The 144,179-nt window shown below is 42.6% G+C and overlaps 1 protein-coding gene across 1 annotated transcript; it reads right to left on the bottom strand.

Annotated features, from left to right (window-relative positions):
* Window positions 1-56,521: 56,521 nt before the first annotated feature.
* LOC126293347 (probable cytochrome P450 304a1) lies at window positions 56,522-98,073 on the bottom strand. Its single transcript, XM_049986541.1, has 9 exons — window positions 97,838-98,073; window positions 83,462-83,710; window positions 79,154-79,317; window positions 75,148-75,441; window positions 72,714-72,831; window positions 69,949-70,129; window positions 68,101-68,218; window positions 61,895-62,036; window positions 56,522-57,012 (listed from the first exon to the last, which is right to left on the bottom strand). The coding sequence occupies exons 1-9, from the start codon at window positions 97,935-97,937 to the stop codon at window positions 56,837-56,839; spliced, it is 1,542 nt and encodes a 513-aa protein (XP_049842498.1). The 5' UTR covers window positions 97,938-98,073; the 3' UTR covers window positions 56,522-56,836.
* Window positions 98,074-144,179: the final 46,106 nt, after the last annotated feature.

The following is a 144,179-nucleotide window of genomic DNA, read 5'->3' as shown; positions in this document are numbered from 1 at the left end:
CGTATAATATGTATTATTTGTGGAGTAAACTCATGGACGTCTTGTAGAAACCTCTTCAAAGAACTGGGTATACTAACTACTGCCTCTCAGTATATTTACTCCTTAATGAAATTTGTCCTAAATAATATATCTCTTTTTCCAACAAACAGCTCAGTTCATACATACAATACCAGGAACAAAAATGATCTGCACAAGGACTTGAAAGCACTTACTTTAGTTCAAAAAGGGGTCCACTACTCAGGAACACTCATGTTCAATAATTTGCCAGCACACATAAAAAATTTAGTTACAAATAGAGATCAGTTTAAAAGGAGCCTGAAAGACTTACTAGTGGCCAACTCCTTCCTCTCCATTGACGAATTTTTTAAAAGAAACAAATGATGTGTTGTATATATTTATACTATTAGTATTGTTATTTCAGCTTAAAAAAACATGTTCCACATCCACGAGGATCTCCTCAACACGGATCTATGGAACGAAAAGTAATCTAATCTAATCTAGAAAACTAGCTTCTAGTCAGCCAAACTATATTACGTTAGAACGAGAAGGGGTTTGAAACTATCCAAAAATTTTATGTTGCTACGTTGCACCTGTTTGTTAAGAATAAATCCATATTTTTGAGACGGATGCCTGAAAATCTCTAATTCCTCGAACAGGTCCAGTTTGTAACCCTTACTCACATCGTGTAGCAATTCTACGTCATCCAGTTTACGTGGCGTTAGTTGTAAGAGCAATAGATGTTCAGCAAACATGGAATTGTATACATTTTCACCTAGCATGTGTTCTTTATATCGTACTTTAATGGGCTAACTATCTGTCCAACGTAATATTTGGGGCAGTCGTTACAAGTAGTTTTGTAAACTCCGGATTTAATGCTAAGTTATTCCCGTGCCCCTATTGTATGGATCACTCTTTGTTTTAGGCTATTGTTTTCGGTATAGGCAACTCTGTGACCTTATTGTTTCTGTAGAAGTCTCCGTAGGATCCTACGCAGTGCCGTAGGGAACCGCACCGCCACTTCCCAGCAAATTAGGGACACTGTTGCTCCTGGGGTATCGGCGAGGACCATTTGCAACCGTCTCCATGAAGCTGGGCTACGGTCCCGCACACCGTTAGGCCGTCTTCCGCTCACGCCCCAACATCGTGCAGCCCGCCTCCAGTGGTGTCGCGACAGGCGTGAATGGAGGGACGAATGGAGACGTGTCTTCTTCAGCGATGAGAGTCGCTTCTGCCTTGATGCCAATGATGGTCGTATGCGTGTTTGGCGCCGTGCAGGTGAGCGCCACAATCAGGACTGCATACGACTGAGGCACACAGGGCCAACACCCGGCGTCATGGTGTAGGGAGCGATATCCTACGCTGGCCGTACACCTCTGGTGATCGTCGAGGGGACACTGAATAGTGCACGGTACATCCAAACCGTCATCGAACCCATCGTTCTACCATTCCTAGACCGGCAAGGGAACTTGCTGTTCCAACAGGACAATGCACGTCCGCATGTATCCCGTGCCACCCAACGTGCTCTAGAAGGTGTAAGTCAACTACCCTGGCCAGCAAGATCTCCGGATCTGTCCCCCATTGAGCATGTTTGGGACTAGACGAAGCGTCGTCTCACGCGGTCTGCACGTCCAGCACGAACGCTGGTCCAACTGAGGCGCCAGGTGGAAATGGCATGGCAAGCCGTTCCACAGGACTACATCCAGCATCTCTATGATCGTCTCCATGGGAGAATAGCAGCCTGCATTGCTGCGAAAGGTGGATATCCACTGTACTAGTGCCGACATTGTGCATGCTCTGTTGCCTGTGTCTATGTGCCTGTGGTTCTGTCAGTGTGATCATGTGATGTATCTGACCCCACGAATGTGTCAATAAAGTTTCCCCTTCCTGGGACAATGAATTCACGGTGTTCTTATTTCAATTTCCAGTAGTGTATGAGTATGTCGTCAACGTAACGAGAATAGAAAGAAATCGTATTAAGCATAAGCAATATCCATAATTTCCTTTGGCAATGTAGGGTTAGGATCATGTTCGATTTTGAAGATCTCATTTTCCTCGGTAAAAAACAAAGTTTTAGCAATATACTAGTTTTTTAGTACACTACTGGCCATTAAAATTGCTACACCAAGAAGAGATACATATGATAAACGGGTTTTCATTGGACAAATATATTATACTAGAACTGATACGTGATTGCATTTTCTCGCAATTTGGGTGCTTAGATCCTGAGAAATCAGTACTCAGAACAACCACCTCTGGACGTAATAACGGCCTTGATACGGTTGGGCATTGAGTCAAACAGCGCTTGGATGGCGTGTACAGGTGCAGCTGTCCATGTAGCTTCAACACGATACCACAGTTCATCAAGGGTAGTTACTGGCGTATTGTGACGAGCCAGTTGCTCGGCCACCATTGACCAGACATTTTGTGTTGGTGAGATATCTGGAGAATGTGCTGGCTAGGATGGTAGTCTATGTCCAGAAAGGCCTGTACAGGACTTGCAACATGCAGTCGTGCATTATCCTGCTGAAATGTAGGATTTCGCAGGGATCGAATGAAGGATAGAGCCACGGGTCGTAACACATCTGAAATGTAACGTCCACTGTTCAAAATGCCGTCAATGCGAACAAGAGGTGACCGAGACATGTAACCAAAGGCACCCCATACCATCAAGACGGGTGATACGCCAGTATGGCGATGACGAATACATGCTTCCAATGCGCGTTCACCGCTATGTCGCCAAACACGGATGCGACCACCATGAAACAGAACCTGGATTCATCCGAAAAAACAGAACCTGATTTCATCCGAAAAAATGACGTTTTGCCATTCGTGCACCCAGTTTCGTCGTTGAGTACACCATCGCAGGCGCTCCTGTCTGTGATGCAGCGTCAAAGGTCACCGCAGCCATGGTCTCCTAGATGATAGTCCGTGCTGCTGCAAACGCCGTCGAACTGTTCGTACAGATGGTTGTCGTCTTGCAAACGTCCCCATCTGTTGACTCAGGGATCGAGACGTGGCTGCACGATCCGTTACAGCCATGCGGATAAGATGCCTGTCATCTCCACTGCTAGTGATACGAGGACGTTGGGATCCAGCACGGCGTTCCGTATTACCGTCCTGAATCCGCCGATTCCATATTCTGCTAACAGTCATTGGATCTCGACCAACGCGAGCAGCAATGTCGCGATACGATAAATCGCAATCAGGATAGGCTACAATCCGACCTTTATCAAAGTCGTAAATGTGATGTTACGCATTTCTCCTCCTTACACGAGCATCACAACAACGTTTCACCAGGCATCGCCGGTCAACTGCTGTTTGCGTGTGAGAAATCGGTTGGAAAGTTTCCTCATGTCGGCACGTTATAGGTGTCGCCACCGGCGCCAACTTTGTGTGACTGCTCTGAAAAGATAATCATTTCTATATCACAACATCTTCTTCGTGTCGGTTAAATGTCGCGCCTGTAGCACATCATCTTCGTGGTGTAGAAATTTTAATGGCCAGTAGTGTTATTTTCATGGTACTTAAAGCTATAAGTGTTTGTATTTTCCTTTAGCTTAGTTACGTTGATAAGTTTTTTCTAATGAAGGTCTATTTTTGCTTCTGACGAAGGTATACTTAGATACACGGAAACCGTGGTCAAGGATTTATCCTGCAGCTGTTTGTCTGTTATCACTTACCGTGAAGATTTTCTACAGTTGCTGCTTCAGCCATGTTTAAAATTTTGAGACATCGTTTCTTGTCACCAGAACCGTTTCACGATAGGAACGGTCGGTGTTGCTCACTAGGCAATTGATGATGAGCCAGGCAGAGATGCACCCATGGCAAATCGCTGATTTTGTGGCTTTGGCTTAGAGCATGCGGTACCCATACACACGCTTTCTGAACCTTCCCCGTTGTATGCAAATAATCACGGTTCATCACATTTGCCAAATCTAGAGTAGGCCGGACTGGATTAATGCGTTTGAACGCTCTTCATCGCACTCAGAAGGTTTCCCTGAACGTGCAGGGTCACTAGTGTCAAAACGATCCTCCTTAAAACGAGAAAACCATTTTCTTGCCACGCTCTGTACAGGGTGATTCAAAAAGAATACCACAACTTTAAAAATGTGTATTAAATGAAAGAAACATAATATAACCTTCTGTTATACATCATTACAAAGAGTATTTAAAAAGGTTTTTTTCACTCAAAAACAAGTTCAGAGATGTTCAATGTGGCCCCCTCCAGACACTCGAGCAATATCAACCCGATACTCCAACTCGTTCCACACTCTCTGTAGCATATCAGCCGTAACAGTTTGGATAGCTGCTGTTATTTCTCGTTTCAAATCAACAATGGTGGCTGGGAGAGGTGGCCGAAACACCATATCCTTAACATACCCCCATAAGAAAAAATCAAAGGGGGTAAGATCAGGGCTTCTTGGAGGCCAGTGATGAAGTGCTCTGTCACGGGTTGCCTCGCGGCCGATCCATCGCCTCGGGTAGTTGACGACCAGGTAGTTACGGACAGATAAGAGCCAATGTGGTGGCGCTCCATCCTGCTGAAATATGAATTGTTGTGCTTCTTGTTCGAGCTGAGGGAACAGCCAATTCTCTAACATCTCCAGATACTGTAGTCCAGTTACAGTAGCACCTTCGAAGAAAAAGGGACCAAAAACTTGGCACAGAAAACGTTCACCTTAGGCGAGCCACGTTCATACTGAGTTGTTTCCCGCGGATTCTCAGTGCCCCATATACAGACATTGTGACGGTTGACTTTCCCGTTAGTGTGGAAAGCTGCTTCATCACTACGCACAATCTTTGAAACCCAAGATTCATCTGTTTCCATTTGAGCAAGGATAAAATCACAGAAATCGATTCTTTTAACCTTATCAGCTGCAGACAGTGCTTGAACCAGTTTCAGACGATAAGGTTTCATAACTAACCTTTTTCGTAGGACTCTCCATGCAGTTGATTGTGGAATTTGCAGCTCTCTGCTAGCTCTGCGAGTCGATTTTCCTGGGTTGCGAACAAATGCTTGCTGGATGCGTGCTGCATTTTCATCACTCGTTCTCGGCCGTCCAGAACTTTCCCCTTTGCACAAACACCCATTCTCTGTAAACTGTTCATACCAACGTTTAATACACCACCTATCATTAGGTTTAACACCATACTTCATTCGAAATGCACGCTGAACAACTGTCGTCGATTCACTTCTGCCGTACTCAATAGCACAAAAAGCTTTCTGTTGAGCGGTCGCCATCTTAGCATCAACTTACGCTGACGCCTAGTCAACAGCGCCTCAAGAGAACAAATGTACAACTAAATGAAACTTTATGGCTCCCTTAATTCGCCGACAGATAGTGCTTAGCTCTGCCTTTTGTCGTCGCAGAGATTTAAATTCCTAAACTTGTGGTATTCTTTTTGAATCACCCTGTACTATGGAATTACCCGCATTCGCGGCGGAAATGTTTCTGGGTGCCCTCCACTGTACTCACCCAGAAGAATACGTCGGAAATGTTCAGATTTCTGCACTCTTCTGGCCCAGCAGCGTCTTTTAAGCGACCATCCACTTGAGTATGCCAGAGGCTCCAAAAATATGTTGATTAAAATTATTACGTTTTACCCAGATGTTTTGCTGTACCGTCACCTTCAAGGCTGTGTCCTAGGGAGTAGAATATACCGATCACAACGATTGCGTCACTTTTGAAATGAATCCAGCAGGTCAGTCTTTGTTAGCACAGTTATTCCTTCTACGATATTACATAAGCCCTCTGTGCTGTATCAAATATGCATGTCTTCAGACTGATTTTCATCCTGCGGCAGAAAATGAATTAACACGCAGCTAAGTCTGACAAGTAACGCACGTGAGGAACAAATTAAACAGCGTATCCATTATTTCACAGTTATTAATAACCAGTAGAATAGTGAACAACTGCAAAACGGAAAGGCACCTCGGAGATCTTCGGATTGCTCCTAAATAGAGATGGGCAAACTCATTCATGCTTGGGAACTAGTTCACTGCTGACCGTTCTTTTATGGGAACCGTTCATTTTTACTCGTTCACCGTTCATTTGTGCTCGGTATATGGCTCCTATTAAAAAGTGAAAACTAGTTGTGTAGGTGACTGAAGGATGGAGGGCACCAAGAGGGGGCACTTGGCTCCCGCCTGGAGTATAGAGTTTTTATTCATTACAGAATTCTTACACAGTTTTAGAAGTAATTTCTGTGATTCTGCAGAACATCTCGTTTAGCCAACTGTAGCCTTGTGTGGCTGATCGCAGGGAAATAGTATAGGGTGGCGCACGGAAAACCGGCCCCGAGTACAGACTGCTCGCCTATTACGGACGATGTGTTGCCCGTTACGAGGAGATACAACAAACAGACAAACATGTAATAATTAGGCAGTAAAGAAATAACAAGCTAATGCAAGCAACAATGGCGAAACAATCGATGACGATGTGTAGAGAGCTGGAGAAGAGAACATGAAAATCTGACGCGACGCACATGCGCTATAGCTCATGTGGTCTTGTAAACCTGTGGTGGCTGTTTCCCAACTTAATAGGCAGCAAGTGCCTTGTATAAAAATCTTCGTTTCGACTTCCACTACATAGCTATGCTACGTTGTAAAGAATAATCGTTTACACCTTATATATACTTCACATTGTCTCTGAGTTCGTAAGCGAAGCAGAGACTTTATGGAAGCATAAAATAAAATGTGCTTTTCTCATACTTGCGCCACACGCTTAGTAAAATTAGGTTCCTATGTTGCATTATTAAAGTTAATGCAGAAATAATAATAATAATTAAGTTTTCAGTAATAAAGTTTTTGGTGTGAAACCTCCTCTTGAACAAATGTTTTTGAGATAATGAGTAAATACGATTTTATGGCAATGCATGTCTTTTGAAATGGAGAGGCACCACTTTTCCTACTGAGCCAAAATGACCCACAACCCACTTTTTTTATTTCAAAGAAACCAAACTAGCAGGTAATGCAAATTGGAAGCAACCAAACTTAAAAATAATTACTGCCTTCCTAAATGTAACGTTTTGTATATGAGAGATACATGAAAATCGTTTTATATGAATTTTCTTACTCTAAAAATTAAGCAAATTATTGAAAGTTAGCTGCTAAATCAAGTCGATGAAACCAAAAAATACATGAATAACAAACAAACTTGCCTTGTTATAAGTATCTCTTCTGCTGTTCATCGATATAATGAAATGAGCTGATATGCCCTTTTGTTGCCTGAAAAGACGTACCTATTACATAGAACGTAATTTTTATGTAATTTACGTAACTATAAAATACCGCTCGTGGACGCTGAATAGCCAGACCCAAGTGCAAGAACAGTTTGGAACACATGTAAAATAGACAATCGCTGTGAACGAAACGAACGACTGGATACTGAACTAACTAGCAGCAGTCGGCAGTGGAACTGAGACAGGTGGTCATGCGAAGAACGACGAGTGCGGCTGAGGGAGGCCGAGGCTGAGAAGAGCACGCGACCGAGGCTGGAGTGAGAACTGCCCAAGTGACCGCCGCGATCGAAGTGAACTAGTGAACTATGAGACGATCGTTCCTCGTTCCCGGAACTATAAGTAGACCACCATGACAGAAGTGAACTATGAACCGATCGTTCCTGGTTCCCGGGAACTATAAGTAGACTGCCATGAACGAAGTGAACTATGAGCCGATTGTTCATCGTTCTCACGAGCTATAAGTAGACAGCTGTGACTGAAGGCAACTATGAACCGATCGTTCCTCGTTCCCGAGAACTGTAAGTAGAGTGCCGTGACCGAAGTGAACTATGAACAGAACATTCCTCATTCCCGGGAACTATAAGTAGACCACCGTGACCGAAGTGAAGTATGAAGCAATCGCTCCTCATTCCCGGGAACTAAGTAGAACGCCGCAATCAAAGTGAACTATGAACTGATCATTCCTCATTCCCGGGAACTATAAGTAGACCACCGTGACCGAAATGAACTATGAAGCAATTGTTACTCGTTCCCGGGAACTGTAAGTAGACCACTGCAACCAAAGTGAACTATGAACCGATCGTTCCTCGTTTCCGGGAATTCTAAGTAGATCTCTGCGACCAAAGTGAACTATGAACCAATCGTTCCTCGTTCCAGGGAACTATAAGTAGACCACCACGACCAAAGTGAACTATGAACCGATCGTTCCTCGTTCCCAGGAACTGTAAGTGGACCGCTGCGACTGAAGTGAACTATGAACCGAACGTCCCTCATTCCCAGGAACTATAAGTAGACCGCTGTGACTGAAGTTAACTATGACCTGATCGTTCCTCGTTCCCAGGAACTATAAGTAGACCGCCGCGACCGAAGTGAACTATGAACCGATCGTTCCTTGGATTTCGTTCCTCAGTTCTTTCGTTCATCTTGGTGAACCATTCCCTTGCACCCGTTCGTTCGCGAACTACCCATCTCTACTCCTAAAGTGGAAGCCGGGCGAAGTGGTTTGGCTGCCAGATCTGAGCTCGTTCGGCAGTCTCGGAGGACGGGCATGTTGTCCGGCGCGATATCAGTTAAGACTTAGTTAGCAATGCCTAGTGTGTAAGATCAGAGCTGGTTCGGCAGCACCGGAAGACAGACATGTAGTTGAGAACAGTGTGATACTAATTACAGGAATATGCAGTTCATTAATTTATTGAAGAATAAAAATCATTTGTGACTCTAAAAAGGAACGTAATTTTGCAGTTTCTCTTGTTGTGCTGAAAACAGCGAATAGCATCCCATAGAAAGAACCCAATTGGAAATTTAATCATTTCTAAAACTAAAGTTCCTCACTGTGAGTTTCTTATAGCCCCACGATTACGGATTCACGACCTGCGTGCTGTTTTCTGCGCAGGGGACAACAGCTGTAGAAGACTGTAAGTTGGTGACCACTATTCAGAACTTAGGCATGCCACGCAGGGCGGTGGAAGCAAATAGGCACCTCGCTCGTACCGCAATCTAAGTACAAATGATAATAGCCAAACAATTGCAGGATAAAGATTTATTAAAACTCTTGACCACGATTTCGGTATATCTAAATACATGGTGTTACAAAAAGTTACGGCCAAACTTTCAGGAAACATTACTCGCACACAAATAAAGAAAAGATGTTCCGTGGACATGTGTCCGGAAACGCTTAATTTCCATGTTAGAGCTCATTTTAGTTTCGCCAGTATTTACTGTACTTCCTCGATTCACCGCCAGTTGGCCCAACTGAAGGAAGGTAATGTTGACTTCGGTGCTTGTGTTGGCATGCGACTCATTGCTCTACAGTACTAGCATCAAGCACATCAGTACGTAGCATCAACAGGTTAGTGTTCATCACGAATGTGGTTTTGCAGTCAGTGCAATGTTTACAAATGCGGAGTTGGCAGATGCCCATTTGATGTATGGGTTAGCACGGGGCAATAGCCGTTGCGCGGTACGTTTGTATCGAGAAAGATTTCCAGAACGAAGGTGTCCCGACAGGAAGACGTTCGAAGCAATTATCGGTGTCTTAGGGAGTACGGAACATTCCAGCCTATGACTCACGACTGGGGAAGACCTAGAACGACGAGGACACCTGCAACGGACGAGGCAATTCTTCGTGCAGTTGACGATAACCATAATGTCTTTTGGGCAGTCATTGTTGGTGATGTCTCGATTGGGCCCCACGTTCTTCCACCTATGATCAATGGAGCACGTTATCGTGATTTCATACGGGATACTCTACCTATGCTGCTAGAACATGTGCCTTTACAACATGTGGTTCATGCACGATGGGGCTCCTGCACATTTCAGTCGAAGTGTTCGTACGCTTCTCGACAACAGATTCGGTGACCGATGGATTGGTAGAGGTGGACCATTTCCATGGCCTTTCATTCATGGGGGCATTTGAAAGCTCTTGTCTACTCAACCCCGGTACCAAATGTAGAGACTCTTCGTGCTCGTATTGTGGACGGCTGTGATACAATACGCCATTCTCCAGGTCTGCATGAGCGCATCAGGGATTCCATGCGACGGAAGGTGGATGCATGTATCCTCGCTAACGGAGGACATATGGAACATTTCCTGTAAGAAAGTGTTTGCAGTCATACTGGTACGTTCTGTTGCTGTGTGTTTCCATTCCATGATTAATGTGATTTGAAGAGAAATAATAAAATGATCTCTGACATGGAAAGTAAGCGTTTCCGGATACATGTCCACATAACATATTTTCTTCCTTTGTGTGTGAGGAATGTTTCCTGAAAGTTCGGCCGTACCCTTTTGTAACACCCTGTATACCTTCATCAGAAGTAAAATACACCTGAACAGGAAGACACCTTCATTAACAAAAACTTAGCAACGGATCTGAGAAAGAAAAAACACTATAGCTTAAGTAACTGTAAAATTACCAGAGTATTACAAGTTCAAAAACTTTTAGCCACTTAATAAAATCACATCCTGCAGTGGAACCACATAAAACAATTGTGCCAAATGTGTCGTCAGTAATTACTTGTGGTTGTAATACTCTGGTAATTTTACAGTTACTTAAGCTGTTGTAGACTTGTATTATGGCGATGTTGCACACACCTGTCGTGCACTGTGTGTCAATGTGGGAAAGCTTACGTTGGCTGTTCTATTCACACAGTGCCTGACAGCTGTGTGCAACATCGCCGTCATACGAGGCTACAACAGCCGGAAAAATCGGCGGTACCAGAACACTGCCTAAATGAGGGACACAAAATGAAATTTGAGGAAACTGTTGTGGTTGCTGTTGTGTACACAGTTCCGCATAGTCAGCGCGTACACAACTTTCCCACTAGAGCGCACCCCGCTAAGCAGAACAGCGCAGGCGCAACGCTCGTCCGGCTCCACAGTATGAGATGGCGCTGTCTTAGAGATGGACCAAATTCTGCTTCCGCCGATCCGCGTATTAATATGTAATGGAGCCAATGAGATTGCTGCAAGCGTAGAACCTTTTCTCCTCGCGGATCACACTCTCACAGTGATACCTGAACGCGTGAGGTATTATAACGAGTGTACAGACCTCCAATTACACAGTCTGCATTAGTCTGTAGTCAAGTTTCAGTCTGTGCCTAAAAAGATTATCATATTCCTGTACATAGCCACGAAGATAAATGTATAGACACTTTGTCAAGTATCAGAGGTACGTGAGAATAAGATTAACTTAACAGGACCAAAGGAACTTCAGATTGTCAATTGTAAACAGCACCCAGAATCAAGTTACGTAATATCTATGATTTTTATTATTTCAATAAATGTGCTAACATTCACAAGGTAGGATGGAAAACCGTGCCGACTGTTACCTGCTTGGAGGCTGCTGTTACAACATCGCTACTGCAATGTAGCCGACCTTAACTTCAGATAGGTGAACTGTCAAGTGCAATATTTCGCGAGTGCAGGTACATTATCAGGGTGGAGACAGTTGAGTCAAGACACATGGCTGTGTGGGCGTGGCCTCCAGTACGAGGGGCGTGATTATCTTGGAGGGGCCACGTGGTGGGGGAGACAGGTGATGCACGGCAGAAACATCAGCTGACGTGTCCATGGGGGTAGACGGCAGTAACAATGTCACAGAGAAATTGATCCACAGTCCTGGTTCCTGCCGCTAGGCAGCGCTGCAGTCACGATGTTGCAGTCACTTTGTGTCGGAAATTCAAAATAAATTTAAAAATGAACGGAGTATGGTGGATAAAGAACTGTAGAAAATTAAAAAGCACGGAAATTTTGAAAACTGACGGGAAAATTACTCAGCCATACTCCGTTCATCATAAGAATAAAATTCATGTAAACAAATACAAATGCGATGATTCGTCAGATGCTTAGGATATGTACACTGTTTTTGTTGCGCTTTTGGAAGTAGATCCTACTGGTGTATAAGATATATAATTACTGTTATTGTTGTGGTCTTCTGTCCAGAGACTGGTTTCATGTTGCTTTCCATGCTACCTCCTATACAAGCTTCTTCATCTCCCAGTACCTACTGCATCCTACATCCTTCTGAATCTGCTTAGTGTATTCATCTCTTGGTCACGCTCTGCGATTTTTACCCACCACGCTGCCCTCCAGTACTAAATTGGTGATCCCTTGATGGCTCAAAACATGTCCCATCAACCAATCCCTTCTACTAGTGAAGTTGGTCCGCAATTTCTCTTATCCCCAATTCAATTCAATACCTCCTCATTAGTTATGTGATCTACCCATCTAATCTTCAGCAGATCTACCCATCTAATCTTTAGCATTCTTCTGTAGCACATTTCGAAAGCTTCTATTCTCTTCTTGTTCAAACTATTTATCGCCCACATTTCACTTCCATATATGGCTACACTTCATACAAACACTTTCAGAAACGACTTCATGATATTTAAATCTATACTCGATGTTAACAAATTTCTCTTCTTCAGAAAGGCTTTGCCAGTCTACATTTTATATCCTCTCTACTTCGACCATCATCAGTTATTTTGCTCCCCAAATAGCAAAACTCCTTTACTACTTTAAGTGTCTCATTTCCTAATCTAATTCCCTCAGCATCACCCTACTTAATTCTTCTACATTCTATTATTCTCGTTTTGCTTTTGTTGATGTTAGTCTTATATCCTCCTTTCAAGACACTGTCCATTCCATTCAACTGTTCTTCCAAGTTCTTTGCTGTCTCTGACAGAATTACAATGTCACCAGCAAACCTCAAAGTTTTTATTTCTTCTCCTACATTTTTCTTTTGTTTCCTTTATTGCTGCCTCAATATACAGATGGTATAACATCGGGTATAGGCTACAAAAGTAGTTCTCTTTTCTCCAAAAGTATCTATAATTTTCCTGTAGGTCGTATCTATCTTACCCCTAGTGATATATGCCTCTACATCCTTACACTTGTCCTTTAGCCATCCTTGTTTTGTCATTTTGCACTTCCTGCCGATCTCATTTTTGAGACGTATGTATTCCTTTTTGCCTGATTCATTTACTGCATTTTATGTTCTCATTTCGTCAGTTAAACTCAATGTATCTTCTTTTACCCAAGAATTTCCACTAGCCCTCATCTTTTTACCTGTTTGATGCTCTGCTGCCTTCACTGTTTCATCTCTCAACGCTACACGCTCTTCTTCTACTGTATTTCTTTCCCCCCTTCTTGTCAATCGTTCCCTAATGCTCTATCTGAAACTCTCTACAACCTCTGATTTTGTCAGTGTATCCAGGTCCCATCTCCTTAAATTCCCACGTTTTTGCAATTTCTTCAGCTTTAATCTACAGTTCATAAGCAATAGATTGTGGTCAGAGTCCACATCTGCCCCTGGAAATGCCTCACAATTTAAAAGCTGGTTTCTAAATCTCTGTGTTACCATTATATAATCTATCTGTAACCTTTGCAGTATCTCCAGGCCTCTTGCATGTATAGAATCTTCTTTCATGATTCTTGAACCAAGTGTTAGCTATGATTAAGTTATACTCTGTGCAAAATTCTACCAGCCGGCTTCCTCTTTCATTTCTTACTCCCATTCCATACTCACCTACTACATTTTTTTCTCTTTTCCTACTATCGAGTTCCAGTTACCCATGACATTAAAATTTCGTCTCCCTTCACTATCTGAATGGTTTCTTTTATCTCATCATACATTTCATCAATTTCTTCGTCATCTGCGGTGCTACTTGGCATATAAACTTGTTCTACTGTGGTAGGCGTGGGCTTCGTATCTATCTTGGCCACAATAATGCGTTCACTATGCTGTTTGTAGTAGCTTATCCGCATTCTGATTTTTTTAAAATTCTTTATTAAACCTACTCCTGCATTTCATTTTGTGTTTGTAACCCTGTAGTCACCTGCCCAGACGTCTTGTTCATCCTGCCACCAAACTTCACTAATTCTCACCATATCTAACTTTAACCTATCGATTTCCCTTTTTAAATTTTCTAACCTACCTGCCCGATTCAGGTATCTGACATTTCACGCTCCGATCCGTAGTACGCCAGTTTTCTTTCTCCTGATAACGGCGTCCTTATGATTACTAAGTTACGTTAATGAAACTTGAAGATATTCAAATGTATTAATAGCCATCAACGTTTTGATTAATCATGCTTTCGTTATGTAGTTTTTATTTCAAAAATCGTGCAGTCACAGACTGTCCACTGTTGTGCTCTGATTGTTGCGCTGTTAATACGCTGTGTGAAATGAGGATGCTTCCTATTCCGTAGTGAAACACGAGCATGGAACACGGTGAAAAAATGCCGAGGAATAGACTGTTCTTAATGTTTGTCATAAATTTACAGAGGTGATCGCCTTTGAAGTATTCCGAGGGACTGCATTAGATACAGTTGTAACCCAAGCGCACATACATGTATAGCGGAATTGTTAGTGTAGTAACGAGTCACTGGTTCAAGTTTCGACCAAGTCAAATTTTTTTCGTTCAGTTTGAATAACATACATATCGTTATTGTAATGTTCATCATTTTTATGTATAATGCACGTCTTCTTGTTTCTGATTATGCAATGCACGCAAAATTCCTATTTTCATTTCAGATATAAATTCTCAGTCTTCGATATTTTATGAAAGATTGTTGAAGAAGGTTGCTGAAATTAAGAAAACATAATTTAAGTTTTTAAGGCAGAAATGAAAAACTAAATGCTCCTTATCTGGGCCATATTCATTGTTTAAAACCACAGATGTAGATGTGTGTCGTAGAAAAATGAAAAACAATCACTTTTACAGTATCGAGCTGCATTTTAACATTTGCCACTGTGCCGTTACAATATGAACCTAACAGAACTGATCCGGGGCCAAGTTAAGGGATTTGCCCCGAGAAGTAACAACACTGTTAAGCTACCAGACGTACTGGAACTAAAGCATGCAGCTTTCTCACACGTCACTACTGCCGAACGTTGGTGGGATATAGAACGGCATGTCATAAAAGTAAAGGAGAAATGTGGCGCCGTGTGGCTTCGTTGATTTCTTTGTTGATCGACCCATTATCAACGTAGTAGATGAGAGATCCAGGATGATATGTTGTTTTGTTTTGGGAAGGAGACCAGACAGCGAGGTCATCGGTCTCATCAGATTAGGGAAGGACGGGGAAGGAAGTCGGCCGCGTCCTTTGAAAGGAACCATCCCGGCATTTGCCTGGAGCGATTTAGGGAAGTCACGGAAAACCTAAATCAGGATGGCCGGACGCGAGATTGAACGGTCGTCCTCCCGAAAAGGAGTCGAGTGTGTAACCACTGAGCAACCTCGCTCGGTCCAGTATATGTGTTTTTCGGATTCGGATAAGAAAGGAGCTAAGAGATTACCAGACGACTGAGTGTAATTAATACCTTCAGTGGTTTCAGTATTCAACAGTACGGTGAAGTTCCTGCAGTATGCTTTTGCATCACACGTAGCTCGCCCAGAAAGACTATCCTGTTTTTAAGTTTGGAATTTTCATCACTCTTGTTTGTAATTAGAGTACTATGTACGGGTGAGAACGAGAGCACTTTATGGTGTCCGTCTGGTCACCTAAGAAACGCGCAGTAGTGCCGGAATTTTGCCGAATATTATTTCATTCTCTTTGAAAACTGAATGACATTCGAAGCTACACTACTGGCGAGTTAGAGTCTCGGTCCGGCACACAGTTTTAATTTGCAAGGAAGTTTCATATCAGAGCACACTCCGCTGCAGAGTGAAAAACTCATTCTACGCTACTGGCCATTAAAATTGCTACACCACGAAGATGACGTGCTACAGATGCGAAATTTGACCGACAGGAAGAAGATCCTGTGATATGCAAGTCATTAGCTTTTTAGAGCATTCACACTAGGTTGGCGCCGGTGGCGACACCTACAACGTGCTGACATGAGGAACGCTTCCAACCGATTTCTCATACACAAACAGCAGTTGACCGGCGTTGCCTGGTGATACGTTGTTGTGATGCCTCGTGTAAGGAGGAGAAATGCGTACCATCACGTTTCCGACTTTGTTGAAGGTCGGATTGCAGCCGCGTTGGTCGAGATCCATTGACTGTTAGCAGAATATGGAATCGGTGGGTTCAGGAGGGTAATACGGAACGCCGTGCTGGATCCCAACGGCCTCGTATCACTAGCAGTCGAGATGACAGGCATCTTATCCGCACGGCTGTAACGGATCGTGCAGACACGTCTCGATCCCTGAGTCGACAGATGGGGACGTTTGCAAGACAACAACCATCTGCACGAACAGTTCGACGACGTTTGCAGCAGTATGGAATATCAGCTCGGAGGCCACGGCTGCGGTTACCCTTGATGCTGCTGCATCACACACAGAAACGTCAGCGATGGTGTACTCGACGACGAACCTGGGTGCACGAATGCAAAACGTCATTTTTTTTCGGATGAATCCAGGTTCTGTTTACAGCATAATGATGGTCGCATCCGTGTTTGGCGACATCGCGGTAAACGCACATTGGAAGCGCGTATTCGTCATCGCCATACTGTCGTATCACCCGGCGTGATGGTATTGGGTGCCATTGGTTACACGTCTCGGTCACCTCGTGTTCGCATTGACGGCACTTTGAGCAGTGGACGTTACATTTCAGATGTTTTACGAGCCGTGGCTCTACCCTTCATTCGATCCCTGCGAAACGCTACATTTCATCTGATACACAAACAGCAGTTGACCGGCGTTGCCTGGTGAACGCCTCGTGTAAGGAGGAGAAATGTGTACCATTACGTTTCCGACTTTGATAAAGGTCGGATTGTAGCCTAGCGCGATTGTGGTTCATCGTATCACGACATTGCTGCTCGCGTTGGTCGAGATCCAATGACTGTTTGCAGAATATGGAATCGGTGGGTTCAGGAGGGTAATACGGAACGCCGTGCTGGATCGCAACGGCCTCGTATCACTAGCAGTCGAGATGACAGGCATCTTATCCGTATAGCTGTAACGGACCGTGCAGCCACGTCTCGATCCCTGAGTCAACAGATGGGGACGTTTGCAAGACAACAACCATCTGCACGAACAGTTCGACGATGTTTGCAGCAGCATGGACTATCAGCTCGGAGACCGTGGCTGCTGCGGTTACCCTTGACGCTGCATCACAGGAGCGCCTGCGATGATGTACTCAACGACGAACCTGGGTGCACGAATGGCAAAACGTCATTTTTTCGGATGAATCCAGGTTTGCAGCATCATTATGGTCGCATCCGTGTTTGGCGACATCACGGTGAACGCGCATTGGAAGCGTGTATTCGTTATCGCCATACTGTCGTATCACCCGGCGTGGTGGTATGGGGTGCCATCAGTTACACGTCTCGGTCACCTCTTGTTTGCATTGATGGCACTTTGAACAGTGGACGTTACATTTCAGATGTGTTACGAGCCGTGGCTCTACCCTTCATTCGATCCCTCGGAAACCCTACATTTCAGCAGGATAATGCATGACCGCATGTTGCAGGTCCTGTACGGGCCTTTGTGGATACAGAAAATGTTCGACTGCTATCCTGGCCAGCACATTCCTCAGACCTCTCACCAACTGAAACCGTCTGGTCAATGGTGGCCGAGCAACTGGCTCGTCACAATACGCCAGTCACTACTCTTGATGAACTGTGGTATCGTGTTGAAGCTGCATGGGCATCTGTACCTGTAGACGCCATCCAAGTTCTGTTTGACTCAATGCCCAGGCGTATCAAGGCCGTTATTACGTCCAGAGGCGGTTGTTCTGGGTACTGATTTCTCAGGATCTATGCACCCAGATTGCGTGAAAATGTAATCACATGTCAGTTCTGATATAATATATTTGTCAAACGTTTACCCGTTTATCGTCTGCATTTCTTCTTGGTGTAGCAATTTATTGGCCAGTAGTGCATTTACCCAGACATGTTTCGACACCAATGTGTCATCTTCTGTGGGTCAAATTTTATTCCTTAATATTACGTATGTATCATTATACATCTACTTTAGTGCACGTTTTCCTCGATTTTTGGACAGCATCTCATCTGCAAAATTTTCCGTCCTTTTTCGTGTCCCTGGTTGTTGTCTCAGTCAGCTGCTGCTTAGTGCATTGCTTTCACTCAGTTTATCACAAATTTCCGCTCACTTCTTCACCTCACAAAATGTGATCTGCACAGATACTCCTGACAACACACTGAATGAGCATCTTCTGGTCTGCAGCCTGTGGCCAACGTCATGCGCGGCACAGAATGTCATCGATGCCACCGAGGAAGCATGCGAAGTCCCTACATACTGGTCACGCCGCATTTCATTGTAATGCTTATAGTACCATGTTTTGGAACATTTTGTATTACTTGTAACGTACGCTGTGTGTTTCTGACACGATTAAAATAAAACACAGCACTAATGAAAACATCCATCACTTACCAGACCTTAACTAAAAATGTGTCAGGCTGTGCAGAGGCAAACACTGTGCAACAACAAGGCCAAAGATTGGCTCAAATGGCTCTGAGCAGTATGGGACTTAACATCTGAGGTCATCAGTCCCCTAGAACTTAGAACTACTTAAACCTAACTATCCTAAGGACATCACACACATTCGTGCCAGAGGCAGGATTCGAACCTGCGACCGTAGCAGTCCCGCGGTTCCAGACTGAAGCGCCTAGAACCGCTCGGCCACACTGGCCGGCCACAAAGTTTGTTTAACAGTAACATAACTCGCTCTTTTTCTGAGTGCACGTCGATAGCATACGAAAATCAAAATGGTATGCCTCCCTTGCACCTTGAGTCTCTGAAACTTTTGCAGAGCTACTGGCGCATAGTAACCATTCCTGCGAAAGAGTTTTGCCGGCAGCGCGCGAACCTTGATGGAGGCAGCCATGTTGGGTGTCTCGGACACATACTGAGCAATGCCCGTGTGGTGCGCGTCTGTTGGTGTGCATAACCTGAAGCTGACGTTTACAGAGCAATCTGCTGCTCGAATTTTCATCATTTTCGTTAATTTTTTTCTCCATGACGTTTCCCCTTGCGTCAATAATATGCAGTTCAAATCTGACGTCATTCCGAAGACTGGTACTCTTTCTATCGCGTTTACGTTCTGGGCCAACCGCAAACGATCTACGCTGTAATGGATCAGCTTGGGGACAATGTAGAGCTACGGAACAGAACAAATGGGGAATCTGACCTCGACAGATGGCTGCAATACAATGTTATTCCCAATTACTCGCTGAATGCGTATTTGATGATATCGGCTGCAACGGATATAGGTGTACAACCCAGTTGCGAAATACGAAAGTTTATGCCGGACTCGCGACATTACTTGAGTCCCGCTGAGGAATTTTGAAGGGGATTTCCAACGATTTGTTAAGTCCATGCCATGTCGAGTTGCTGCATGGCGCTGAGTAAAAAGTGGTCTGACACGATGTTAGGAGGTATGCCACGACTTTTATTACGTGAGTGTAAATTATACAGGAATGTAGGAAGTGCAGGGAAGTCGAAGCGAAATGACTACAGGAAAATATGAAAAAATCAAAAAAGGAGTGGTTGTTGGAAGAACTAATTTAGCAAGTAAGATAGTCTAAACATTCTTTTGCGAAATTAAAAGCAAGGGTGGTAACATTAAGAATGCAATGGGAATTCCGCTGTTAAAGGTAGAAGACAGAGTGAAGAAGTGGAAATTGGTGACGTGGTAGAAGTAGAAATTGGAGTCGATGTGGATGACATAGGGGAACAATATCTAGAGTAAAGAATAAAGAAAAGTGTGAAGTTACTCACGTGAGTACTAAAAGAAATCAGCTAAATTTCGATTACGCAATAAGTCACACAAATCTAGACGCTGTTAATTCAGCTATACACTTAGGGATTACAATTACAAATAACCTAAACTGGAACGATCACATAGATACTATTGTGGGTAAAGCAAAGCAAAGACTGCGATTCATTGGCAGAACACTTAGAAGGTGCAGCAGGCCTACTAAATAGACTGCTTACACCACGCTTGTCCGTCCTATTCTGGAGTATTGCTGTGCGGTGTGGGATCCGCATCAGGTGGGACTGACGGATGATGTCGAAAAAGTACAAAGAAGGACAGCTCGTTTTGTATTCTTGCGAAATAGGGGAGATAGTGCCACAGACATGATAAGTGGCAATCATTAAAACAAAGGCGTTTTTCGTTGCCACGGGATCTTCTCACGAAATTTCAATCGCCAGGTTTCTCCTCCGATTGCGAAAACATTCTGTTGGCACCCACCTACATAGGGAGAAATGATCATCACGATAAAATATGAGAAATCAGGGTTCGCGCAGAAAAATTTAAGTGCTCGTTTTTCCTGCGTGCTGTACAAGGGTGGAACGGTAGAGAGACAGCTTGAAGGTGGTTCATTGAACCCTCTGCCAGGCACTTTATTCTGAATAGCAGAGTAATCACGTAGATGTAGATGTAGGTTGTAAATGTTTCTCTAAGAGGGAGAGGTCGGCACCAGAGAGGAATTTGTGGCGGGCGACATCAAACCAGTCAGAAGACAGATAACTAAAAAGAAAATCATTTAATATGTTACACTCGTGTCAGGTACACATTTCCAAACAGTTTGTTGGCAAATATCTTTGACGAAAGAATCATAAAAGCATGCAACTATCAGATATGCTGGGAGAAGCTAGCAATTTAAAGTTCTATTGTCTGTGTTGAATGTAAGTTCCTGTGAAAATGAAATGTCGTGTGGCTAGGGCCTCCCATCGGGTAGACCGTTCGCCTGGCGCACGTCTTTCGATTTGACGCCACTGCGCGTCGATTGGGATGAAATGATGATAATTAGGACAACGCAACACCCAGTCCCTTAGCGGAGAAAAATCTCTGACCCAGCCGGGAATCGAACCCGTGCACTTAGGATTGACAGTCTGTCACGCTGAGCATTCAGCTAGCGGGGGCGGACAGTTCCTGTGTACATACTGCTGTCTTAGACATGATATTGGGATCACAATTATGAGATTGACGACATGTTTATGTTGATGATTTGTTAATAGCTATGTCAACATGACAAGATCATATGGAATTTGGAAAACAGGTACTGCAAGTATTTTGAAGGGGTGAAGCGCATGCAGTGCAAAAACGCACTTGACTGAAAAGTTGGAAAAAGTATTGTGTTATTTTACTGAAGTGACTGTTGAGGTACATGGATTATTAATTTTCTGTTCGTTGAGTACTGAATTTAGTGAAAGACATAAACATGTTTTTACTTTGTATCTGTAATCTGATTAAATACTTCTAACCTGAAAAGCTGCTTTCCAATACTAAATAAACCCATTCAATGGAAATAACGAAATCTGAGAACAGATATTACAATAAAACACACAATCCTTTTGGGGTAGTCCAAATACCCCGCTTGGTAAAATAGATATGTGAAAAAGCTTGGAAACGGGAAGCGTGTAGAAAGCCGCAGCCAGTCCCAAAGCACACAATATGTTCTAAAACGAGTTAAAATTTGCAAGAAAACCACTTAAAACACACCACGGCTGATCAGAAACGGAATGAGGAACATCAGCCTACTTACAATAGCCACTGTGGAACCAAGTTCAGAATCATCTCCGGCAGCTACCAATGCAGCAATACGTTTCAACAGCCTTCTTAGTTGAATACAGAATAAAAGTCATACGTAACTCGGAGCTATCAAATTACGAGCTAGGAAGCTGTTCAGCGTCAGACGACGAACCCACCACAATTTTGCACGCCAAGTCGCCCAATGATCGCCACCGTACATCCGGAGCGATCAAAGGGCGGCGAGGCACGGCGACGCCCGTGCACCACGGTTAGGAACGCGGGCTTGTTTTCAAAACAAGTTGGGTCGGTGAACGCCGACCGGAGACTCACTCGTCACGCGTTCACCCGGGAAAACCTCCGGGGGAGCAGTCAAAGATAGCAGGACAGCCGAATATCGATATCTGCGATGCAAGTCCAACACCCCAGCGCCAGCCGCCACGGCTCAGATTTAGTCCTTCCGAGAAATCACCGTAAGACATCATGGCAGATAAACGTATAAAGAAATGGAAAATGTTATGTACTGGACCATATAGAATCGTTTGTACATCTCTTACTGGGGTGTGCCTGGAATGTTGCCCAACTTCAGGACACATAAAAGTGTTACATGCTTGCTAGATTTAAATTATTTTTATAGCTAGACAAAGAGTGAACATGAATGAACTACACTACTGGCCATTAAAATTGCTACGCCACGAAGATGACGTGCTACAGACGCTATATTTAACCGACAGGAAGAAGATGCTGTGCTATCCAAATGATTAACTTTTCAGAGCATTCACACAAGGTTGGCGCGCGGTGGCGACACCTACAACGTGCTGACAGGGGGAAAGTTTCCAAACGATTTCTCATACACAAACAGCACTACACCAGCGTTGCCTGGGGAAACGTTGTTGTGATGCCTCGTGTAAGGAGTAGACAAGCGTACCATCACGTTTCCGACTTTGATAAAGGTCGGATTGTAGCCTATCGCGATTACGGTTTATAGTATCGCGACACTGCTGCCCGCCTTGGTCGAGATCAAATGACTGTTAGCAGAATATGGAATCGGTGGGTTCAGGAGGGTAATACGGAACGCCGTGCTGGATCCCAATGGCCTCGTATCACTAGCAGTCGAGATGACAGGCATCTTATCCGCACGGCTGTAACGGATCGTACAGCCACGTCTCGATCCCTGAGCCAACAGATGGGGACGTTTGCAAGGCAACAGACATCTGCACGAATAGTTCGACGACGTTTGCAGCAGCACGGACTATCAGCTCGGAGACCGTGGCTGCATCACAGACAGGAGCACCTGCGATGGTGTACTCAACGACGAAGCTGGGTGCACGAATGGCAATAGGTCATTTTTTCGGTGGAATCCCAGTTCTGTTTACAGCATCATGATGGTCGCATCTGTGTTTGGCGACATCGCGGTGAACGCTCATTGGACGCGTGTATTCGTCATCGCCATACTGGCGTATCACCCGGCGTGATGGTATGCGGTGCCATTGGTTACACGTCTCGGTCACCTCCTGTTCGCATTGACGGCACTTTGAACAGTGGACGTTACATTTCAGATGTGTTACGACCCGTGGCTCTACCCTTTATTCCATCCCTGCGAAACCCTACATTTCAGCAGCATAATGCACTACCGCATTTCGCAGGTCCTGTACGGACCTTTCTGGATACAGAAAATGTTGGACTGCTGCCCTGACCAGCACATTCCCCAGATCTTTCACCAACTGGAAACGTCTGGTCAATGGTGGCCGAGCAACGGGCTCCTCACAATACGCCAGTCACTACTCTCGATGAACTGTTGTATCGTGTTGAAGCTGCATGGGCAGCTGTACCTGTACACGCCATCCAAGCTCTGTGACTCAATGCCCAGGCGTATCAAGGCCGTTATTACGGCCAGAGGTGGTTGTTCTGGGTACTGATTTCTCAGGATCTGTGCAGCCAAAGTGCGTGAAAATGAAATCACATGTCAATTCTAGTATAATATATTTGTCGCATGAGTATACGCGGTGGCCGAGCGGTTCTAGGCGCTTCAGTCCGGAACTACGCTTCTGATACGGTCGCAGGTTCGAATCCTGCCTCGAGCATGGATGTGTGTGTTGTCCTTAGATAAGTTAGGTTTACGTAGTTCTAAACGTAGGGGACTGATGACCTCAGATGTTAAGTCCCATAGTCCTTAGAGCCATTTGAACCATTTTGGATCAAATTAATTTGTCCATAGTCAAGTGCACCAACGGAATTTTCTGCCCTGGCCGCAAATGTTACTTCAAGCAGTGTTCACTTTGGGTGAAGTTAACCATATTTTCTTGTTTTGTAGTTAAGTGAACAAGTGGAATTTTCTGCCTTGTGGCCGTTAGTGTTCTGGTTACCTGCCCAGGCCGCTAACGTAGCTTTTATGCAGTATCTTTCCTCACCTGTTGTTGCTGCCCAACGCGGTGTGTAGTTTTGGCACCTCAGTTCACATACGCGTTTGTTTGGGAACAGCGATACTCGAAATTTTTTTTGGGAACTTGAATTCTCGTGTATTCCGTTGTGGCAAGCAAGCGGTTGGTCGGTCGGTCCGTGACTGTCCCTTGGTTGGGTTCGCACGAATTAAGTTAGTTGGATTAGCCACCTGTCTGGCCTAAGTGAACGAGGGCAGACCGATCCACTGGGGACACCTGAGTGCAGTTCTCTTAACTATCCTTTTGGCAGTGTTAACGTTGCCATAATTGAATTATATTTTATATTTTTAATTTGGCAAGTTTATTTGTGGGCCTCCAGCCCTGGAAACATGTTCTGAGGGTTTCCTTCAAGTCTAAACATTATGGCCGTGCGGGATTAGCCGAGCGGTCTAGAGCGCTGCCGTCATGGACTGTGCGGCTGGTCCCGGCGGAGGTTCGAACCCTCCCACGGGCATGGGTGTGTGTGTTTGTCCTTAGGATAATTTAGGCTAAGTAGTGTGTAAGCTTAGGGACTTATGAACTTCCAGTTAAGTCCCACAAGACTCAACACATTTTTCTAAACATTATCGCCTTCTGCTCTTGAAAGGTCATTGCAATTTCCTCTGAAAGATTTTACAAGTTATTCTGGGCCTTCCGCCGTTGGTGTTGCAAAAAGGAAATTTTTAAACTTAATTTATTGTTTTACCGATTGTTGCAATATACATTTCCGTAATTTGCAGAATTTAACTTTGCGGCCTTCAGCCATCTTATTGAGTTTGTTTATCTCTTTCTGTGCACCTTGTAGGCCATCAGCCCTGTTAGGTTCTTAAAACATTGTGGCTTTCTACCTTCAGTAATCGTCATAGTATGTCTAGAATTTCGAAGATTTAATCCGGTGGCCTTTAGCCGCTTCGCATGCTAATCTCATATGTGTATACGATTTATCTTATTCGTTAATTGTGTGTCATGTCCTTTCATAATTGAACTTATTCTAAAGCATATGTTTGGAGGCTTTCAACCGCGAAGCAAATTTAAATCTTCCAAAAGTGCATTTGTGAACTAAATGATAATAAATTACAATTGTGAAATTAATCCGACCGCAACTCCCTTGGCCCTTTTCACGATCCAAATTACCTGTTAGCCCTGCGTGATTTAGCGGGCGTTTCAACTACTAAACTGATCTAGCACAAGAAGAGAACTCTTCTTCGATAAAGCACCTTTCCTTCTCTCCCACACGCTGTCAATCCATAATTTCATACTAGCCACGTCCATTCAACCCTTGTTGTGTACATGAACGACGACACATGGCGGTATTTCAGAATGTTTTGGCATCAGCGCAACATGAACGGACAAAAGTGTAGTGCATTTTTTCATGTCCGCGACTTGTTTCTATAGTCAAAGATTTAGCTCCTTTCGTGGCAACAAGTTTGTTACTCAGGACATCAAATGCTAGAGGAGCTTCGTCCATACTCACTATCAGGCCTAGTCCCACACCATTTTGCTTTCGATGCTGAATAATAAAGAGAAAGAAAGAAAATATTTTCTCTCAATATTCATAAGGCTGAGATATTTTGATTTTGGTTCACATGCTATGTCCATGATGCTTCATAAAACCTGTAGCAGCAAATAACGTCACCCTTAAAGTCTGTTACCTGTAAGTTCCACTATACCGCTAGATTATGAGCGTGTATTTGAATCATTTCATGTTAATTCCAGTGCAATTTTGACGATGTTCTTGAATCCATTTCATCATCTTCTAGTTTTGGTCATTTTGTATTTAGTACTCTATTTTCACATTTAGTCTTCTCATTTTTTCAGTTCTTTAGTAGCCCCCCAATGACAGATGGTTTTTTTCTATTGGTGGACGGGCGAAATGCTGCTTAGCTGCTCTGTTTCCATATTCTTCTGCATATGCTATTACTTTCAGTTTATGGCGCACATCATATCAATACTTTTTATTTTTTCCCTTACGAAACTTGCTATTATTACTATTACTATTACCAACAACAAAGATCACATTCAATTCAAGTTCACTGGAACTGTAGACTGCTGTGATGCATCATAGACTAGACAGTGTTCTGGGTTAGTGATGGCAGAGCTGGTAGGAGACAGTATTAGCAAGCTTACGAATCCCAGCAACTCACGTCAGTCTCATTTGTGCACTGCTGCTGCTGGTTGAATCCAATGATGCCAGATAGAGGTAAGTTTCATGCAGCATCGAATATACTGCCAATTTTAAGACTTGCATAAATTTTTAAGTCAAACACTGGAAATATTCAAATTAATTTAGAGTGTAAGACGCATGGGAATTTTGGTGGCAATGTTTTGATGAAAAAAGTGCGCCATTTAGTCCGCAAAATACGGTATTATAGTCGGCGCAGAATGGTGTGGCGGGTGACCGATAGTGGTGGGGGTTACGGGCAGGCGCTGTAGGGGAAATACCGAGTGCTGGAGGGGAGGTGTCGCCCTAAACTGAAGCCTAAGCTCACGTGTTTTGTGAGTATTAAATGGAACCCGTCCACGCCCAAACTTGATGGTGATCATTCAAGAAGATCTACTTTCTTCTCAGCTTTCGTTAATATCTAAAAAGAACTCCGCCGAAGATGCAGCGATTTATTTTTGGCTGGAGTGTTAACCATTTGTAATTCTCAGGAAAGCATGATTGGCGAATTTTGAGTAAAACCTATACTTACTCTATGAAGATCGTATTTGTTCCTTCGGACATGTCCAAAAGAACTGCTACCATCTTCATATAGTTAAGGTTAACTGGCCACTGACCTCTCCCTTCTGTGCTGGATGCACACACATTGCCCGAACTCTTACAGGACTCGGTAAGATTGTCTGCCACGAGTAATGTAGCGTGTGGACATTGAGTCGGGAATGTGAGTCTCACGGAGAGTGTGCAATGGCTAAATTCCTGCAGTTGCATTATCCTCTGTGCCCTCGGTGGCTCAGATGGATAGAGCGTCTGCCATGTAAGCAGGAGATGCTGGGTTTGAGTCCCGGTTGGGGCACAGATTTTCAACTCTCCCCGTTGTTGTATATCAACGCCTGTCGACAGCTTAGGGTGTTGATTTCATTACCCTGGTTGCAATGCTAAAATTTGCTTCTTTTGCCAAAAGACCGGAGTTTCCACTGTCTCACTTCACAAAATGGTTCAAATTTCTCTGAGCGCTATGGGACTTAACATCTGAGGTCATCGGTCACATAGAACTTAGAACTACTTAAACGTAACTAACCTAACGACATCACACACGCCCATTCCCGAGGCAGGATTCGAACCTGCGACCGTAGCGGTCACGCGATTCCAGACTGAAGCTGCTAGAACCGCTCGGCTACAGAGGTCGGCAACACCTCACTAAGATGTTGTGCAGACACAATTCTGAAACAGCGAGTTATTAAATGAGGAACTGAGGAATAGAAAGGCCAGTAGTTTATGAAAAAGCACATCTTCGGTACAAAAAAGTGTAATGTCTTCACTTACATTGTTCCAAAGCCCATAGCATTTCTCGTTTCACATGCTATCGACAGCCCTTAAAACTGTAGTTATTGGAATAACATGGTAGATAATGAAGGTTTCCATAATAAAGACATGGCAAAATACTGCCCTCTTTGTGTGCTATCATTTGCCAAAATGTCATTTCGGTACCTAAAACCGGTTATCAAATTTGAGGAATGCTGTAGATATTTTACTCTTGCTATATTGCTGGCGCGGCGCGATCGCAAATGAGTGTATTACGTTAGATCAGTTTTCTCGAGATTGGTGACAGATAGACCTCCATCCAAATCAAAAGAAAAACTCAATATGTTAGCCAAATTTCATACGCAGCAACATATTATGTAATATGCGCCAAACGCAAAATCAGAGCGACCTCTATTCTTCCTTGTAAACTTTTCCGAATTTCGCGCAGTGTCTTACTTCCATGTAAATATCACAATAACTACGAGCATTAACGAAATGGTGGGCACACCATATAAAGCTAAGCAAAAACGATTTTTTTTTTTTACCGAATAGTTTCTGAGAAATGTTGCAGGGTGTGCACTTCGATTGTATCGTGGCTGACTGGCCGAAAGACGGAATAAACTTGTCCCCCCCCCCTCCAAACGAACCCATAAGCTCGAACAGCGCTTTGGACGAAAACTGGCCCGTGCGAATCAGTCGCCGTATCCTGCGCAGTCTCTACCAAACAATGACGTTGGGAAGGAACTTAACGTATTTTATATGTAATGAATGAAACTGAAGGTAACGAAAGGCGAGAGTATGTCTCGACAGAATGTACTGCGGCAGTCTACTCCACCACCTTTCGGGTGTGCATCCGGGATGGTTCTAAATGGTTCAAGTGGCTCTAGGCGCTATGGGACTTAACATTCGAGGTCATCAGTCCCCTAGGCTTAGAACTACTTAACCCATTACTGGGCCAAACTCTATCGGATCATTTTTTGCAAACTTTTATACATAAATACGTTACACTGAGTGATTAATTGAATAAAAAGTTGTTTTGAAAATTTTCAGTTTATCAGAACAAAATGTCCCATTTTTGGGACATTGGCCAAATGCGCTATCCAAATTCACAACCTTATTCGCCATGCATAATATTGTAAGAAACAACACAAACAATAAATAAAGAATGTTTTAATATTATTGAATGTCTATTCAGTGTGAAATGAAGCAAAACACTTTTAGTGTACACCAACATTGCACCTAGCACAAATTTTTGTTGTTCTTTTCTTGCAGTAAGCACATCTCTTGTAGGTGTTACTCACTTCTGTGTTTTACTTGGCACAATGAAATGATTTTCTGGATCTAGTGGTACATCTGTACCCACCCATCCTCCCATCAATTTGCTTCCTTGTGGTCCTCTGCGTTTTGGTACTGATTCTGTTTCCTTTGATAGGTAAAACATTCTCTGTCAGACATCCAAAAGTGAGAGCTTCTCTCTGAAGTACCGTCTACATCTTGTACAACAGACTCATTGTTCAATAAATTTTTGTCAATGTCTTCTTCATCTGTTGTTACATCTGCATCGGGTGGAATAATCGCCAATTCTACGTCATCATCTTCATCGTCACTCTCTTGATGGTTAGCTAGTTCTGCTAGAATTTCTTCAAGTGTAAGTCCACGCGGCATGTTTGTATCCTGTTGGAATCTTAAAATTCGAATAGAACATGAAAAAAAGCAGATATAATACGTGTATACAAGAATAGGGCCCATCAACAATAAATGATAGTGTAACATGCCATTGTCCCGTTATAGAGACGCATAAAATATATCGTTATTGCACATACTTGAAAAAATCTGAAGTATGCTTAATCTTACATGGACATCCGTATGTTCATAAGAAACACGCCCAGACAACTAAATCACAGCTCATTGTCGTCCGGGAACTACTAGCAGACATACAGTGCTGCCATGTGCGAACTCAAAAAATCGGCAAGTTTATAATTTTCCTGGCGTGAAGTACTTAGAAAAAAGTTATTTATTTTACATTTACAGGCATTATAGCATTTAGTAGAACCTACAGTTGCAACAACGAAAGGCTAAAAGCTCTATTGCTTACGTAGAAATAAGTAAAATACACTCCTGGAAATTGAAATAAGAACACCGTGAATTCATTGTCCCAGAAAGGGGAAACTTTATTGACACATTCCTGGGGTCAGATACATCACATTATCACACTGACAGAACCACAGGAACATAGACACAGGCTACAGAGCATGCACAATGTCGACACTAGTACAGTGTATATGCACATTTTCGCAGCAATGCAGGCTGCTATTCTCCCATGGAGACGATCGTAGAGATGCTGGATGTAGTCCCGTGGAACGGCTTGCCATGCCATTTCCACCTGGCGCCTCAATTGGACCAGCGTTCGTGCTGGACGTGCAGACCGCGTGAGACAACGCTTCATCCAGTCCCAAACATGCTCAATGGGAGACAGATCCGGAGATCTTGCTGGCCAGGGTAGTTGACTTACACCTTCTAGAGCACGTTGGGTGGCACGGGATACATGCGGACGTGCATTGTCCTGTTGGAACAGCAAGTTCCCTTGCCGGTCTAGGAATGGTAGAACGATGGGTTCGATGACGGTTTGGATGTACCGTGCACTATTCAGTGTCCCCTCGACGATCACCAGAGGTGTACGGCCAGTGTAGGAGATCACTCCCCACACCATGATGCCGGGTGTTGGCCCTGTGTGCCTCGGTCGTATGCAGTCCTGATTGTGCCCTCACCTGCACGGCACCAAACACGCATACGACCATCATTGGCACCAAGGCAGAAGCGACTCTCATCGCTGAAGACGACACGTCTGCATTCGTCCCTCCATTCACGCCTGTCGCGACACCACTGGATTCGGGCTGCACGATGTTGGGGCGTGAGCGGAAGACGGCCTAACGGTGTGCGGGACCGTAGCCCAGCTTCATGGAGACGGTTGCGAATGGTCCTCGCCGATACCCCAGGAGCAACAGTGTCCCTAATTTGCTGGGAAGTGGCGGTGCGGTCCCCTACGGCAATGTGTAGGATCCTACGGTCTTGGCGTGCATCCGTGCGTCGCTGCGGCCCGGTCCCAGGTCGACGGGCACGTGCACCTTCCGCCGACCACTGGCGACAACATCGATGTACTGTGGAGACCTCACGCCCCACGTGTTGAGCAATTCGGCGGTACGTCCACCCGGCCTCCCGCATGCCCACTATACGCCCTCGCTCAAAGTCCGTCAACTGCACATACGGTTCACGTCCACGCTGTCGCGGCATGCTACCAGTGTTAAAGACTGCGATGGAGCTCCGTATGCCACGGCAAACTGGTTGACACTGACGGCTGCTTTGCACAAATGCTGCGCAGCTAGCGCCATTCGACGGCCAACACCGCGGTTCCTGGTGTGTCCGCTGTGCCGTGCGTGTGATCATTGCTTGTACAGCCCTCTCGCAGTGTCCGGAGCAAGTATGGTGGGTCTGACACACCGGTGTCAATGTGTTCTTTTTTCCATTTCCAGGAGTGTATACGCGTCCCAAAAAAGGGACAATGGCGAGTAATGGGTTAATCCTAAGGTCATCAAACATCCATGCCCGAGGCAGGATTCGAACATGCGACTGTGACAGCAGCGCGTTTCCGGACTGAAGCGCCTAGAACCGCTCGGCCACAGCGGACGGCTCATCCGGGATGGTATTATTTCTTTTCCGACATTTTGGCTGATAATCTTACGGCAATGTTCAAGGTGAGTCGCTGCAGAATTTAAACCACTTGACACAAGACTGTGCAGTAAACACGCGTGACTCAGAGATAACTTGGCTAGCCGACAAAGTTATCTCAACTGCACCCACGGTGACAACAACCAAATCACATCACTGTCAACCAGGCTTAGTAGTAGTATGTACGAGGTCATTCAATAAGTAATGCCACACGTTTTCTAAAAAAGCCATTAAGATACACAGACAAACGTCCTTGTTTGTGTTACACATCTGGTGTTTATTTCCGTGCGCCGGTGAAGTTTCGAATCGCTTTGGCATATGGCCAAGCCACAGTACAGCGTCAGAATGGCGTCTACATAAGACTCACGTTACAAGCAGCGTGCTCTTATTGAATTACTGTGTGCAGAAAAAGAAACCGTGGTGAATACCAATGAACGTTTGTGTGCAGTGTGTGCCGAGACGTTTGTGCTGTAGTTGATAGGAGTACAGTTGGGCGATGGGTAAAGAAAGTCACAGCCTCAGGAAATGCAGAAACAGAGCTCCACGATCAGCCACGCTGGGGACGTCCTGCCACAGCCACTGCTCCAGACGTGCTGAGTCTTGCGGATGCCATTATTCGTGCCGACCGGCGCATCACAACTCGACAATTGGCTCTACAGCTTTGGAAGTGCGTCTGCAGTGATCGAGACTACCGGATATTCAAAGAGGTGCTCACGATGGGTTCGTTGAATGCTCACAGAGGACCACAAGATTCAAAGAAAGGTCATCTCTTTGGAATTGTTGGAGCTTAAAGATTCTCTATAGGGAACACACTTTGAAGATTTATTCAAACATACATTTTACAGAGACTGGTGTCTAATGCGCACTGTACCGTGCAGCCTCCGATACGGTGTGTGTTGAAAATGGTTTCCATGTGCCTCAACACACGAGTGTGCTGCCATAGTATGTTCTGTCATGCGTTCACATCGACCAGGCAGTATGAATACGCTGCTCCAGTGTCTCCACATCTGGAGTGGGCTTTGCGTACACAGTACGAGATAGCCTCATAACCACAAATCGCAAGGGTTGAGATCCGATGAACGAACAGGCAATGCATCTGGACCCCTCGCCCGATCCATCGATCAGGTAAGAGACGATTGAGATGCGTCCGGACGTTAACGGCGAAGTGGGCTGGAGGACCTTCATGTAGCAGTCGCATAACTCTTCGGATCATCAGCGGCACTTCTTCCAGCAGGGGAGGCAAAGTCACCCGCAAGAAACGCCTATAGTTCCGGCCTGCTAGGAAATGTGGAAAGTTGACTGACTCCAATACACGGCCGCCATTTATTCCGGCCCGCACATTCCAGCTGCACCGAAGTTGATGATTCATAGCATGGGGATTTTGCATACTATCCCACAGATGATTTTTATGAAAGTTGAAGATACAACGCTGCGTAATGATGGCGTCATCTGTGAATAGGACTGATGACACAAGTCCCAGAATCGTGGTTGCCTGCAAAATGACAAAACTGCTCCAGATATGGAAAATCCATCGCTAGTGAACTTTTGTGTCTAACTGACAGTCTCAAAGAGACATGGTTATAATAATGTCAAGCTATTTCCTACTTATTGACAGCCACGTAACAATCCGTAATACAGGGTGTATAAATGAATATTGGGATTTTAACGCTATATAATATTTATTATATTAAACTTACAGTTATAAATGATAAGTCAAATGAAAGAGCAACTCAGACAGTTTTACCAAGGACCTTATAAATGTTCAATGTGAGCACCATTTGTCACACGGCACACATCGAGTCTATAGCCGAGTTCTTCCCAAACGTTGATATGTGTGTCTTCAGTGATTGTAGCAACAGCTGCTTCAATCCTGTTTCTTAACTCAGGGAGGTCTGCTAGTAGCGGAGGCACGTACACACGATCCTTGATGAAGACCCAAAGGAAAAAATGGCATGGCGTTAGGTCGGGTGAACACGGAGGCCATGCAAAGCAACCCCTGTCATTGGACCCCTTGCGGCCTATAGAGCGCTTGGGTACAGTGAAGTTGCAACCAGTAGCGTACTTCGTAATGCCAGTGAGGTGCCCAACACAACTCAATTTTAATTTTAATAATCAACAGCCTCAGTTGCACCGTTTACCTAGAATTTACGTAGGTTTCAGTCGGGATAACCCAACCTTCTTCAGAATAACAGTAACTACCGTTTGTCCATAGTGGACATCGTCAGGCTAAAACTAGAAATCCATAAAATTATCGTGAGACTGTAAAAACTTATCTGGCACTGCCTCGGCCCCACTTCGCGACCGCGATGCGGCAGCCACGAGTGCTGTACTGGAACTCATGATTAAAATTAATATTTATACAGTTGCTGACAGGGCCGCGAAATGTTTTGATATCCAAACACAACTGTTTGAGTTCCCCTTTCATTTGACGTTTCATTTATAACTGTAAGTTTACTGTAATAAATAGTATAAAGCGTTAAAACCCTGATATTAATTATAAACACCCTATATTATTTCTGTTAAAAAGTTTGTGACATTCTGCCAGTTACACTGAATGAACAGTAAAAACCCATTTCTTTTGTTTGTAATTACATAAAAGTAAAGTCTTGGAAAATTAATACGTGTTTTCATTTTGTAAAACAACAAACCTCTCAATTCCCCTACGTTAAACGAACCATGGATTACTTTCTGAGTGTTGAAACTGAGTTGGAAACGACCCGTTTGGTGACGCAACAATTGAGCGCCTTAAGCGCTCTATCGTCAGTTGTTTTGTTATTAAAAATTCGAGCCTGGATGTTAATTCGAAGCCCTACTAACTTTTTACAAAATAATTTCTTTCATATTAACAGTGCTGCATTCACCGTCACCAAATGTACCACTAACTAACAAAGACTTTTGGCCTGAAGTTCAGCTTTATTCATTCTTGGAGAGAAAGAAGATCAGCATTGCTCGTAATGTAATCTGTCTTTTTTATTGGACTGCAGATCTAGATTTCAGCAGACAGTGCACCTATCACCTCTGTGTTATAAGTAGTAGTGTAGATTGAACGTAAATATGATGATACATATTCTATTTTAATCAATATTTCGTCCGTAAGGGACAGCATTACGACTGTTAATAAATACAAATAAAACGATTTCTGTGGCAGTCACTTGTTTATTTTGCCAACATGCGTTTCGATGGTTCACGCCTTTATCTTCAGGTGGAGAACTGTTTATTTCCGTAGCTAGTGTTGGTGAAGAGTACATACGTCTCTTCGCAGTAGCAGATCAAGGGCAGTGTAGGTGATTTTCCTTTTCTTTGAGGGACAGTAGAGTTTTAAAAAGTCTGCATACCGCTGGCTGTTGCATGTCCTCTCTACTGCACATTACGTTTGCACTATTTAACAGTTTCCAAAAGAGTCAATATGGAAGAAAATGAGACACTGAAGTACTGAGAAATGACGAGAAGCGTCTCAAATTCTCTGACGACGTGGATACTGCGATAATGAGCAGCAAAGAAGGCGGTTGAAGAGGAGAAGACATCTCTAAAAAGAGCAGTCACAGATTTTGGACAGACAAACATAGGTGAAAGAAAAATAACTTTGAAGAACCCTTGGGTAACATATGAGATACTGCATATTAATCGACGAAAGTAGGAAGTGCAAAAATGCTGAGGAAAGTCAGGAGCCGGCTGGAGTGGCCGAGCGGTTCTAGGCGCTACAGTGTGGAACCGCGCGACCGCTACGGTCGCAGGTTCGAATCGGGCATGGATGTGTGTGATGTCCTTAGGTTAGTTATGTTTAAGTAGTTCTAAGTTCTAGGGGCTGATGACCTCAGTAGTTAAGTCCCATAGCGCGCAGAGCCATTTGAACCATTTTTGAAAGTCAGGATTACAGCAGTATAGACCCCTTAGAATGAAATAAATAGGAAATGCAAGGCAGCCAAGGGGAAGTCGCTGCACTACAGATAAAAAGAAATTTAAGAAGAAATGATCATCAGGATGACTGATTAATTATATAGAAAAGTCAAAACAACCTTCGGTGAAATTAAAAGCAAAGGTGGTAACATTAAGGTCTTTATGAGAAGGAGGTGTGATGACGTGTTTGAAGAAGCTGGAGTCGAAAGGAATGACAGTGGTCCAGCATTAGAAACAGATTTAAAAAAAACACTGGAAGACTTGAAATCAAATAGATCGGAAGACATAGATAATACCGGAATTTCTTAAATCAAGGGGGAGGACGTCCGCAAAAAAAGAAAAAAAATTCCATACAATTCTGAAGATAGCAAGTGCCACAAAGTGCGAGAATTATTGCACAATCAGCTTAACTGTTCATGCATCCAAGTTGTTAACAGGCATAATATACAAAAGAATAGAAAAGAAAACTGAGGAACTGTTAGGATTTAGAAAAGGTAAAAGCACCGAGAGGCAGTTCTTACATTGCGGTTGGTAATGGAAGAAGGGCTGAAGGAAAATCAAGACAAGCTCAAAGGATGTGTCAAACTGAGAAAAGCGTTCGACAATGTAAAACGGTGCAAGATGTTCAAAATCCGGATAACAACCGCGGTAAGCTATAGGGGAAGATAGGATGCAAGAGGGAGCAATAAGGCTGGAAGATCAAGAACGAAATGCACAGATTAAAAACGGAGTAAGGTAGGGACGTGGTCTTTTGCCCATGTTGTTCAATGTATACATCGAAGAACGAATGACGGAAATAAAAGGAAGGTTCAAGAGCAGAACTAAAATTCTAGGTGAAAGGATATCAATCGTAAGATTAGCTGATGAAAATCATGTTCAAATGTGTGTGAGATCTTATGGGATTTAACTGCTAAGGTCATCAGTCCCTAAGCTTACACACTACTTAACCTAAATTATCCCAAGGACAAACACACACACCCATGCCCGAGGGAGGACTCGAACCTCCGCCGGGACCAGCCGCAGAGTCAATGACTGCAGAGCCTTAGACCTTAGCTGATGACATTGCTATCCACAGTGAAAGTGACGAAGAATTACAGGATCTGTTGAATGGAGTGAACAGTCTCATGAGTACAGAATATAGACTGAGAGTAAATCGAAGAAAAACGAGAGTAATGAGAAGTAGCAGAAATGTGAACAGTGAGAAACGAAACCTCAGGATTGATGGTCACAAAGGAGGTGAAGTTAAGGAAATCTGCTACCTAGGCGGCAACGTAATCAATGAAGGGCGGGGCAAGGATGGCATCAAATGCAGACTAAAACTGGCAAAAAGGGGATTCCGGATCAAGAGAAACCCACTAGTCTCAAACATAGGTTTTAATCTGAGGAAGAAATTCCTAAGAAGGTACGTTTGAAGCACATCATTGTATAGTACTGAGACATGGACTGAGGGAAAACAGGAACAGAAGACAATCGAAGCATTGAAGATTTGGTGCTACACACGAATGCTGAAAATTAGGTAGACTGATAGAGTAAGGAATGAGGAGGTCCAGTACAGAATCGGTGAGGAAGAGAATGTTTGGAAAACACTGGCAAGGAGAAGGGATAGGATGATGAGACACCTATTAAGACATCAGGGAACAACTTCCATGGTGTTATAGGGAGGTGCAGAGCGCAGAAACTATAGAGGAATACAGAATTGGAATACATACAGCAAGTGCTTCTCTGAGATGAAGAGGCTCGCTTAGGAGAGGAATTCGTAGCGGGCCGCCTCAAACCAGTCAGATGGTATTCTGTGTTCTGGTGCTAAAGTCTGTAACAGATTGCTAATGAGCATCAAGTAGGTGCGTTTATACCTTTACATCCGTCAGTAATTATGGTCTCATGTCAATTATTTTGATGGTAATTTTCATACTGGATGCAACTGTTGGTTTAGTACGAGTATTTCACACAGCACAAAACCTACGTATGTAGCGATGCAAGAACTACTAGAGTACTTGTACATTTCGTCACCAGTTGAGATTTCATAACATGAGTCTTTGAAGAGCTCCAATTTATTTATATTTTCGAGCTCAAATGAATCAGGCATTTCTCCAATTTTATAGCACAACTAATAACAGAGAAATTATAATAAAATTCAAAAGAGCTATCATCAAAATGTCGAAAAAAGAAACACGATGTTATTAACTGTTTATCACGGAGCAGTTAGGAGAAACTCTGTCCCGAACAGAATACTTAACATTTAACAGTTTTTTAAAATAAAGGAGTACAAGGAAACACTTCTTGAAGGTATAAAAAAGTCACCTTAGTTGAAATTCACTTAAAGCTGTATGTCAAGGACTTTTTGTATTTTTTCGAAGAACTGTTTGCTATGTATCCCGTTCTGCCTCACTTACGAGGCAGAATGTGATAAGGTAATTTTTTGTGAATTTATTGCATAAACGTCATTTTTTCTTTTCCCGTCGTTCCTTAGCTGCTTCAAAATTCGTTGAGGTGTGTTCCGTCTATGCAACCAAATGAAAGTCAGTTTGTTTATTGCCATACACGTTTCGATTCTTTTATTTATGAAAGATCTTCAGTGGCTTGAAATACATGTTTCTTTTTATGCATATGATAAATGTATTATGTAGTAGGTACAATATGTTACTATGTAATATTTTTATCTTGTTTTCAAGTTAGAAACAACTTTTGAAGCACAAATTTCGTGATATTAAAGTATCGTTTGGTGTTACAATTTCCATTGTTGTTAGTCCACACCACAAACACAGACACACACACACACAACTATCCACTTATCAACAAGGGAAAAAAAAACAATCCCACAAGGTAAGACACATACTAAAACACACACACAAAACAAAGGAAAAATATCAAACCACACACACACAGAAAACGAATAAAAACACAGAGCAACAGTTGACAACACTACATTCTGTAAAGATAGACATATTAATCGCAAAGTGAAAAGCGCAAGTGATGTGTTATGATAAATTTGGGTGTAAAAACGCCGGAAAACCGGCCAGCTGGAGCTTGGGGACCTATTGAACACATCTCCAGGGCTACACATATTGACTAACGACACCGGAAAACGTACTTGATAGCAAATGATAATTTAACATCACGCAATTTGTGCAGGAGAAGCTGTTTCTAATCTGAAAATCAAGAGAAAAGCATGACAAAATGTAGCATAATAACATATTGTAATTACTACATAATACATTTATATATATAAAACATGCATTACAGGCCACTGAAGATATTTCATAAATAAAAGATGCAAAACATGTATGGCGAGAAACAAACTGCCTCTCATTTAGTTGCATAGTCGGAACACACCTCCACGAATACTGCATAAACGCTGAAGTTATTAGGCATATCACATTAAAACTAAGACATAAAGTGTTTCAATGAACAGTTTAGACTAAGGAATGTGGAATCTTTAAAGAATCGTTTACAATAAGTAAATATTTTAATATCATTTTCAAAAAATTACTGTTATTCTTAATGTCGAATACCATCTTTCTTTATTGAATCCCATTGCTCGTGCACCAAATGCAAAGGGTGAGCACAAAGTCTTGACCTGATTATAACAATTTATAACAGAATAACCGTTTGACATAATAATTTACATTTGATGCCGTTACATAGGTCAGTGTTACTAGTTTCTTGTTTTAAGACCACTTACGTTACTATACCTCAACGTGTGCTCCCATGGTAGCTCGGAGAATGTCGAGGCGGTATTCGAGTTCCCGCCAGGTGTTTCGTAACGTGTGTTCTGTCACAGTACCCGCAGCAGATTGTATCCTAGCCTCAGTGCGTCGACGTCAGCAGCTGGTGTAACGAAGCCCCAGAAAAAAAGTCAAGGGGCGTAATGTCTGGAGAACAGGGTGGCCAGGGTGTTGGGCCGTTCCTTCCAATCCACCGACCTGGACATTACTACCCTCTCCAGAAATTAAGCCCCTTGACATTTTTTTTTCATTTCGTCACACCAGTTGCTGACGTCGACGAACTGAAGACTAGGATACAAGCTGCTGTGGGTACTGTGACAGAACACATGTTACGAAACACCTGGCGGGATCTCGAATACCGCCTCGACATTCTTCGAGCTACCATGGGAGCACACGTTGAGGTATATTAACGTAAGTGGTCTTAAAAAAAGAAACTAGTAACACTGACCTATGTAACGGCATCAAATGTAAATTATTATGTCAAACGGTTATTGTGTTATAAATTGTTATAATCAGGTCAAGACTTTGTGCTCACCCGGCATTTTTTGGCTTCGTAAAAAACAACATAGGTTGCCTAGCAATGCATCGTATTACTCAGTCCTGCCCAGACAGACAAGTTGCTTAGCCAAATATCTGTGGTAAGCCATTTCTTTCTGCCAGCTGATAGGCTAATGATCTGTTTCCTCGTTGTATTAAAAAGCCTGCTCTCCATTGACATCAGCTATGCTAACAGCTCCTCTTTTTTTCAGCAGGGAAATACATTTTTAAATTTCACGTTTGGTTTGTTAACTCTGTGGTTGGTGTTATTTTTAGCTTTACGCACGTAGCTTTGCAACATTGATTTGGGTGAATTAAACTCTTTAGATGCTTCCGAAACTCCTATTTCTGAAGATAAACCATCTGAAACTGCGATTACCATTGCTTTCATATCGAAATGCTATCGCCAGTCTTTCTAATGCAAGTTCACGGCATTTGAAAAAGCAAGGGGAAATATATGGCCGGCCGCGGTGACCGAGCGGTTCTAGGCGCTTCAGTCCGGAGCCGCGCGACTGCTACGGTTGCAGGTTCGAATCCTGCCTCGGGCATGGATGTGTGTGATGTCCTTAGGTTAGTTACGTTTAAGTAGTTCTAAGTTCTAGAGGACTGATGACCACAGATGTTAAGTACCATAGTGCTCAGAGGCTTTTTTTTAAATATGTAATTTGAAATCTACTTGCGTAGAAAAAATGAAGGGCAGAACAGGACATTCCCATTCTACCCCGCGCAGTTCCGCCTTAAAACACATTTCCGGTAAACAATTTTTATAAACCACGTTACTGACAGATTGGAACGTATTGCGTAACTAAGTGGAGCGAATGTCATTTAAGGGCGCACATCTCGACAGGAAAATCCCTGACCCCGCCGGGAATCGTCTTATGTTGCGGTTAAGTTCGCCAAAAGTTACAGTCAAAGAACAAAAAAAGCACACCACGAAGAAATTATATCAATGGGAGCGAAACCGTCAGATGTACATGAGCAGACAAATAAATGACAATTTAGGGAAAAAACGGATGATTTATTCAAGAGAAAGTCAAAAAACACTCGCATAAGGTCGTCTAACGTGTGATTAACGTGCTCAATTTAACAACACGCTTTTGCAGCTCGTGACCTTGCGGTAGCGTTTTCGCTTCCCGCGCACGGGGTCGCGGGTTCGATTCCCGGCGGGGTCAAGGATTTTTCCTGCCTCATCATCATTCATCCCCATTACGGTCGGAGGAAGGCATCGGCAAACCACCTCCACTAGAATCTTGCCTATTACGGCGGGGCTCCCGCATCGTCCCCAATGCTCCTTGGAGTATGGGACCTCATCATTCTCTTGAATAAACCATCAACTTTTTTTCTGATACTGTAATCATTTGTTTGCCTGTACGTGTGCATCATATCTCGCGATTTCTGTCCCTTACGGATAATTCTTTCGTGGTGAGTGGTATCTTTTTTTTCTTTTTAGTGTGTATAAGAAACAGCACTGGAAACCATGTCAAAATGACATATACCGTATTTTACGGACTATAAAACACTACGGACTATAAGACGCACCTTATTTTTAAGCAATCTAAAAAGAAATGGCATTTTTACCATTCGTATTAGTAGACAGCGAAGTCAAACTAAAAAAAAAATTATAAAGCCGAACTGACCTTTAAAATCCCGAGCGGTTCTAGGCGCTTCAGTACGTAACCGCGCTGCTGCTACGGTTGCAGGTTCGAATTCTGCCTCGGGCATGGATGTGTGTGATGTCCTTAGGTTAGTTAGGTTTAATTAGTTCTAAGTTCTAGGGGACTGATGACCACAGATGTTAAGTCCCATAGTACTCAGAGCCATTTGAACCATTTTGAACCCGTAAATCATCTGAACTTCCTTCTTCTTCGTCTTTGTTGACCTCTTCATATAGTGTAACATGGTCTTCACTGCCATACAGACCGCACTTCTGCACAGATGGAACAATACTGTCTTCTCTCTCTCTGTTTTATCCACTGACACACTTGTCTGATTGTAGCTCGTATTAAAGCTCCCTTTGGCATGAAGTCATCTTGGGTTTCATCCATCACTTATTTGTTCCATTCCTCTCTCGTACACACTTCAATTGGTTTATTTATCGAGACATCAAGAGGTTGCAGTTGTGAAGTTACGTCCTGCCGGAATAGCAGCAAGCTCTGTATTTCCTTGCCGCAGTATCTGTTTCACAGAATATTTAAGATGACTACTGAACTTGAAACTTCCCCTTTGAATATTTACAATGACAGTGCTGGAAAAACTCTTACGTTATTAGATTTTCAAACAGCTGAGCAAAACTGAACGTACTCAGACATTTCTCTCTTTACTTATTCTGATCAACACTAAATTGACACACAATATTTTTTTTTAGCGCAACGCAATCTGACTTTCAATAATCCTCACAAAAGAATGGCCCTGACTATACCTTTCATGAATCACTTACCTCACAAAAATCTTCGTCACTCGAACTACTGCAATATAGCGAGCGCCAATACTGCCAGCTAAAAAAAAGTTTCTAACTACAGAAGGCACTAAATACTGATAGGCATACTTAGCAAATGAAAGATTTTGATAGAGAACAAACAATGTATTTACCTTAATAGTGTTCAAAAGTCATTATATATATATATCCTCCACTGCTGGCGGCTCACCACCAACTGCGCAACGCTACGCTCTCTTCACATCCAACTATAATAGAGAATATTCCAACAATGCCAACCAGCCACAGACTGCACACAGCACAGTCAGTGATTTGTATACAGAGCGCTACGTGGTGTTACCAACATAAAAACCTAAATAGCCTGCTTATAAACTGACCTAGAACAAGAGAACTCTGCTACAATAAAGCACCTTTCCTTCTCTCTCACATTCTGTGAATCCATAATTTCATACGAGCCTCGTCCATCCAATCCTTGTCATGTACGTGAATAACAACACCTCGCTGGCATTGTTTCGCACTTGAAAGTGGTCGTTGGATTAATTTTAATACGTTACCACACTATGAAAAGACAACAGTGTAGTGTATTATTTCATATCCTCTTGTTTTTGTAGCTACAGTTTTAGCACCTTTCATGACAACAGTTCTATTACTCAGCACATAAATTGTCAGAGGAGTTTCGTTCACATTCGCATAGGATATTTTTATATTAATTTCGAATATAGGACGCTCCTTAATTTTGGAAGCAATTTTTCTAAGAAAAAAAATGGGTCTTATTGTCCGTAAAATATGGCAGAGCTAGGTGTCACTGCACTAGGTTACAGCGCTATCCAGCCTAGAGCACTCCGCCTTCAGGCCACAAGTGGCCCCATCGAGAACATCCGACCGCCGTATCTTCCTCAGTTGAGGATGTTGATAGGAGGGGCGTGTGGTCAGCATACGGCTCTCCCAATCGTTATGATGGTTTTCTGTGACCGGAGCCACTACTATTCGATCGCGTAGCTCCTCAATTGGCATCGCGAGGCTGAGTGCACCCCGAAAAATGGCAGCAGCGCATGGCGGCCCGGACGGTCACCCATCCCAGTGCCGGCCACGCCCAACAGCGCTTCAGTGACCTGAAGGGAACCGGTTCGTCCACTGCGGCAAAGTCGTTGCCCTCCAGTCTAGAGAACAGCAATATTCTTTTGTGCCCCACTATTCCGTGCTGTATTGCGGTATTAGTTTCCATGGTACGCCAGTTTTGCGTGGAACACAGTTTGGGAAACGCTGGCTTAGAAGCAGATGTCCGAATCTCTGCGACTGTAAGCGGGAGTTGTCAGTAACATTCGGAGGCAGAGAGACGTAATACTCCTGCTGTGTTTACGATCGTGCGGGAGCCCCGGCGAATGTGACTTGCAGTTCTGGTTTTGTTATTCTCCATCTTTCTTTCTCTCTCTCTCTCTCTCTCTCTGTATCTCTGTCTACCTCATGCAGAGTCACGCCTCTGCGAGCAGATAAAGCTGTTGCTATGCACTATCTCGAAGTCTTGCTGATTAAAGCCGTGTTTCCACAGGCATGAATTTCTGACGCATGCAGTACTAACCCCCCACCCCCACCTTTCCCCTCACCCACACACCTTCACTACCTTTACATGCACGTTAACGATTCCAGGCGGCTGAGACGAAAACGCTGCTTTTGCGATCTCAAGATGGTGACAAGTGTAATTACTCGTTTAGGAATTGCGCAGCTTGTAGCTAAAGACCTTCTAGTCACGTTGACGAGGATCCACGGAGGATGCGTATGGGTAACGTCATCTCCTAGTAATAGTTTGGAAGCATTAAATTAATAATCCGACCAGAAAGAGTGATTTTCGAACGTGTAAAACCAATTGCGAAATCTTTTAGAACCACATTTCTTTGTGTTCTGCCTTACAACAGCTCTTGTCGTGGCGGAAGCCTCGTCAGAGAACTCAACCTCATGAGCATATAAGGAGGTGATTACAGTGATGGTTTCCCGTTGCCTTCCACTGACGATGATGAAATGATAATGAGGACAACACAACACCCAGTCCCTTGTTGTTGATGTGGTCTTCAGTCCAGTTTCTAGTTTGATGCAGCTCTCCATGCTACTCTATCCTCTGCAATATTCTTCATCTCCCAGTACCTACTGCAATCTACATCCTTCTGAATCTGTTTAGTATATTTATCTCCTGGTTTCCCACTACGATTGTTATCCTCCACGGTTCCCTCCAATACTAAATTGGTGATCCCTCGATGTCTCAGAATGTGCCCTACCTACCAATCGATCCTTTCTTCTAGTCAAGTTGTGCCACAAATTTCTCTTCTCTCCAATTCTATTCAATACCTCCTCATTAGTTATGTGATCTACCCATCTAATCTTCAGCATTCTTCTGTAGCACCACATTTCGAAAGCTTCTATTCTCTTCTTGTCCAAACTATTTATCGTCCACGTTTCACTTCCATACATGGCTACACTCCACACAAATACTTTCAGAAACGACTTCCTAACACTTAAATCTATATTCGATGTTAACAAATTTCTCTTTTTCAGAAACGCTTTCCTTGCCATTGCCAGTCCACATTTTATATCCTCTCTACTTCGACGATCATCAGTTATTTTACTTCCTAAATAGCAAAACTCATTTACTACTTTAAGTGTCTCATTTCCTAATCTAATTCCCTCAGCATCACCCGATTTAATTTGACTACATTCCATTATCCGTTTTGCTTTTGTTGATGTTCATCTTATATCCTCCTTTCAAGACACTTTTCATTCCGTTCAACTGCACTTCCAAGTCCTTTGCCGTCCCTGCAGAATTACAATGTCATCGGCGAACTTCAAAGTTTTTACTTCTTCTCCAAGAATTTTAATACCTACTCCGAATTTTTCTTTTGTTTCCTTTACTGCTTGCTCAATATACAGATTGAATATAATCGGGGAGAGGCTACAACCCTGTCTCACGCCTTTCCCAACCACTGCTTCCCTTTCATGCCCCTCGACTCTTATGACTACCATCTGGTTTCTGTACAAATTGTAAATAGCCTTTCGCTCCCTGTATTTTACCCCTACCACCTTCAGAATTTGAAAGAGAGTATTCCAGTCAACATTGTCAGAAACTTTCTCTAAGTCTACAAATGCTAGAAACGTAGGTGTGCCTTTTCTTAATCTTTCTCCTAAAATAAGTCGTAGGGACAGTACTGCCTCACGTGTTCCAACATTTCTACGGAATCCAAACTGATCTTCCCCGAGGTCGGCTTCTACTAGTTTTTCCATTCGTCTGTAAAGAATTCGCGTTAGTATTTTGCAGCTGTGACTTATTAAACTGATAGTTACGTAACTTTCGCATCTGTCATCACTTGCTTTCTTTGGGATTGGAATTATTATATTCTTCTTGAAGTCTGTGGGTATTTCGCGTGTCTCATACATTTTGCTCATCATATGGTAGAGTTTTGTCATGACTGGCTCTCCCAAGGCCGTCAGTAGTTCCAATGGAATGTTGCCTACTCCGGGGGCCTTGTTTCGACTCAGGGCTTTCAGTGCTCTGTCAAACTCTTCACGCAGTATCTTATCTCCCATTTCGTCTTCATCTACATCCTCTTCCATTTCCATAATATTGTCCTCAAGTACATCGCCCTTGTATAAACCTTCTATATACTCCTTCCACCTTTCTGACTTCCCTTCTTTGCTTAGAACTGGGTTGCCATCTGAGCTCTTGATATTCATACACGTGGTTCTCTTCTCTCCAAAGGTCTCTTTAATTTTCCTGTAGGCAATATCTATCTTACCCCGCCTGAGATAAGCCTGTACATCCTTACATTTGTCCTCTAGCCATCCCTGCTTAAATAGAACAACAAAAAACTAACAAATTTTTTCGATCGACAATTCCGCGTCTGACACTATCAGAGCTCATGGCTGTACCTAAAGTGGCGGCTGTCTTCATGGTCTAACGGCCAGACGGCAGTGTTACCAACACAGAATTGTGAGGGTTCCCTGTTGCACACCTGTAGCCGATTATGCCTCAGTTTCCCCTACGTACTGCATTCCAAAGAGCACTGTTTCTAAACTTTTGTTATGTTCAATAGTGTGAAGGTTCATCAAGGAGTAAGGTTTTCGTGTCAACACTTTAGGCTTGTTTCTATTTTCTGAGTTAATCGAAATTGTGATATGTCATACGTGTTGTAAATGTACGTTTGTTTTACCGGTATGATATATAATTTTGAAACCAAACATTGTACTACTGTGCAAAAGTGAATATGAAGACTGCTATACTTACATAGGATTTTAATGATTGTCAAAAGTAATTTTAAATCTTTAAAGGCGCAACTAAATTTCTACATCAATGTAATATTTACAGTCAAAGACTAAAGTAAAAAGTTTTTACTATAAGTTTCTGAAATAAAAGAAAATACCTTTGCAGTTACAGATTGTTCTGCAGTAATAGGAACCTCAGCAAGTTCACACTCCCTGTTTCAAATCTTTTTAACCCATTTCGCCACTTCTCACTTCAAGCGACGGTGTGTTACTCTGTTACAAATAAGTGATTATAAGGTGTCGCCTAATGCTACAATTATGCAGGGTGTTACAAAAAGGTACGGCCAGACTTTGAGGAAACATTCCTCAGACACAAATAAAGAAAATATGTTATGTGGACTTGTGGCCGGAAACGCTTAATTTCCATGTTAGAGCTCATTTTAGTTTCTTCCGCCTACGCTCAATGCAGCACGTTATCATGATTTTATACGGGATACTCTGCTTGTGCTGCTAGAACATGTGCCTTTACAAGTAAGACACAACATGTGGTTCATGCACGATGGAGCTCCCGCACATTTCAGTTCAAGTGTTCGTACGCTTCTCAGCAACAGATTCGGTGACCGACGGATTGGTAGAGGCGGACCAATTCCATGGCCTCCACGCTCTCCTGACCTCAACTCTCTTGACTTTCATTCATGGGGGCATTTGAAAGCTCTTGTCTACGCAACCCCGGTACCAAATGTAGAGACTCTTCGTGCTCGTATTGTGGACGGCTGTGATACAATACGCCATTCTCCAGGGGTAAATCACCGCATCAAGGATTCCATGCGACGGAGGGTGGATGCATGTATCCTCGCTATTGGAGGACATTTTGAACATTTCCTGTAACAAAATGTTTGAAGTCACGCAGGTATATTCTGTTGCCGTGTGTTTCCATTCCGTGATTAATGTGACTTGAAGAGAAGTAATAAAATGAGCTCTAACGTGGAAAGTAAGCGTTTCTGGACACATGTCCACATAACATATTTTCTTTCTTTGTGTATGAGGAATGTTTCCTGAAAGTTTGGCCTTACCTTTTTGTAACACCCTGTATGACTATGTATAAGAACGTTCTGCCACTTTAGAAAGTATTTATTTACTCAACTGAAGATATAAACAAAGACATAGAGGAATAAATATATTTATAAGTATGCTGCTACAGTTCTTTCGTGTAACTGTGGAGTACTTATGGCCTCACGCGATCAATAGTAATCGACCAGTTTGACCTCCAATAACTCATGTACTATTAAAGTTACACGCCTGTAATTCACACCAATTTAGGTTTACATTAATACCTTTCTAAAAACACGGCGCTTGAAAAAACTGGATGAACCTTTTAGATTTTGGAAATTCGTTGCTGGGTGTTACTTGTATAATTTAGTCAGATACTAAACTTTAAACTAATAAAGATATTGTAAATCTGATTACACCACCAGAATCGTCGTGCAAATAATGATAATGTACATGTTTTCTTTTTGAGGTATCATGATTCCTCTGGCTACTATTAATTTCTATAAGAGCTGTGAAATGTTGAAAGGTGGCTACACTGAGTCACAGCGCCAGAGACTGCGCCAAAGATTATTATTCCGCCGCCTCCACTGGGGCAGTAGTAGTTCAGAGGTTGCCGTGGGCAGTTGTTGTTCTGTTGGGCGATAGTGTAGACCCAGTTCGGTTGGTGTAATGTGTAGGTGGAAGAAGTTGCATTTGTCAGAATATATTTGAGAAAGGAGACGGGCTTTCGATTTATGATGCTGGTGTAATGGAATATTTCCGTCAATATATAATGAGGTAAAAAGGTACTACCGTTTTCTTTAATGACAATCCGTCTTGCTCACAGGTACAGTCAACAAAGCATCTGGCTCGTGTTCATTTATTAGACTTGTTCAAAATGGTTAAAATGGCACTGAGCACTATGGGACTTAACATCTGTGGTCATCAGTCCCCTAGAACTTAGAACTACAAAACCCATCACTGGCCATTGTCCCTTTTTTGGGACGCGTATATTTTACTTATTTCTACGTAAGCAATGGAGCTTTAAGCCTTTTGTTCTTGCAACTGTAGGTTCAACTAACTGCTATAATGCCTGTAAATGTAAAATAAATATCTTTTTTCTAAGTACTTCACGCCAGGAAAATTATAAACTTGCCGATTTTTTGTGTTCGCACTTGGCAGCACTGTATGTCTGCTGGTAGTTCCCGGACGACAATGAGCTGTGATTTAGTTGTCTGGGTGTGTTTCTTATGAACATATGTATGTCCATGTAAGATTAAGCATACTTCAGATTTTTTCAAGTATGTGCAATAACGATATATTTTATGCGTCCCTATAATGGGACAATGGCATGTTACACTATCGTTTATTGTTGATGTGCCCTATTCTCGTATACACGTATTATACAGAGAAGAGTTGCATTTTACGCTCTTTATATCTGCTTTTTTTCATGTTCTATTCGAATTTTAAGATTTCAACAGGATAGAAACATGCCGCGTGGACTTACACTTGAAGAAATTCTAGCAGAACTAGCAAACCATCAAGAGAGTGACGATGAAGATGGTGACGTAGAATTGGCGATTATTCCACCCGATGCAGATGTAATAACAGATGAAGAAGACATTGACAAAAATGTATTGAACAATGAGTCTGTTGTACAAGATGTAGACGGTACTTTAGAGAGAAGCTCTCACTTTTGGATGTCTGACAGAGGATAGTGATGTTTTACTTATCAAAGAAAACAGGATCAGTACAAAAACGCAGAGGACCACAAGGAAGCAAACTGATGGGAGGACGGGTGAGCCCAGATGTACGACTAGATCCAGGAAATCATTTCATTGTGCCACGTAAAACACAGAAGAGAGTAACACAGAAGAGATGTGCTTACTGCAAGAAAAGAACAACAAAAATTTGTGATAGGTGCAATGTTGGTGTACATGACAAGTGTTTTGCTTCATTTCATACTGAATAGACATTCAATAATATTAAAACATTCTTTATTTATTGTTTGTGTTGTTTCTTACAATATTATGCATGGAGAATAAAGTTGTGAATTTGTATAGCGCATTTGGCCAATGTCCCAAAAATGGGACGGTCTGTAGTTTTTGTTCTAATAAACTGAAAATTTTCAAAACCACTTTTTATTCAATTAATCACTCGTTGTAACGTATTTATGTATAAAAGTTTGGAAAAAATGATCCTATAGAGTTTTGGCCAGTTATGGGTTAAACCTAACTAACCTAAGGAGATCACACACATCCATGCCTGAGGCAGGATTCGAACTTGCGACCGTAGTGGTCACGCGGTTCCAGACTGAAGCGCCTAGAACCGCACGGCCACACCGTCCGGCTATGACTTGTCATTCTGGTTTCTATGTGCAATTATAGTATTTCTGGTTTTTCAGTTAGTTCATTGTAAATGGTGTTTAAAATATCTTGTCGTATTGAGAAAGAACCGAGCCAGATACTTGTACGTTGAGTCACACTACCACACACAGAACAGTTACACTTGTGCTTTGTTGTTTCGTAGCTGTTATAGTTGCAGGGGACTTCATTACTCAATTGTGTTGATGGAAATTCCTTGTCGTTCTTTATTTTTATTTTATGCAGTCAGATTGCGTGGTAATACTAGTCAGGGCCATCTGGTTACGAGACTTCTTAACTGGTCACACAGCTACTAAAATTATTGCATTTATTCATTAATATTAGTCGTTTCTTCTTTTTAATTGAGCCCCCATGCCATGTCTCCCATTATGGTTGCACAAAGGCCGCCATCTTTGGCACTCCCGGCATACAAATCACCTCCATCGACACAAAGCAACAGTCTTCAACACAGCCTCAAAATGGAATTCCCAGTCACGTGGTCGGCTGGACCACGAGCTGGGGCTGCCCCTCTTGCTCCGGCTAACGTTCACCACCACGCGGTTGCTGACGAGTCCCGGCTTGCCGAGAAGCCCTTGCGGCCACATCAACTGCGAACTTAAGAATATTTTCAGGGCGCCACGACGCGCCCGTTACACCACAGAAATCGGGATTGATCTGACCAGTCCACGGTTTCAAGTCGTCCAGCGTCCAATGGATGTGGTCACGAACCCACGAGAGGCTCTGCAGGCGATGTCGTGCTTTAGCAAAGACACTCGCGTCCGTCGTCTGCTGCCATAGCCCATTAACGCCAAATTTCGCCGCTGTGTCCTTACGGATACGATCGTCGTTCACCCCACATGGATTTCCATGGTTATTTCGCACAGTGTTGCTTGTCTACCAGCACTTACAACTCTAGACAAACGCCGTTAAACGAAGGCCGTCGGACACTGCTTTGTCCGTGGTGAGACGTTACGCCTCTTGACATTTTGGGTCCCCGAATATTGAATTTACGAAGTGGTACGTCCAATGCATCTAGTTCCAAGTACCATTCCTTCTACATCTACATCTACATCTACATCGATACTCTGCAAATCACATTTCATCGAACCACTTTCACAGTTCTCTATTATTCCAATCTCGTATAGCGCGCGGAAAGAATGGACACCTATATCTTTCCGTACGAGCTCTGATTTCCCTTATTTTATCGTGGTGATCGTTCCTCCCTATGTAGGTCGGTGTCAACAAAATATTTTCGCATTCGGAGGAGAAAGATGACTGGAATTGTGTGAGAAAATTCCGTCGCAACGAAAAACGCCTTTCTTTTAATAATGTCCAGCCCAAATCCTGTATCATTTCTGTCACACTCCCTCCCATATTTCACGATAATACAAAACGTGCTACCTTTCTTTGAACTTTTTCGATGTACTCCGTCAGTCCTGTCTGGTAAGGATCCCACACCGCGCAGCAGCATTCTAAAACAGATCGGAGAAGCGTAGGCAGTCTCCTTAGTAGATCTGTTACATTTTCTAAGAGTCCTGCCGATAAAACGCAGTCTTTGGTTAGCCTTCCCCACAACATTTTCTACGTGTTCCTTCCAATTTAAGTTGTTCGTAATTGTAATACCTAAGTATTTAGTTGAATTTACGGCTTTTACATTAAACTGATTTATCATGTAACCGAAATTTAACGAGTTCCTTTTAGCACTCATGTGGATAACATCACACTTTTCGTTATTTAGGGTCAACTACCACTTTTTGCACCATTCAGATATCTTTTCTAAATTCGTTTTGCAGTTTTTTTGATCTTCTGATGACCTTATTAGTCCATAAATGAGAGCGTCATCTGCAAACAACCGAAAACGTCTGCTCACATTGTCTCCCAAATTGTTTATATAGATAAGGAACAGCAAAGGGCTTATAACACTTCCTTTGGGGAACGCCAGAAATCACTCTCTGACAGCAAATCAGAAATGCAGCCACATAACTAAGACGATATTCCGTAAGCACGCAATTTCACTACTAGCAACTTGTGTGGTACAGTGTCAAAAGCCTTCCGGAAATCCAGAAATACGGAATCGATTTGAAATCCCTTGTCAATAGGACATGTGAATTAAGAGCTAGTTGTGTTTCACAGGAACGATGTCTTCTAAACCCATGTTGACTGTGTGTCAATACACCGTTTTCTTGGAGGTAATTCATAATGCTCGAATTCAATATATCTTCTAAAATCCTGCTGCATATCGACGTTAACGATATGGGCCTGTAATTTAGTGGATTACTTCTACTACCTTTCTTGAATATTGGTGTGACCTGTGCAACTTTCCAGTCTTTGGGTACGGATCTTTCGTCGAGCGAACGGTTGTTTATGATTGTTAAGTATGGAGCTAATGCATCAGCATACTCCAAAAGGAATCTAATTGGTATACAGTCTGGACCAGAACACTTGCTTTTATTAAGTGATTTTAGTTGCTTCACTACTCCTAGGATCTTTACTTCTACGTTACTCATGTTGGCAGCTGTTCTCGATTTGAATTCTGGAATATTTACTTCGTCTTCTTTTGTGAAGTCATTTCGGAAGGCTGTGTTTAGTAACTGCTTTGGCAGCACTGTCTTCGATAGTATCTCCATTGCTATCGTGCAGAGAAGGCATTGATTGTTTCTTGCTGCTAACATACTTCATATACGACCAGAACCTCTTTGGATTTTCTGCTTGGTTTCGAGAAAAAATTTCGTCGTGGAAACTGTTATAAGCATCTTGCATTGAAGTCCGCTCTAAATTTCGATCTTCTGTAAAATATAGCCAATCTTGGGGATTTAAATTTGGCATGTTTTTCTCGTTATTTCTGCAACAGTGTTCTAACCCGTTTTGTGAACCAAGGAAATCAGCACCGTCGTTTGTTAATTTATTTGGTATAAATCTGTCAATTGCTGCCCATACTATTTCTTTGAATTTAAGGCGCATCTGGTCTACAGTTTTATTATTAATTTGGAATGAATGGAGATTGTCTCTCAGGAAGGAGTCATGTGAATTTTTAACTGCTTTTTTGAATAGGTATATTTTTCGCTTATTTTTCGAGGATTTGGGGATTACAGTATTCAATCTCGCTACGGCAATCCTGTGTTCACTAATACCTGAATCGGTTTTGATGCTCGTTATTAAGTTATTCGGCCTTTTGCGGCCAGAATCATGCCGGAAACCTTTTGACCTGAGTCACCTGAGTACAAATTACAGTTCCTGCACTGCACTGCAATTCTCTGGTTACACCTACCAGGAGGGAGACAGGCTAAGCAGCGAAGCTGCTGTTCCTGTGTGGACCTCTAGAACTATTGTGGGGTCTCACGGTTAGGATTGGCCTATGGAAGCGGCCACGTGGGGGCGGACGCTGCGTCAAATGCGTCATAGAGCCTGCGGGAGAAACTACTCCCGCAGCAGATCAGGCCAACGCGTGGTTGGCCTGCGGTGGACTCGGTGACCCAGTCCGCGGATAAGACGACTGCCAGAGTGTTATGCAGAGGCATAGAACACCCTGGCGGACTGCCTGAAGCGATCCCGCAGCAACGGGACGCCAGCTTCCTCATGAAGGAGCCTTGTGGACTAACGAGGCTGCTTGTGGAGAGCGAGCCGCAGCGCCCTATTGTGGACACGCTGGAGCATCGCAACGTGCGATGGGGCGGCGTTCCCCCACTCAACAGCGGCGTACTCGAGTACCGGCCGTATGAGGGCCAAGTACACGGTCAGGCCGAGCTGAGGGGGGGAGCGTGGATGAGGGGTTCAGCAGCGGGTAGAGTGCCCGGTCGCTCGGATGTGCGGCAGCCAGGTGAGATGCCTGTCCAGCGTCACACCGAGGTATTTGCCTGATGGTGACCACGGGATTGGGCCTCCCGAGATCGAGACAGGCGGCAGGTCAGGAGGCAGCCGTCTCCGAGTGAAAACGACCGCCTGCTAAATTACAGTTCCGCCGTTGCACTGCCCTTTTATACCTTGTGTATGCGATACTACCGCCATCTGTACCTGTGCGTATCCGTATCCCATGACTTTTGCCGCCTCAGCATAATTACAAAAGTTGAACATACTCCGAAAGCTGATTGTCTACGACTTATTTTCAAAAAATGGTACACTCCTGGAAATTGAAATAAGAACACCGTGAATTCATTGTCCCAGGAAGGGGAAACTTCATTGACACATTCCTGGGGTCAGATACATCACATTATCACACTGACAGAACCACAGGCACATAGACACAGGCAAAAGAACATGCACAATGTCGGCACTAGTACAGTGTATATCCACCTTTCGCAGCAATGCAGGCTGCTATTCTCCCATGGAGACGATCGTAGAGATGCTGGATGTAGTCCTGTGGAACGGCTTGCCATGCCATTTCCACCTGGGGTCTCAGTTGCACCAGCGTTCGTGCTGGACGTGCAGACCGCGTGAGACGACGCTTCATCCAGTCCCAAACATGCTCAATGGGGGACAGATCCGGAGATCTTGCTGGCCAGGGTAGTTGACTTACACCTTCTAGAGCACGTTGGGTGGCACGGGATACATGCGGACGTGCATTGTCCTGTTGGAACAGAAGTTCCCTTGCCGGTCTAGGAATGGTAGAACGATGGGTTCGATGACGGTTTGGATGTACTGTGCGCTATTCAGTGTACCCTCGACGATCACCAGAGGTGTACGGCCAGTGTAGGAGATCACTCCCCACACCATGATGCCGGGTGTTGGCCCTGTGTGCCTCGGTCGTATGCAGTCCTGATTGTGGCGCTCACCTGCACGGCGCCAAACACGCATACGACCATCATTGGCACTAAGGCAGAAGCGACTCTCATCGCTGAAGACGACACGTCTCCATTCGTCCCTCCATTCACGCCTGTCGCGGCACCACTGGAGGCGGGCTGCGCGATGTTGGGGCGTGAGCGGAAGACGGCCTAACGGTGTGCGGGACCGTAGCCCAGCTTCATGGAGACGGTTGCGAATGGTCCTCGACGATACCCCAGGAGCAACAGTGTCCCTAATTTGCTGGGAAGTGGCCGTGCGGTCCCCTACGGCACTGCGTAGGATCCTACGGTCTTGGCGTGCATCCGTGCGTCGCTGCGGTCCGGTCCCAGGTCGACGGGCACGTGCACCTTCCGCCGACCACTGGCGACAACATCGATGTTCTGTGGAGACCTCACGCCCCACGTGTTGAGCAATTCGGCAGTACGTCCACCCGGCCTCCCGCATGCCCACTATACGCCCTCGCTCAAAGTCCGTCAACTGCACATACGGTTCACGTGCACGCTGTCGCGGCATGCTACCAGTGTTAAAGACTGCGATGGAGCTCCGTATGCCACGGCAAACTGGCTGACACTGACGGCGGCGGTGCACAAATGCTGCGCAGCTAGCGCCATTCGAAGGCCAACACTGCGGTTCCTGGTGTGTCTGCTGTGCCGTGCGTGTGATCATTGCTTGTACAGCCCTCTCGCAGTGTCCGGAGCAAGTATGGTGGGTCTGACACCCCGGTGTCAGTGTGTTCTTTTTTCCATTTCCAGGAGTGTATTTCAAAACTAGCTTGATTACACATGGACATATGAGGTGTGAAAGTTTCATTAATTTACGTTGTAACAAAATTTATGTTTTCAGTAGTTCAAATGGCTCTGAGCACTATAGGACTTAACATCTGTGGTCATCAGTCCCCTAGAACTTAGAACTACTTAAACCTAACTAACCTAAGGACATCCATGCCCGAGGAAGGATTCGAACCTGCGACCGTAGCGGCCGCGCGGTTCCGGACTGAAGCGCCTAGAACCTCTCGGCCACACCGGCCGGTTCAGAAGTAGTTAATGGTGGTGGGATATTTCGAAAAATTTCAGATTTTTATAAAAGTTGATTATGCAATTTTCAAGAAAGTTAATTACGTTTTAACGTTCATACGAAAAATATTTTTTATGTTATGATTTCTAAGATAATTGACTTTAAACCTAATATGCCACATTACCTTCCGGGATGTGTTTTACACATTAGAAGTGAAACTGGGGAATAAGAAAAAAATATGTATTGCATACTTTTGTCCCCTCTACACACCCACCAAGTTTCATCAAGATTGTTTGTTTACATTTGTGAATGGTCCCTTGTTAGTTGTATTATTGGTCGAGATGCTCTCTCTCTCTTTCTTTCACATGCACACACACACACACACACACGCACACACACACACACACACACACACACACACACACACACACACACACACACTGCTTCTCAAAGGCAGCAGATACCTCTAGATACCTCTCTCCGTTTGTTTCACTTAAATTAGTGGCATCTTCTAGACATGAATTTTTAGCAGGAATATATCAGAGCTGGCTAGCTCGTCGTTGATGATCCAAACCGAGCTTTACTGCAATGCTAGCAAAGGTGCACAACAATATAAAAAGAACCAATAAGCGGAATTAATGTTCTCATATTGTTATATATATTTCTGATTGCAGTATACTAATGGAAAGAAATATTTCTAACAATCTAACATACCTTTGTTAAAATAAAAGGGTTTTGACCTTTTCGTGACTGACGGTTGTATATAAAGGTATGTATATACATAGTTCGTATAAAATATTTACCAAGTCGGTACAAAGAAGACAACGAACAACAGTCCAAATGATGCAGGTACACAGGCAGCGGTAACAACATGGTTGACCATCTTAGTAGCTGCGAGACGACCTTTTCAAGTAGGTGTCGCTTTTAATAATGAGCACTGCAGTCAGAGATCTGCATATGCGCATTGAGTACTGGCATATTTTGGTTAACAACAGACCCAACAACGGAAGTATTCGCCCGGTTTAACGTTCGTCTGCTCTTGTTTCAAATCCCTCAGGTAGTTGAAAATCATTCTAAGTGCGAAATACGTGCAGTGATTCGTCTTCTGTCTGCGAACGACGTTACAGTGCAGATTGACACAGGCAGAGTAGAGAAGTTTTGCGGGGAAAATTGTGTGGCCGGTGTAGTGGTATGAAGGGAGTTTGGAGATGGCAATGCTAATGTTTGTGACGAAGTGTGAAGTGGGCAACCATATGCCATCACCAGTATTTGGTGCAGGAAGTTGACGCAGAAGGTCAACGGTGCATTTCGTCCGTGTCTAGTGGGTTTTCTGCAGCTTCAAGGTGTGTTCGTTCTATGTCAAGAAAATGACGATGACCTCATAATGGTCCATCAGTGGTGGTTGAGAAACACGCTCGCAGATATCTGTACGAAAGAATTTCAGGTGCCTTTCGTTTCTAGTCGTAAATGCCTTAATACTGCTGAAAATTTTTTATTGAAAAGTACATTACAGTACAAGCTTTGATGTAACCATAGAATGTTTGAAAATACATATGTGTTTTTTTATATAAAAAAGATACATACTTAAAAAAATCATGCCTCTCACATATTGAGAAGCAGTATAGAACTGGAAGATGTTGCTAGCAGTAACGGTATTATTCCCATATTTGACGTCATGGATTTGGTTACTTGCAAGGTGACTATTTTTTAGCACGTATGCGCTTTCTGCCTGTGTTGTGAGACAGGCGGTGTTGTTTGTTAGTGTGGAGTGGGGTGCAAGGTTCAGGGTGCAGGGAGCAGCTATCGTGATTGGAACTCCACCCACAGAGCGGGCGGCGTCTCGACCACCCCCGGGATGTTGCTGATGCAGGGGGGCGGAACCCCGTCCGACCGGATGAAGAAGTTCTGCAGGATCGTCGCCAGCATCAGGAACATGTTCTGCCGCGCGAACGTCTCCCCGGGACACACTCGCTTGCCTGCCAACACAAAGCCAAATCAGAGCAGTGACTTCCTCTAGATCTCCCAGAAAAGTTGTTGGCACACATCGGACACAAATGAGACAAGAAGAGAAGATAACACATTAATATGAAAAAAAATCTCTGTGTTCCGCCTTACGGCAGGTGTTGTCATGGGGGATGGCACGTCAGAGAGGTCCACTGCATCAGCGTCTAGGGAAGTGATTCCAGTTGTGGTTTCCCCTTCGCCTTCCACTGATGATGAAGAAATGATAATGGGGACACCACAACACCTAGTCCCTGAGCAAAGTAAATCTCGGATCCAGCCGGGAATCAAACCCGGGCCCCTTCGCGTGACAGACCTCTGCGCTGACCACTTTTTTGTTGTTGTTGTATTTGGTCGTTGCGGACGTCAGACATCCGTTAAAGTTACATTGCTGATCCTTCCACTCAGTTTTTTATTACAGAGACCAACCAGCTCTCTGACCGAATACGCTGAGCTACCGTGCTGGCTTACACTCAGCTATCGGGGCGGGCGATATGGAAAACTACGGCATAAATGTCTCGTTCCTAGCAGATGTTTGCTTACCGAATTTGTGTAAAGAGATCTCACTTTAAAGTTTCGATTACTTTACTGATACTGTTAGTAAAGACCGCTCAGTGCAAGCTACTATGGAGAACACCCAGTCTCAAATTAAGATACAGTATATGTTGCCAAGTGCTGTGACGACAAAGAATGGAGTAAGACAAGTTCATTATCCTGTCTTCTGTTAAACACAAACCTTGGAAGACGTCATAAACAGACATCAGTGATAGGGAGACTGTTCTCGGGAAATGAGTTCAGGGGTAGGCATTGCAGTTGATCAATTTTAATAAACATTTTTGGAACAGTGATCAAAATTTTTAAAATTTTTCTTTTTCAAATTCAGTCTCGATCACACCAAGTATGTTACAAGAACATAGAGGACCGGTTTCGGTCATACGACGTGACCATCATCCGACCTGTAATTTAATTTAGAAAGTAATAGAAACCTATTACTTTGTCAATTAAATTACAGGTCTGATGATGGTCATTACAGGTCTGATGATGGTCGTGTCATATGACCGAAACCGGTCGCCTATGTTCTTGTAACATACGTGGTGTGATCAAAACTGAATTTTAAAAAGAAAAATTGCAGTTGATGTTGATATAATTGCAAAAAAATCGAGATCGATGGAAATACACTTCAGAATTCTCGAGAGAGCTGCCAGAAAGATAAACCTGCATATAAAGAGAGGGAAAACTTAGTACGAGGGACATTCAACAATTAGAGGAAAATTAATGAAGAAAAAGTGTGTGTATTTTTATGAAACATAATCCCCACCAATATTATTACGTTTGTCGCAACGATGAACTATTTTTTTCGTACTACCTGATGCAAAGGAGACCCTCTATTGTAGTTTGAACAACTTTGCCACAAATGCCTTTACCTCCTCGTCGTTGCAGAACCTTTTCTCAAAGTTATGCCTCCTTGTGTCGACCATACAGATGAAAACTGTTTAGAGAAGAATCCTCTTCCCTTTCATATGGTTCTTCCAAGTGTGTACACACTTTGAGTCTTGTTTGCTGTCTTCCTCAGTTGCGTGTAATATTACGGTATAATGATAATTTTTTACTTTATGGACCATCTGACAGCAACTGAATAAAACACAATTTTAGTGCCATACGCGTTTCGCCTTTATTTTCAGCAAGGCATCTTCAGTGGCCTGGAATATGTACATATGTTTGCTATTTAATTTACATTTTGGTCACTGTACCTGTAAGTTATAAACAGTCCTGGTGGTTGGTATTTCCTATTAAGTAGTAATGTTTTGAACTGTACTTACAGGTTGTGTGGGCGATTTCCTTGTGTTGTTACGTTAACCCTATCGGGACCCACTTTGCACTTGTTTTGCTGTACTTGAGCTTCTTACAGTTTTGCGATATAAACTGTGCCAACAGATACTGCAACTGTGTTTGCTATATGTCTTCACGAATGATGTCGTCATTGCAGGTTTCAAGCGAAGAGACTGAAATTTCAGCTGGCTGTCAGTAACTGAGATTCGCCCGTTTTTGACCTGCTCTACACGCTTATAAAAATTTCCGCTGTTCATACGACTTTCACCATACCGTAAAACCATTCGAGAAAAGACTTTAGCCAGTTTTTCACCTTCAGTACGCAAGAAACGGATCATCGAACATTGTACACCTAATGTGGTGACTTCAAGTGGAGTCCATTTGATGATTGGGCCTCACTCAGAATAATTTTTTCTGCGTTCCACAGGGCCTGCATCGTAGTATTAGTCAGCAAGTGACATATTTACGGGGGATGTCGAGATTCGCTGCTGTGTGACATTAATTTTTATTTCTCTATCTTTCACTACAGATCCGTCCGCCCCGATAGCTGAATGGTCAGCGTGACGGATTGCCGTCCTACGGGCCTGGGTTCGTTTCCCGGCTAGGGAGGAGAATTTCTACGCTCAGGGACTGGGTGTTGTGTTTTCATCGTCATTTCACCCCCATCCGGTGCGCAGGTCGCCCAATGTGGCGTCGAATGTAATAAGAGCTGCACCAAGGCGGCCGGACCTGCCCCACAAGGGGCCTCCCGGCCAATGACGCCCAACGCTCATTTCATTTCCACTACAGATCTGTCTCGGCTGAACTGACATTATCAAAAATGTTCAAATGTGTGGGTGAATTCCTAACGGAACAAACTGCTCAGGTCATCGCTGCCTAGACTTAACACAGTACTGAAACTAACTTAAACACACACACACACACACACACACACACACACACACACATGCCCGAGGGAGGACTCGAACCTCCGGCCGGATCGGCAGCGCAATCCGTTTCATGACGCCTCTAACCGCGCGGCCACTCCGCGCGGGCTCCGATTATCGAGTGACCCGCTGTACTATGTAGGTGACGTTGTTTTCATTATACATATTTATGTTATGGTACGACATTGAGCATGGATAGCTACTTACATACTGTGTAGTTGGATTGACCAATATACACTCCTGGAAATGGAAAAAAGAACACATTGACACCGGTGTGTCAGACCCACCATACTTGCTCCGGACACTGCGAGAGGGCTGTACAAGCAATGATCACACGCACGGCACAGCAGACACACCAGGAACCGCGGTGTTGGCCGTCGAATGGCGCTAGCTGCGCAGCATTTGTGCACCGCCGCCGTCAGTGTCAGCCAGTTTGGCGTGGCATACGGAGCTCCATCGCAGTCTTTAACACTGGTAGCATGCCGCGACAGCGTGCACGTGAACCGTATGTGCAGTTGACGGACTTTGAGCGAGGGCGTATAGTGGGCATGCGGGAGGCCGGGTGGACGTACCGCCGAACTGCTCAACACGTGGGGCGTGAGGTCTCCACAGTACATCGATGTTGTCGCCAGTGGTCGGCGGAAGGTGCACGTGCCCGTCGACCTGGGACCGGACCGTAGCGACGCACGGATGCACGCCAAGACCATAGGATCCTACGCAGTACCGTAGGGGACCGCACCGCCACTTCCCAGCAAATTAGGGACACTGTTGCTCCTGGGGTATCGTCGAGGACCATTCGCAACCGTCTCCATGAAGCTGGGCTACGGTCCCGCACACCGTTAGGCCGTCTTCCGCTCACGCCCCAACATCGCGCAGCCCGCCTCCAGTGGTGTCGCGACAGGCGTGAATGGAGGGACGAATGGAGACGTGTCGTCTTCAGCGATGAGAGTCGCTTCTGCCTTGGTGCCAATGATGGTCGTATGCGTGTTTGGCGCCGTGCAGGTGAGCGCCACAATCAGGACTGCATACGACCGAGGCACACAGGGCCAACACCCGGCATCATGGTGTGGGGAGCGATCTCCTACACTGGCCGTACACCTCTGGTGATCGTCGAGGGGACACTGAATAGTGCACAGTACATCCAAACCGTCATCGAACCCATCGTTCTACCATTCCTAGACCGGCAAGGGAACTTGCTGTTCCAACAGGACAATGCACGTCCGCATGTATCCCGTGCCACCCAACGTGCTCTAGAAGGTGTAAGTCAACTACCCTGGCCAGCAAGATCTCCGGATCTGTCCCCCATTGAGCATGTTTGGGACTGGATGAAGCGTCGTCTCAGGCGGTCTGCACGTCCAGCACGTACGCTGGTCCAACTGAGGCGCCAGGTGGAAATGGCATGGCAAGCCGTTCCACAGGACTACATCCAGCATCTCTACGATCGTCTCCATGGGAGAATAGCAGCCTGCATTGCTGCGAAAGGTGGATATACACTGTACTAGTGCCGACATTGTGCATGCTCTGTTGCCTGTGTCTATGTGCCTGTGGTTCTGTCAGTGTGATCATGTGATGTATCTGACCCCAGGAATGTGTCAATAAAGTTTCCCCTTCCTGGGACAATGAATTCACGGTGTTCTTATTTCAATTTCCAGGAGTGTATAAAACATCGTTTGTAACTGTATTTTGACTGTCATTCTATAATTATTGAAGTAAGGTAGTAATTAATTTTATTATGACAGTCATTTGACAGTTTTGGAGCTAAATGTCAAAAAATGTGTGTGAAATCTTATGGGACGTAACTGCTGAGGTGATGAGTCTCTAAGCTTACACACTACTTAACCTAAATTATCCTAAGGACAAACACACACACCCAAGCCCGAGGGAGGAATCGAACCTACGCCGGGACCAGCCGCACAGTCCGTGACTACAGCGCCTCAGACCAGCTAAATGTCATATGTTTAGAAAGTATAGGAAGTTTTCTTCAGATAATATATATATTATTTGCTTATACGTATATCAATGATTGCTGAATGTTCGAATTAGCCTGTTTATATGATATCGTAGCTGCAAAACTGGAAATACTGGAAGAAGAAGTACGTACCAGTGCTAAATGGCAGAGTGTAGTCCTTGGTGGTGATCTTCCCATCTGGGCCGATGAACCTGTCTGGCCTGAACCTATCTGGGTCTCCCCACACGTCTTTGTCCATGTGCATACTCCACAGGTTAGTCACCACCACAGTTCCCTGTAACACAAAACCACTGTGTCATTTATCACATTACACTAGGTTAACAGATAAAAATAGCGACATTGAGAGAGTTGGCTATTTGAAGAAAAAACTTTTTGTTATGAAATAAAAGTTCTTACCGCTGTTTTGCCACGCTTTTCGTGCCAGCGTTTCTTCGTTAAACTAGTAACACCTGACGATTACATGGCGCAGTTAGTTTCCTCGCAATTGGTGTTGATGTTCTGGTTTTCCGTCTAAGACTGGTTTAACGCAGCTCTGCATGCTTATCTATGCTGTGCAATTCTCTTCATCTCTGCATACCTATTGTGACCTACATCCATTTGAATCTGCATACAGTGTTCACGCCTCCCTCTCCAAATGTAACCCCTCCCTCCACACACAAACCCACCCACCCACCCACCCACCCACCCACACACACACACACACACACACACAAACACACACACACACACACACACCACACACACACACACACACACACACACCTTTCACTGCATTACTATACTGACTAATCTCCGCTGCCTGACTATATGTTCTGTCAACCGATGCCTTCTTTTAGCCAGGTTGCTTCAAAAATTTCTTTTATCTCCGATTCTGTTCTGTAACTCCTCATTATTTACTCGATCTACCCACCTAATCTTCAGCACTATTCTGTGGCATCACACTACAGAAAGCTTCTATTCTCTTCTTGTCTTAACTGCTTATCTACCACAGTTCACTTCTGTGCAAGGCTACCCTGCAGCAAATACTTCTTAACATTTAGAATGATATCATATATTAATAAATTCCTCTTTTACAGATATGATTTTCTTGGTATTATCAACATGCATTTTATATACTCTCTACATGAGCCTTCATTAGTAATTTTGCTGCCCAAATAGCAAAACCCATCAACTACTCTGAAACTCTCTTTTACTAATTTAATTCCCTCCACATCACTTGATTTAATTTGACTACCTTTGTTTCACGTTTAGTTGTTCATCTTATAACGTCTTCTCATGACATTATCCATTCCAATAAACTTTGCTGTCTCTGATAGAATTACAATGTCACTGGCAAACCTCAATTTTTTTATTTCTTCTCTCTGAACTTTAATCTCTTCTCCAAATTTCACCATGGTTTCCTTAACTGTCCATTTGAGTGTACAGACTGAATAACACTGTGGATAGCCCACAACTCTATCTCACTTACTTCTCAACTACTACTTCCTTCTCGTGCCCTTCGAATCTTATAGCTACAGTTTGGTTTGTGTACAAGTTGCAAATAAATTTTCAGTCCATGTATTTCATTCCTGATACATTCAGAATTTTCGGAATTGATTTGATCGATAGTAATGTGGTAATTAATGTTTTCATGCAGCAAAGGCTTTGAAAAACTGCTTTGAGCTTAAGTTGTTGACGTGGTACACAAGCAATTTGTGTCAATGAAATATTTCAATATTCATTTTCGAACGTCAGTCTCTCATCTAAAAGATTCGCGATTCATCTGCATAATTTTGAAACTAATATGTTTGGGATAGTTAACATACTTTTACGATAAATTAATGTATATGAACCATCTTACTACTTTCCACACTGAAAACGAACTCGATGAGTATGCCTGGTTCAGGAGGTTCTTAAGATGGGATAAAAATACACTGTAACTTCGGATTTCTGACATTTACATTTTACTTGCAGATGATAAAGAAGTGTTAGTACTGGGACAGGTTACGAAGCTTTGGATGTTTTGTTATGTATTCACATTTTTTTGCCACGGATGAGGGAGAGTGTATGCTTCGACTTTTTCCGTCTGGATTTCGGCACACCATCTTGGATTTCTTCGGTGTTCCCCATCTTTCTCAAATATCGACTGCGTGATCTTTTTCCTTAAAAGCGGCTTGACTCAGAGCGAAAATCCAATAATAGAAATAACATTTCGTAAGGTAATGAAGTGTGCTGTTTTGAATCGTCCCCGCAGGCTGTTCTGTGCTGGACACAAGCTTGGAGGCAGGACCTTCCATCTGCTCTTACCTACTGAGCTATCCGAGTATGACTCACGACCCGTACTTACATGTTAACTTCCGTCTGTTCTGTGCTGGACACAAGCTTGGAGGCAGGACCTTCCATCTGCTCTTACCTACTGAGCTATCCGAGTATGACTCACGACCCGTACTTACATGTTAACTTCCGTCAGTATGTCTCCTCCTACCCCGCAAACCTTAAAAAAAGAGTGAAATGTAGTGTGTGAGATTCGTTCTGGAGACATTTCCATGTGTTGTGCGTAAGTAATTTCCTCTGTACTGCTAATCCTACAAGGTACATAGGAGACTTCAGAGAGTAAGGCAGGTGTTGGTGGAAGTGAATCCGAGAGGGGGTCGTGAGTCACAGCCTGTCTGCTACGAGGGGCGTTTGAAAAGACCGTGCAAAAATAAAAACTACTTACGTGTTTGGGGTAAACATTTTTTATATTTCGGCTTACTCTCCTTTTAGACTTACACACTTCGTCCAACGCTGTTCTAATTTGTTGATTCCTTCCGAATAATAGGAATTGTCCAAGTCTGCAAAATAGCTATTAGTTGCTGCAATCACCTCCTCGTTGGAATAAAATCTTTGTCCCGGCAGTCATTTCTTCAGATTGAGGAACAAATAGTAGTCCGGCGAGCCAAGTCTGGAGAGTAGGGGGGATGTGAAACGAGTTGGAATTCTATTTCCATTAATTTTGCGACCATAACTGCTGAGATGTGTGCTGGTGCATTGTCGTGATGAAAAAGGACTTTTTTGCGGTCCAATTGCTGGCGTTTTTCTTGCAGTTCGGTTTCCAAGCGGTCCAATAACGATGAATAATATGCACCTGTAATAGTTTTACACTTTTCCAGATAGTCGAATCCCAAAAGACAGTCACCATAACCTTCCTGGCCGAAGGAATGGTCTTCGCCTTTTGTGGTGCAGATTCTCCCTTGGTTACCCATTGTTTAGATTGTTGTTTGGCCTCGAGAGTATAGTAATGTATCCATGTTTCATCCACAGTGACGAAACGACGCTTAAAGCCCTGCGGATTCTTCCTGAACAGCTGCAAACCATCATTGCAACACTTCACACGACTCCGTTTTTGGTCAAGCATGAGCATTCGTGGAACCCATGTTGCGGATAGCTTTCTGATGTCCAAATGTTTATGCAAAATCCAGAATTAGATTTTCACTCTGCAGCGGAGTGTGCACTCATATGAAACTTTCTAGCAGATTAAAACTGTGTGCCGGACCGAGACTCGAACTCGGGATCTTTGCCTTTCGCGGGCAAGTGCTCTATCAACGGAGCTACGCAAGCACGACTCACGCCCCCTCCTCACAGCTCTACTTCTGCCAGTACCTCGTCTCCTACCTTCCAAACTTTGCAGAAGCTCTCCTGTTAGAGCACTTGCCCGCGAAAGGCAAAGGTCCCGAGTTCGAGTCTCGGTCCGGCACACTGTTTTAATCTGCCAGGAAGTTTTGTTCATGCAAAATATTATGTACCCGTTCATTCGAGATGCCCACAGCACTAGCAATCTCACGCATCTCAACTCTTCTCCCATCCATCACCATATCATGGATTTTATCAATGGTTTCTGGAGTCGTAACCTCCACATCACTTCTGCCCATATGGCCACTTATAAACTGTTCTAATCGAACGTGCAGAGTCACCGTGACGTTTATCAAGCTTCTCTTTAGTGTCCTGATGCGTTTTACCTCTCATAAAGTAATGTTTAGTCACCACACGAAATTCTTCTTCGTCCATTTTTCGACAATCACTCGACTTCCTTGATTCACACGAATGCCAAACGCAAACAAATAGACCAATATGGCCGAAACTTGGTGTACGTTCTTTCCAAAGTTGTTAGTAACTAAACATGACCTCGATACGCTCCGGTGGTGCCATCTCTCGGACTTTGCACGGACTTTTCAAGCGCCCCTGGTAGGTCGGTAGGACAACTATCCAAATAGGCGAGGTCTCGGTTCGAGGCCCAATGTGGCATACGGATTACATTAGATGGAATCAGGCTCCTCTACTCTCCAATTGGCACTTTGAGTTACATGAACTTCCTTCTCGAGTTGGAAACCACTGTGGTGCAGTGATGAAACACTAGACTTCTCTTGGTCACAACGAAACTGTCATAACATTCCCTGTATACGTTTGTTAGATTGTTGTTAAAATTCTGAAGTTGCATATTGTGTTTCTCGAGGTTTTTAACATCATATCCCGCTGTTAGGTGGTGCTGTTCTTGCACAGCAGTCTGTTGCGAGGCTGCACCCATGAGTGTGTGCACTTGACCGCACTTCAGCTCTCCCGCTGACTCTGGTGGCCGGTGTAAGCAACCCCCCAAGGCAGCCAGTTTGCATGCGCTGTGCATACACCCTACCTGCTTGGCCACTCCTGGCGCCCTCAGCTCAGGCAGCGGATTACGCTATCGCCAGGCTGCCAGATGCCCTCCCCCCCCCCCCCACCCCCCACCCGCCGAATCCTATTCATGCCTGCCTTATGCTAGAGGCTGTGCATTTGCCCTTGAGGAGACACACAAACTTGAACAGACTGGTATAGACCGTCAAATCATTTCAGCGCGTCTTTGATTGCTGTTAAGTACTTCACCATTTTGTCAATCACTTAAAATTTGTTCTGTGTCCACTTCTATACACCTGTTTCACCTCTCCATGGTATCAGCTAGTTTTGTGTCCACTTGGTGGCACATTTTGGAGCGAGGCATTAGTCCTAGTTTACAACCTCTCAGCAGCTGTAGCTGCTTCCTTTCTACCACTGTACACCAATCCACTGATCTACATCTACATACATACTCCGCCATCCATATGGTGCGTGGTGGAGGGTACCTCGTACCACAACTATCATCTTCTCTCCCTGTTACACTCCCAAACAGAACGAGGGAAAAATGACTGCCCATATGCCTCTGTACAAGCCCTAATCTCTCTTTTCTTATCTTTGTGGTCTTTCCGCGAAATATAAGCTGGCGACAGTAAAATTCTACTGCAGTCAACCTCAAATGCTGGTTCTCTAAATTCCCTCAGTAGCGATTCACGAAAAGAACGCCTCCTTTCCTCCAGGAACTCCCACCCTATTTCCTGAAGCTCTAGCAGTACTCAAGAATATGTCGTATTAGTGTTTTATAAGCGGTCTCCTTTACAGATGAACCACATCTTCCCAAAATTCTACCAATGAACCGAAGACAACCATCTGCCTTCCCCACAACTGCTAGTACATACTTGTGCCACTTCATATCGCTCTGCAGTGTTACGCCCAAATATTTAATCGACGTGACTGTGTCAAGCGCTACACTACTAATGGAGTATTCAAACAATACAGAATTCTTTTTCCTATTGATCTGCATTAATTTACATTTACCTATATTTAGAGTTAGCTGCCATTGTTTACACCAATCACAAATGCTGTCCAAGTCATCTTGTATCCTCCTACAGTCACTCAACGACGTCACCTTTCCATACACCACAGCACCATCAGCAAACAGCCGCACATTGCTATCCACCCTATCCAGATCATTTATGTAGATAGAAAACAACAGCAGATCTACCTCACTTCGCTGGAGCACTCCAGATGATACCCTCACCTCCAATGGCACTCACCATCGAGGGCAACGTACTGGGTTCTATTACTTAAGAAGTCTTTGAGCCACTCACATATTTGAGAACCAATCCCATATACTCGTACCTTCGTTAGGAGTCTGCAGTGGGGGAATCAAACGCTTTCCGGAAGTGAAGGAATATGGCATCCGTCTGATAACCTTCATCCGTGGTTCGCAAGACATCATGTGGGAAAAGGACGAGTTGCGTTTCGCAGGAGCGATGCTTTCTAAAGCCGTGGTGATGGATGGACAGCAACTTCTCTGTCTCAAGGAAATTCATTATATTCGAACAGAGAATATGTTCGAGAATCCTGCAACAAACCGATGTTAAGGATATTGGTCTGCAATTTTGAGGATCCGTCCTTCTACCCTTCTTATATACAGGCGTCACCTGCGCGTTTTTCCAGTCGCTCGGGACTTTACGTTGGGCAAGAGATCCACGAGTAGTGACGGGACTGACCTTGGGTATGTTGTAGCCCTGGAGTTTGGCGTCGTCCAGCGCCATGTGGGGAATTCCGATGGGCAGCAGCGTCTGGAACCTCATCGTCTCGCGGAGCGTCGCCTCCGTGTAGGGCAAGCTGTGGAAGACAGTAGCATAGTCAGAGACAGAGCAACACGTTACGTATCAGTGTTTGAAACATGAAAATCACCTCCGCAACTAATCATCAGAAGCTTTCTCACATCGCAGAAATGATTCATTTCTTATCGTTCCTTGAGTCATGAGGACTGAAATGAATGTGTTTTAAATAATTTGTTACCAAAGAAAGGAGGAGGAAATGAGAGAAACTGGACATGCGACGAACAGCACAAACCTGTATCTTTAAAAGTGGATATACGTGTCTATGTCTGTTCAAACATAGCTGTTAAACATCTTCAGCGCACACTCCACTGCTCCGATACCACAATTCATCAAGAGTAGTGACTGGCGTTTGTGACGAGCCAGTTGCTCGTCCACCACTGACTAGACCTTTTCATTTGGTGAGAGATCTGGAGAAAGTGCTGGCCAGGGCAGCAGGCGAACATTTTCTGTACCCAGAAAGGCCCGTACAGGACCTGCGACATGCATCGCATGATGGGTAGACCCACGGGTCGTAACACATCTGAAATGCAACTTCCACTGTTCAAGGTGCCGTCAATGCGAACAAGAGGTGTCCGAGATGTGCAACCAATGGCACTCCATACCAACACTCCTGGTGATACGCCAGTATGGCGGTGACGTACACACACTTCCAATGTGAGTTCACAACTGTCGCATCCGAGCATCATGATGCTGTAAACAGAACCTGGATTCGTCCGAAAAATGACGTTTTGCCATTCGTGCACTCAGGTTCGTCGTTGAGTACACCATCGCAGGCACTCCTGTCTGTGATGCAGCGCAAAGGGTAACCGCAGCCACGGCCTCCGAGCTGATAGTCCACGCTGCTGCAAACGTCGTCGAACTGTTCTTGCAGATGGTTGTTATCTTGCAAACGTCCCCATCTGTTGACCCAGGGATCGAGACGTGGCTGCACGATCCGTTACAGCCATGCGGATAAGATGCCTGTCATCTCGACTGCTAGTGATACAAGGCCGTTGGGATCCAGCACGGCGTTCCGTATTACCCTCCTGAACGCACCGATTTCATATTCTGCTAACAGTCGTTGGATCTCGACCGACGCGAGTAGCAATGTCGCGATACGATAAACCGCAATCGCGGGAGGCTACAACCCGACCTTTATCAAAGTCTGTAACGTGATGGTACGCATTTCTCCTCCTTACACGAGTCATCACAACAACGTTTCACCAGGCAACGCCGCTCATCTGCTGTTTGTGTACGGGAAATCGGTTGGAAACTTTCCTCTTGTCAGCACGTTGTAGGTGTCACCACCGGCGCCGTCCTTGTGTGAATGCTCTGAAAAGCTAATCATTTGGTTATCATGGCATGTCCTTCCTCTTGGTTAAAGTTCACGTCTGTAGCACGTCATCTTCGTGGTGTAGCAATTTTAATGGCCAGTAGTGCATATATGTTAAGACGGTGTCCTCTCGGACATGTCCAAGCGAACAAACACCATCTTTGTATATAAAGTGAAGGGACTCTGTTACCTTCCAAGCAATATACGTAGGATGGGCGAGTTATATAGGAAACATATCAGCACAGAGAAAAACAAACTGGACAAATTGATGAAGAATGCGAAAACAAATGAGTTAAGGCATCATCAGGTGAGTTGGTTACAAGAACACCCCACTAGTTGGGACAACAGGAATGCTTTGATCCACTTTGGGCCATACTCAGTGGGTTGTTCAGAGAAGAGTTTAGCGAGGGACTCACTTCGGGCGATCGTTGAGGTTGGGCAGCCTGGAAGGCCCGATGACGGAGTCCAGCTCCTGCTGCACCCGCTTTTGCACCTCGGGGAAGTAGGCGACGTACATGAGGGCCCAGCTCAGCACTGTGGACTGCACCATGGACGACGGCAGGAACGTGTCGAACATCATGACGCCCAGCTGGTCGGCTGCAAACACGACACGGGAAGATGGTTAACAACACACCTGCACCAATTCAACACTCATAACTACCTGTAGTTTGGTGTCCTCACCAAACGGTGATGTCCATCTGGACCCTGACAGCTATCAGAGATACTATTGTCACCAACACAAAGAAAGGCGGTAGCCTGTGTGCTGGGTTATTGCACTGTCTAGTGCTGTTACAAACTGAAGAGCCAATGAAACTGGTACACCTGTCTAATATCGTGAAGGTGTCCCTCTGAGCACGAAGAAGCAACGCAACACGATATGGCGTGCACTCGACTTACGTCTGAAGTAGTGCTGGAGGGAACTGACACCATGAATCCTGCAGGGCTGTCCATAAACCCGTAAGAATACGTTGGGGTAGAGAACTCTTCTGAATAGCGCTTTGCAATGCAGCCCAGATACGCTCAATAATGTACACTGCTGTCGAGTTTGGTGACCTGCGGGTCTTAGAATTCAGAATATTGTTCCTGGAGCCACTCTGTAGCAATTCTAGACGTGTGGGGTGTCGCATTGTCCTGCTGGAATTGGGTGGTCAAAAAGTTAGTATAAATTTGAAAACTGAATAAATCACGGAATAATGTAGGTAGAGAGGTACAAATTGACACATATGCTTGGAATGACCTGGGTTTTTATTAGAACAAAAAAAGTTCAAAAAATGTCCGACAGATGGCGCTTCATCTGATCAGAATAGCAATAATTACCATATCAAACTAAGACAAAGCAAAGATGATGTTCTTTACTGGAAATTCTCAATATGTCCACCATCATTCCTCAATAACGTCTGTAGTCTAGGAGTAATGCTGTGAACAGCACTGTAAAGCATGTCCTGAGTTATGGTGAGGCACTGGCGTCGGATGTTGTCTTTCAGCATCCCTAGGGATGTCGGTCGATCGCGGCACGCTTGCGACTTCAGGCAACCCCAAATCCAATAATCGCACGGACTGAGGTCTGGGGACCTGGGAGACCAAGCGTGACGAAAGTGGCGGCTGAGCACACGATCATCACCAAACGACGCGCCCAAGAGATCTTTCACGCGTCTAGCAATATGGAGTGGAGCGCCATCCTGCATAAACATCGTACGTTCCAGCAGGTGTTTATCAGCCAGGCTGGGGATGATGCGATTCTATAACATACTGGCGTATCTCTCGCCCGTCACGGTAGCAGTTTTGCTGTCCAGCGCCATCTGTCTGATATTTTGTGAACTTAGTTTTTTTCGGCTCTAATAAAACCACATGTCATTCGAAGCATGTATGTCAATTATTACCTCTCTATCCACATTATTCCGTGATTTATTAAGTTTTCAAATTTATACCTACTTTTTGATCACCCGGTACATTGGAATGCACAATGGATGCAGGTGATCAGATAGGATGCTTACGTACGTGTCACCTGTCAGAGTCGTATCTAGACGTATCAGGGGTTATAATGGTTATAATTATTCCGATATTTTGCATTTAAGTAACACACAGTGTGAAGTTAGAATAGATTGCAATCAAAAATAGGAGTCACTATGAGTTTACATTTGGTGCATCTTAGGTCACACATTGCACATGTAGCTATAATACTGAATTTTTCTGTGAATTTAGGAGATCTATATGAACCTCCATTCTTGAAAAAAGCATTGTATGTAGTGGGTCGCTTCCTGTCTCACACACGCTAACGATACCGTGAAAATGAAAATATTAATGACATTTATTGTACCTCCTAAATGGTTCAAGATTTTGAAACGAGTTTTTAATCAACTGTTGCATGCAAGAAGGAGAGCATTTTTCCATAACGTTAACATGGGTAACTTTCTTATCTAATGTGGTGCTGTTTCAAGATTCTGTCACAACTACAGCTGAATTAACATGTTAGTGAGATGAAATTGAGCGAACTGCGCTGTGTTCTGGCAAAATAAGCTAATTTTAAAATGGCGGCGAAAGATATGTAACTGTTACTCAAAATTCGTCACTGTCGACGCTTCTCTGAAAATAAAAAGTTGTTATCAAGTCAGGCGAAAATAAATAGCTACTTTTGGAGCAATTTCAGCGTAATTCTGTCGCCGAATGTGTTTTGAAAAGCTGGAAATGAAACTAACTTAAGTATTTTCTTGCTGCTCCTCAATGACGTGAGAAATATGAAAAATTCACACCAAATAGGACACCATCTTTCCGAGACTGTGAATGAATGACTCAGCTTATTCACCTCAGCCGTCTTATTCACCTCGAAGATACTGATAATCGATTTCCCTCTTGATGGGTAGCTGGCAGGATTCTCCATGTTGTCAGAATGATGTCAGCTACAAAGCTACGAAACGCACTGTCTGAACAAGAACTACTATTTCGGAGTTTTCCTTCCGCTATAATAGTAAATGGACTGATTTTTCGAAAACTAGTGGTAAAAATTTACTTGTATATTGTATAACCGAAATTTGCCGCCACATTGCATTAGTAAAGCAGACATATACTTGCCATTTGTTCCATAGGATGTTTGAGGCTGCTGTTCCTCCGACCAAAATGGCCACAAATACAATACGTTTCTTTGCTGTAGTTTAGTAGTACCACTCTGTTTGAGTTTACTTACTGGAGTAAGTGCTGGGTTCGCCAGTCTTCTGTCTCTCCTTTATCTCCTTGAGGTATCTGTCGATGAAGTCCCTCATGTGATCGTCAGAGTATGTCTTCTCGTGTTCTTGGATGACTTTCTGTAAAATGTAAACCAGCAATAAGTTGGACTAGCTCAGACTGACGAAGGGAAGATATTTCAAGCATAACCTTTAAAATTATCGGACATCGAATATCAATGATACATTGTGACTGTCACATCACAATGGCCGTCGATGGGGAAGTAAACACTTATTCCGAAACAAGGCGGTAATTCGCTCAGTGAGAGTGAAACAAAAAAAGAGATAAGGCAAATTTGTCACAAGAACTTTGCGACACTACTTTTATTGGCATTGCATTTGACACCGTTTTAGTTTGAGAACACTTGATGCATATTTCTAAAGCAATATACGATAAAACTGAGCTCCTGTGACAATATTTTTCTATATGATTGTAACTCATGCAAATAAATTGTAGCTGTCATAATACACAATCATAATAGTTTTCAGAGATTGTTATGTTATTAGTTCCATTTCAAAAGATATAAATATGATTGGGAACATAATTCTGAAGATAAATGTTTCTTGAGAAACATTGTAACTTTCTACCATTTAATTTGTTCACGTCATACCAAATTTCAAGTAAATTATGAAATTTTGTTTACACTGTTCCAAACAAAATTTATTAAGTGTGTTGCATCACACTATTGTTTCACTACATGGGACATATTAACCAAAGTGTGGGATGAATTGGATTTTAGACTGGATGTGTGCCACCTATAACGTAGGGTGCACATGCTGAACATACGTAAGAGAAACTAGGTTAGTTCACTTTTAGTTTGATGTATTATTTGTTGTAAACAATCTAAACTAGTATGGATCACACTGTTTCACACACATAGACTGTATGGTCTGCAGAGATTTTTTTGTTTTCTGTTTTACTTTAATCGATTTTTTATGTTATTCACAAATAGCAACAGCTCATATACTTTTCACGAAAAACGATTGTGGTAGTTGGAGTCCAAGGATTTTGTTACACATGCCATTTGGTTTCTTGTAGCGATATTTCTGCAGAAACTTTAATCGCCTAATACATATTTCTTTGTATCGAACCGAGAAATTAAATACCAATTTTCGTAGATTTTGATTTTAAATTTTGTAACACAACGAAACATTTTCTTAAAAATTTTCATCTTCTATTTCATCCTCCTAGGAGTTGAATATCCGAAAACAGTGAAATGCCTATTTTCTTTATTTCTGACAGAGAAGTCAAGTACAAATTTTCTTAGGTTCGAAAATGCTTGTATAATGAAATATTTCCATAAAAACTTTCATCTTCCATTTCACCAGTGAACTAAGTATTTTTTATTTCTAACTGAGATGTGAAATAAAAGTTTTCATGGATGCGACTTTAATAGTTGTTTAACAGTGATTTTTTTTTCAAAAAGCAGTCACCAACTATTTCATCTCAATTGAGGTTAAATTTCCAAAATGCTGAAACACATATCTTTATTTCTGACCAAGAAACCAGATATAAGGTTTCGTTGGTCTAGCAACAAAATCGCTTAATAGTGACATATTTTCGCGCCTTTTAGAGCAGAATTGCGAGAAACCGCTTCTTACACAATGTCTACTGTGTGAGACCCAAACCCTGTCCAAATTTCAAGTTCATATCCTAAGCACACTGAGCAATGATGAGTCAGTGAATCGGTCTGGTGCTGCTGTACCCCTCTTAGGGGCTGAGTTTCCAAAAACAATCAGACATGTATCTTTTATCTCTGAGAAGCCAAACAAAAATGCCTTGTTGATGAAACATTTCAAAAAGCATTTCATCCTCTATTTAGACCACTTCGGGTGGAATATGAGAAACCACTGAAACATTTTTTTTCTAACTGAGATGTAAAACATCAGTTGTCATCAATGTAACTTTAAAAATACTTTAGTAGTTCTTTAATAATGACTTCTTTTCAAAAAGACATTCACCAACTGTTTCATCCCTATAGTAGTTAAATTTCAAAAATGTTGATACATGTAGTTCTTTATTTATTAATAAGAAACCAAATACTTGTTGTCATAGGTCTAGCTTTAATAGCGACATATTTTCACAAAATCCTTCCATCCCCATTCTTCACCCACTAAGTGGTGCAATTTCGACCTATCCTTTCTTAAACCATACCTACAGTTCAAGATCACACCATCTCAAATTTAAGTTTCCTATCATTAATGATGACACTGTCTTTTATGTAGAGAGATTAAACTGTTACGTCATACCTTGAAAGTGGGACATTTATGGCCACACTGGATTGGAACATAGTGGTGTGATCTCATACATGATCTTTGTATGGTTCTGCTATATTCACTTTACTACATAAATATGCCCTTGTGAGAGAGCAGAGTAACAGGTACGCCGGTACTCACGCGGAAGTAGCCCAGGATCTTCTCGGCAGACTCGACCGTGTCCCAGTAGCCGGACATCTTGGGGGCGATGCTGCTAAGTGTGGGGTGCAGCGTGAGGAAGCCACCTGTGGCGTCCCCAGCCCTGGCTGCCTGCAGGCCTGCGAGCCCAAGATGGCGGCACGTCCCGTCCGCTGACCGTGGCAGCCGGCTGCCAGCCACCACTGGCATGAAGCCGTTGATGAAGCCAGGGAACAGTGCGTCGGGCAGCAGCACACGCCGGCAGCCTTCTCCGTATGATGACGGTTGCATCACAGCCTGTCGAAACGTCACCAGTTACTTTCTGCCCCCCGGTGCCCAGTACTAAATGCAATACTCTTCCACGTCACATAATGTGTAACTGTATATAGTAGTGTTAGGTTAGAGACTGAATCCTCCATGGTCTAAAGGAAATCTACGGGTATATATTATTTAATCTATAGCGAGTGTATCAACCTGACATGAATGTTGCTTTAGAAAGGAAACTGGGTCTCAAGCAAATCACTACCTTATAGCTACCGGACTCACAGTTGGAATGTTTAAGTGTTTCCTGGTGGAAAATATAATGAGATGGCATAGTAATTTGTTAAAGCATTAGGCATCCCATGACACACGCTAACATGCCCCAAATGGCACCAACTAAATGTGGGTGACTACATTTTAATCATGCTTCAGTATACTGTTTCAGCTCGTCACAGCTGCTCATTTGTGTATATACTTCGTTAAGGTATGATAGCAAGTAATCTCAGTAAATTATTGTCGTTTCAATCCTTTGAAATCAACCCCTACCATAGAACACCTGTAGACTGAATGGCAGTTGCACTATTTGCAACTTTCTGTTTACCCTATTCTGTCCAACAGCTCTTCACAGTTTGATACATTGCCCTGTCATCAGCTGCCTAATAGTCTGCTCAAGAAAGATCTGTGACTGACTGTGGATGTAGATATTATATTACCCTGTAGAACATCTGTAAATGCATCAAGAACAATATGTTCAATTACTAAACCCTAGTTAACAATCTTTTAAAGGCAAATATATCTGAATTTAAATGTTTTAGCAGATACCCTTTACATGTTTCCAGTTTTTATTCACACACCCAGTAAAGGGCCCATGACAACTCCCTGTCCCAAAGTTCTTGTTTCTAAACAATTTTAACATAACTATCTTGCCCTGTTGACTTCGTAGAGATGAGTGGGTTGTGTTTTATTTTCTAAGCTAACAGCATGCTCATTTATGCAAAAACAGTTGGTAATTGTTATGAATTTTCTGTCACTTTTTGTTGGACCTTTCGTTTTTTGATAGTGCTGCTTATATCTGTGGAAATATTTGGTAATCTGCTGAATATTTCCTGCATATTTTTACCCCAATCCAACATAGCAAATTCCTATCTGAAGGTATTGCTGGATTAATTTCCGACTCTGCCTCCACCATCTTGTGATGTGTTTGAACTATGGCGTCACCACCAAGCTCTCTCAACAGATGTGGGAAGGTCTGAGATTCACTCTGGCAAACACGTTCCCCCAACCATTCAAGAGAACAGAGAGGCCAGAAAGCCACCCACAGCTTTCTTCCACCAGCAGATCTGGGTAACGACGGCAAAATAGACACCATCACACCTTTCAGCCATATACCCCTTTGTCTTCTTCTTGGTCATTTCCTTGACATCTACATTTTGTGTATCTTCTTTGGAATTTTCTTGTTTTCCGTTTTCCTTAAGTGTCTATACCATATTAACCTTGATGTTTCTATTCTGCTCTGCAAGGATTCAAGGACTCTTCTTTCACTTTTTCCCTTACTGCTTCAGTCCTCAACGTATCACTCCTTTTTACTGCTGTCCTACTTCTGAGGTACTTCAGTTCGCATCTGCGTAACCTACTTACATCTCTTTTCTTCATTATCCTTATTTCAGATCCACAAGTCAGTACTGGGATGTAGTAACTTCTCTATATTTATTCCAAACAAAGCTCTCATAGCTTTACAGGAGTGCTTCTTCCCGTCTGCCACGTTCACTGATCTCTCTCTCATTTCTTCCATTTTCCTTATCACACTTCTCAAGTACTTAACACTTTCCGTCTTCTTCAGTTGTTCGCCTTCGATCTTTCCTCTCTTTCTTTCTCGCCGTAATCCCCCATTTATTTACATTAAATTTCATCCAACATTATCCACAGTTTGCTCCCAAGCATGCTGCTATCCCTGAATCTCCTCCTCCATATTTTCGCAGCTCATCCAGTCATCTCTGAACACCATTTGTTTCACATCTTCTTCTCCATGTTTTCCTGTCATCTCAGTCATTATCTCATTCAAGATCACAACGGATAGGAGAGTCGACAATCCATTGCCCTGTTTCACACAACTACTCTGATGGAATCAACCCATCCTTTTAGAACTTCCTGGCAGATTGTGTGCCCGACCGAGACTCGAACTCGGGACCTTTGCCTTTCGGGGCAAGTGCTCTACCATCTGAGCTACCGAAGCACGACTCGCCCTCGGTCCTCAAAGCTTTACTTCTGCCAGTATCTCGTCTCCTACCTTCCAAACTTTACAGAAGCTCTCCTGCGAATCTTGCAGAACTAGCACTCCTGAAAGAAAGGATACTGCGGAGACATGGGTTAGCCACAGCCTGGGATATGTTTCCAGAACGAGATTTTCACTCTGCAGCGGAGTGTGCGCTGATATGAAACTTTCTGGCTGATTAAAACTGTGTGCCCGACCGAGACTCGAACTCAGGACCTTGCTTAGGTAGCTCAGATGGTAGAGCACTAGCCTGTGAAAGGCAAAGGTCCTGAGTTCGAGTCTCGGTCGGACACACAGTTTTAATCTGCCAGGAAGTTTCATATCAGCGCACACTCCGCTGCAGAGTGAAAATCTCTGCTTATATTTTCAACTTTCACCCAATTCTTACCTACACAGTACACCTCCTCCGCTCTGCTTGTGTCTCTTTTTTCGCTTTCTTCTTTTCCAGTGCTTTCAAGAACTTTCTTCCACAGACACTATCTAATGCCTTTTCCATACCGAGAAAGGCCATCATTAAGTCTTCCCAAAATTCATAATGGTGCTCCTGGAGCTGCTTCACTGCAAATATGAGGTTAACAGTTTGCCTCGTAGATCTGAAACCATACGGTTTCTCTCTCAATTTGCTCTTAACCCCTGTTCGGATTCACCTCTCCAGGATCTTTTCATATACCTTGGTATAGCGTGGTATCAGTGTGACCCCCCCTGCTCCTTAACTTGAAAACACAGTCAATTAGTGTCCTCTTTCAATCTTGCGAAGTCTTCTTCTGATTCCAAAATACATGCTACAGTACAGCCACTGTTTCCCAACCTTCCCTTCCACCATTTCGACACTTACATGGTTCAAATGGCTCTGAGCAATATGGGACTTAACATCTGAGGTCATCAGTCCCCTAGAACTTAGAACTACTTAAACCTAACTAACCTAAGGCCATCACACACATCCATGCCCGAGGCAGGATTCGAACCTGTGACCGTAGCAGTCCCGCGATTCCGGACTGCAGCGCCTAGAACCGCACGGCTACCGCGGCCGGCTTGACACTTAATACTTCAATACCCAATGCGCAGTTGTTAGCACACTGAACTCTCATTCAGGGAGACGACGGTTCAATCCCACACCCAGCATCCTCATTTAGGTTTTCCGTGACTTCCCTACATCGCTTCAGGTAAATGCCAGGATGGTTCCTTTGAAAGGGCAAGGCCGACGTCCTTCCCCATCCTTCCCAAATCTGATGAGACCGAAGACCTCGTTGTTTGGTCTCATCCCCCAAACAACCCAACTCCTACCTTGTTCAATCTACTATCCTCATCTCTCAGGCCATTCGAACTAGTAATGAATATAGCTGTTGTATAGTCACTCCTGGGCTATTAGTCTATAACAGTTGATGTGCGTTTTCCCTGTACCTCTCCCCTGGGCCAGATCGTTTTTAACCCTACAGTGTGTGCAGTGCAGTGAGGCAGAACAAGTAGGACAGCCACCTTGTCCCCGGTGCCACAGCGGATGAGCTCCACCAGCTCCCTCATCTCGGACTCGATCTCAGCTTCCAGCCTGTCGGATCTCCGCCCGAAGCCGAAGTCTCGCAGGTACCTCAGCATGAAGCGGCGCTGCTCCATCGCCTCCTCGCCCTCCAGGAAGTTGATACCTGCACAGTGGAGAGCCCGGCACTCAGAATCCACACCAGATCTTGTAGCATCCGATGCAAAAAATGAAACAATTAAAGTATGTTGGTTATTTAGTTACGATTAAAATTTAATTGACGAGATTTGAATAAATTAGGTCCGTTATGAAGAACTGCACTGGAATATAATTTGGCTGACGTGCAAGACAATAATACAAGCTACCTTTATAGTATCCTTTCGCAACAACATAGAACGACAGTACTGTGCAAAGCCACATAAATATTATTTTGGTCCTTATTCTAAACACTTGATTAATATCCAAGCATCTGAACAGAAGACATGACCTTGCCGTTATTAACAGCAATGAGTAGTGATCTATGGTTCACTGCAAATAAGTAACAACAAATTATATTTTACCGTTGTTTTTTTTCCATATGATGCACAGCTGTTCAACATATCGGAGACTAGCTCCTCAGTTCAATAGTCCAACAGCATATAAACAGTTGCCACCTCCATAGCTAAGTAGTCAGTGCAGCTGACTGGCAAGCAGTCGACTGGGTTCGATTCCCGGTACTGCCAGGGATTTTTCATTGGTGAGAGGACTGGTGCATTGCCCACTCTGCCTCGTGAGGTCTACTGTGGAGGTACTCGATCGATTACTACCGGTTGCAAAGTCAAGAAACCCTACGATGGACGGGAGAGCGGTGTGCTGACAACATGTCCCTCCATACGTCATCTGATGACACATCTAGCCACTTTGTGTCACTTTGAGTAGAACTTTCAAACTTTTCCTTCCTTCATCCTGATTACTCACTCAATCCCTACATCTCTTCCCACACAATGCACTCATCATCCAGCCCATATGTTCGTGTACTACACTGCACTTTTTACTTCTTTTTTATTTGTTCTCTTAGAAACGCCCATAAGACAAAACTCCTATTGGCCATTTCTCTTCCTTCTACTCCTCTATGGTGCTAGGTCTTCCCAGGTGAACTTCTTGACATAGCTATCTTCCAGATGGAATATCGAGTAGGATCTCTTAATCTACAGTGGCAGTAATCTCTGCTGAGATTATAATAAAAATCCATAGATGCTTTCCATGTGAGTCTTGAGTCTATGTCGTTCTTTTTTTCGCCCACACCATTACGAAAATTATAAAAGGATAATCCATGCCTAATATCTCCATTTTGCTGTTCTCTGTGAGAGATCTGGTAAGAACAAACGTACGTATTAGTGCCCACATAGACCATATTGTAATACATAAGCTAGACTGTGGACTACTGAAATAAGTGCTTCAGTGAACAATTATTACTTTTTGTCCTTTTGACTTTATGGTTGGGAGTTGGAAGTGTTCTTGTAAAGTATGATGTTTACATGTCTATTTGATGCTGCAACAAATCAAGACATGCAACACTCAATCCTTTTAAGCATATTTATGAAACTGCAACTTCCTGACTCTTTCTAAAAATTACTTTTATAATAACTTACAACGAATTTATTTATACTTCAATGTATAAAGGTCAGGTAGAAAAGTTACTCATAATCGGTGCCCGACAGCAGGATGTGCTGCAGAAATGTAACATGTAACTGAGTGCTAAATTCAAATATAATTTCCAATTGTGTGAAATAATTTCTGATTACCACTGCTGTACTTTTCGGTTTCATGAAGAATACATTTCGATGTACTGAGGGGACGATGTCTAATCGTACTGCATACAGATCTGAAAAAGTAAAAAATTGTTTGCCAAGAGGAGAAAACTTCTGGTGGTGGCACCTGAACGCAAATTGGCAAAGTTTTACTTAGTCCTATGCTGTATCGTCTGCTACAGAGTTGCTCTCTTCATCTTTGTACATTTAGGAAGTTTTATTGTACAGTAATTATAGTCATTATGATTATGCCCAAGATGACAGCTGTGTAGTGGTGTAGGGGCTGTGACAGACTGTTTCACTTAAACATTCTAGTAATGGGGTTGATGTCAGAGATAAGCTTTACTATGTTGTAAATCATCATAACGATCAACATTACACAGTGTCTCAACTGAAAATTAGTTGCTGTGCGGGCAATCTTCTGGTCATTATAATTCTGGATAAAGGTCTTGCTTTTATTGTACTCTCCACTGATCTATTAGAAAGAGTATGTGAAAACGTAAAAGTGCTATGTTCATCTTTCAGTAACGGCAAGATTTTGGAAGCTGCAAGGAACCAGTTCTCATAACACAAAATTACACGCCTGCCTGCCTCATATGGGAAATGTACCGACGGATCTCACATTCACTGCTGTTGATTGGCTAACGGTGGACCGTATATTAGACATAGAATTCCTTAGGAAAGGAATGCAGATATCGACCTTTCTTCTGGGAATTACCGCTTTTCATTCAAAGTTGAAGTAACTGTGGATTTGCTAAAAATTGATGTTAACTGTCGTAAATTTTACCGTGACATAAAAGTAAACTTAATCAGTAGTGAGAGTGGCTCTATGAATAAATGGGAGACTGACTTACTTGCCATTTCTTGTATCAAGAAGGACATTAAGGATACAGTAACCAAGTCTACATATTTGAGCATGAATCAGCAGTCTAATCTAACAAGGATTACTGATTCAAAGGCTTTGAAGAAAAATCCACAGCCGTCTTAAATTATGACCAACACCCTAATACCATCCTACACATGAGTTACTGTAACATTTCTTTTTCCATTTCCTGGACAAAAACGCCAGCTGTCACCAACTAAATTCACAAAAAGTTGGATTGGAATATAATCGAACCATCCAGGAGCCGTTTTTTCAGCCTGATACTTTCAACGGTGAAGCTAGTAGGAAATGTTAGACTTACTTTAGATTCCAGACTTACGATAAAAGTCGTTGTTCCTGTCTGGACTAGACCATGATATTTAGAAGAAGAGATTAGAAAATCCCACGGTGTTAAATTTCTAACAAGCAGAGGTCTCAGTTCCTCCTACTTGTAGGTCACTCTAGCTGAGGAATCCAGGAAAATACAGCTTTTATTTATACAGTTAGAAGCTGTCGATTTAAGGTGCTGCCCTTCAGCTTGAACGTTAACTCGCATGTGAATATGCAAGAAAAATCGATGTCTAATAAGATGTCAGTTTTGCTGTCTTCCATCTGAGAGATTCATGCATACATTTGTGCCCATTTATGCCATATTGTAATATGTAATGATAAAAAACCTCTAGTTGATGAGCTAGTAGAAACTAAATATTATTGTTTCATTTACCTTACCTGCTTCAACTAATTATTACTTGTTTTTATATTTCTGATTTCATGGTTGGACATATCTTATTAATGTTCGAGAGTCGTGTGTTCATCTGGAACTGCAACAAATTGAGACTTGAATGCTCATTACTTCTTAATATATTCTCGAACTTACAACTTTGTTTTTATTACCACTCACAACAACTTTATTCATACTTAACAGTATAAGTCGTCAGGTAGTACACATAACTTTTTTCACACATCACACAGAAACTACAAAGCCTACTTTTGAAAATGAAAAGCAACACCTTTCAGGTGTTCACTTGGCATTAACAAATGGCCTCAAAGGTCCCAGAGCTCCTACAACTCCACAACTACTTTAGGTATTGGACAGGCGTCATAGCAAACATCACTGCGGGAGAGTTTACTTCTCCATCTCCAATGTTTGCTATGCTCTTGTACTTGAGTGCATGAGCAAGCCTACAGTCCAGCTTCATCATGCTGCTGTACAATACACGCCTCTTTAGCTAGGGAATATTCCTAATGGAGAAATATTTTTCCTTGGTCTATGAATAACATGACTGCACCCTTTAAACTAAGCCATTTCCCATTATATTTCATATGTTTAACAATGATACTTGTGTCATTTACAAATAAGAGATATTTTAGGATCATTTGAATGTAAAGAACAGATTTTTAAAACTTCTATCAATAAAAGCTGTGGTCCGAAAAAAGAACCCTGTGGTAACAGTACTTCAAACTGCCCCAACAGATTCATACTTCATAATACCAAGAAATATTAGGAAGCGCAACAAGGTTTTATTGCCTTGTACCGATAATTTACACAACCACACCTTGTAACTGATAGTGCCATGTCAACGATGTACTACTAGATGAATTACTCAAGAATACTATTACATAGCAGAGAAGGTATTTTGATTTAAATTTGCACTCACCAAGTTCCTTATGAGGCATCCTGTGCTTGATGGCGATGTTGGATATCCGGCCCTGCAGAACGGGGTTGTTCAAGGCCTCCTTGGCGACCTCATAATCACTGATGACCACCACGGGCAAAGGTCCAAAGTAGAAGCCCACCAGTTTGGACTTGTAGCGGCGCGTGAAGGCGTGCATCACTTTGTATGGGAACTTGTAGTTCTCCAGCAGCAGCTGGATGTAGCTGCCCCATATTGGTATTCTAGGGGGACCTGCAAGGTTGAATATTATGTATTACATATATGTATCAGAATAGTGTAGACACCCATATGGATGTACTATAATAACACAGTTATTATAGACTTTGTCAGACGTTATGCGTTTTGGTGTTACGCCATTTTTAAAGGATCAAATATGGACACAATGTGTTATGGATCAAGTGGCATATCTTAATAAAAACTGCAGTCAAGACACACAGTTATTATAGGCCTAAATGGCTCCAAACCTCACAACATAACTGTAAGATGGACTGCCGTGAGGTATTCTTGTCTGACTGATGCGACTTGCATAAGGGATGGACTGACGAATAGATACACCAATGAGTGGTACCTCCAGGAATTTCTGCTAATCATTACAAATTGCACAGCTACATCTTCATGGTTACTCTGCAGTTCACACTTAAGTGCCTGGCAGAGGGTTCATCGCACCATTTTCATGCTACTTCTCTACCATTCCCACTCTCGAATGGCGCGTGGGAAAAAGGAACACCTACCCTCTCGAGCTCTTATTTCCGTTATTTTATCATGACGATCATTTCTTCCTACGTAGGTGGGTATCAACAAAAATTTCTCGCATTCGAAAGAAAAAGTTGGCGATTGAAATTTCGTAAATAGATGTCGCCGCAAAGAAAACCGCCTTTGTTTCAGTGACTGCCACCCCAGCTCGCGTATCATATCAGTGACACTCTCACCCCTATTGCGCAATAACATGAAACGAGCTACCCTTCTTTGCACTTTTCGATGTCCTCCGTCAATCCTACCTGGTAAGAATCCCACACCGCGCAGCAATTTTCCAACAGAGGACGAACAAGTGTAATGTAGACTGTCTCTTTAGTGGGTTTGTCGCATCTTCTAAGTGTTCTGCCAACAAAGCGCAGTCTTTATTTCGCCTTCTCCGCAGTTTTATCTATGTGGTCTTTCCAATTTAAGTTGCTCTTAATTACAGTTCCTAGGTATTTAGTCGGACTGATTTATCGTATACCCAAAATTTATCGGATTTCTTTTAGCACCCATGTGGATGACTTTTCTTTGTTCAGTGGCAATTGCCACTTTTCACACCATATAGAAATTCTCTCTAGATCATTTTGTAATTGGAATTGGTCGTCTGATGATTTTACTAGACGGTAAATTACGGCGTCATCTGCAAAGAGTCTAAGGGGGCTTCTCAGATTATCACCTAGGTCATTTATGTAAATCGGGAACAGCAGAGGGCGAATGACACTACCTTGCGGAACACCAGATATCACTTCTATTCTACTCGATGATTTACCGTTTATCACTACGAACTGTGACCTCTCTGATAGGAAATCACGAATCCAGTCACACAACTGAGACGATACTCCATATGCACGCAATTTGATTAAAAGTCGCTTAAGATGAACTGTATCAAAAGCCTTCTGGAAATCTAGGAATATGGAAACGATCTGAGAACCCTTGTAGACAGCACTCATTACTTCTTGGAAATAAATAGCTAGCTAGCTGCGTTGCACAAGAACGATATTTTCTGAATCCGTGTTGGTTATGTATCAATAAGTCATTTTCTTCAAGGTGATTCATAATGTCCGAGTACAGTATATGCTCCAAAATCCTACTGCAGATTGAGGTCAGTGATATGGGTCTGTAATTCAATGGGTTACTGGCATTTCTTGAATATTGGTGTGACCTGTGCTACTTTCCAGTCTTTAGGAACAGACGTTTCGTCAAGTGAGAGGTTGTATATGATTGCTAACAAAGCCGCTATTGTGTCTGCATACTCTGAAAGGAACCTGACTGGTTTACCATCTGGACCGGAAGACTTGCCTTTCTTAAGTGATTTGAGTTGTTTCGCAACACATAAGATATCTGCTTTTATGTCACTCATGCTAACAGCTGTTCTGGTTTCGAATTCTGGAATATTGACTTCGTCTTCTTTCGTGAAGGAATTACCGCAAAATGTATTTATTAACTCCGCTTTAGTGGCACCATCATCGGTAACATTTCCATCGGTATCGCCCAGTGACGGTATTGACCGTTTTTTGCCACTGGTGTACTTTACATGCGACCAGAATCTCTTTGGGTTTTCTACCATACTTTGAGACCATGTTGTATTGTTGAAACTGTTAAAAGCATCTCGCATTGACGTCCGCACTAAATTTCGAGCTTCCGTGAAACTTAGCCATTCTTGGTGATCTTGCGTTCTTCTGAATTTGGCATGCTTTTTTCGCTGGTTCTGCAACAGTGTTCTGACGTGTTTTGTATACCAAGCTGGATCCGTCCCGTCTCTTATTAAATTATGCGGTACGAATCTATCTATTGCTGTTAACACTGTACCTTTGAATTTGAACCATTTCTGGTCTACAATTACATAATTAGCTTGGAAGGAATGGAGACTTTCTCTTAGGAAGGCATAAAGAGAATTTTTATCAGCTGTTTTAAATAGATATGTTTTGCGTTTATTTTTAGTGGACACATTCAGACACTCCATTATCAAAACAGCGTTTATTTATTTATCTACCTGAACAGTTAGCTTTTGGAGATGTTTTCATAGTGACAGTTGCGCTTAATGACCCTGTATGACATTGTGGTATGCTTCGTACATTATACAATATGGCGAAAACAACGAACATCAGCGTCAAGATATTGATAAACTTCAGACAGAGTGACTAAGAAAGGTCAATTTCCTGTTTGATGTCTACCCAATAATTGTTACAGACTTCCATATCAGTCTTTCTTTTGTGATGTTTTCTTTGCTACTGCTTAGCAGTCTCTTAACTATTTACGAATTAATAACATGTGAAGTTGCAAAATCATTAAAAATGGAGGGCACATGCATGTACAACGATAGTAATTAATGGCAGGGTATCAGTGAGACAGAAACGACTAAAACAGCAGGCATTTAGGACACTTCCGCGAAAATATCCGCTGCGGATGCTGCAAATTTAAATGAAACGAAACAAATTTGACTGTTATTTAAATCTTTTAGTTAGTCGATAATAAGGACAGTAGATAAACGAAAATCAGAAATGTTATGCAAATTTTTGACGAATAATTAGCACTCTCTTTATATACAGTCAGAAGTTATTGTTACATTAAAAGATCGTCTTTCCCATTCCACCTTGGAACCTGCCTTTGTTAAGGCATCCAGAATCCCAAGGCACACCTATTTTAGACAATACTGTTACATGGGATTGGAGTGACCCTGAAATATACTCGAAACACATTCGCTAATTTCCTTCCACTTATCAACTAGTGTGGAATTGACTCATGTAGATTAACTTTCGCATTCAGAAAGACAGTACTGAATAAAATTAAAAGTATGAAGTTCTTAAAACTATAAAGAAAGACAAACTGGAGACTTTATTTAGTATAATTCAACAAATGTACTATTGGAGAAGTAGTCTGTGTACTAACCATTTCTGAGCACCAGGTACATGCAGCAACAGGAATATTGAAAGTTGAGGATTGTCAGTTAGCAGCTCCCAGTGCAGAATGAATATTACGTAAGGAGGATCTGTCACGTATGTGAGAAACATTCCTAAATTCAAAAGTACACATCTAGTTCAGAGATGTACAATACTAAAGTGTGGGCATGTAAAAACATACTGCCGAAAAACACGCTTATAATTACGACGCTTGGTGGATTCCCAATGCGAAAATTTAGAAGCTTTCTGATAAATACAAATCTTGTCGTAGCGCCAATCAGACAAAAAGACAGGAAATAATATTTTGTGGTGATATTTCTTTTGATAACTCAGATATAAAAAACTGAACTTTTAATTCTAACTTCTAAAATTCACCACCAGAACTGTGTAGACGAAGATGTCAACAAAACTGCAGTTTTAAGCAGGAACTGCTTTGTACTCAACCGCACATGTGAAGGATGCCTGTCTCAAGGAAACGTCCCAAATAAACTAATAAATGCTATTCTTTCAGTAAGGGTTTAGGACAAATGTTAATTATTACTGACCTGACTCACTTACTTCTTCCTCATAACTTTTCGATAAAGAATGTTCTTACGAAAGGTAGACTGCATGTGAAAATACAAGATTCAAAGATCTTGTTAGATCTCTCATTGAGATTTCGCGTATTTCTGCTGGCGTTCCACAAGGTTCAATATTCTTGTTGTATACACACGGACCTTCGACGTTACAGCAGTAAACGAAAAACAATACTATTTGCTGGTGAATCATGAATCATAACGTATCCATAGAGGATGTAACCACAGAAGAAAGAATAAAGGAAATATATGTTATGAATAAAAGTCTGTCAGCTCACTATATGTTGGTTTCTATTCACCAGCATGTACATCAAAGTTGATGGACTTTTATCCATGAAGTAAATATCTCCCAATGTCATTGTGTTCCTGGTGAAACCGCTGGTAATTGGTTAAAATGTTATTAAAGTATACGGAAAAAACTGCATTATTCTTCCTGATGGCACATCACTTAACTTGAAAGAAGCTTAGTTCATCCACTTATCTTCTAGGCAGGATGCATCAGCAACAATAACAACACACAGCTTAGGAAAGAAAGTGTGCAGAGTTGACTGTTCAGAATTCCTGTTTTGAGATAACTTGAGTTGGAAGCCACATATTAATTATATCCATCTAATTGATAATTTTGGTGGTCAAACGAATGGGTAATTGGTTTACTGTGTGCACTTCCAATCATTAATATCACTCGGTGTGACTGTATGTAGCAGTATGCAATGAGCCATGCATTATTCATTTCGCAAACGTAGGCTATAGGGAACCTGTCTGTTGTTGCTCTCAACCTTCATATAGGTTACTGTCCAAAAAAAACTAAGGCAGAAGAACAAAAGTCCCACCAGGCATTTACCCTCGTATGACGTGTGTTGTGAAGAATACAGTACATAAATATAAACCACCTTCACAGTCCACATCTTAATCTTAGTGTTGCGAAGAATAATGCAAACGTATGGAGCCGCAGAAATTAGTTGACCGCCTCCCTCGTGAATTTTACGTGATGACAGACAACGGAAAAACAGTTTTAAAAGCACATCTAAGTCATATCTAGTGGGCAAATCTTTGTACAGCATAGGTAAATTTCTGAATACGTTGTGTTTGTTTTACATTTTAATCAAGTGTTATTACTGATTAAAGTGGAACACACATAGCCAAAGTAGCACTGAGAAGATGTAAGTTAACTGTTAGCTACCAAGCAAGTATTACCGAACTGTATGTTCCCTGATGTGTGAGGTTTGAACGAATCAAAGTTGCGGTTCTTATAGTCAAGTTCCACATCTACATCTACATTTATACTCCGCAAGCCACCCAACGGTGTGTGGCGGAGGGCACTTTACGTGCCACTGTCATTACCTCCCTTTCCTGTTCCAGTCGCGTATGGTTCGCGGGAAGAACGACTGCCGGAAAGCCTCCGTGCGCGCTCGAATCTCTCTAATTTTACATTCGTGATCTCCTCGGGAGGTATAAGTAGGGGCGAGCAATATATTCGATACCTCATCCAGAAACGCACCCTCTCGAAATCTGGACAGCAAGCTATACACCGCGATGCAGAGCGCCTCTCTTGCAGTCTGCCACTTGAGTTTGCTAAACATCTCCGTAACGCTATCACGCTTATCAAATAACCCTGTGACGAAACGCGTCGCTCTTCTTTGGATCTTCTCTATCTCCTCTGTCAACCCGACCTGGTATGGATCCCAAAATGATGAACAATACTCAAGTTAGGTCGAACGAGTGTTTTGTAAGCCACCTCCTTTGTCCTTTCTAAGGACTCTCCCAATGAATCGCAGCCTGGCACCCGCCTTATCAACAATTAATTTTATATGATCATTCCACTTCAAACCGTTCCGCACGCATACTCCCAGATATTTTACCGAAGTATCTGCTACCAGTGTTTGTTCCGCTATAATATAATCATACAATAAAGGATCCTTCTTTCTATGTATTCGCAATACATTACATTTGTCTATGTTAAGGGTCAGTTGCCACTCCCTGCACCAAGTGCCTATCCGCTGCAGATCTTCCAGCATTTCGCTACAATTTTCTAATACTGCAACTTCTCTGTATACTACAGCATCATCCGCGAAAAGCCGCGTGGCGTAAAAATCTGTTTACTGAAGCACCACATTTCCAATGCCGTCTTTCGCACCTCGTCTGTGTTGTTTATAGCCCATATTTCGTCCCCATGCAAGGCAACAAACTGCGCGAATACCTTCAAAAAATACTTTCTGGCACTTGAATTGTATTTACGATGTTAACATGCTTGTCTTTGCCAGAAGTAAACTCCCTTTACTAAATTCTGTGAATATACAGTATTCTCTTTATTCAAGTAGTTGTCGCTTTATTTGCCTCTCAGGTGGCACAACTCGAGTACCGCTTTTAGCGTCTCATTTCCTAATCTAATTATCTGGTTGAATTTGTCTACACTGCATCAGCACTTTTATTGATGTCCATCTTACAGCCTTTTTCTGAGACATTTCTTCCGGACAAGACAACATAACCGAAAACGTAAATGAACAGTTAGTACCACTTACTGATCAGCTATGAGTACCGCGTGATGAAAACAGACGTACCTGGACATTACCGGTGCTACATAACAACAGGATAGAGCAAACTAGAGAAACATCAAAAACGCAACGAAAACGCCATAACATTCTTCATACTAAGTATGCCATATTACTTTATCAAATTTTAAAGCAATTGCGGCACAAAAGGGTAGAAAGTATAATCACAGCCGATAGAGAACGACATTACCGACTTTCAGATGTTGCACATGAACCATGGTAATAGACTCCCTTCTCATAGCTGATAAACAAAATGTACCTTGACAATTTCGACACTGAAAACTGAAGTGTCTACATATGAGTAACTTATGTAATCATTAAGAAAGTGAGCTTGGTTTTACCGTTATTTTTAATGTAATTATGTGAAATTTATGTTTTTGTGAAATAAAATTTTGCTCTCAAAAGAGACATGATCTAATCTGCTTAACTTATCTTCTAGGCCATTTGCTGTCATTATGAACTGTGCCACTTATGATTCATGAAACATGGAATTGGTTCCTACTTGAGAGTAAATCTGCGTTTTGGGCATACTGATACACAAGATATTATTTTTCATTTTAAATAACAGTGTTTAGAGTCGTAAATTTTAACTAATGAACGCAGAAGAAATTCGAATTTTTATATTTACTAATTTATTTCCGTATCACAAATGGTTCAAATGGCTCTGAGCACTATGGGACTCAACTGCTATGATCATTAGTCCCCTAGAACTTAGAACTATTTAAACCTAACTAACTTAAGGACATCACACACATCCATGCCCGAGGCAGGATTCGAACCTGCGACCGTAGCGGTCGCACGGTTCCGGACTGCACGCCTAGAACCGCGAGACCACCGCGGCCGGCTTTTTCGGTATCCTTAACGGGTAAGACCACTATAGAAATTTCAAAAAAGCAATTTCTTTATTGGCTTAAAAGATGCTTTGTACCTTCTAAAATATAAGCAAAAATTCTAGTCCTAGAAAAAAAAAGCAATTGTTCTATGGAATTCCAAGCTGCACCTGTAGCGCCTCGGATGACGCAAAACGATCGAAGGTGCCAACTCGACAGCCCCTGTAGTATATGGGCATAGCAGGAGCATTTCTAAACAATTATACGTTATCGTCATTTTTAACTGTTTTCCGTCTTGTCCTTTAGTTGCTTTAAATTCGTGGAGGTATGTGCCGTCTATGCAACTAAATGAAGGCAGTTTGTTTGTTGCCATACGCGTTTCGCTTCATTTATTTGGGAAGCATCATCAGTGGCCTGAAATACATGTTTCTTTTTATATATACAATAAGCGTATTTTCTGCTAGATATAATCTGTTGATATACTACATTTTGTCGGGTTTTTTTAGGTTAGAAGCAACTTTTGTAGCACAAGTTCCATAAAATGATGTATCTTTCGTTTTACTTACGATTTCCAGCGCTGCTAACACATATATGTGTTTCTGGTGATGTATTTGCTGGTCTTCATGCTCCAGTTAGCCGAATCAGGTGTTGTTTAGCCATTTGTCACATCACATTTCACTTTCACTGCCATTTGGCGATCAACATATGTGTGTTTGCAGTGTGTAGTGTTGCCAACTGTTGTTATGTGTATGTCTTTTGTTTCTGTTGTGTTTTGTGGTTTTCATTTGTTGTGTGTCTGTGTGTGTGTGCAATCCTCACCTTTTTTTTGTATGAGTTTGTGTGTGTGTGTGTGTGTGTGTAATTTGCTGAGTGCATTACTTTTCCTTTAATCTGTGGGTTCATGTGTTTGTCTGTGAGTATGTGTGTGTGTATGGGAGGGGGGGGGGGGTGGTAGGAGGGAGAGAGAGAGAGAGAAGAGGGGAAGGATATTCATTAATTATTTATCCTGGTTGCACTTCAGTTTGTTATTGTTTTGGAGGCTAGCATGATCAGCGAGTTATTGTTTATATGGATTTGGTCATTGAGTCATTGGTCATTGAGAAAACTTCCACATACAAAGAGCCATTGCAATGGAAAAGAAGGTACTCAATGACCAAATCCATATAAACAATAACTCGCTGATCATGCTAGCCACCAAAACAATAACAAACTGAAGTGCAACCAGGATAAATAATTAATGAATATCCTTCCCCTCTTCTCTCTCTCTCTCCCTCCTACCCCCCCCCCCCCCCTCCCATACACACACACATACTCACAGACAAACACATGAACCCACAGATTAAAGGAAAAGTAATGCACTCAGTAAATTACACACACACACACAAACTTATACAAAAAAAAGGGTGAGGATTGCACACACACAGACACACAACAAATGAAAACCACAAAACACAACAGAAACAAAAGACATACACATAACAACAGTTGGCAACACTACACACTGCAAACACACATATGTTGATCGCCAAATGGCAGTGAAAGTGAAATGTGATGTGACAAATGGCTAAACAACACCTGATTCGGCTAACTGGAGCATGAAGACCAGCAAATACATCACCAGAAACACATATATGTGTTAGCAGCGCTGGAAATCGTAAGTAAAACGAAAGATACATCATTTTATGGAACTTGTGCTACAAAAGTTGCTTCTAACCTAAAAAACCCGACAAAATGTAGTATATCAACAGATTATATCTAGCAGATAATACGCTTATTGTATATATAAAAAGAAACATGTATTTCAGGCCACTGATGATGCTTCCCAAATAAATGAAGCGAAACGCGTATGGCAACAAACAAACTGCCTTCATTTAGTTGCATAGACGGCACATACCTCCACGAATAATACGTTAGTTTGGCGTCAGCCACCGTCGGTACGCGTACAAAAGAAGACAACTCTTTCGTTTCGAATCTTGATATTTGTGTGCATTATTTTCTAATGTTAGTTTATTTGCGATCTCGGAGTATACGGTTTTGTCTTTCAAGTAAGAATGAGTGCCGAGTAAGTGTACTAGGGCAGAAAAGGTACGAAAACGTCGTATCCGACGCGGCGTCGAAGCAGTATGTCATCAAAGCGTCCGAAGAGTACATATGAGGCTGAGAGAAGTTCAGAATGACTCAGCGCCTCCGCTACGAAATAGAAAGACAGTGACAAAGATTTTGATGTGCATTGCGGATTGGGCTATAGTTTTATAAATATTCTTGCCGGTTTGTCTGTTATTTCTCAGTACGTGAAAAGTAAAACTTGCAATGTAGACATCACGTTGAAAGAACGAAGTACTCGAGGCTTAGGATTCATGATAATTGTTGCTTGTTGAAATTGTTCACAAGTTGTTATACCAAGTAATAAGTCTATACGAAACGTATATGAAATCAACTGTCGAATTTTCGTAGCAATGCGCCAGGCTGGAGTGGGGCTAAATGAAATTGTACAAAAAAATGGTTCAAATGGCTGTGAGCATTATGCGACTTAACATCTGAGGTCATCAGCTCCCTAGAACTTAGAACTACTTAAACCTAACTAACCAAAGGACGTCACACACATCCATGCCCGAGGCAGGATTCGAACTTGCGACCGCATCGGTCGCGCGGTTCCAGACTGAAGGGCCTAGAACCGCTCGGCTACCACGGCCGGCTGAAATTGTACAGTCTTGTGCCTTCATGGAGTTGCCTCGAGCGATATTTCAACCGTTCTTCTATGAAAACTACTGCATATGTTTTCGGTCGGAACGGCAACAGTACGACAAGCCAGTCCTGGGATAGCGGATTACTAATAAGAATTTTTCTAAAACTAGAATTGCTTCATCTGTTCATGCCTATAACACATTTCAGAATTTCAAGCACGTTCTTCTCGGAATATGATTTTTCAAAACGACACGCAGTGTAACTCCAACAATTTTCCACCTTTTTATTTGATAATTTAATCACAACTTTGAAATAACATTTAAAAGTGAACCACATAGGGAATTTTGGATTAGGCAAATTTAAACAATATTTATCAAACAACTGACTGTTCTTTTCCGATGTAAATTGGACGACATTGTTGAAACACTCGCCGATTACAGAGAAACAAATATTTCTATACTATCCCATCTGGTTCACAAGCTACACTCATGTAGACTACACTGTTTTTTTTTCCTTTTTACAGATTCAAAGTGGCTCCAGTTGTAGTGTGTGCCACTGATTGCATCAAATTGAACATGCCTCGGTATAATTGCTGCAGTGTCGCTGATTTTTAATATTTTACGATAATTTTTTTGTAGTTTACTTAAACATATGCGCAATAACTACCCCAAGTATTATTTCTCTATAGCCTTTTATTCCTACAAGAAAAAAAATCGCTTTTACAATGGTTTTACCCCTTAAGTATATGTTAAACGGCATACACTCTTACACTCTTTGAGCTTCCTTAGGTAGACGGGATAAAATGCAAGGAGCGAAACTGTACCTGCTACTTGTTCAGAAACTGAGCAACATTGGTTATAAGAACGAAGGACGTAAAGGGGATGTAGTAGCTGATAAAAAAGTGACATAGGGTTCTAGTCCAGCCCCAGTATTATTAATACAAAGAGGAAGCTGTGAAGAAGACCAGGGATAATAGCGAAAAGGGAATTGAAGTTCAGAGCGAAGAAATAAAAATCTTTAATTTTTGTCTATGAAATTCTAACTCTGTCAGAGACGGCAATAGACTTGGATGAGCATTAGAAGCGAATAGGCAATGCCTTGAAATGATGTTATAAGATGAACGTCAGCAAAGGAAGACAGAATTGATTCTATGCAGTGGAATTAAATCCGGTGGTTCTGTGGAAACTAGATTAGGAAATGAGGCATTAAAGTTCTGCTATTTCGACAGCAAAATAGCTACTGATGTTCGAAGAATGGACAATGTAAAGTGCGGGCTCGCAATAGCAAGGAAATTATTTCTGAAAGGGACGACTTTGTTAGCATCGAGTATAAATTTATTAGGAAGTCTTTTCTGAAACTATTCGTCTGCAGTGTAACGTTGTACGGAAGTGAAACATGAACGATAAACAGTTCAGACAAAAAGGCAGCAGAAGCTTTCGAAATGTGATACCACCAAAGAATGATAATGGTTACATGTGTACAGTGAATAACTGATGAGCGAGGTAATGAATCGGATCGGGAAGAAAGAAATTTATGGCGCGGCTTGACTAAAAGTAGGGGTCGATAAATGGTGTAGCACTTTCGGCATGGTATCGATCTTTTTAGTTTATAATAAGATGGGTGACCAAGGCCCAAAACTCGACGGTGTAGGTATCGAGAAACGTAGTAGATATTTTTACGCTATGTATTAGACATTAGGGCTTGTAATTGGAATGACAACCTCCTCTGTGCTATGCGGGATTCTGACACAATTAATCTATTTCAATTAGCGATATTTGATAACAAGCCAATATTTTCTAACATGATTAAAACAACGTAATAAATCAATGCTAATACATAGCGAAGCAATTAGATGCGCAGTGATTCGTAATCTAATCTCTTACTGGGCACACCCCGCAAATAAGCTGCAGTGATTCACAATCTAATCTTTTATAGACCACAACTCGTAAATATCCTCCAGAGTTACCAAAACATGGAAACAACACTGAAATTCAAGAAACACATAATTTACGAAAATTCGAATTACAAAAATGATTTACCCTATATGATACTGGTATCTCACTATAAAGCGCACGTGACGGGAGACCAGGGAAACTTCCTTTCCATCAGACTTGTTGGAGTGAAGATTAATTGAAGTAAGTAACAATTACATTTCATCGTAGATGACATTTTCAAAACATAACTGATTCTTCTTGATGTTAATACCAACATTCCACCTATATTTTTGTACTGTCAAAATAACTGACAAGCACCGAAGAAGTCACCACTTTAAGGGATTTAGCTTAAAATAATAATGTTCTCGAAATGGTTCAAAATTTTTCTCTCTAGTCAGACTACGTGTACTGTTAACAAAGGAAATCATATAAGGGGCGTCAGAAAAGTTTCCGCTTGAAGGCCGCACAAACCATATTCGGTATGCCAATCAGGCAAAATCGCCGTGAGCGCTGAAGTAATGATCTCACAGACGTACCAGGTTGAAGATACCCGTTTGGTAAAAGCCGTGTCCAGCTGTGTGAAGAATTCCGTAACTGCTTGGTGCACATACTCGAAGAATCGTCGACCCTTCGGGATCATTTTTAAGGGGCCGAAGTTGTGATATTCGCATAGGGAGAGATGAGGATTATAGGACGAGCGCTCGAATGTCTGCCACATGAGTTGGCATAACTTCTGCGTTACGACATTTGCGATACTGCGAAGTTTGTCATCACAAAACAGCATCAACCCTTGTCGAAAATTTTCACAACGGTGGTTTTCGACATACATGCTATCCCATAGACATTCTTCATTCTCCTATGCATATCTTCGCGTTTTTGTCCTTCGGCAGATAAGAAAATAATAACAGCACGTTGGTCCTGTTTGATCGCATTTGGTGATAACACCGCCATAGTTCACGTTACCACATTTGTCGCACACACGTCGGAATGACACGAATCTTACACTAATCCCTTGCCTACATGTTGGTGCTTATATACCAGCATCGGGGTTTGCATGTATACTGGTTCAACGCCTTAAAACGGAAAGTTTTGAATCGCCTGACTCTTATAAAGACATTTATCATGACTAAGCTCCTATATAAAAATATTTAATATATTTAAAAAAAAACACTAAAATGTGTTCTATTTTTATCTCAAATGGTGTTTTATGATAAACACCTGTGTAAGACAGCAACATTGTGAGAGATCATTTGATAATATAAGTTTTGCAGAGTCATAAACTTTTCTCAGGAATAACAGACTTTTGAGCGCAGATGTGTCCATACCGAGTTCGTCTATTTAATACTGGAGGGTAAAAATTGCAGAGGGAGAACAAGAGTTGACTGGAGTTAGCAGCTTCAAATGGATCTACGCTGGAGTAGCTATTCAGACACACAGATGCCTGCACGGTGTAGGGTGGCGTGGAGAGCTGAATCAATCCAGTGTTTGGACTGGAGACCACCACCACCACCACAACAACAACAACAACAAACCTCGAAGCTAGCTAGTGGTTCTACATACCGAAACGAAATAATAATCTTTTTATTCAAATTTCGATAGGAAAGGAGGCGCCGGCCGGAGTGGCCGAGCAGTTCTAGGCGCTACAGTTCAAAACTACGCGACCGCTACGGTCGCAGGTTCGAATCCTGCCTCGGGCATGGATGTGTCTGATGTCCTTAGGTTAGTTAGGTTTAAGTAGTTCTAAGTTCTACGGGACTGATGACCTCAGAAGTTAATTCCCATAGTGCTCAGAGCCATTTTTGAAGGGAGGCTTTCATACTCTGCAGCAGCTGTTCATTTCCCATCTTATTTCTGTCGTGTTTCGCAATAGATAAAATGGTTCAAATGGCTCTGAGCACTATGGGACTCAACATCTTAGTTCATAAGTCCCCTAGAACTTAGAACTACTTATACCTAAGGACATCACACACATCCATGCCTGAGGCAGGATTCGAACCTGCGACGGTAGCAGCCCCGTGGTTCCGGACTGCAGCGCCAGAACCGCACGGCCACCGCGGCCGGCTCGCAATAGATAACCTCATTTCCGAATTGTTAAGCCTACGACCACCTATTAAGAGTAATTCACCGCCGTGAGACTGGGTACGTACCTGGTGGGAAGTTGGGGGGCTTATCATACGCTGCCTTGATGATGTAGTAAGCGAGCAGCCCCACAGCTAAGGCAGCGAGCAGGATTCCGGCAATCGCCATGGCCAACAAGCGCAGTGTCTGCACGGTTCGCTCCTACGAGATACTCCGACGCACCACAACTTAACACACCAGCAGCTGGGCGGGAGGTTTTAAAGGCGGAGCCGACCGAAATGTTCCTCCATCATGCTTCCCCTCTCCCGTATCGTACCCCCACCACCAGCCACTCCACCTCCTCCCTCCCCCCCCCCCCCCACAATAAGACCTATCTCGCTACCTATGATGAGTAAACACGCTTCTGGAGTGCTAGCATTTCAAGACCGACGCTGACGTCATCACACACAGCAGTTCAGGAGGAAGCGAGGCTGTCATTCTGTAGAGAGGAATTCAGCAGGCGCCTACAGCGCGACAGTAAAAATCGCTTTCCTTTCTCATCCTTGTTTTGCATGGCTCGCGACTTACCTTGCTATCTCTGATGAGTAAGCACACATCTGGAACACTGTGCACATCCCGGCGACCTTCGCGTCATAGCGTGCAGCATATGAAGTGTAGTGGTTAATAAAAAAGAAAAAGAGAAGAAAAGAAAAGGTTGAAAATGTGGGAAGAAATGGTGAATAAAAAGTGGGTTTTAAAAATCGTTAATGACAGTGAAAAAGGGAATGAATGAAATGCAAGTCGGACTTCGTATTACGGAAAAGTTATCGGACTTCGTGATTCGGAAAAGCTATTGTTGGGGTGGCCCTTGTGGCGTTTCTGAGCAAAAGTCAAACCAATTTCCACTACAAAAATTATTTGAAAAAGAACAGAGAATAACAAAATGTAACTGACAGGGGGAAATGGCGTAGAAAAGAGTTCATCCTTTACCATGTGTAAGTAGGCTGTTTAGGTTTTCTTATTGGTAACGCCGCGAAAGCATCGCAAATACGACACCCTCAAACTTGAAAACATGATTACACTGTAGAGTTCTTAATTTATGATATTTACTGAAATGAAATGATGAGAAACATTTCATGTCTATTGTCTTGCTAGTTGGAAGATTGTTTACTGCATTATGAAATGACTTATGGCTAGGGAACGATGTTTCACGCCTTGCTTTGCCTATTTTGTTTAATATCTAGTTTCTAGCTGCACTGCAGCATTGGTTACAATAAAATTTAATGGATGTACTAATATAGATATTTTATGCCTACAGATCCGGTAAATAATTATGATGTACTTAAAAAAACGGAGGACCACAAAAAGACTTCCCTTCACAGGAACTGCATACATAATTTTCTTTTCAAGTACTTGGTAATTTTTATGGTAGAATAAGTTGTGGTGCACCACTTTAATTATATAGACATTAAGATGTGAATCGACATCTCCCTTTTCTGCATTGTTGTCTTTACTGAAATATTTTTTCTGCTTGAGCGTTGTTATGTTTAGTTATAAGCTGTTGCATTTGCTTCTACTGTGTGCCAGGCATAGCGCTACTGAATTTCACTTTGTATTACTCTGTTAAGCCACTTTTACTACGGATTTATTTTTCTTGTTTGCTGTGCAATGCCTTGTATTAGTTTTAATATTGCTGCTTCTTTGACAACTTCCATTTTATTCCATTGTTGTTTGTATTAATTGTTTTGTGCTGCTGCATTGCGTCGTCCCTTAATTTAGCATCTGAGCTCAGTAGCTTTAAGTTAGCTTAAGAGGGGGTAGACTATATAAGAAACTAACTATGATGAATTGGAAGAAAAGCATTGAGAAGCTATAAGAAAATGGCTTGGCCAAAAAGCAGTGTACAGTGGAGAAAAACTATTTTTGAAAGAGGATGTGAACAGAATACAGAAAGCAGGTTTAGATAGGACTTTTTGGGAATAATGATGAACTAAGGGAGATCTCTATGCAAAATACTGCAGTAAAACAAACCCTGTCCTTTCCTTGTGTTATCCCACTATGTGTTTGTGTACCCTTGTGCATTTGTTTTCTTCCTGTCTCTGTGTGCTGTTTCATAGAATTTTTTCTCTTCTAATACTAAGCTACATTCACTATGATGAGGAATACTGTTATCCTCAAATATAATTTGCGTTAATAACATGTTATTTACTTCGTAAAGATGTTTACACATTATTTATTCTGTTTTGTTCTAATGCTCATGTGTGAAGTTGATGTTTCAAAAGTTATTCTTATCTTTTATGTATGTACTTATGTCATAATTTTTGTAACACTGATGTATTTGTTATTTCGATTCTTTTGTAAAGCCTGTATTACTGCAAAAGTTATCTGTATTGTTATGTTCTTTAAAGATGTATTTTGTACCTTTGTTATTGCATTCTTATGTTATAAAATTGTAATCGACACCAGTTCATCAAATTAAGTAACTTGTAAATTACATTTCACTGCACACATTTCTGTTGGTCATAGTATATGGACAATATGTGAGAAGTAGGGACTGATAGTGTTTGCACGTGTGTTAATAATTCAGTAAGGGACTGGATAACAGCATTGCTGGTTCTAAGGACATTTGAAAAACAATTTTTGTGAGTGCACAAGTGGTGGTTTATGGACTTGCTATATTATCCGCAAGAGTCTTCAATGGTGATTGTGCGCCTGCACAGTCAAACAGATGGCTGCTGGCCATCTCTACAAGGACTACAGTGGGTCTGCATCTTTGATGACCCACCAATACCATTATTTCTACAAGGACTGCAGTGGGTCTGCACCTCTGGTGGCCCACCAATAGTAATCTCTACCAGGACTACAGTGGGTCTGCTCTGTGATGACCTACCTACCGATAGTCTTCAACGTCGACTGACTCTGCTGTGGCCCATTACCTGTCTGCATGTCAAGAGTCAGCACTGTCTTTCGTTGGAAGGACAACACTACTTCTTCAAGACTGCTTAGAAATCCACTACTTCCAAGTGCAATTTCTTTTATTGCTCAGACTTCGAAAAAAACACTGCAATTTTACTGTGATGAACGATCAGGACTGTCTTTATGGACTGTGAGAGAATTTTAGCTTCTGACCAACATTGTATCAATAAGTGTGTGCATTTGATATCTTTTAGTATCAAATCATTATTGGCCACTGCCCAAAACAATTTGTAAAAATTTTTTTGTGGGGAGCATGGGGGCTATGTAAGTAGGCTGTTTAGGTTTTTTTAATTGGTAACGCCGCTTAGCGCTCGGTATGAAAAATCACTGGCTGTGCTGTGTGCAGTCTGTGTTTAGTTTGCATTGTTGTCTGCCATTGTAGTGTTGAGCAGCGGCAGCTGGATGCTAACAGCGCGTAGCGTTGCGCAGTTGGAGGTGAGCCGCCAGCAGTGGTGGACGTGGGGAGAGAGATGGCAGAGTTTTGAAATTTGTAAGAATTGGTGTCATGAACTGCTATATATATTATGACTATGAAGGTAAATACATTGTTTGTTCTCTATTAAAATCTTTCATTTGCTAACTGTGCCTATCAGTAGTTAGTGACTTCCGTAGTTTGAATCTTTTATTTAGCTGGCAGTAGTGGCGCTCGCTGTATTGCAGTAGCTTGAGTAATGAAGATTTTTGTGAGGTAAGTGATTTGTGAAACATATAGGTTAATGTTAGTCAGGGCCATTCTCTTGTAGGGATTATTGAAAGTCAGATTGCGTTGCGCTAAAAATTATTGTGTGTCAGTTTAAGCACAGTCGTGTATAATTTTTCAAAGGCGACGTTTCACATGTTAACATGTCTTCTTTCGTGCGGCGTCCAGGTCTTCAAAAATCTCCTACTTCATTTCTGAGTGAAAAGTCTGCTCCGAAATCTTGCAATCGTCCAGGAATCACTAATTTATACAATTAAAAATCATCTTCACACTGAATGCAATTTATTTTACGTTGCTACTTCCATCCTCCGAATTTCATAACAACTTCCACAATACGTCTACACACTAATAAGTTTTTTCGTCTTAATAGATCAAGACTAGCTAATACGTTTTTTACGTCTGCACTAAGCTTCCGCTCACGAGAGACAAAAGACGGATAGAAAACAAAAAAAGGGTTACAATTTTAGTATTTTCTCTGCCATCGAGGGCTCATACCGCTGCGACGGTATAATTTATATATGAGGGAACAAGTGAAACGCGGCGAAATTCAAAGTACCGCTACATCGCCCCCTCGACTGTCACGCTAAAACATGCAGCGTGGCAGGCTAGCAAACAATGTAATAAATATACCTAAATGTCAATATATACATATTTTCATAGGAAAGGCCACGTGCATTCATAGGGGATAATCTTTGTCAATACTTACTTTTTAAATCTATGTACTAAATACAATTGTTACAGTTTCGATCCCTTTTACGAAATTAATATACATATATTTACATAGAGTTTGTTTGAGCAAGCTGCTCGCCAGCGCAGTTAATGTTGTGTGCTTCCAGCGTTGGTTTTCCAATGCATATCTGGCAGCATGTAGCCTTTGCGCATGCGCAATTGCATCACTGAATTTCGCGTGCGGCAGTTTCAAAATCGCGGTGTTATGACAGTGTTGCACAGTATTCACTTTCACATAGTGTTCAGTACTAGTTGTTATCCCACTCCGGTGACACTCTAAGATTGAGCGTGTGCGTGATCTGAAGCATGTCCGTGTCTTCTGTTACGACACAACACTCCAGGTCTTTGTGCGTTTTCATGACTATTGTTCCCGGGGCATATGTGGTCGATGTAGTTTTTAGCCTCCACATCGCTTACGACAGGTGCTGAGTTTGTTGTCTCCAAAGCATCTGAAGGCCGGCCAGGAACAACGGCGTCGATGTTCGCAAAGGTAGGTGTTTCATCACGTTGTTTACACTCGCCAACAAAGGTTCATTTGCAGTGTGAAAATCCTCATTATCGTCGAAGTAAATTGCAGTTTATATCGGTTTACAAACAGTCTGGTTTATGCATCAATATGTGCCATGCAAAGAAAATCAGACTGAATTAGTTACAAAAATTCTTTAGAAAATTGTTGTATAATCATTTGCTTAGGTACAATAAAATATTTTAGTTACCATTTAAGCTTCAGGATTTTTGGTTATTCTCTGTTGCGAAAAAATACAAATTAAAGTTTCAAATTTGCTCAAAAATGACACATCCGAAAATTGCGTCCTGTCACGTTCGCCAGTTGTAGCGGTTAATAAAAAAGAAAAAGAGAAGAAAGGAAAAGGTTGAAAATGTGGAAGCGTGACAGTAAAAATCGCTTTCCTTTCTCATCCTTACTTTGCATGGCTCGCGACTTACCTTGCTATCTCTGATGAGTAAGCACACATGTAGAACACTGTGCGCATCTTTACGTCATTGCGTGCAGCATATGAAGGCGCAGCTGGTGTATCGTTGGGAGGAAAGGTAAACACAACTCACATGGTATCTCAACATCAGCTCATATCACAAACGAAAGCTATTTGCGTCTTCTGCGAGCTGAAATAGCTTCGCGCAGTCTCTTACTCTCTTATGCATTTTTTTTTTATCTCCGTATGACGCAGAGTTCTCCAGCTAGAATCTACACTTCTGCATCTACATCTTCTAAATCTACTGGCTAGCCGCCGACGTGTATTGGAGGGTGCTTAACGTATAACTTCCCATATTCCCTGTACATCTCGCGACTTGTGCTTAGTTAGTTAGTTACTCAATTGTTCGTTCCATAGGCCACTGTAACATCCACGAGATAAATTTTAGCTACTTGCGATCAGAGGATGGCTCAAATGGCTCTGAGCACCATGCGACTTAACTTCTGAGGTCATCAGTCGCCTAGAACCTAACTGACCTAAGTGCATCACACTCATCTGAGGCAGGATTCGAACTTGCGACCGTAGCGGTCTCGCGGTTCCAAACTGTGGCGCCTAGAACCGCACGGCCACTACAGCCGGCTTGCACAATACACTTGCAATAAATTAATAATAATGTTTCTGAATGTATTAGAAACGAGAATGTGAATAAAAAATTGGACTTGGTGAGATGTGACGTTGCAACACATCACTCCTGGCTCTGTAACTGGCTTTGAAAGCAGACCTGCTATTAACTAACATTTAATTTTAACCAGAGAAAATTATGCCTCTAACAGCTGTAAACATTATCTATACGACATATTTAAAAACAGTGAAATAAAACAAAACGATTATAAATATTAATTATTTATATAATATTTTATGATGTAATTGGACATATCGATGCGTATCATACAAAGACAATGATAATTGTAAATTCCTTTTATGATCTGCGTTTGTCTTCCTTTGTGTTTACCCTTTTTTGGTTCACTTTTGTAGGCTGCGGACGAGAGACGCAATCAAACTGAGGCCTGTTAAGAAATTGTAATTCTTTGTTAATTATTATTTGAGAATAGAGTTCTTTATTATTATAAATATTTGTAACTTTAATTCCTCTCCCAATAAGCATTATCTGCGTTAATTATTTCTTTGTGCTGCAAGGAGCGCAGCCATTGATGATAGCAATTCATATCGCATTTTTATCTGTGTTTCTTACGAAAGTATCAAAGCTTTGCTTGATGAAAATTAGTCTAAATATTGCACAATATAAAAGTAAAGTTTAATCGGCATTTAATTCAAATACTAATTCTGTTAAAAGGAAATTTGCTCTAACAATAGAAAGTCTGTCAATTGTTTGCCGCCCGCATCTCGTGGTCGTGCGGTAGCGTTCTCGCTTCCCACGCCCGGGTTCCCGGGTTCGATTTCCGGCGAGGTCAGGGATTTTCTCTGCCTCGTGATGGCTGGGTGTTGTGTGATGTCCTTAGGTTAGTTAGGTTTAAGTAGTTCTAAGTTCTAGAGGACTGATGACCTAAGATGTTAAGCCCCATAGTGCTCAGAGCCATTTGAATTGTTTGCCGCCATCTTAACAATTATCTCAGCAGGAAATCCAAATTACGCAACTCTGCAGGTATAAATGCCAAAGGTAATAAAAATGTGTAAAAATAAATGTGCACCGGTCGTCCCGAACTCATTTTAATGAAAATAATTCGAATCAGATTGGTTCTTTAAAACCATTGCTCATAGCACGATCCGTATAACAAACTTTTTCTTGCCGATGCATGGAGCCGAAATTAATTACGCACGAGTTGCGAAGAATATTGTTTCATGTAACATACGTCAGTGTTATGCGCGGCAGACATTCGGTGGTTTTAATGATCATTTTGCTGAAGATAACTGTTTCCGTTGTTGTTGTGGTCTTCAGTCCTGAGACTGGTTTGATGCCTCTCTCCATGCTACTGTATCCTGTGCAAGCTTCTTCATCTCCCAGTACCAACTGCAACCTACATCCTTCTGAATCATCTTAGGGTATTCATTTCTTGTTCTCCCTCTACGATTTTTACTCTCCATGCTGTACAGAAACCAGACGGCAGTTATAAGAGTCGAGGGACATAAAATGGAACTGTTTCCATCATAATCAATAGTTGTATGGCATCTGTTGTACGAACTGTGATTTAGTGACACTTACAGAACTTACAGACAACACTTTAACACAACGTTAAGTTGGATTTCTTTAGCAACTTGACCAAATCTTATACGGGAGAAAAAAATTATTACTCACCGTAATGAAATAACACTATCAATTTCAATTACAAATTAGTTAAATACCAAACCACTGAATAACACAGCGATCGTCACACCATGTTCAAAAATCTGAGGAAAATAGGAGTGCATTCAAACTTCAACGTTGAGCGTGCCGAGTTGGAAGTGCTGTCGAACGCTGAAAAACGGTGCGGCTTCTACACGCGGTAGGTGGGCCGCAAAGTGGTATATGGGATCGCATCGCGCTCTAGCAGCAGTTGTCGGCTCTGTCTGACTCGCAGACCATAGCGTCTGTTTACGAAATGGATGGACTTAAAATTACTATGCCATCACTACAAAAATTGGTTCAAATTGCTCTGAGCACTATGGGACATAACATCTGAGGTCATCAGTCCCTTAGAACTTAGAACTACTTAAATCTAACTAAGCTAAGGACATCAGACACATCCATGCCCGAGGCAGTCTTTCGAACCTGCGACCGTAGTGGTTCCAGATTGAAGCGCCTAGAACCGCTCGGCCACACCGTCCTGTGCCAGCACTATAAAATCTCTCGTTAGTCTCTTTTCCATAGAGTAGTCATGTTGTTCTGTCTGTAGTATACATACATATTACAAAAACGTATGTGTGTTTGTTTCTTTCTACGTGTGTAAGGTGTTGACAGATGTGAAAATTACAGAAATACCAGTTTAATAAGCCACAGCTGTAAAATACTAACACGAATTCTTTACAGACGAATGGAAAATCTGGTAGGAGCCGACCTCAGGGAAGATCAGTTTGGATTCCGTAGAAATGTTGGAACACGTGAGGCAATACTGACTCTACGACTTATCTTAGAAAATAGATTAAGGAAAGGCAAACCTACGTTTCTAGCATTTGTAGGCTTAGAGAAAGCTTTTGACAATGTTGACTGGAATAATCTCTTTCAAAGGTGCCAGGGGTAAAATACAGGGAGCGAAAGGCTATTTACAATTTGTACAGAAACCAGATGGCAGTTATAAGAGTCGAGGGGCATGAAAGGGAAGCAGTGGTTGCGAAGGAAGTGAGACAGGGTTGTAGCCTCTCCCCGATATTATTCAATCTGTATATTGAGCAAGCAGTAAAGGAAACAAGAGAAAAATTCTCAGTAGGGATTAAAATCCATGGAGAAGGAATAAAAACTTTGAGGTTCGCCGATGACATTGTAATTCTGTCAGAGACAGCAAAGGACTTGGAAGAGCAGTTGAACGGAATGAACAGTGTCTTGAAAGGAGGATATAAGATGAACATCAACAAAAGCAGAACGAAGATAATGGAATGTAGTCGAATTAAGTCGGGTAATGCTTCGGGAATTAGCTTAGGGAATGAGACGCTTAAAGTAGTACAGGAGTTTTGCTACTTGGGGAGCAAAATAACTGATGATGGTCGAAGTAGAGAGGACATAAAATGTAGACTGGCAATGGCAAGGAAAGCGTTTCTGAAGAAGAGAAATTTGTTAACAATGAGTATAGATTTAAGTGTCAGGAAGTCGTTATTGAAAATATTTGTATGGAGTGTACTCATGTATGGAAGTGAAACATGGACGATAAATAGTTTGTACAAGAAGAGAATAGAATGTGCTACAGAAGAATGCTGAAGATTAGATGGGTAGATCACATAACTAATGAGGAGGTATTGAATAGAATTGGGGAGGAATTCGTACCACAACTTGACTAGAAGAAGGGATCGGTTGGTAGGACATGCTCTGAGGCGTCAAGGGATCACCAATTTAGTATTGGCAGCGTGGAGGGTAAAAATCGTAGAGGGAGACCAAGAGATTTAGAAGGATATAGGTTGCAGTAAGTACTGGGAGATGAAGAAGCTTTCACAGGATAGAGTAACATGGAGAGCTGCATCAAACCAGTCTCAGGGCTGAAGACCGCAACAACAACAACAACAACAACGCTTGTGTATGGTGTATGATACACATCTCCTCCTAAACCACAGGACCTATTTGAGCCAAACTTAGTACACGTATCTCCTATTGTCAGGCAACAATCACTGAGGGGTAAAAACAGCCTACCTATCATAGTTCAGATAAACAACTAGATGCGTGAAAAACTGCAGAGTCATGCACAACGTTTTAATGTATTATTTCTGTGCTACGAACTAAAATTTCGTATTTAGTGTCTACATAAGCCGCTAAATGCACAATACAAAGGTATATCATGCTTCCGGACACAGTTCAAGAGCTATGACAACATAAACACTAAGACAACATAAACACTAAAACTGGTGTTGCATGCATGAAATTTTACTTTATTATTTATTTTGCACTAAGTCTGTTCGCAACACATTTTTGCAGACAGAATCCACATATGCTGCTGAATGTACCTACAAAATTATATCATTGTATGACAGACACTTCAGAAGATATGACGTCATAGTCAATGAGATGCATGAAAAACCGCCTCATCGTGCAAGACGTTTGAATTAATTACTTCTTTGCTACGAAGTCTACGCCCCACATATTTCGCTGGCAGTATTCACCTACACAAATACACACAGTTCAGGAACACCGAGTTACGTGGAAAAATGCCGCATCTTGCATGAAGCTTTAATGCATTTATTCCTTACTTCTAACACACACCTACAGTCGAATCAGCTGGCCCGTGTGGCCGAGCGGATCTAGGCACTTCAGTCTGGAACCGCACGACCGCTACGGTCGGCAGGTTCGAATCCTGCCTCGGGTATGGATGTGTGTTCTGTCCTTAGGTTAGTTAGGTTTGAGTAGTTCTAAGTTCTAGGGGACTGATGACCTCAGAAGTTAAGTCTCATAGTGCTCAGAAACATTTGAACCATTTTTTGGCAATTACCAATCAATTTCTTTTATTCCTTCCTTTAAATTTTTTAAATTATTTTTTATTATATTAGAAGTGGTCATATTGTTTCGGCTTATCGTTGTAGACTCATTATTAACACATGTGTCTACAACAGTAGCAGCATTACAATACGTTCTTTAGCATCTATCATTCAAGAAATACGTATTTTTAACACATTCACCTTAAAGCATCTTTGAACACATCACAGTACAGCATGTGGCGTAGTAGGTCTGGACTGCACCATTTCAACAATATTTATTGATGCAATAATTTACCAATAGCCCTGTGTATTGTAGAAATTTATTTTATGAACTTCTTATGTGCTAATAGTTTCGGCATTATATTGTTGCCATCTTCAGACACCAGACGCTAAAGTCGTAAAAACGTTATACACGGATCCGGCTGCATGGCTCCTTCCCTGTATAGCGTTTTTTCAGCTATGACGTGTGGCGCCTGAAGATGGCATCAATGTAATGCCAAAACTGGTAGCACATAAGAAGTTCATAAAATAAATTTCTACAATACATATGGCTGTTGGTAAATTATTGCGTCAAGAAATACATACCAGCCGTTGTCTCACGGTCCATAATGGATCAACGAAGATTTCAACAATATGTTGCTGTTCCTGCACAAGATGCTGAACTACACACTCAGAAGAAAAATGGGAACTTGGAAGAACACCTGTTTCACGCAGTGTGCTGAAGTCTCTGGTAAACAATGTGCGATTAGGGATACGACATGTCGGGAAGTGCCGAGGGCATTCTGACAGGGCAGCAGGAGCATAATCCATAAGCATGTACCATATCAGTGCAGTTGTGTGGCATTTTAGCCAGCGCATCTGGGAACGCATTTGACCGATGGTTCTCTCTGATACATTCTCGATCCCTCGCATAATGTCACAGCACAGACGACTGGTGCGTTCAGTGGGATAAATTAGTGGCAAGATGTGGACGTAGTTCCGCATAGTCAGCGCATACACAACTTTCCCACTAGAGCGCGCCCCGCTAAGCACAACAGTGCAGGTGCAGCGCTCGTCCGTCTCCGCACTACGAGATGGCGCTGCCTTAGAGACGGACCAAATTCTGCTTCCGCCGATCAACGTATTAATATGTAACACAGCCAATGAGATTGCTGCTGACATAGAACCTTTTCTCCTCACAGATCACACTCGCGCAGCGAGGTATTATAACGAGTGTACAGACCTCCGAATAGTCAGTCTTCATTTGTCTGCAACGGTCTGCATCAGTCTGCATTAGTCTGTACCAGTCTATAGTCAAAAAGGCCAAGGAGAACTGCCGTGAGTACGGAATCTAGTGTTAAAGGTTGCATTCTTTATCTTGTCGGCAAACATTGCCATAAATTATCATCATCAATGTTATAATTGGTTAAATGTGAAAAGCAAAACCTTTCAACGCTAGAAACGCGATTAACAATTGTTGCGCACTCACGTGGCAACTAGAAAGTGATTTTGTGAATGGATTATTCATTATTTCTATTACACATGTCCTTACAAGTGTTTCCATAAAGGTTTGGAGCCCCACGGTTATTCGTTTACCAATAAAAAGCACACCGTGTACCGCAGGTTTGCCACAGGTTCTGGAAACAACAAAAATCAAGGAATAACAAGGAAATTTGGAAAAACATAGGAAAAAAATTGAGATTTGTGATAAGTTCCTATCTGACCAAACTGATGAGGTCATTGGTCACTAGGCTTACACACTACTTAATCTAACTTATTATGCTTTTCGATGCACCACTGCTAGTTTACTGAATCCCCGCACCGTCACATTGACGAATTAACACAGAAAGTGCGTAGCTATGAAATATTATGAGATCCATGGCTTCTTCATCCCAAGCGAGTAACGTATCGTCGGAAACCTAACGATTTCCTCCTGGGAGCCAAGTATCTCTTTTGCGATGCACTATTGCTTCTTCAATGTATCCCTCTGACACTCACATTGACGAATTAACACGGAAGTTGCATCGCTATGAAGTACTATGCGATTCATTCCTACTTCTCCCAAAGGGAATAACGTTTCTATGGCAACGTAAGAATTTTCTCACGGGAATCAAGTATCTCGTTTCCGATGCACTATTCCTTGTTTACTGTATCCCTCGCACCATCACATTGGCGAATTAACACGGAAATAGCGTAGAGATGATATATTAAACGGTCCATTCCTACTTCTTCCCAAGCGAATAACGTTTCAACGGCAAAGTAAGGATTTTCACGTGGTAGTCAAGTATCTCTTTTCCGTTGCACTATCGCTTGCTCACTGTATCCCTCTGACCCTCACATTGACGAATTAACACAGAAGATGCGTCGCTATTAAATACTATGGACTCAATGCCTTCTTCTTCCCAAGCTAGTAACGTTTCTACAGCAATGCAAGAATTTTCTCCTCGGAGTCAAGAATCTCTATTCCAATGCACTATGGCTTCTTGAATGTATCCCTCTCACCCTGACATTAACAACTTAATACGGAAATATCGAAGCTAGGAAATACTATGGGATCCATTCCTTCTTCTCCCCAATCGAGTAACGTTTCTACGGTAACATAAGGACCTTTTCCTGGGAGGCAAGTATCTATTTTCTGATGCACTGTTGCCTGTTTACTCTATCCCTCGCACGACCACGTTCTCGAATTAACACAGAAATTACGTCGCTATGAAATACTATGGGTTCCATGCCTTCTGTTTCCCAATCGTGTATTCTTTCCACGGCAACGACAGTATTGTCTCCCAGGAGTCGAGTATCTCTTTTCCAATGTACTATTACATGTTTTCTGTGTCCCTCGCGCCCTCACATTGACGAAATAACAAAGAAATTGCGTCACTATGAAGTACTCTGTGATCCATGCCATCTACTTCCAAATCGGGTAACGTTTCCACGGCAACGACAGCATTGTCTGCTAGGAGTCGAGTATCTCTTTTCCGATGCGCTATTCCATGTTTACTGTTTCCCTCGCAATAGAGGATAATGAGATGTAGTCGAATTAAATCGGGTGATGCTCAAGAAATTAGGTTAGGAAATGAGACACTTAAAGTAGTAAAGGAGTTTTGCTATTTGGGGTGCAAAATAACTGATAATGGTCAAAGTAGAGAGCATATAAAATGTAGACTGGCAGTGGCAAGGAAAGCGTTTCTGAAGAAGAGAAATCTGTTAACATCCAGTATAGATTTAAGAGTCAGGAAGTGGTTTCTGAAAGTATTTGTATGATGGAGTGTAGCCATGTATGGAAGTGAAATGTGGATGATAAATAGTATAGACAAGATGAGAATAGAAGCTTTCGAAATGTGGTGCTACGGAAGAATGCTGAAGATCAGATGGGCAGATCACATAACTAATTGTTGTGTAGTCAGTGCGTACACAACTTTCCCACTAGAACGCGCCCCGCACAACAGTGCAGGCGCAGCGCTCGTGTGTCTCTGCACTACGAGATGGCACTGCCTTAGAAACGGACCAAATTCTGCTTCCGCCGATCCGCGTATTAATATGTAATGCAGCCAAAGAGATTGCTGCTAACGTAGAAACTTTTCTCCTGGCGGATCACACTCTCGCAGTGATACCTGAACGCGTGAGGTATTATAACGAGTGTACAGACCTCCAATTAGTCAGTCTGCATTAGTCTGTAGTCAAGTTTCAGTCTGTGCCTAAAAAGATTATCATATATCTGTACATAGCCATGAAGATAAATGTATAGACACTTTGTCAAGTATCAGAGGTACGTGAGAATAAGATTAACTTAACAAGACCAAAGGAACTTCAGATTGTCAATTGTAAACAGCACCCAGAATCAAGTTACGTAATATCTATGATTTTTATTATTTTAATAAATGTGCTAACATTCACAAGGTAGGATGGAAAACCGTGCCGACTGTTACCTGCATGGAGGCTGCTGTTACAACATCGCTACTGCAATGTAGCCGACCTTAACTTCAGATAGGTGAACAGTCAAGTGCAATATTTCGCAAGTGCAGGTACATTATCAGGGTGGAGACAGTTGAGTCAAGACACATGGCTGTGTGGGCGTGGCCTCCAGTACGAGGGGCGTGATTATCTTGAAGGGTCCACTTGGTGGGGGAGACAGGTGACACACGGCTGAAACATCAGCTGAAGTGTCCATGTGGGTAGACGGCAGTAATAATGTCACAGAGAAATTGATCCACAGTCCTGGTTCGTGCCGCTAGGCAGCGCTGCAGTCACGATGTTGCAGTCACTTTCTGTGGGAAATTCAAAATAAATTTAAAAATGAACCGAGTATGGTGGATAAAAAACTGTAGAAATTAAAAAGCATGGAAATTTTGAAAACTGACGGGAAAATGATTATGCTATACTCCGTTCATCATAAGAATAAACCTCATGTAAACAAATACAAATGCGATGATTCGTCAGATGCTTAGGATATGTACACTGTTTTTGTTACACTTTTGGAGATAGATCCTACTTGTGTATAAGATATATAATTACTGTTATTGTTGTGGTCTTCAGTCTAGAGACTGGTTTGATGCAGCTCTCGATGCTACCCTATCCTGTGCAAGCTTCTTCATCTCCCAGTACCTACTGCAGCCTTCATCCTTCTGAATCTGTTTTGTGTATTCATCTCTTGGTCTCCCTCTACGATTTTTGCACTCCACGCTGCCCTTCAATACTAAATTGGTGATCCCCTGATTCCTCAGAATATGTCCTACCAAGCGATCCCTTCTCCTAGTCAAGTTGTGCCACAAATTCCTCTTCTCCCCAATTCTATTCAATACCTCCTCATTAGTTATGTGATCTACCCATCTAATCTTCAGCAGATCTACCCATCTAACCTTCAGCATTCTTCTGTAGCACATTTCGAAAGCTTCTATTCTCTTCTTGTTCAAACTATTTATCGCCCACATTTCACTTCCATATATGGCTACACTCCATAAAATACTTTCAGAAACGACTTCCTGACACTTAAATCTATACTGGATGTTAACAAATTTCTCTTCTTCAGAAACGCTTTCCTTGGCATTGCCAGTCTACATTTACAACCTCTCTACTTTGACCATCATCAGTTATTTTGCACCCCAAATAACAAAACTCTTGATGTTCGTCTTATATCACCCTTTCAAGACACTGTCCATTCCATTCAACTGCTTTTCCATGTCCTTTGCTGTCTCCAACAAAATTACAATGTCATCGGCGAATCTGAATGTTTTTATTTCTTCTCCATGGATTTTAATCCCTACACCAAATTTTTCTTTTGTTTTCTTTATTGCTTGCTAAATATACAGATTGAATAACATCGGGGATAGGCTACAACTCTGTCTCACTTCCTTCCCAACTAATGCTTCCCTCTCATGCCCCTCGACTATTATAACTGCCATCTGATTTCTGTACAAATTGTAAATAGCCTTCGCTCCCTGTATTTTACCCCTGCCACCTTTAGAATTTGAAAGAGATTATTGCAGTCTACATTGTCAAAAGTTTTCTGTAAGTCTAAAAATGCTAGAAATGCCTTTCCTTAATCTATTTTCTAAGATAAGTCTTAGGGTCAGTATTGCCTAACGTGTTCCACTGCGTCTACGGAATGCAAACTGATCTTCCCCGAGGTCGGCTTCTACCAGTTTTTCCGTTCGTCTGTACAGAATTAGTATTTCGCAGCCGTGACTTATTAAACTGATAGTTCGTTAATTTCCACATCTGGCAACACCTGCTTTCTTTGCGACTGGAATTAATATATTCTTCTGGAAGTCTGACGATATTTTGCCTGTCTCATACATCTTGCTCACCAGGTGGTAGAGTCTTGTCAGGGATGGCTATCCCAAAGCTATCAGTAGTTCTAATGGAATGTTGTCTACTCTCGGGGCCTTGTTACGACTTAGGTCCTTCAGTGTTCTGTCAAACTCTTCACGCAGTATCATATCTCCCATTTCTTCTTCATCTACATCCTCTTCCACTTCCATAATATTGTCCTCAAGAACATCGCCCTTGTATAGACCCTCTATACAGGGCGTTACAAAAAGGTACGGCCAAACACTCAGGAAACATTCCTCACACACAAATAAAGAAGAGATGTTATGTGGACATGTGTCCGGAAGCGCTTAATTTCCATGTTAGAGCTCATTTTAGTTTCGTCAGTATGTACTCCAACGCGATCAAATTGTAAATTTTCACAGTCAACATGTGTGGGCTGACGGGAATCCGCACGCAATTGTGCAATCACGTCATCAACACAGATTTTCTGAGAACGTTTGGGCAGGCATTGTTGGTGATGTCTTGATTGGGCCCCATGTTCTTGCACTACGCTCAGTGGAGCATGTTATCATGATTTCATACGGGATACCCTACCTGTGCTGCTAGAACATGTGCCTTTACAAGTACGACACAACATGTGGGTCATGCACGATGGAGCTCCTGCACATTTCAGTCGGTGTTCGTACGCTTCTCAACAACAGATTCGGTGACCGATGGATTGGTAGAGGCGGATCAATTCCATGGCCTCCACGCTCTCCTGACCTCAACTCTCTTGACTTTCCTTCATGGGGGCATTTGAAAGCTCTTGTCTACGCAACCCCGGTACCAAATGTAGAGACTCTTCGTGCTCGTATTGTGGACGGCTGTGATACAATACGCCATTATCCAGGGCTGCATCAGCGCATCAGGGATTCCATGCGACGGAGGGTGGATGCATGTATCCTTGCTAACGGAGGACATTTTGAACATTTTACGTAACAAACTGTTTGAAGTCACGCTGGTACGTTCTGTTGCTGTGTGTTTCCATTCCATGATTAACGTTATTTGATGAGAAGTAATAAAATGAGCTCTAACATGGAAAGTAAGCGTTTTCGGACAGATGGCCACATAACATATTTTCTTTCTTTGTGTGTGAGGAATGTTTCCTGGAAGTTTGGCCGTACCTTTTTGTAACACCCTGTATACTCCTTCCAACTTTCTGATTTTTCATCGACGCATTAAAGGAACACCGCGAGGTCCTGTTTCTGCACCGCAGTTCAAGAACATTGTTCGGAGGTTGGAATTAACTGGCGATTTCAGAATTGCCCCTTTGTGAGGCTGTCAGCCAGTTGCGCCACAAACTGTTGAAAAAGTTACTGTCGACACAGCTCAGAATTCTGGACACAAAGGGTGCGACCTCCAAGGAGTAAACGAACTGTGTCACGATCGCTGAACATTCCGTGGCCCACCGTTCGAAAAGTGTTGCAAACAGTTGCTTAATGGTATCTCTAGTGCTACTCCGGAGTCTCGCAGATCCAGATGTTTGTCACGATGAGCAACTTTTGTAGCCTGCGACGTAAATATGAAAGTGTGATATTATTGGATTTCAGACATTTTGCATATGAGAAAAGGACAGCCATCGAGCTGTAGTTTGTAATTATACTAAGCATGACAACACGAGAGTAAAGAAACGAAATCTGTTTATAACGTGCGCCTATACCAAGACGCACGGCCAGCGTTTACATCTACATCTACATTTATACTCCGCAAGCCACCCAACGGTGTGTGGCGGGGGGCACTTTACGTGCCACTGTCATTACCTCTCTTTCCTGTTCCAGTCTCGTATGGTTCGCGGGAAGAACGACTGAAAGCCTCCGTGCGCGCTCGAATCTCTCTAATTTTATGTATGATGTACTATTGGACAAATACCGTCTTCTTCCCAAACGAGTAACGTTACTATGACAAGGTAAGGATTTTCTGCTGGGAGTCAAGTTTCTCTTTTCCGATGCTCTATCGCTTTTTTACTGTACCTCTTGCACCCTCACATTGACGAATTAACACGGAAATATGGTAGCTATGAAATATTATGCAATCCAGTCCTATTTCTTCAGAAGCGAATATAGTTTCACCGGCAAAGTAAGGATTTTCTGATGCACTATCGCATATTCACTATACCCCTCTGACCCTCACATTGACGAATTAACACAGAGGTTGCGTCGCTATTAAATACGATGGGATCAATGCCCTCTTCTTCCCTAGCGAGTAACGTTTCTACGGCAATGCAAGAATTTTTTCCTCGGAGTCAAGAATCCCTATTCCGATACACTATGGCTTCTTGAATGTATCCCTCTCACCCAGACATTAACAACTTCATACGGAAATAGCGTACCTAGGAAATACTATGGGATCCATGCCTTCTTCTCCCCAATCGACTATAGTTTCCACGGTAACATAAGGACATTTTCCTGGGAGGCAAGTATCCCTTTTCAGATGCAATGTTGCCAGTTCACTGTATCCCCCTCACACTCACATTGACGATTTAGCACAGAAATTGCGTCGCTATGACATACTATAGGTACCATGCCTTCTCCTTCCCAATGGCGTAACGTTTCTACTGCAACGATAGAAATTTGTTTTGGCAGACAAGTATCTCTTTTCTGATGCACCTTTCCTTCTTAACTGTACAACTCGCACTTTCACATTTACGAAATACCACAGAAATTTCGTCGCTATGAAATAAAATGGGTTCCATGCCTTCTGTTTTCCAATCATGCGTTGTTTCCAAGGCAACGATAGGATTGTGGTCTAGGAGTCGAGAATCTCTTTTCCGGTGTACTTTTCCATGTTTACTGTGTCCCCCGCACCCTCACATTGACGAATTAACGCAGAAATGGCGTCGCTATGACATACTATTTGTACCTTCCCAATCGCGTAACGTTTCTACTGCAACGATAGCAATTTGTTTTGGGAGACGAGTATCTCTTTTCTGATGCACTATTCCTTCTTTACTGTACAACTCGGACCTTCACAGAAATATCGTCGCTATGAAATACTATCGGTTCCATGCCTTTTGCTTCCGAATCGTGCATTGTTTCCACGGCAACGACAGGATTGTCCTCTAGGAGTCGAGAATCCCTTTTCCGATGCACTATTCCATGTTTACTGTGTCCGTCACACCCTAACATTTACGAATTAACACTGAAATTTGGTCGCTATGAAATACTATGTGTTACTTGCCTTCTAATTCCCAATCGTGTATTGTTTCCACGGCAACGACAGGATTGTCTTCTAGGAGTCGAGTATGTCTTTTCCGATGCACTATTTCATGTTTACAGTTTCCCTCGCACCCTCACATTGTCGAATTAACGCAGAAATTGCGTCGCTATGACATACTATAGGAGCCATGCGTTCTGGTTCCCAATCGAGTATTGTTTCCCCGGCAACGAAAGGGCTGTCTGCTAGGAGTGGATTATCTCTTTTCCGATGCACTATTTCATGTTTACTGTGTCCCACGCACCCTCACATTGACGAATTAACACAGAAATGGCGTCGCTATGACATACTATAGGAGAAATGCCTTCTGGTTCCCAATCGAGTATTGTTTCCCCGGCAACGAAAGGGCTGTCTGCTAGGAGTGGATTATCTCTTTTCCGATGCACTATTTCATGTTTACTGTGTCCCACGCACCCTCACATTGACGAATTAACACAGAAATGGCGTCGCTATGACATACTATAGGAGAAATGCCTTCTGGTTCCCAATCGAGTATTGTTTCCCCGGCAACGAAAGGGCTGTCTGCTAGGAGTGGATTATCTCTTTTCCGATGCACTATTTCATGTTTAGTGTGTCCCACGCACCCTCACATTGACGAATTAACGCGGAAATTGCGTCGCTATGACATACTATAGGAGAAATGCCTTCTCCTTCCCAATCGAGTAAGGTTTCTACAGCACCGCACAAATTCCTTTTTGAGTTGAGTATCTATTTTGCGAAGTACTATTCCTACCTTACGGTATCCATCACTCTCTCACATTGGCGAAATAACACCGAAAGTTCGTCGCTATGAAATAAAATGGGTTCCATGCCTTCTGTTTCCCAATCGTGTATTGTTTTCACGGCAACGACAGGGTTGTCTACTAGGAGTCGATTATCTCTTTTCCCATGCACTATTTCATGTTTACTGTGTCCCTCGCATCCTCACATTGACGAATTAACGAGGAAATTGCGTCGCTATGACATACTATAGGTACCATGCCTACTTCTTACCAATCGAGTAACGTTTCTATCGCAACGACACAAATTTCTTTTTGAGTCGAGTATCTCTTTTGCGGTCCACTATTCTTACCTTACTGTATCAATCGCACTCTCTCATTGACGAATTAACACCGAAAGAGCGTCGCTATGAAATACTATGGGTTCCATTCCTTTTGTTTACCAATCGTGTATTGTTTCCACGGCAACGACAGGGTTGTCTGGTAGGTGTCGATTATCTCTTTTCCGATGCACTATTTCATGTTTACTGTGTCCCACGCACCCTCACATTGACGAATTAACGCGGAAATTGCGTCGCTATGACATACTATAGGAGAAATGCCTTCTGGTTCCCAATCGAGTATTGTTTCCCCGGCAACGAAAGGGCTGTCTGCTAGGAGTGGATTATCTCTTTTCCGATGCACTATTTCATGTTTACTGTGTCCCACGCACCCTCACATTGACGAATTAACACAGAAATGGCGTCGCTATGACATACTATAGGAGAAATGCCTTCTGGTTCCCAATCGAGTATTGTTTCCCCGGCAACGAAAGGGCTGTCTGCTAGGAGTGGATTATCTCTTTTCCGATGCACTATTTCATGTTTACTGTGTCCCACGCACCCTCACATTGACGAATTAACACAGAAATGGCGTCGCTATGACATACTATAGGAGAAATGCCTTCTGGTTCCCAATCGAGTATTGTTTCCCCGGCAACGAAAGGGCTGTCTGCTAGGAGTGGATTATCTCTTTTCCGATGCACTATTTCATGTTTAGTGTGTCCCACGCACCCTCACATTGACGAATTAACGCGGAAATTGCGTCGCTATGACATACTATAGGAGAAATGCCTTCTCCTTCCCAATCGAGTAAGGTTTCTACAGCACCGCACAAATTCCTTTTTGAGTTGAGTATCTATTTTGCGAAGTACTATTCCTACCTTACGGTATCCATCACTCTCTCACATTGGCGAAATAACACCGAAAGTTCGTCGCTATGAAATAAAATGGGTTCCATGCCTTCTGTTTCCCAATCGTGTATTGTTTTCACGGCAACGACAGGGTTGTCTACTAGGAGTCGATTATCTCTTTTCCCATGCACTATTTCATGTTTACTGTGTCCCTCGCATCCTCACATTGACGAATTAACGAGGAAATTGCGTCTCTATGACATACTATAGGTACCATGCCTTCTCCTTTCCAATCGAGTAACGTTTCCATGGCAACGACAGACATTTGCTTTGGAAGTCGAGTATGTCTTTTGCGATGCAATATTCCTTCCTTACTGTATCCATGACAGTCTCTCATTGACGAATTAACGCAGTAAGTGCGTCGCTATGAAATACTATGTGTCCCATGCCTTCTGTTTCCCAATCGTGTATTGGTTCCACGGCAACGACAGGGTTGTCTGCTAGGAGTCGATTATCTCTTTTCGATGCACTATTTCATGTTTTCCGTGTCCCTCGCACCCATACATTGACGAATTAACTAAGAAATTGCGTCGCTATGACATACTATAGGTACCATGCATTCTCCTCCCCAATCGAGTAACGTTTCTATCGCAACGACACAAATTTCTTTTTGAGTCGAGTATCTCTTTTACGATGCTATATTCCTTCCTTACTGTATACATCACACTCTCTCATTGACGAATTAACACAGAAAGTGCGTCGCTATGAACTACTGTGAGTTCCATGCCTTCTGTTTCCCAATCGTGTATTGTTTCCACGGCAACGACAGGGTTGTCTGCTAGGAGTTGATTATCTCTTTTCCGATGCACTATTTCATGTTTACTGTGTCCCTCACATCCTCACATTGACGAATTAACGAACAAATTGCGTCGCCATGACTTACTATCGGTGTAAGTAGGCTGTTTAGGTTTTTTTATTGGTAACGCCGCCGCCACGTAGCTCTCTGTATGAAAATCAGTGGCTGTGCCGTGTGCAGTCTGTGGCTGGTTTGCATTGTTGTCTGCCCTGTAGTGTTGGGCAGCGGCAGCTGGATGCTAACAGCGCGTAGCGTTGCGCAGTTGGAGGCGAGCCGCCAGCAGTGGTGGATGTGAGGAGAGAAATGGCGGAGTTTTGAAATTTGTAAGAATTGGTGTCATGAACTGATATATATATATTATGACTATTAAGGTAAATACATTGTTTGTTCTCTATTAAAATCTTTCATTTGCTATCTGTGCCTCAGTAGTTAGTGACTTCCGTAGTTTGAATCTTTTAGTTAGCTGGCGGTAGTGGCGCTCGCTGTATTGCAGTAGTTCGAGTAAGGAAGATTTTTGTGAGGTAAGTGATTTGTGTAACGTATAGGTTAATGTTAGTCAGGTCCATTCTTTCGTAGGGATTTTAGGAAGTCAGATTGCGTTGCTCTAAAAATATTGTGTGTCAGTTTAAGCACAGTCGTGTACAATTTTTCAAAGGGGACGTTTCATATGTCGACCCTTAGCCGAGGATACCTCACTGGAATCTTCTGATTTTTTTTCTTGTAGTTTGTGTAAGTAATGTAGATTTTGTTTATTGCTAGCGCGTAATTGTAGAGAGAATCTCCTTTGTAGTTGTAGTCTTTCATTGTTGTACCGTACAACAGTTGTAGCATGCATGTAGAGTTGCACCAAGTATTTTGCAGCTGCGCTTGCAATTAACTAGATATTATTTTCTATGTTAATGTATTCTCTTATTTTTGCTCTTCAAATTGTTTTTTTTTTCTGTGTTGTCGTGTGAAATATTGTGACAATAAAGCCGTGTGAAAAAAGTAATACTAGGCTCCAAAGTAAACTGAGAAATGACAGTGAAGACGAAAGCAGTGTGTTAGCGCCACCGAGTAATGAATTAACTAATGTTCAAAGTAGTAATTTGGTAATTGTACATAGGGAAATGGAGCGGGCTGCAAACAATGGTGTAGACAGTGAAATAAGTAGTGAACAGGGAACAATTATCGATCGATCAGTCGGCAACAGCTCGCCTCAGGATTCCGAAATGACAGGACACATTCTTGCAAATACTGTAGATTCAGGTTTTGCGTCCTCACCGCTTTCTCAAATAAGTCAAGACACATTTTCTGTTTTTCAAACTGCGAATATTGCCGGTTCAAACGCATTGCCGAATAGCACTAAGGAACATGTTTCAGACACCAGTGCATTGTTATTACAATTAATGCAACAAATGGAACAAAATCTTAAAAAGTTAGACACAATGGAACAAAATCAGAGACAAACACAGCAAAAGCTTCTAAAGTTAGACACAATGGAACAAAATCTTCAAAAGTTAGACACAATGGAACAAAATCAGAGACAAACACAGCAAAAGTTAGACGCAATGGAGCAAAAGCTTCAAAAGTTAGACTCAGTGGAACATATGCTTGAACAAACACGTGAAGATTTAACTACTGAATTACATAAAATCGAATCGAAATGTCAAAAAGTCTGTAATGACGTAAAAACACAAATTTGTGAGCATTTCCAACCTATTTTTTCGCGGCATGAAAATGCATTACAGAATCACGAAGCAGCCATAAAAGAACTGCAAACTATAGCTCATGAAAATCATGAGACCTTGCAAGCTAAAATTGACTCAGTTGCATCTACCTATTCGGTTACGCAACTTGCAAAAACTCAAGCGAACTTAAAGGACACAGTAGATACTCTGAAAATTGGTTCAGAAAGACACATGGAGGACCTTAGTTCATTAACAGAGAAAGTAGTTGAACTTTCGGATCAGCTAAATAATTTATCTACGAAGGTAGATGATAATCTGAATGACACAAAACCGGTAGTCTTTAATGACACAGAAGAGTTCGAACAAATTAGAATTCAAACAGAATCAAAATCAAATCAACACACAGTACAAAAGAGAAATGCGGGAAGTACAAGATCAGTTGGCTCAAGTAATACAAGAATTACATATTTCAGAGGACACTCGCGCCCCAGTACGGGAAGAGGGACATAGAAATACAGAACAACCACAAAATAATGACTCAGGACATTTCGGAAATCATGAAAGAAATTGGCAAGGTACACCGAATTTTGAGGTGGAACCGCCGAAACGACGTAACAATGACCGATATGCGACCCGCCGACACGGTGGTTTTGACTATAAGCTGTTCATTACTACACGTAAATTCAAAACATTTAAGAATTCTGGCAACGACATTCATCCACAAGCGTGGCTCCATCAATTCTCTCATTGTTTTCCTCCCAACTGGTCACTAGAGCACAGATTAGAATTTATGTGTGGCTACTTAGAGAATGAACCAGCTGTAAGGATGCGATCGGTCATTCACAATTGCCACAGTGAAGGAGAATTTTACCATGCCTTCCTCTCAGCATATTGGTCCCAAGCCACACAAGACCGAGTAAAACATGGCATCATGATGATGAAACATTTCGAACAATCTGAATTTTCCAGTCTTGTGAAATATTTTGAAGACATGTTGCACAAGAATCAGTACCTGTCAAACCCATACAGCCCGTCAGAACTCATCCGCATTTGCTTAATGAAATTACCTGAACATTTACGACATATTATTTTGGAAGGACGATGCAAAGACGACATTGAAGCTTTTCAGTGACTGTTACAAGAACTATAAATTGACACAGACAGTCGCGGGATGCGAAAACAGGAAAACAATCAGTACAGGTCACATCCGTCGCAATTCCGCGATGAAAGAAATAATAACTGGACACGACAAGGCTATTCTCACATCACAAATCGTGACCAAAACAGACACCACCCATATGACAACCACTGGCAGAGTAATAGTTACAGAGAAAAATCGCATTTCCGTAGTAATGAATATCACAGACACAATCAGAGAAACGGGCAATACGGGAACCAAAATAATTATTATCAAGGGAGACGGAATAACTTCAGACGCAACGGTCCAGCGCGCAGTTACGATTCAGGGAGAAATTCTCCGCCACTTAACCGACAAGAAATTAATTACAGATATTACCGACATGACGACAGACGATATGATCGTAACGACAGACCTGAATTGCATCAGAACTGGCGGGATTCAAACAGAGCAGGGCCCTCTTGGCAAAGTGAATTTGTAGAAGTTAGGTCTCCTAATCCCCATAACGACGCACGCACCGCAGGCAGCCACGTGCGCCGGCTGGCTCAGAGAAAAATAACATAGGCACTAACCTTGAGAAAATCTCCAATATTCTTTACCGACGTATTCCACATGATAATTGCGTTGAAGTTGAAACTCTGCGTACTAGGAAGAGTAAAGGTTTACACCACATTTCACATGTAAAACCGTTTATTGAAATATAATCTGCTTTTTAGCTTTGTCTTTGCCATAAAACATTTCACTTCACATTTCTAGTATGCTTTGTCACACTGAGAAACTGTTAACATGCAACAATGTTTTGAAGTTAACTATACAGTCTAGAACCTAGGGAACATTTTTAAACAGAAATTACGAGTGCATTGTTATAGTGAACAGACATCACTGTGTTATTGCGTGTGTACATTCTTGCTTGTTACTTGCACGATTATGTAACGACTATAAGGCTCACATATTTAGAACATTTACCAGTATTGCTAATGAGATTTTAATGCAACATTTTGGTTTACTTGAAAATACATTCTGGATTTAAAGTACTTTCTGTGAGATACTAGATGACACAGTGGTTAGTTTATGTGACAGCTACACGATTTTATCACGACGCTACTAATGAGCGACAATTTACAATGTTGCTTTTGCAGTTTATCTGTTTTATATCTGCACAGTTTTTCTGAATTTTTCTGGAAAGTAAAACATGTTTTAGTAGTAACGTTTGTGGTATAGCTACAATGAGACAGCCTTTTCTGTAGCACAACAATACGTACAGTACAGTACTTACTTCATCACCGCAATAAGCGTAATAACTAAGATGTCTATACGCAAAGCATTTCAATTTCGTTTATCATGAGGTAAGTACATTGACTTCTGCAGAACTTAGCTTTCGGAGGACAATAACTACGATACTTCCACAGAGATTGTCTTACAGCAAGACGCACATTTAGCGCTACAGGACACGCATTAAACTATTTATTTTTCAACATATTTGAATTACAAAGAAGGTTTTCCATGATACATTTCATTCCATTGCTGTAATCTGTAACACCTGAGGATATAAGAACATTAATCCTCAGGGGGGTACACGCTTACTTTGTGTACCATGTGTTTGGCAAGCTCAAGGAGCCCTAGCTAATATGGTATTTGTTTATACAACTTTACACAACGGTACCATATTTCTCTAACACATAAATTACACAGCTATCTGGTCATTTAACTGAGAGAGACAAACATTTACTTTACTACATTAGTGACAGATGTTTACGTAATTACACCATTGGATAACTTCACACTTACGAAGTTGTATTTTGTCTGTACTTTGTGAACTGTTCATATTTTTTCAGAACCATTGTGATACTATGAGAGCTTTGAATGATGTATTTGGTATGGGGTCATGATTTTTAAAGTACGTTTGAGGTAGATGACACTTTTGACATGAGCACAGATTTTTTTTTAGGTTTTGAAATAGGAAGCCACGACGATTTTGAGATTTGGTTGAGGTTTTATGATGTTATGATGACGATGTGTATTACGCTGTTGTGGTTTGTTTATGATCAATAGGCTGATGCTATGTGAGGAATTTGATTATGCTATGTATTTCTTATGATTAAATATTGAAGAAGTGTCGAAAATATGTATATGTGTAATAAAGCAAGGAATAATGAGTAGTGGTTAGGGACTCTGGTTTGTGCAAAAGGTTGTTGGAGACCAAGAATCGTACTTTAAGAGTTATGAAATGTGTGTACATGTGTGAACGTATTACAATGCCGATGAAAATTTTTTGGACACTATTATATTTAAAGGATTTTGTTTCTACAGATTTGTAACGCAAATTCTCAACCTGTGAAAATATTTTTATATGTGACTGTCACTGTAGCGGAAACTGATGTCGTAAATTTTTCAGTAAGAAAGGTAAGTGACCACCTGCAGGTAATGCGCCGTGGGCACCCAGCTGCACGACAGGTGCCTGGAAAAAAAGCCATTAGTGTGTGCCTGTCAGAGGCATAGGTGGAGAAAAAAAAAAGAGGCCATTATCCTCCCTATTGACATTCCTTTGTAGAAAGCATCGTAAATACGACACCCTCAAACTTGAAAACATAATTACACTGTAGGGTTCTTAATTTATGATATTTACTGAAATGAAATGATGAGAAACGTTTCATGTCTATTGTCTTGCTAGCTGGAAGATTGTTTACTGTATAATGAAATGCCTTATGGCTAGCGAATGACGTTTCACGCCTTGCTTTGCCTATTTTGTTTAATATCTAGTTTCTTGTTGCAACGCAGCAGTGTTTAAATTAAAATTTAACACATGTACTAATATAACTACTTTCTGTCTACAGACCCAGTAAAGAATCATTTTATGATGTACTTCCTTAGAAAAGAGAGCACAAATAGACATTTCCCTTCACAGGAATTGCATGTGTGTTAATAATTCAGTAAGGGACTGGATAACAGCATTGCTGGTTCTAAGGACATTTCAAAAACAATTTTTCTGAGTGCACAAGTGGTGGTTATGGACTTGATATATTATCTGCAAGACTCTTCAATGGTGATTGTGCTTCTGCACAGTCAAACAGATGGCTGCTGGCCATCTCTACGAGGACTACAGTGGGTCTTCACCTTTGATGACCCACCAATACTGCAGTGGGTCTGCACCTCTGATGGCCCACCAATACCGTAATCTCTACCAGGACTACTCTGTGACGACCTACCTACCAATATTCTTTAAAACTTCGACTGACTCTGCTGTGGGTTTTCACTGTTGTGGCCCATTACCTGTCTGCATGTCAAGAGTCAGCACTGTCTTTCCGTTGGAAGGACAACACTACTTCTTCAAGACTGCATGGAAATCCACTACTTCGATGTGAATTTTCTTTTATTGCTCAGACTTTGAGAAAAAGACAGCAATTTTACGTTGATGAATGATCAGGACTGTCTTTTGACAAACATTGTATCGATAAGGGTGTGCATTTCATTTCTTTGTCATTGTAATATTGAAAAATTTTTTCAAATCTGTATTGGCCACTGCCCAAAACAATTTGCAAATTTTTTTGTGGGGAGCATGGGGGCTATGTAAGTAGGCTGTTTAGGTTTTTTTAATGGTAACGCTGCCGCCACGTAGTGCTCTTTATGAAAATCACTGGCTGTGCTGTGTGCAGTCTGTGGCTGGTTGGCATTGTTGTAATACTCGCCATTGTAGTGTTGGGAAGCGGCAGCTGGATGCTAACAGCGCGTAGCATTGCGCAGTTGGAGGTGAGCCGCCAGCAGTGGTGGACGTGGGGAGAGAGATGGCGGAGTTTTGAAATTTGTAAGAATTGGGGTCATGAACTGATATATATATTATGACTATTAGGGTAAATACATTGTTTGTTCTCTATTAAAATCTTTCATTTGCTAACTGTGCCTCAGTAGTTAGTGACTTCCTTAGTTTGAATCTTTTAGTTAGCTGGCGGTAGTGGCGCTCGCTGTATTGCAGTAGTTCGAGTAATGAAGATTTTTGTCAGGTAAGTGATTTGTGTAACGTATCGGTCAATGTTAGTCAGGGCCATTCTTTCGTAGGGATTTTAGGAAGTCAGATTGCGTTGCTCTAAAAATATTGTGTGTCAGTTTAAGCACAGTCGTGTACAATTTTTCTAAGGGGACGTTTCATAGGTACCATGCCTTCTCCTTCCCAATCGAGTAACGTTTCTACGGCAACGACACGAATTTCTTTTTGAGTCGAGTATCTCTTTTGCGATGCAATATTCCTTCCGTACTGTATCCATGACACTCTCTCTTTGACGAATTAACACAGAAAGAGCGTCGCTATGAAATACTATGGGTTCCATGCCTTCTGTTTCCCAATGGTGTATTGTTTCCACGGCAACGAAAGGGTTGTCTGCTACGAGTCGATTATCTCTTTTCCGATGCACTATTTCATGTTTACAGTGCCCTCGCACCCTCACATTGACGAATTAACGCAGAAATTTCGTCGCTATGACACACTATAGGTGCCATGCCCTGTCCTTCCCAATCTAGTAACATTTCTAGCGCAACGACTCAAATTTCTTTTGGAGTCGAGTATCTCTTTTGCGATGCTATATTCCTTCCTTTCTGTATACATCACACACTCTCATTGACGAATTATCACAGAAAGTGCGTCGCTATGAAATACTATGGTTTCCATGCCTTCTGTTTCCCAATCTTGGACTGTTTCCATGGCAAACAGGGTTGTCTGGTAGGAGTCGATTATCTCTTTTCTGATGCTCTATTGCATGTTTACTGTGTCCCACGCACGGTCAGATTGACGAATTAACGCAGAAATTGCGTCGCTATGACATACTATAGGTACCATGCCTTCTCCTTCCTAATCGAGTAACGTTTCCGAGGCAACGACACAAATTTCTTTTATGAGGCGAGTATCTCTTTTGCGATTCACTATTCCTACCTTACCGTATCCATCACACTCTCTCATTGAGGAATTATCATAGAAAGTGCGTCGCTATGAAATACTATGGGTAACATGCCTTCTGTTTCCCAAACGTGTATTGTTTCCACGGCAACGCCAGGGCTGTCTGCTAGGAGTCGATTACCTCTTTTCCGATGCACTATTTCATGTTTAATGTGTCCCACGCACCCTCACATTGACGAATTAATGCAGAAATTGCGTCGCTATGACATACTATAGGTACCATGCCTTCTCTTTCCCAATCGTGTATTGTTTCCCCGGCAACGAAAGGGCTGTCTGCTAGGAGTCGATTATCTCCTTTCCGATGCACTATTTCATGATTACTGTGACCCACGCACCCTCACTTTAACGAATTAACGCAGAAAATGCGTCGCTATGACATACTATAAATACCATGCCTTCTGTTTCCCAATCGTATATTGTTTCCACGGCAACGACAGGGTTGTCTGCTAGGAGTCGATTATCTCTTTTCCGATGCACTATTTCATGTTCACTGTGTCTCAAGCACCCTCATATTAACGAATTAACGCAGAAATTGCGTCGCTATGACATACTATAGGTTCTATGCCTTCTGTTTCCCATTCCTGTATTGTTTCCACGGCAACGACAGGGTTGTCTGCTAGGAGTCGAGTATCTCTTTTGCGATGCACTATTCCTTCCTTACTGTATCCATCACACTCTCTCATTGACGAATTAACGCAGAAATTGCGTCGCTATGAAATACTATGCGTTCCATGCCTTCTGTTTCCCAATCGTGTATTGTTTCCACGGCAACGACAGGGTTTCTGCTAGGAGTCGATTATCTCTTTTCCGATGCACTATTTCATGTATACTGTGTCCCACGCACCCTCACATTAACGAATTAACGCAGAAATTGCGTCGCTATGACATACTCCCCCCCATGAACCATGGACCTTGCCGTTGGTGGGGAGGCTTGCGTGCCTCAGCGATACAGATGGCCGTACCGTAGGTGCAACCACAACGTTGGGGTATCTGTTGAGAGGCCAGACAAACGTGTGGTTCCTGAAGAGGGGCAGCAGCCTTTTCAGTAGTTGCAGTGGCAACAGTCTGGATGATTGACTGATCTGGCCTTGCAATATTAACCAAAACGGCCTTGCTGTGCTGGTACTGCGAACGGCTGAAAGCAAGGGGAAACTACAGCCATAATTTTTCCCGAGGACATGCAGCTTTACTGTATGATTAAATGATGATGGCATCCTCTTGGGTAAAATATTCCGGAGGTAAAATAGTCCCCCATTCGGATCTCTGGGCGGGGACTACTCAGGAGGATGTCGTTATCAGGAGAAAGAAAACTGGCGTTCTACAGATCGGAGCGTGGAATGTCAGATCCCTTAATCGGGCAGGTAGGTTAGAAAATTTAAAAAGGGAAATGGATAGGTTAAAGTTAGCTATAGTGGGAATTAGTGAAGTTCGGTGGCAAGAGGAACAAGACTTCTGGTCAGGTGACTACAGGGTTATAAACACAAAATCAAATAGGGGTAATGCAGGAGTAGGTTTAATAATGAATAGGAAAATAGGAATGCGGGTAAGCTACTACAAACAGCATAGTGAACGCATTATTGTGGCCAAGATAGATACAAAGCCCACACCTACTACAGTAGTACAAGTTTATATGCCAACTAGCTCTGCAGATGATGAAGAAATTGAAGAAATGTACGATGAAATAAAAGAAATTATTCAGATAGTGAAGGGAGACGAAAATTTAATAGTAATGGGTGACTGGAATTCGAGTGTAGGAAAAGGGAGAGAAGGAAACATAGTAGGTGAATATGGATTGGGGCTAAGAAATGAAAGAGGAAGCCGCCTAGTAGAATTTTGCACAGAGCACAACTTAATCATAGCTAACACTTGGTTTAAGAATCATGAAAGAAGGTTGTATACGTGGAAGAACCCTGGAGATACTAAAAGGTATCAGATAGATTATATAATGGTAAGACTGAGATTTAGGAACCAGGTTTTAAGTTGTAAGACATTTCCAGGGGCAGATGTGGACTCTGACCACAATCTATTGGTTATGACCTGTAGATTAAAACTGAAGAAACTGCAAAAATGTGGGAAATTAAGGAGATGGGACCTGGATAAACTGAAAGAACCAGAGGTTGTACAGAGTTTCAGGAAGAGCATGAGGGAACAATTGACAGGAATAGGGGAAAGAAATACAGTAGAAGAAGAATGGATAGCTCTGAGGGATGTAGTAGTGAAGGCAGCAGAGGATAAAGTAGGTACAAAGACGAGGGCTGCTAGAAATCCTTGGGTAACAGAAGAAATATTGAATTTAATTGATGAAAGGAGAAAATGTAAAAACGCAGTAAATGAAGCAGGCAAAAAGGAATACAAACGTCTCAAAAATGAGATCGACAGGAAGTGCAAAATGGCTAAACAGGGATGGCTAGAGGACAAATGTAAGGATGTAGAAGCTTATCTCACTAGGGGTAAGATAGATACTGCCTACAGGAAAATTAAAGAGACGTTTGGAGAGAAGAGAACCACGTGTAAGAATATCAAGAGCTCAGATGGCAGCCCAGTTCTAAGCAAAGAAGGGAAGGCAGAAAGGTGGAAGGAGTATATAGAAGGTTTATACAAGGGCAATGTACTTGAGGACAATATTATGGAAATGGAAGAGGATGTAGATGAAGATGAAATGGGAGATACGATACTGCGTGAAGAGTTTGACAGAGCACTGAAAGACCTGAGTCGAAACAAGGCCCCCGGAGTAGACAACATTCCATTAGAACTACTGACGGCCTTGGGACAACCAGTCCTGACAAAACTCTACCAGCTGGTGAGCAAGATGTATGAGACAGGCGAAATACCCTCAGACTTCAAGAAGAATATAATAATTCCAATCCCAAAGAAAGCAGGTGCTGACAGATGTGAAAATTACCGAACTATAAGTTTAATAAGCCACGGCTGCAAAATACTAACGCGAATTCTTTACAGACGAATGGAAAAACTGGTAGATGCAGACCTCGGGGAGGATCAGTTTGGATTCCGTCGAAATGTTGGAACACGTGAGGCAATACTGACCTTACGACTTATCTTAGAAGAAAGATTAAGAAAAGGCAAACCTACGTTTCTAGCATTTGTAGACTTAGAGAAAGCTTTTGACAATGTTGACTGGAATACTCTCTTTCAAATTCTGAAGGTGGCAGGGGTAAAATACAGGGAGCGAAAGGCTATTTACAATTTGTACAGAAACCAGATGGCAGTCATAAGAGTCGAGGGGCATGAAAGGGAAGCAGTGGTTGGGAAAGGAGTGAGACAGGGTTGTAGCCTCTCCCCGATGTTATTCAATCTGTATATTGAGCAAGCAGTAAAGGAAACAAAAGAAAAATTTGGAGTAGGTATTAAAATTCATGGAGACGAAGTAAAAACTTTGAGGTTCGCCGATGACATTGTAATTCTGTCAGAGACGGCAAAGGACTTGTAAGAGCAGTTGAACTGAATGGACAGTGTTTTGAAAGGAGGATATAAGATGAACATTAACAAAAGCAAAACGAGGATAATGGAATGTAGTCAAATTAAATCGGGTGATGCTGAGGGAATTAGATTAGGAAATGAGACGCTTAAAGTAGTAAAGGAGTTTTGCTATTTAGGAAGTAAAATAACTGATGATGGTCGAAGTAGAGAGGATATAAAATGTAGACTGGCAATGGCAAGGAAAGCGTTTCTGAAGAAGAGAAATTTGTTAACATCGAATATAGATTTAAGTGTCAGGAAGTCGTTTCTGAAAGTATTTGGTTGGAGTGTAGCCATGTATGGAAGTGAAACATGGACGATAACTAGTTTGGACAAGAAGAGAATAGAAGCTTTCGAAATGTGGTGCTACAGAAGAATACTGAAGATAAGGTGGATAGAGCACGTAACTAATGAGGAGGTATTGAATAGGATTGGGGAGAAGAGAAGTTTGTGGCACAACTTGACTAGAAGAAGGGATCGGTTGGTAGGACATGTTTTGAGGCACCAAGGGATCACAAATTTAGCATTGGAGGGCAGCGTGGAGGGTAAAAATCGTAGAGGGAGACCGAGAGATGAGTACACTAAGCAGATTCAGAAGGATGTAGGTTGCAGTAGGTACTGGGAGATGAAGCAGCTTGCACAGGATAGAGTAGCATGGAGAGCTGCATCAAACCAGTCTCAGGACTGAAGACAACAACAACATGACATACTATAGTTTCCATGCCTTCTGTTTCGCATTCCTGTATTGTTTCCACGGCAACAACAGGGTTGTCAGCTAGGAGTCGATTATCTCTTTTCGATCCACTATTTCATGTATACTGTGTTCCACGCACATTCACATTGACGAATTAAAGCAGAAATTGCATCGCTATGACATACTATAGGTACCATGCCTTCTCCTTCACAATCGAGTAACGTTTCCACGTCAACGACAGAAATTCCTTTTGGGAGTCGAGTATCTCTTTTGCGATGCACTATTCCTTCCTTACTGCATCCATCAATTGCGTCGCTATGACATACTATAGTTTCCATGCCTTCTGTTTCCCAATCGTGTATTGTTACCACGGCAACGACAGGGTTGTCTGCTAGGAGTCGATTATCTTTTTCCCGATGCACTATTTCATGTTTACTGTGTCCCACGCACTCTCACTTTAACGAATTAAATCAGAAATTGCGTCGCTATGACATACTATAGGTTCCATGCCTTCTGTTTACCATTCCTGTATTGTTTCCACGGCAACGACAGGGTTGTCTGCTAGGAGTCGATTATCTCTTTTCCGATGCACTATTTCATGTTTACTGTGTCCCACACACCCTCACATTGACCTTTTAACGCAGAAATTGCGTCGCCATGACATACTATAGGTACCATGCCTTCAGTTTCACAATCGTGTAACGTTTCCATGGCAACGACAGAAATTTCTTTTGGGAGACCAATATCTCTTTTGCGATGCACTATTCCTTCCTTACTGTATCCATCACACTCTCTCATTGACGAATTAACACAGAATTTGCGCCGCTATGAAATACTATGTGTTCCATGCCTTCTGTTTCCCAATCGTGTATTGTTTCCACGGCAACGGCAGGGTTGTCTGCTAGGAGTCAATTATCTCTCTTACGACGCACTATTTTAAGTTTACTGTGTTCCACGCACACTCACATCGACGAATTGAAGCAGAAATTGCATCGCTATGACATACTATAGGTACCATGCCTTCAGTTTAACAATCGTGTAACGTTTCCATGGCAACGACAGAAATTTCTTTTGGGAGTCGAGGATCTCCTTTGCGTTGCACTATTACTTCCTTACTGCATCCAACACACTCTCTCATTGACGAATTAGCACAGAAAGTGCGTTGCTATGAAATACTATGGGTTCCATGCCTTCTGTTTCCCAATCGTGTATTGTTTCCACGGCAACGGCAGGGTTGTCTGCTAGGAGTCGATTATCTCTTTTTCGATCCACTATTTCATGTATACTGTGTTCCACGCACATTCACATTGACGAATTAAAGCAGAAATTGCATCGCTATGAGATACTATAGGTACCATGCCTTCTCCTTCACAATCGAGTAACGTTTCCACGTCAACGACAGAAATTCCTTTTGGGAGTCGAGTATCTCTTTTGGGATGCACTATTCCTTCCTTTCTGCATCCATCACACTCTCTCATTGACGAATTAACGCAGAAATTGCGTCGCTATGACGTACTATAAGTACCATGCCTTCAGTTTCACAATCGTGTAACGTTTCCATGGAAACGACAGAAATTTCTTTTGGGAGTCGACTATTTCCTTTGCGATGCACTATTACTTCCTTACTGCATCCAACACACTCTCTCATTGACGAATTAACGCAGAAAGTGCGTCGCTATGAAATACTATGGGTTCCATGCCTTCTGTTTCCCAATTGTGTATTGTTTCCACGGCAACGGCAGGGTTGTCTGCTAGGAGTGGATTATCTCTTTTTCGATGCACTATTTCATGTTTACTGTGTCCCACGCCCCCTCACTTTGACAAATTAACGCAGAAATTGCGTCGCTATGACATACTATGGCTACCATGTCTTCTGTTTCCCAATGTGTAACGTTTCCACGGCAACGACACAAATTTCTTTTGTTAGTCGAGTATCTCTTTTGCGATGCACTATTTCTTCCTTACTGTATCCATCACACTCTCTCATTGACGAATTAACACAGAAAGTGCGTCGCTATGAAATACTATGGGTTCCATGCCTTCTGTTTCCCAATCGTGTATTGTTTCCACGGCAACGGCAGGGTTGTCTGCTAGGAGTCGATTATCTCTTTTTCGATGCACTATTTCATGTATACTGTGTCCCACGCACCCTCACATTGACGAATTAACGCAGAAATTGCGTCGCTATGACGTACTATAGGTACCATGCCTTCAGTTTAACAATCGTGTAACGTTTCCATGGCAACGACAGAAATTTCTTTTGGGAGACCAATATCTCTTTTGCGATGCACTATTCCTTCCTTACTGTATCCATCACACTCTCTCATTGACGAATTAACACAGAATTTGCGCCGCTATGAAATACTATGTGTTCCATGCCTTCTGTTTCCCAATCGTGTATTGTTTCCACGGCAACGGCAGGGTTGTCTGCTAGGAGTCAATTATCTCTCTTACGACGCACTATTTTAAGTTTACTGTGTTCCACGCACACTCACATCGACGAATTGAAGCAGAAATTGCATCGCTATGACATACTATAGGTACCATGCCTTCAGTTTAACAATCGTGTAACGTTTCCATGGCAACGACAGAAATTTCTTTTGGGAGTCGAGGATCTCCTTTGCGTTGCACTATTACTTCCTTACTGCATCCAACACACTCTCTCATTGACGAATTAGCACAGAAAGTGCGTTGCTATGAAATACTATGGGTTCCATGCCTTCTGTTTCCCAATCGTGTATTGTTTCCACGGCAACGGCAGGGTTGTCTGCTAGGAGTCGATTATCTCTTTTTCGATCCACTATTTCATGTATACTGTGTTCCACGCACATTCACATTGACGAATTAAAGCAGAAATTGCATCGCTATGAGATACTATAGGTACCATGCCTTCTCCTTCACAATCGAGTAACGTTTCCACGTCAACGACAGAAATTCCTTTTGGGAGTCGAGTATCTCTTTTGGGATGCACTATTCCTTCCTTTCTGCATCCATCACACTCTCTCATTGACGAATTAACGCAGAAATTGCGTCGCTATGACGTACTATAAGTACCATGCCTTCAGTTTCACAATCGTGTAACGTTTCCATGGAAACGACAGAAATTTCTTTTGGGAGTCGACTATTTCCTTTGCGATGCACTATTACTTCCTTACTGCATCCAACACACTCTCTCATTGACGAATTAACGCAGAAAGTGCGTCGCTATGAAATACTATGGGTTCCATGCCTTCTGTTTCCCAATTGTGTATTGTTTCCACGGCAACGGCAGGGTTGTCTGCTAGGAGTCAATTATCTCTCTTACGACGCACTATTTTAAGTTTACTGTGTTCCACGCACACTCACATCGACGAATTGAAGCAGAAATTGCATCGCTATGACATACTATAGGTACCATGCCTTCAGTTTAACAATCGTGTAACGTTTCCATGGCAACGACAGAAATTTCTTTTGGGAGTCGAGGATCTCCTTTGCGTTGCACTATTACTTCCTTACTGCATCCAACACACTCTCTCATTGACGAATTAGCACAGAAAGTGCGTTGCTATGAAATACTATGGGTTCCATGCCTTCTGTTTCCCAATCGTGTATTGTTTCCACGGCAACGGCAGGCTTGTCTGCTAGGAGTCGATTATCTCTTTTTCGATGCACTATTTCATGTATACTGTGTCCCACGCACCCTCACATTGACGAATTAACGCAGAAATTGCGTCGCTATGACGTACTATAGGTACCATGCCTTCAGTTTCATAATCGTGTAACGTTTCCATGGAAACGACAGAAATTTCTTTTGGGAGTCCAGTATCTCTTTTGCGATGCACTATTCCTTCCTTTCTGCATCCATCACACTCTCTCATTGACGAATTAACACAGAATGTGCGTCGCTATGAAATACTATGGGTTCCATGCCTTCTGTTTCCCAATCGTGTATTGTTTCCACGGCAACGGCAGGGTTGTCTGCTAGGAGTGGATTATCTCTTTTTCGATGCACTATTTCATGTTTACTGTGTCCCACGCCCCCTCACTTTGACAAATTAACGCAGAAATTGCGTCGCTATGACATACTATGGCTACCATGTCTTCTGTTTCCCAATGTGTAACGTTTCCACGGCAACGACACAAATTTCTTTTGTTAGTCGAGTATCTCTTTTGCGATGCACTATTTCTTCCTTACTGTATCCATCACACTCTCTCATTGACGAATTAACACAGAAAGTGCGTCGCTATGAAATACTATGGGTTCCATGCCTTCTGTTTCCCAATCGTGTATTGTTTCCACGGCAACGGCAGGGTTGTCTGCTAGGAGTCGATTATCTCTTTTTCGATGCACTATTTCATGTATACTGTGTCCCACGCACCCTCACATTGACGAATTAACGCAGAAATTGCGTCGCTATGCCGTACTATAGGTACCATGCCTTCAGTTTCACAATCGTGTAACGTTTCCATGGAAACGACAGAAATTTATTTTGGGAGTCCAGTATCTCTTTTGCGATGCACTATTCCTTCCTTTCTGCATCCATCACACTCTCTCATTGACGAATTAACACAGAATGTGCGTCGCTATGAAATACTATGGGTTCCATGCCTTCTGTGTCCCAATCGTGTATTGTTTCCACGGCAACGGCAGGGTTGTCTGCTAGGAGTCGATTATCTCTTTTTCGATGCACTATTTCATGTATACTGTGTCCCACGCACCCTCACATTGACGAATTAACGCAGAAATTGCGTCGCTATGACATACTATAGGTACCATGCCTTCAGTTTCACAATCGTGTAACGTTTCCATGGAAACGACAGAAATTTCTTTTGGGAGTCCAGTATCTCTTTTGCGATGCACTATTCCTTCCTTTCTGCATCCATCACACTCTCTCATTGACGAATTAACACAGAATGTGCGTCGCTATGAAATACTATGGGTTCCATGCCTTCTGTTTCCCAATCGTGTATTGTTTCCACGGCAACGGCAGGGTTGTCTGCTAGGAGTGGATTATCTCTTTTTCGATGCACTATTTCATGTTTACTGTGTCCCACGCCCCCTCACTTTGACAAATTAACGCAGAAATTGCGTCGCTATGACATACTATGGCTACCATGTCTTCTGTTTCCCAATGTGTAACGTTTCCACGGCAACGACACAAATTTCTTTTGTTAGTCGAGTATCTCTTTTGCGATGCACTATTTCTTCCTTACTGTATCCATCACACTCTCTCATTGACGAATTAACACAGAATGTGCGTCGCTATGAAATACTATGGGTTCCATGCCTTCTGTTTCCCAATCGTGTATTGTTTCCACGGCAACGGCAGGGTTGTCTGCTAGGAGTCGATTATCTCTTTTTCGATCCACTATTTCATGTATACTGTGTCCCACGCACCCTCACATTGACGAATTAACGCAGAAATTGCGTCGCTATGACGTACTATAGGTACCATGCCTTCAGTTTCACAATCGTGTAACGTTTCCATGGAAACGACAGAAATTTCTTTTGGGAGTCCAGTATCTCTTTTGCGATGCACTATTCCTTCCTTTCTGCATCCATCACACTCTCTCATTGACGAATTAACACAGAATGTGCGTCGCTATGAAATACTATGGGTTCCATGCCTTCTGTTTCCCAATCGTGTATTGTTTCCACGGCAACGGCAGGGTTGTCTGCTAGGAGTGGATTATCTCTTTTTCGATGCACTATTTCATGTTTACTGTGTCCCACGCCCCCTCACTTTGACAAATTAACGCAGAAATTGCGTCGCTATGACATACTATGGCTACCATGTCTTCTGTTTCCCAATGTGTAACGTTTCCACGGCAACGACACAAATTTCTTTTGTTAGTCGAGTATCTCTTTTGCGATGCACTATTTCTTCCTTACTGTATCCATCACACTCTCTCATTGACGAATTAACACAGAAAGTGCGTCGCTATGAAATACTATGGGTTCCATGCCTTCTGTTTCCCAATCGTGTATTGTTTCCACGGCAACGGCAGGGTTGTCTGCTAGGAGTCGATTATCTCTTTTTCGATGCACTATTTCATGTATACTGTGTCCCACGCACCCTCACATTGACGAATTAACGCAGAAATTGCGTCGCTATGACGTACTATAGGTACCATGCCTTCAGTTTCATAATCGTGTAACGTTTCCATGGAACGACAGAAATTTCTTTTGGGAGTCCAGTATCTCTTTTGCGATGCACTATTCCTTCCTTTCTGCATCCATCACACTCTCTCATTGACGAATTAACACAGAATGTGCGTCGCTATGAAATACTATGGGTTCCATGCCTTCTGTTTCCCAATCGTGTATTGTTTCCACGGCAACGGCAGGGTTGTCTGCTAGGAAAGGATTATCTCTTTTTCGATGCACTATTTCATGTTTACTGTGTCCCACGCCCCCTCACTTTGACAAATTAACGCAGAAATTGCGTCGCTATGGCATACTATGGCTACCATGTCTTCTGTTTCCCAATGTGTAACGTTTCCACGGCAACGACACAAATTTCTTTTGTTAGTCGAGTATCTCTTTTGCGATGCACTATTTCTTCCTTACTGTATCCATCACACTCTCTCATTGACGAATTAACACAGAAAGTGCGTCGCTATGAAATACTATGGGTTCCATGCCTTCTGTTTCCCAATCGTGTATTGTTTCCACGGCAACGGCAGGGTTGTCTGCTAGGAGTCGATTATCTCTTTTTCGATCCACTATTTCATGTATACTGTGTCCCACGCACCCTCACATTGACGAATTAACGCAGAAATTGCGTCGCTATGACGTACTATAGGTACCATGCCTTCAGTTTCACAATCGTGTAACGTTTCCATGGAAACGACAGAAATTTCTTTTGGGAGTCCAGTATCTCTTTTGCGATGCACTATTCCTTCCTTTCTGCATCCATCACACTCTCTCATTGACGAATTAACACAGAATGTGCGTCGCTATGAAATACTATGGGTTCCATGCCTTCTGTTTCCCAATCGTGTATTGTTTCCACGGCAACGGCAGGGTTGTCTGCTAGGAGTGGATTATCTCTTTTTCGATGCACTATTTCATGTTTACTGTGTCCCACGCCCCCTCACTTTGACAAATTAACGCAGAAATTCCGTCGCTATGACATACTATGGCTACCATGTCTTCTGTTTCCCAATGTGTAACGTTTCCACGGCAACGACACAAATTTCTTTTGTTAGTCGAGTATCTCTTTTGCGATGCACTATTTCTTCCTTACTGTATCCATCACACTCTCTCATTGACGAATTAACACAGAAAGTGCGTCGCTATGAAATACTATGGGTTCCATGCCTTCTGTTTCCCAATCGTGTATTGTTTCCACGGCAACGGCAGGGTTGTCTGCTAGGAGTCGATTATCTCTTTTTCGATCCACTATTTCATGTTTACTGTGTCCCACGCACCCTCACATTGACGAATTAACGCAGAAATTGCGTCGCTATGACGTACTATAGGTACCATGCCTTCAGATTCACAATCGTGTAACGTTTCCATGGAAACGACAGAAATTTCTTTTGGGAGTCCAGTATCTCTTTTGCGATGCACTATTCCTTCCTTTCTGCATCCATCACACTCTCTCATTGACGAATTAACACAGAATGTGCGTCGCTATGAAATACTATGGGTTCCATGCCTTCTGTTTCCCAATCGTGTATTGTTTCCACGGCAACGGCAGGGTTGTCTGCTAGGAGTGGATTATCTCTTTTTCGATGCACTATTTCATGTTTACTGTGTCCCACGCCCCCTCACTTTGACAAATTAACGCAGAAATTGCGTCGCTATGGCATACTATGGCTACCATGTCTTCTGTTTCCCAATGTGTAACGTTTCCACGGCAACGACACAAATTTCTTTTGTTAGTCGAGTATCTCTTTTGCGATGCACTATTTCTTCCTTACTGTATCCATCACACTCTCTCATTGACGAATTAACACAGAAAGTGCGTCGCTATGAAATACTATGGGTTCCATGCCTTCTGTTTCCCAATCGTGTATTGTTTCCACGGCAACGGCAGGGTTGTCTGCTAGGAGTCGATTATCTCTTTTTCGATGCACTATTTCATGTTTACTGTGTCCCACGCCCCCTCACTTTGACGAATTAACGCAGAAATTGCGTCGCTATGACATACTATGGCTACCATGTCTTCTGTTTCCCAATGTGTAACGTTTCCACGGCAACGACACAAATTTCTTTTGTTAGTCGAGTATCTCTTTTGCGATGCACTATTTCTTCCTTACTGTATCCATCACACTCTCTCATTGACGAATTAACACAGAAAGTGCGTCGCTATGAAATACTATGGGTTCCATGCCTTCTGTTTCCCAATCGTGTATTGTTTCCACGGCAACGGCAGGGTTGTCTGCTAGGAGTCGATTATCTCTTTTTCGATCCACTATTTCATGTTTACTGTGTCCCACGCACCCTCACATTGACGAATTAACGCAGAAATTGCGTCGCTATGACGTACTATAGGTACCATGCCTTCAGTTTCACAATCGTGTAACGTTTCCATGGAAACGACAGAAATTTCTTTTGGGAGTCCAGTATCTCTTTTGCGATGCACTATTCCTTCCTTTCTGCATCCATCACACTCTCTCATTGACGAATTAACACAGAAAGTGCGTCGCTATGAAATACTATGGGTTCCATGCCTTCTGTTTCCCAATCGTGTATTGTTTCCACGGCAACGGCAGGGTTGTCTGCTAGGAGTGGATTATCTCTTTTTCGATGCACTATTTCATGTTTACTGTGTCCCACGCCCCCTCACTTTGACAAATTAACGCAGAAATTGCGTCGCTATGACATACTATGGCTACCATGTCTTCTGTTTCCCAATGTGTAACGTTTCCACGGCAACGACACAAATTTCTTTTGTTAGTCGAGTATCTCTTTTGCGATGCACTATTTCTTCCTTACTGTATCCATCACACTCTCTCATTGACGAATTAACACAGAAAGTGCGTCGCTATGAAATACTATGGGTTCCATGCCTTCTGTTTCCCAATCGTGTATTGTTTCCACGGCAACGGCAGGGTTGTCTGCTAGGAGTCGATTATCTCTTTTTCGATCCACTATTTCATGTTTACTGTGTCCCACGCACCCTCACATTGACGAATTAACGCAGAAATTGCGTCGCTATGACGTACTATAGGTACCATGCCTTCAGTTTCACAATCGTGTAACGTTTCCATGGAAACGACAGAAATTTCTTTTGGGAGTCCAGTATCTCTTTTGCGATGCACTATTCCTTCCTTTCTGCATCCATCACACTCTCTCATTGACGAATTAACACAGAAAGTGCGTCGCTATGAAATACTATGGGTTCCATGCCTTCTGTTTCCCAATCGTGTATTGTTTCCACGGCAACGGCAGGGTTGTCTGCTAGGAGTGGATTATCTCTTTTTCGATGCACTATTTCATGTTTACTGTGTCCCACGCCCCCTCACTTTGACAAATTAACGCAGAAATTGCGTCGCTATGGCATACTATGGCTACCATGTCTTCTGTTTCCCAATGTGTAACGTTTCCACGGCAACGACACAAATTTCTTTTGTTAGTCGAGTATCTCTTTTGCGATGCACGATTTCTTCCTTACTGTATCCATCACACTCTCTCATTGACGAATTAACACAGAAAGTGCGTCGCTATGAAATACTATGGGTTCCATGCCTTCTGTTTCCCAATCGTGTATTGTTTCCACGGCAACGGCAGGGTTGTCTGCTAGGAGTCGATTATCTCTTTTTCGATGCACTATTTCATGTATACTGTGTCCCACGCACCCGCACATTGACGAATTAACGCAGAAATTGCGTCGCTATGACGTACTATAGATACCATGCTTTCAGTTTCACAATCGTGTAACGTTTCCATGGAAACGACAGAAATTCCTTTTGGGAGTCGAGTATCTCTTTTGCGATTCACTATTCCATCATTACTGTATCCATCACACTCTCTCCTTTCGAATTAACACAGAAAGTGCGTCGCTATGAAATACACTCCTGGAAATGGAAAAAAGAACACATTGACACCGGTGTGTCAGGCCCACCATACTTGCTCCGGACACTGCGAGAGAGCTGTACAAGCAATGATCACACGCACGGCACAGCGGACACACCAGGAACCGCGGTGTTGGCCGTCGAATGGCGCTAGCTGCGCAGCATTTGTGCACCGCCGCCGTCAGTGTCAGCCAGTTTGCCGTGGCATACGGAGCTCCATCGCAGTCTTTAACACCGGTAGCATGCCGCGACAGCGTGGACGTGAACCGTATGTGCAGTTGACGGACTTTGAGCGAGGGCGTATAGTGGGCATGCGGGAGGCCGCGTGGACGTACCGCCGAATTGCTCAACACGTGGGACGTGAGGTCTCCACAGTCTATCGATGTTGTCGCCAGTGGTCGGCGGAAGGTGCACGTGCCCGTCGACCTGGGACCGGACCGTAGCGACGCACGGATGCACGCCAAGACCGTAGGATCATACGCAGTGCCGTAGGAGAGCGCACCGCCACTTCCCAGCAAATTAGGGACACTATTGCTCCTGGGGTATCGGCGAGGACCATTCGCAACCGTCTCCATGAAGCTGGGCTACGGTCCCGCACACCATTAGGCCGTCTTCCGCTCACGCCCCAACATCGTGCAGCCCGCCTCCAGTCGTGTCGCGACAGGCGTGAATGGAGGGACGAATGGAGACGTGTCGTCTTCAGCGATGAGAGTCGCTTCTATCTTGGTGCCAATGATGGTCGTTTGCGTGTTTGGCGCCGTGCAGGTGAGCGCCACAATCAGGACTGCATACGACCGAGGCACACAGGGCCAACACCCGGCATCATGGTGTGGGGAGCGATCTCCTACACTGGCCGTACACCTCTGGAGATCGTCGAGGGGACACTGAATAGTGCATGGTACATCCAAACCGTCATCGAACCCATCGTTCTACCATTTCTAGACCGGCAAGGGAACTTGCTGTTCCAACAGGACAATGCACGTCCGCATGTATCCCGTGCCACCCAACGTCCTCTAGAAGGTGTAAGTCAACTACCCTGGCCAGCAAGATCTCCGGATCTGTCCCCCATTGAGCATGTTTGGGACTTGATGAAGCGTCGTCTCACGCGGTCTGTACGTCCAGCACGAACGCTGGTCCAACTGAGGCGCCAGGTGGAAATGGCATGGCAAGCCGTTCCACAGGACTACATCCAGCATCTCTACGATCGTCTCCATGGGAGAATAGCAGCCTGCATTGCTGCGAAAGGTGGATATACACTGTACTAGTGCCGACATTGTGCATGCTCTGTTGCCTGTGTCTATGTGCCTGTGGTTCCGTCAGTGTGATCATGTGATGTATCTGACCCCAGGAATGTGTCAATAAAGTTTTCCCTTCCTGGGACAATGAATTCACGGTGTTCTTATTTCAATATCCAGGAGTGAACTATGGGTTCCATTCCTTCTGTTTCCCAATCGTGTATTGTTTCCACAGCAACGACAGGGTTATCTGCTAGGAGTCGATTATCACTTTTCCGACTCACTACTTCATGTTTACTGTGTCCCACGCACCCTCACATTGACGAATTAACGCAGAAATTGAGTCGCTATGACATACTATAGGTACCATGCCTTCTGTTTATCATTCGTGTAACGTTTCCACGGCAACGACGCAAATATCTTTGGGAAGTCTAGTACCTCTTTTGTGATGCACTATTCCTTCCTTACTGTATCCATCTCACTCTCGCATTGACGAATTAATACAGCAAGTGCGTCGCTATGAAATACTATGGGTTCCAAGACTTGTGTTTCCAGTCGTGTATTGTTTCCACGGCAATGACAGGGTTGTCTGCTAGGTTGTAGATTATCTCTTTTCCGATGCACTATTTCATGCTTACTGTGTCCCACGCACCGTCAAATGACGAATTAACATATAAATTGCGTCGCTATGACATAGTATATGTACCATGCCTTCTGTTTCCCAAAAGTGTAACGTTTCCACGGCAACGACAGAAATTTCCTTTGTGAGTCGAGTATCTCTTTTGCGGTGCACTATTCCTTCCTTACTGTATCCATCACACTCTCTCATTGACGAATTAACACAGAAAGTGCGTCGCTATGAAATACTATGGGTTCCATGCCATCTGTTTCCTAATCGTGTAATGTTTCCACGGCAACGGCAGGGTTTTCTGCTAGGAGTCGATTATCTCTTTTCCAATGCACTATTTCATGTTTACTGTGTCCCACGCAGCCTCAAAGTGACGAATTAACGCAGAAATTGCGTCGCTATGACATACTATAGGTACCATGCCTTCTGTTTCCCAATCGTGTA

This window comes from Schistocerca gregaria, chromosome 10, assembly GCF_023897955.1.
Source record: "Schistocerca gregaria isolate iqSchGreg1 chromosome 10, iqSchGreg1.2, whole genome shotgun sequence".
NCBI classification, from domain to species: domain Eukaryota; kingdom Metazoa; phylum Arthropoda; class Insecta; order Orthoptera; family Acrididae; genus Schistocerca; species Schistocerca gregaria.
The sequence above is the reverse complement of the archived record's forward strand: the minus strand, read 5'-3'. Positions and strand labels throughout refer to the sequence as shown.

Bases quoted from the DNA above. Each gene is read 5' to 3' on its own strand.
- LOC126293347 (XM_049986541.1), bottom strand. From the start codon at position 97,937: ATGGCGATTGCCGGAATCCTGCTCGCTGCCTTAGCTGTGGGGCTGCTC. The intron at 75,442-79,153 runs GTGGCTGTCCTA...ACGTTTCGACAG, and splicing joins GCTGTGGCACCGGGGACAAG to GCTGTGATGCAACCGTCATC. The intron at 72,832-75,147 runs GTGAGTACCGGC...TACATTTTACAG, and splicing joins AGATCCTGGGCTACTTCCGC to AAAGTCATCCAAGAACACGA.